Source organism: Primulina eburnea, chromosome 6, assembly GCF_022965805.1.
Source record: "Primulina eburnea isolate SZY01 chromosome 6, ASM2296580v1, whole genome shotgun sequence".
NCBI classification, from domain to species: Eukaryota; Viridiplantae; Streptophyta; class Magnoliopsida; order Lamiales; family Gesneriaceae; genus Primulina; species Primulina eburnea.
The window spans coordinates 30,387,433-30,507,286 of record NC_133106.1 but is presented as its reverse complement, the minus strand read 5'-3'; the positions used below and the strand labels follow the sequence as shown (position 1 = coordinate 30,507,286).

Sequence of the window (119,854 nt, the reverse complement as noted above, 5' to 3'; positions counted from 1 at the left end):
AAATATCTAGGAAATTTTATGAATTTTTATTTATGACTTATCAAATTTTATACAACTATCATAAGCTCAAGTTGATAGAAATCCCCATATTATCTGGAATGAATAAATAATGTGGGCCCATGAATTGCATCTTGTTGTTTGCAAAAATACGTTTTGAGAAAAAATTTCAGAATATATCATCAAGACAAGCTTGATTAGAAAAAATAATATAAATATCAATTTTATAATTATAAATACGTTGATTTAGTTGGTTTATTATGCCTCCAATCAACTATTAAAACAATTGATTTTGATAATAAATGCATCATATTTTGGGGATATCTGAAATATATGTTATTTATATTATGCTAACTGATAATATGTTATATAATATGTGCGATAAATGCATTAGAATAAATTTCATGAAGATATTGTAGATATTTTGGAAAAAATTTAAATCTTATGATCAAATATTTTGAGCAATGAAATTTTTATGACTGTAATTTCTCATTTTTATTCTTGTAAAATAATATTTCCATCATTGAGGGGAAGAAATAAAATCTAAAAGAATATTTTTGAGATGGGTCCCAATGTAAGATAATGTAAACATGAATTTCCAAGTTTAAATCTCAAAATATTTCATTTGATCTTGTGTATAAAATCGATTATGCTATTTAGCTTCCTTAATATTCTAGTTGAACAATGTATACAATTCGTCTAAAGCAACGAAGAACCCCTTTAAAGAAAATGAGAGAATATCTCAATGTCAAAATAATAATAGAGTCTAGTCGTTATGAAAGAAATTGATGTACTAAATGAAATATTTTACATAAAACGTGCTAAAAGCGTGATTGACCAAAAATTTAATGAATTCAATTTGGATGGTGTTATTCACAAAGTATATTAAAAGATGAGTTTTCACATATTATTTGAGATCAAAATGATATAATTGTTAATGTGTTTTTGCTATAATACAAAATGATGATTATCTTGAAATACCATTTGTAATGATTGTCAATAGAAATGATTGATAAATGACGTGTGAAATATGAGCACACTTAGCTCAGGGTTTCTAACCCAAAATTGGTTATGAGAAAATATTTTCAATTGTCATGTATGTGTTAATTTGATAGCAATATGTATTGAAAATCTTCTTAGAATTTGAAATGTCAAATAGATGTTGATTCAACGTCCAAAACTATTATTTCAATAGAACATATCATTATATAAATTAAAATGATAACATGCATCAACTTTGGCAAATCAGTGTACAAGTTTAGAATACAAAAAGTTGATGATTTCAAGTGATGCTTGTCATAAGGGGAGCAGTCAAAGTTGTAATCTTTTTTGTCTCGTCTATTATTTTTCTCTCGTAGTTTTTCAAAAATAAGTTTTTAATAAGATAATTAACAATTAGTGAGAGATGTCGTACTTTTTTTCCTTACTAATATTTTGTCCCACTGGGTTTTTCCTAGAAAAGATTTTAACGAGGCACATCTATCGTCGGAAAGACATCTAAAGAAAGTATCTATTGATGTACTGTTTTTCTTTCGTTCGAATTTTTCCCATTGGATTTTATTAACAAAGTTTTAACGAGACATCATTGAGTCCCGATGAAGCTTCTAAGCATCCATCTTGCAAATGGATATTTGACGAATTATTGTTTCTGCAAATAATCATCTAAAGGAGAGTGTTATAAATATATTCTTATTGCAGATAATTATTTTAATTAGTTAGATTTGAAAGATTTGTATTCAAGATAATATATGTAAAGATTTATATGTTGTAATTTTTTTCTATAAATTAGGTGATTGAATTCAATAAAAATTACACCTGAATATTAAGTCATTCTCTCTTTTCGTCTCTCTTTCGTCTCTCTTTATGTTTTATATCACAATTATCATAGACTTGAATATAATAAAAATCTAAAGAATATATATTCCATTGATAAAGTCATGCTGGACCGGGCCCACAAAGATGGCCCATTTGTACGATAACATAATCATGAGTAGGCCAAGTTTTATTATTATTTATACTTACTTTCGAACACTACATGTGTAATGTCTATTCAAACATAAAATCAAAATAGAAAGCCAACTGGGCAAACAAATCGACTTAAAAGTCAAAAGCAAACAACTGCACTGAGACAAATTAATATCATCCATCGATATTCAATTCTATAAAATACTTACATTTCAATTTTAGTTTGTTTCTGAATAAAAAAAATAAAGCATTAAAATTTTCTAGTAGTACAAGTTATATCAAATTATGATTTTAAACATCACTCAGAAACATTTTTATCCAAATGCGACCTAAAGGATTTGATAGACCGAATATACGGTCTCACAAAAGATCAAATCATTTTTTAATATTAGAAGTATTATTTTTATTGTGAATATAGGACATAATCGACTCATCTCATAAATAAACAGTAAAGACCTAATCACATTCAAAATGATTACAATATTGAATGCTGCTTCTGAAATCCATCATAAGTCACCGTGCGAGAGCTTAAATTTATAGTTATTAAATTCAAAGTTTCCTGCATATAAAAAGTATCCCCACAATTGATAGATTGAATATATGTTACATCATTTTTCAAAATTAAATTATAATTATTTGAAAAAATAAAAAGATAAAAAATCACACATAAATTATTTCAAAATTTTCATATAAAATATATAAAATCATATCTCAATCACCATCCACTTTATTCAAAATTTAGGTTCGTTAGAAAAATATCTCCCAACTTGTATTACTCCATGCCTTTACTTCAATTTATTCTTATTCCCCACGATGGGGACTCGGACAAGAAAAAAGTTATTTTAGCTTTTGCAGCAATGAGAATTGTGCATATTATATGTAAGTTAGATTGATATATAATATATATATATAGTTTATTTACATTATGACCAAAGTTTGAAGAAAAAAAATATCAAATATATAGTTTATTTACATTATGACCAAAGTTTGAAGAAAAAAAATATCAATATAACTTATATATAATATGCACAATCTCATTGCTGCAAAGCTAAAATATATATATATATATATATATATATATATATATATATATATATATATATGAGACTTGATTTTATAAATAAATGGTTAAGTTTCACATATATCATATAAACTTAATCATTAATTATAGATATTAAATACACCGACGAAATTAAATTATATATAAAATAATATTATACAATAATTCATATTAAAATTTTATGATGTTATTAAGTTACTATTATTAATATAAATAAGTATTATTAAAGTCAATAAATGTATTGTTGTAACGTTTAAATTTTGGTGACGTGTTAAAAATAAAAACAAGTAAAGATTAAATAAATCTCAGCAGAAAAATAATTCAATAGAAATTCATATTAGCAAATGTAAAAAATAAAAAATAAAGTAAAATCCAATTGCCTTTGATGAAACTAGAATTCAAAATCGACAGACCCTGCATATTTGAGAATTTCAGCAGTAATCTGAATTCATCCCTGATTGGTCAAGACCAATCATCAACATATCTTGAAGTTTATAAAATGTTTTGTAACATAAAAATAAATTAATACGGTTGTTTGATATTAGTGTACTGGATATTTAATGGAGTGTATTATTTTTGGCAAAAGACGAAAGACACATTATACTGAGTACTATTTTTTGATAACAACGTTGCACGATCTAAATATGTACACTCAAATTTGAACATTGCAAATAATCTATATAAGACTGTTTCAAGATTCGAGATTAACTCAATAGCAAAAAACCATGGGGTAACATTTTTATGGCTTTATTGCAATATGCACAATTGCCTAGTATTTGCTAAAAATGTGGTAGTTATGGCCACATAGCAAATAAATGTCAAACCAAGTTGGCGCAGGTCTTCATTTAGACTATTGATACCTGAGAAAATTATCAGGTTTTCATCCCTAAACCGCGCTTCAAGTGAATTAGTGGAGGATAATTTAAAAGAATGGAATCTATATGGGCTGTTATCCATTCGATCCACTTTTGGGAAAAAGAAATAGCTAGCATGGGATCTTAGAAGCTAACTCAGCTTTCGATAGGACCAGTAGTTTACATGCTTATAAGAAATGACCATTTGCAAAAGAAGTTCTTTAGGGCTATGATTCCCTTTACTGAATCTTTATATTTTAGTTAGTTATCGCTTCATAAACTCCTTCCTTGGTGATCTTTGATCAAATGAGGCTATCTTGCATGTTCATCTATAGTGAATCCAGTCTTTTTGAGCAAACTACGACTCATGAATAAATCCAGATTAATTCAATTCATATATGAGCCATCCATAAGGAAATTCTCCTAGTAAAGGTAATGTAAGTTGTGAACCGATAGGCCATTTCGAACCCTAGGATTCTATTAAATTATTAGCCTTTTCTTTCGGATCATAGGTGAGTATATAAGTCCGGCTAGTTCGGTTTATTGAAAGGTTAAGGACTGTAAGGCTCCAACTCTTTCTTCTTAGGCGTAGTAAGCTAGCAAAGTAGATAGATAGATTAAATAAACTATCTAAATACCGGTACCAACTCCCACTAATGACCAGAGATTCATGTACCGATGCTACTCTGGGTTAGCAATACCAAGCTCATAGGAAAAAGATTCATTCTACTAACAACGATATTGGTATGTCGCCGTGTCAATCTAGATCGAACTATATGACACGATTGTTGTTGCAGTGCAATTCAAAATCCAGAAAAGAGATACGATTGACGGATTAGGCGGTGTCCGTCCACTAATATAAAGACATGGTAATCTGTGTGTATGTATAGAATATGATTTATGTTTAATTATTGAATCTAAATTATTATTTTTTTTGCTTCGCTAAGTTACAATTTAGTCACCTATACTATCTATATTATAGCACTTAACTTCGGTATCATGCTAATTTTTTAGAACGCCAAAAAACACCTCTCTCAAATTATAAAAATCTACAATTTTTATTCAATAAAAATATCACAAAAATATATTTTCGTAATTTTTAGCTTCACTAATTAGCATAATCCACTTTCCAAATTTTTTTAAACTACTAAAATTTTTATTTATATTTATCTAGAATTCTGAATTTTTGAATGATGATATCATTTTTAAAATAAATATGCAAAACCTGCGAAAAAGCCCTAGTATTTAATAAGTTTACTTGATACGAAACATGATTCACGACCAATTCGAATCAAAATTGATTTTTTTTTATTTTTATTTTTAAAAAATTAGTTAATATATTTATTGAAATGTTTTAATATGTGTAAAAATAAGATGTACACGAATTTAAACTTCGATTAATGTGATTTATTAACATTTATCAAATAATTCATTATTATACGTTAGTATTATCATTTAAGACAAAAACTTGTATAAGATGATCTCACGGATTGTTTTTGGTGAGACGAATCTTTTATTTGGGTCATCAATGAAAAATATTATTTTTTATGCTAAGAGTATTATTTTTTATCGTGAATATCAGTAGGATTGACCTATTTCACACATAAAAAATCGTGAGACCGTCTCACAAGAAACCTACTCATCATTTAATAGCATTTATCGAGTAATTTATATTATTTGGTATGTGATAAATAAACATATTCTCAATAATTAACATATAACATCCATGCCTTCCAAAAATCGTTTGTTAACGTGAGTACTCGACTTATTAGGTAATGTTTGGTTGTTGCATGGGATTCCAATATTATCAAATATTTTGGTTACAATTTTATTTATTTATTTTACATGTCAATCAAATTATCGAATACAAAATTAAAATATTATTCTTCATATATTTATTTATTTATTCATAATAATTATTGAAACTAATAAAAATATAATTTATTATATTAATCTAAATTTAATCAATCAATATTATTATTTAAAATATGTATCTTGTGAGACGTTCTCATAAATCTTTATCTGTGAGATGGTCAATCCTACCGATATTCATAATAAAAAATAATACTCTTAGCATAAGAAGTATTATTTTCATGAATAACCCAAATAAAAAATATATCTCATAAAATATGACTCGTGAGACCATCTCACACAAATTTATGTCTATTATTTATTCAATATCATTCAACGTCCTAATCAAACATACAGGATATTATTTATCTACATCCTATCAATCCAGCTAAACTGATCCTTGATGTATATATTTTTTAAAATAGTTAGATTAGTTGTTATAAAATAACGAAGATATATATATTAAGTTTTTTGTGACACAGTCTCATGAATATCTATCCGTGAAACGAATAAATAATAATTTTCAAATAAATAATAATAAATTTTCATGTTAACTCAAATAAAAGACTGTATCACAAAATTAACTCGTGAGATATTTTTTAAAATAGTTAGATTAGTTGTTATAAAATAATGTTGACAAATATATCTATATGTATATATATATTAAGTTTTTTGTGACACAATCTCAATTAATTTTTATATGTGAAATAATTAAATAATATTTTTAAAATAAATAATAATAATTTTTCATGTTAACTTAAATAAAAAATATATCATAAAATTAACTTTTGAGATCGTTGTACGTACATTTTTATTTAAAATAGTTAGTTTAGTTATGCATAAAGGTGAAGATTGAAGGTTTGGCTGCAAAAATGGAAGGGGAAGAAGACAGAAAGAGAGCAGGCACTGTGTCACACTGTCAGCATCACTTTCGTCCTTTTCTTCTTCCCTAAATAATAATTATTATTATTACTATTCCAAATTCGAGAAAACCAACGCTCAGAAAGAGAAAGAACCCACCACCTTATCTTCCCTGCAACAACTCATTTAACACAACCCAACAATTTAAGCTTAGATTGACTGTAGATGCCAGAGCTCCAGAGATGGCATTATGAATTAATGGTGTGTCCCCTTTTTCTCAATTTCCTCGACCCTTTCCCGATTTGGAAGAGATAAGAATTTTGGTGGGATTTCCGTATCTATAGCCTACATACTGCGAAGGACACAAACGTAGGTGATTTATTGGTTTTTTTCTTCTTTTTTTTTGGTGTTGAAAGGGATTTGATGATGAATTTTGAGTGAGGGTTGGTTGTTTTGTGCTGGATTTGGGATTATATATGATTGGTTGAAGAGCGTGGTTTGCGTGTGATTTGGAATAATAGATGAATTGAGAGGCAGGGATGATGAGTCACCGTGTTCCGGATTTTCAAGAGGTGGAAGATGAATTTTCGATTCCTACGTCTTCTGGTTTATCTAATTCCAGACCCAAGAGGCCTGCGATGTAAGCACTGTTCTTGTTTGGGATGATTTGGAACCCTAGAAATTGATTGTGTGATCACTTAATTTGGATTACTTGCAGAGATGAAGAGGAGATAATGGAGCTGCTATGGCAGAATGGGCAAGTTGTGGCGCAGACCCAGAAATCGTCGAAGAGAGCTCCGACAGGAGACGGCTGCGAGGCTGTGATTACGGCGGAGCATAGAGAGACCCGACCCGGCGGCGGCGAACAGGAACCGACGCAGCCGCATTTATTCATGCAGGAGGATGAGATGGGTTCTTGGCTTCATTACCCGCTCGATGTTTCCTCCTTCGACCGCGACTTGTACGCAGAGTTTCTCTACTCCGCTCCTCCTCCATCAACACCACCTATCACCACCATCGCTCCGCCGCGGCCGGTGGTCGATATTCGCATTGCCGCGCCCCCGATTCAAGCTTCCCCACGCCGTCAGAACTTCCCCCATATCTCTCGGATACCGACACGGATAAGGGACGAATCGGGGCTGCCGATGTCAGGCGTGGCGGCGGGGATGACGAATGCGAGGGCATTGACAGTGGTGGAGTCGAATGAGACCCCAGTTGTGAACGTTTCGGAACGTAACGTCGAAAGTGGCCCTCTGGTGGAGGCCGGCGAATTGGCTGCAGGTCCCGCTGAGTTCACCGTTACGTCCTCGCCCAGCTGCTCCGGAGCAAGTTTCAGTTCCGGCGGTGATCGTCGTCCTCCGCCTCCGAAGCCGCTGTCGGAAAACCGGAAGCGAAAAGGAAGAGAAGCTGGATACAGCGAGCTCCCGAAGGAGGTCAGCAACTTTATTTAGTAGTCTTGTTGCTATTTAATTTCTAGGGTCTCATTCAAAACTGAGATTATTACTATTTTAACTAATAAAACTCATATTTTGATATACGAGATCGTCTCACGATTTTAATCTATAAATCGGGTCAATCCTACCGATATTCACAATAAAAAGATATATTCTTAGCATAAAAAAGTAATATTTTTTTATATGATTCAAATAATAGATCCGTCTAATAAATACGACTCGTGAGACCGTCTCACATAAGTTTTTACCTTCATACATTATATATAATTCGATGATTGACCCAATTTTAACACCACAAAAGATGATTTAGTTAGACGAATTAATTTTATTCATATTTATAATAAAAAAATTAATAATTTTTAATAGATAACTTAAATAAAATATATTTTTCACAAAATTAATCTATAAGATCATCTCACAAAAATTGTCGTGTCTACATTAGATTGGTTAGATAAGCATGTAGACACCTGTGACTCGATTTTCTTTGGGAATACATAAACCGATGCTGAGATTCCATTCCAATTGTTTATGCTTGGAAGGATTTCATGAATTAATATTTCAAATCTTCGACTTCTTCTCACGAATCAACTCAAATTGTTTGGATTAATTTCAAACCAATTAATTTTAATTCAACATTTCAATCTTAAATTATCTTGTAAACCAAATCAATGTCTTCCAAATTCCTCGGCCATTAGAGTTATTTCAAATATATTTGGAATCATATGTTGAAGTCCATGATTCAAAATTTCAAACGATCTAATCCATATAAAACGTGAATTTATGTTCAAATTTGTTTAGAATATCACAAAAAAACGAGATCGTGTCACAGAATAATCTGTGAGACAAATATCATATTTCATTATTTTTATGATAAAATTATTAGTTTTAACTTTAAATATAGTTCTGGTCGATCTGTATCACAAACACGTGTGCGCGCATCATATGTAGTGAAATCAACTTAAATTTTAACAAGATAAAGTAATGTTAATAAATTCTATAGTTTATGATATTTATTATATATATATATATATATATATATATATATATATATATATATATATATATATATATATATATATATGGTCTTATAAATTGTGTAAATCAAGTTTATAGTTTAGAATGTAATAAAAACCATTTGATAGGTTGTGGACTCCCACTATCCAAACGGCCCTGTACTGTTAATAGTTCAGCCAAATCAATTAGAATTTTTTAAATAGTGATGTAATAATTTTCATTAATACATATATCCATCTTTTTATTAAGACGAACGTTTTTATATTTAATTTTTCGATTGTAAATCGATCAAAATCTACAACATTGTCGCTTCTTGCATTTCTTTTCCTCCCTAATTTGGCATTCAGACAACCCCAATTGTACACGTGGCATATGCTTTGTCAATGGCTTTTCGCCGCGTGGATACGCTGCATGCCACAAGTTTTCGTTGCACAGAACCTTGTATGTGTGTGTGTGTGTGTGTGTGTGTATATATATATATATATATATCATTATAAAAGAAGAAGATGGATTTATGTGACTGAATGGGAGAGCAAAGTTTTTTGTGCGGGATCACGTGAAGGCTCATCGCCTGTGTTTGAGCACAGTCCCATTGGACTTTAGAGCACTAAACAAAATTAATTTAATTGGCACAGTTTGGATTACAAATAGACAAATAGTTTTGTGAGTTTAATTATAATAATCAAGGCGAAACGAGTAAAACTTCGGGGAGAAACATTTCTGTGTCATGAACACTTAAGTTTGGTTAATTCAGTTACATTAGATTTTTGAACGAGTTTGGTTCTTTAAACTCGAGTATTTCGATCGATCTTGTAAAAATTTCGATCGGGGTAGTCTCTTTTAAGGGTAAGATAAGTTTTAGTTCGATTTTCGAAAGAGTAGAATCGATGGAGCTGGGTGGATAGGTGTCTCGTTGTAAATTGATTTATATCAGTTAGTCTAATTTAAAGAGTACAATGAAGCAGGAGTATCAATCCAGAGTGACTTGGTGCTTGTTACTCTTAGTGATCAGTTCATCTGATTTTTGCTTCTGTTTGGTGTCATAGGAAACTGAGTTCCAAGCTACAGAAGCCAAAGCTCAAGCTCGCAGTTCGACATCGACGAAGAAGTCTAGAGCCGCGGAAGTGCACAATCTGTCTGAAAGGGTTTGTGTGGATTTAGGATTTTCTTTTTCTGTTTCTCATGCTAAACTTTCTTTCTTGTTTTAGTGTTATAGAGGAGACTCGGTTATTGAATTGATTGAAGTTGTAACCGATGCAGAGGCGTCGGGATAGAATAAATGAAAAGATGAAGGCACTACAGGAACTCATACCTCGATGCAATAAGGTCAGAAAGCTTAGAAATTACCTGGGGGGGGTGGGTTACAAAATATATTTAGAGGGGAAAGTTTTTTATTTTACCAAAAATTTCATTTATCATGTCCGTCGACTGTCCCGACTATGCTACTAGCCCTTCGGGATCCGCCCGTAATCACCCTGGTTATATTTTATTGAAAGAGGTCTCTTAAGACATAAATATTGATTCGATTGTTTTTTCAAAATTCAGTCAGACAAGGCTTCGATGTTGGATGAGGCAATTGAGTACTTGAAGTCACTGCAACTCCAAGTTCAGGTAAAGTTTCTAACATCTCGTTTTCCGAACTCAATCTTGGGAAGTGAAGAAACCCTGAGATATAATAACTTTTAAGCTTTATTTAGTAACCCCGTCACATCTACTCAAACTTGTGAGAAGAAGCTGATGGAAAATGTACCTGCAGATGATGTCCATGGGATGTGGAATGGTTCCTATGATGTACCCTGGTATGCAGCAATACATGCCTGTAATGGGAATGGGCATGGGGCTGGGAATGGGAATGGGAATGGGAATGGATATGAGCATGAATCGGCCTATGGTGCCCTATCCATCTATGATACCCGGTTCAGCATTGCCAAATCCAGCAGCAGCAGCGGCAGCACATATGAGTGCTTGTTTTCCGATGCCTACATTTCATCTGCCACCAGTTGCCTGTACCTGACCCTTCGAGAATTCAAGCTTCTAATCAAACCGATCCTGCGTCAAATTCAGCAGTTGCTCGCAATCCAAACCAGCCACAAATGCCAAATTTTAACGAACCATATCAGCAATTTCTTGGTCCCCACCAGGAACCATCATTACCACATGCAAGTTTACGTCGCCAAACGCTAATTAAGCATCAGCTATCAGATCACTCAGTAGATTACTTGAGAAAATACTTGCATGTCAACTTATGCAGCACATGTTTTACAGGTATTTATTCATATTGATGTATCCTCTCCACTTGTTTGCAGAATCAAACCGTGGTACAATCCATTAGCAAGCAGTCGAATAACAGCAAAGATATCGGAAACCCTCAGAATCATCAATCAGGTAGGAAATCAGTATAGTCATGTATTTCTTATATTCATAAAACATCATATTTACAAGCACTAAAAACTGTTGGATATTCTAAAAAAAAAAACCGTTGGATCTTATTAAAATTCTTTAGATTGTTTAATAAACCGTGAAAGAAACTTCCTTGGACATTTTTCTTTGTAATTGCAGTGCAATAGTGGTGTTGAGAACCGTGAAGGAGTAGGAATACATAATTATCTGAAACAAAAGTTTCAACATTCTCAGGTTGATATCAAGTCAATCACGTATGGAAGTCATTCGCCGAACTAAATTTTGTAAGAGAGCAGAGCACAAGCATAGATATTAGACACCTAACCTGTACCTGTTACCATAGCAGCAGTTTTCTTATATTATTTCGGATGGATTGAAACAAATTTCTTGCATTCTGAGACTTTGCGATGCAGAATAATACGTCATGATCAACTTACGTGACACAGCAACAGTCTAGTCTTCGAGGATTAATAGCCTTTGATTTGACAGTAAATCCTTTGGTTTCAGTAAAAAATTCAGTCCATAAAAAATCTCCAGCAAGCTATGAGGTATGCTCAGGTTTCATGGAGTAATGGCGGACAGGATCTGCAAATATGAAAATGCAAGTTAGCTTAAATTTATGAAACCATGTTCATTTATAGCGTGTGAAGGACAATTTAACTTAAGAAAAACTGAAATTGGAAAGGTTATATTGGCGAGAAAAAGGTAATACCTTTTCAGTTAACCGTCGGAATTCCTCCACTTGCATTGCTATGTCAAGCTCCTATTAAAATACAAAAACACACCCAGCAATATTCACACACTCGAAAGTTTTGCTTTGAGACGGAAATTTTTTGTTTTGATCCACCGTTTTGGAACATACAAACTTCATAAGTTTCAACATCTATGGTCCCAAGAAATCTGAATATCTATTTTCTCAAAAACTTTGCATTGATATCAAACTATTCAGTTAACAAAAAAAGGCTTTCAAATGCCTGGAGAAATCCTTTAGTTAAAACAAACAAGAGCGTATTCTCTATACATCCAAGTAAAATTGACTGAAATTACCTTCTCAGGATCCATGGCAGAGTCTATGTCACATATAAGTTTCTCGTCCTTTATTGCATCTCGTATTTCACTAGAAGAAGCTGCAGCAAAATCAAGAAGAGAGGTAACACAAGGATTCATTTAAACATTTTTTTGGAACTGCAAGCAACATGCCTCGAGTCAATTTCTCTTCAAACTCATTTCCAAAAGTTGAGCATACCCAATGTTGTAAATGGCGTGAGACGGTGGCGGGGCGGTTGGTGACCGCCTACCACCTCGGTCGCCTAGGCGGTTGAATTTTTTAAGTAATTTTTTTATAGATAATCATATATAATCACAAATATTCATCATTTTTTTTATGAAAGATGTATAATTAAACGATGAGCATTCGATGTCACAAAACCTTAAGATGCATGCATCCTATAATCCATATCCACACAAACAGATGGAAACTATCATAAAAGCACTCACTTTGAACATAAAGACTGAAGGTTTTGATATGATAGACGGAACAGAAAATGTTGTTCTATTATATAGAATTTGTTATAAAGTAATGAATTCAACTATTTCTAATTTCAGAATTAATATTAATCAAATTAGTTCAAAAAGAGGAGAAACTACTATTTTTATAAACGATATTAAAAGTAATATTATGATTCCTAAAACCCTGCCAGAATTCTGGAAAATGAAGAAAATTGCTCCTTCTCTTAAAGAAGAATCTAGAAAACTAGAAAGTATAGTTCAATATGTTGACGACGATGTTAAAATAAAATTCTCATCCCAAAGACATCAATGAATTAAACTTCCTGAAGAAAGTAGAAATTCTACTTCTTCTATATCCGATTTTGAAAAAGTTATTATATCTGGTCTTCAAAAGAGTAATGATAATATATCTCAACCTGAATACAAGGTTGATTTTCATGAATCTAGTACTTCTCGATTTCAAAGAATCACCAATAATATTTCGATTTTCTTTCTTTGGCATATTAAGTTGTCTTTTTAACTTGATATCATTGCAAAGAGTTATTCCTTCTGCAGTTATTTCCGCGGATAAATCTCCATAGGTAAGTAACCTCCAATCTATAGAGTTTTTGGAGATTTAGATTTTAATCTGTTTTTAAATCTTTCAGAGAAAAGAACTGGAAGTCCAGAAATATTTTTTTTTCCAAAAATTTGCATTGCAATCATTTCTGGTTAAAAATTTTGTCATAAAAACATCTTTATACCATCTGAATTCAGATAGTGTTGGACATCTCAAGTTCATTAATTGTTCCTGAGATCTATCTAATTGAAGTTCATTAGCTCCAATAAAATTAGATAGAATAGTATAAATAAATGTATTAACCGTATCTGACTCTTCTCTTCCATTAAGATCAATTATAGAGGAGTTAAGAATTTTATTATTTGCCTCTTTTGAAAGATAAAAATCCCACCAACCTTGAAGTTGGCCAGTAAAACCAGTAATAATGGCTTGAGCAATTTGCCTATAATTATTACCTTTTATTTTTGAGGCAGAAGAGTATATTAACATTTGTTTAATAACAGTTTTTATCTGATATTCAGATTTTCCGTCTATATTCCATTCAGTAATGGCTTCTCCATTAAACTGAACATAATATTTCTTTTCTTCTATTTGAAGATCAATTGGTGATGCCTTTTTATAAAAATGTTTTACAATTGACATTTTTTGTATTTTATTAATTTGCATTTCATCTTTTGACGAACTTGAAAGATTTTCAAGTTGTTCAGCTTTGGTAATTACCGAAATAGATACCTTTTCTTTTATATTGATTTTTTGTAATCTATCTAATAGACCTTCCATAAAATCTTCATCATTTTTGGAACTTAAAAGAAATTTTTCTCTTTTAAGATTAGGAGGAGGTTTTATCATTAAAGTTCGTGAACTTTCACCACTAGATGTTTCTTGTTTAGATTTTAATAAAATTTCTTCTATCCTAGTAGTTTGATTTCTTAAGGAATGTAAAGTAAGATTGATAAAATTATTTTGCTGAATTATATGGTCAAAATTATCATTTCCTAATTCGGATTTTATAGGATTACCTTTTTTAATTTGTAAAGTGGTGAATGGAGGTTGAATTTCTAAAGATTCTTCTCCAGTTTCATGAACATATAATTTATATGTTGATTCAAGAGTATTTATAAAAGACTCGTCTGTAAATTTTGAAAATATTTTATTTCTTGCTGGAAATATAAAGTTTCCATCCATTTGAAAAAATCTAAATTTAATTTAGTTTCTTCATCCCATTCTGTATATCTTAAAGAATATAAAAATTTTTGTTTTGGGTTTAAACAACTTAAAAACCATTTTATCTTATTTAGATTTTTAATCTTTTCTTCTGAATAAGAAGATTATTATTAATAACCATAACATTATAATCCAAATCAGAAAAAGTAGGGGAATTAGAATTTCTATTATTAACAGAATAAGTTCTTTGAAATTGAGAAGTACTAGATTCAGGAATATCAACATTGTATTCAGGTAGAGATATATTATCATTAGTCTTTTGAAGACTAGATATACTAATTTTTTCAAAATCAGATATAGAAGAAGTAGATGTCTTTGGATGAGAATTTTATTTCAACATCACCGTCAACATATTGAACTACACTTTCTAGTCTTCTAGATTTTTCTTTAAGAGGAGGAGCGATTTTCTCTATTTTCCAGATTTCTGGCAGGGTAACTTGACTCCAATTAATTGTTTTGGGAATCATAATATTACTTTTATTAATATCGGTTATAAAAAGAGTAGTTTCTTCTCTTTTTTAAGAAGCAAGCTGTGAGCTTTGTTTCTCGAATGCCTTTAAGGCTAACTTAGATCTTTCCAAATTTGGATAAGTAAACCATTGTTTATAAACAGGATTGATCTATGGATCTTTCAATTGATTTTGAAGAACTTTAATTTGAGTTTTCGTTGAATTAACTTCTTTTTTAATTTTACAAAATAATTGGCAGAAGGCATGATATAATCAAACGTGGATCATATATGTAATGAAATTCATAAGACATATACTTACATAATTCTGAATGCAGAAGCATGAAAGCAGAACTCTGGTGAGATTGCGAGAAATATCTAATTCTTATTCAGAGAGAAGAGAGATGTTCGTAGTGTTTGGAGCACAGAGAGCATCCACTTCTTAAATAGAATACAATATTAAACAGTACATCCAATATCAACAGTACTCGGACTAATAAAAACTTGACACGTTCAAACAAACAGATAAGGATACAACCACTATTATTTACATCAATAATTCAAAGACTTTTAGTCCTAGTATCCAAGTCATTTCCCATTAATTTATGCATTCAATAATGCAAAAATATCGTCTCCGTCATAAGGGTCTTGAGCATCCTGGTCTTGATCATCTTGATCTGTCATTGGTGTATCTTCTTCAAGTTTTTCTTTTCCTTTTGAAGAAGTTGATGCTTGAGTAGATAAATTAGATTTTTCACCAAATATTTCAGTAAACATGGAAGTAATAGTGTCTTTGTCCAAATGTTGGAATAATTCTTTAAGCAATGTGGCCTGAGTAGGCGTATCTTTATTTAGATTTCTCATGGTTTCTCTGGCTGGTCCAAGGGCAATAACTCCTTGCCTATCATAGACTTTTCCCTCAGCAAAAAAATCTTCTTTTCCCCATTATTTTATTAAAAATTTTCCTGACCAAGATAGTATGAGTAAATTTTATTTCCAATTTTTCTTTGATTTGGTCTTGTAACCCATATTCCCATCTGATTATCCAAGGAATATTATAATTGATAGAAAATTGAATTATAGCTGTTAATCCATCAAATTGTGAATTGGCTTGTTGGAATTTGGTCCATATTTCGAGGAAGAATAGATGGCATTACCCCCATGAAAAAAAGAAGGTTTTAAACCAAGTTGGTATAAACTGATGAATATCATCAAGTTGGAATTTTATCCACTAAGAATGTTTTCGTTAAGAATTCTCATATATAAGAATAGTATCACAGGCCATGATATAATCATGATAATTGAACATATTGGGCATTGCATGAAAAGTGTTCAATTGGCGAGCTTGACCGAGAGGTAAAACCCAATTAGCTGCTGGAATAATTTTCTTAATAATCATTTTAGAAAAGGCAAAATCGCGATTGCGATCCATATGTTGAATTTCAACAGAACCGGTTTCAACTAAAATTGTTTCAAAATAGTCTCTAGTTTTTCTTCCCAATATGGGTTTGTAGATCTTTAATCAAATAGCTTTGAGCTATATGGATATGTGATAGACCTTTTAAGTCTTTATCTATAGGACAACAATTAAGATATCCTGAAAATAAATAAGGATATTTTAATTTCTGTTTAGATCCTTTTAATGCAAATATTGCATTATTATAATAATGAATATCATATGCAGTAAGGTCCTTTGCAAATTCTTTAATAGGATCAATTTTTTCTTCTTCAGTATTCATATTAGATTGAGAAATATTTGTGCTTTTTTTAAAGGGTGGTTTATTCATGGCTTTTTGCCTGTTGCTAGCCTCTTTAGAACTATCTTCCAAGGTTGATCCCTGCAAAAATTCTCTAGTTAAAAAATCTGGTAAAGAATTAGATTTACCCGAGATATGTTCAATATCAAAGTTAAAACAGGCTAATATAGCTTGTCATCTAGCAAATATTTGTTTAGATGCTATTATTTTAACATCTTTTAGAAGAATATCTTTGACAGATTTGCAATCAACTCTCAATAAAAACTTTTTATTTAAAAGATCACTTTCAAATTTTGAAATATATTTAACAATTGAAAGAATTTCTTTCTTTATTGTATAATAATTCTTTTGTGTATTATTCCAAGTTCTAAAGATGTATCTGACAAGAATTTCTCTAGATTTATTACCTATTTTTTGTTTAAGTATTCCTCCATATCCAATATCAGAGGCGTCTGTCTCGACAATTTTAAATGCTTCTGGATTAGCAATAGATAAACAAGGAAGTTCTTTAACTCTTTCTTTTATTTTTTGCATTGCTAAAGTATGACTATTAGTCCATGGTTGTGGGTTTTTCTTTAGTCTTTGAAACAATAATTTAAAGTCTTGACCGAGATCTTTATAAAAATCTCCTATGTAATTAAGACTACCAAGAAATCTTTGTGATTGATTTATATCAATGATTTTATCAGGAAATTTGTCAGCAAAAAAAATTGTTCTTTCTATATGAATCATTATTCTATTTTCAATGTAATGTCCAAAGAATTTTATCTTGGTTAGAAAATTTTTTTACTCTTTTCTTATTTACTGCTAAACCAGCCTTTTTACTAGCTAGCTTGAATAAATATATTAAGATGTTTAAGGACATCATCTATATAGACTATAATATAATCTATATATGAATTATAAATTTGATTCATTATATTTTGAAATTCCATTGGAGCATTTTTTAATCCAAATGACATTACATTCCATTCGTAATGTCCAAATAGTAAAAGATGTTTTATATTTATCTATTTCTTTTAAATGAATTTGATAAAATCCTGATTTTAAATCAAAAGAAGAAAATATTTTTCTTTTAAATAATCTATTTAATAGATCTCTTTTATTTGGTAATGGATGTTTTATCCATTTTAATGCTTTATTAAGCGGTTTATAATTAATAACAAGTCTAAGAACTCCTCTTTCTATCTCGGCTGCATTTTCTACATAAAATGCTGGACAACTCCAAGGATTTGGTCTAATCAATTCTTTTTTAAGAAGACTATCAATTTCTTCCTTGCAATAGTTTAAAAGTCTAGGCCCCGTATCAATAGGCCTAGCTTTCGTAGGAATCTTATTTTCATTAAAATATTCTGTATAAGTAAGATTAACTTGATGTTTTTTTCTATTTCAAAAGGCATTAGGAACTTCTGCACAAATTTCTTTAAATATAATTTCGGAAATAATTTTTATTTTTTCTTGAATTTTCTCAGAATTTATTTGTTCTTTAATATTTCTAAAAAGAATTTCATCTTTCAATGAAGTAACAAAATTTTCTTTATTAGTTACTATTTTTTGTAAAATATTAATAGATTTTGATACTGGTATAGTTGTGAAAGGAAAAAAAAAATCATTTCCTTTAATATTGATATATAATCTTTTTTCATTAATTTTATTAAACGGAACAACATTTAGAAAAAAAGTGTTCCTAATATAACAAAAGTAGAAATATTTTTAATAAGAATGAAAGTGGTATTAAGAAAAACCCCAGAATGACATATTGCCACATCAGAAAATTTGTAATTAACTATAGGAGGTTGCTTATTAGCGGCTGTTATAAATTGAGTAGTCTTTTTATAATATTTAGAAGGAAAAATTTCTTCACTGATACAATTTACATCAGCTCCAGTATCCAAAAGTGCTTCAATAGTAATTTTAAATTTTTTTATTAATAATAAGGGTTGCTTTTGAGTACCACTTTTGAGAAATAATTTATAAATTTTATCGACCCATATCATTTGATTTATTTCATTATCTTCTTTAGATAAAATATCTTTTTAATCCTCTTCTCCTTCATCAGAGGTATAATCTTTTTCCCAGATATGATTATTAATACTAAGAGTATTTACTCTTTCTTTTAAATATTTTATTTCAAATTTTATCTGATCTATCTCTCTTTTTAATTCAAAGATAGTAGATTCTCTTTCCTTTGGTTTAGCTTTTTCTAATATTTTATTATAAGAATATAATTCATTTTCTTGTACAGTATTTTGTATAAGTTTAGTAGGCTTATGATTTGCAATATTTAGATAATGTTCTATTTTTTTTTATTTTTTCTACAGGGTCTTTTATTTGATCTATAAGATCTAAATATCCGATGATCTTACCAATCAACTCTAGTTGTACTCCTTGCAACATTTCACTTGGCTCCTCAGTGTAAATTGGTTTCTCATCATTCACAGTTGATGCAGGAGCTAATACAAGAATGTAATATAGAAAGTCATGAAAATTATAGTATCAAATAAATAGTATAATTAAATATAACTGCCTTAAACCATGACCAAAGGAGTAACTAATTCATTGTCAGAAACAGAGAAAGGTCTTAAAGATTGTAGAATCTAGTCACTAGAGAGGGAGCCACCAACCAAGAAGTCAATAACTGATCAAACAATTCCTTCTTATCATTAGCACAAACACAACTATAGATTATCAAAACTACAATAAAAAGTGTTCTACTAATATCTTAAGAGGTAATATCTTTGGGTGTAGGAATAATTTCCATTCGGACACGCATAGAAGAGGAAACAAAATACGGTTCTGTTAAGACACATATGCGTGTATACTTCCCTAAGTAAGTAAAAAAAAAGACGTCTTATCCTTGAACAACAACGAAACAGCCAATATCATATAGATTTTAACAAAATAAAACAATAATCCAAGAAAATAAGCCAGTTGCAATTGCATTGCAACACCAGGCTACAACAAAAAATCACAAGTGATTAATCCATGGCTTAACTAATTCTATATAGGATCAGAAAATATTTTTAACTTCAGTCAAATAATGTAATTTATAAGGGATGTATTATTGACAGCACCTAATTAAACAGTTTCTCTGAACAACACCAAACATATTCATAACTAGCAGATCAAATGCAGGTGGTCTTTTCATTAAAATGACCTCTGCATTCGACCATGAATTCCTTGTAGCAACTAAAATACAAAATACTTTTGGAAAAGAAAAAGTAAGAGTTGGCTCACAAACTTCGACTTTCACAGAAGTTTCCAGTTTTTTTCAAGGAATTTCTGCGGAAACATCGCATAAGAAAACAGTTATAGCCTATAGGCATATACCCAAGCTGCGAATTCAAAGTAACGAATGCCAAAACTGCCGTAAAAGAATCAATTTATTACCCTACCTTGTGTTTCGTGAAACATGTCAACGAACAACTGCAAGAAATCAACAAAATCATCACCTAAATAGATCAAATTAAGTCGAAAATCAAAATTTAGAAAATCAATACACATGGAGAAATCAACGCACCAGGTTATTAGGCAGATGGGGCACTTGTATTTTGATTTGCACTTCCGCACAAACTTCACATTTTCTGGGCGGCATAATCCAATTTCAGTAGTTTTTGCGAGTTCGGAGCTGAGTTACAGGCAGCTTCACGCGAAATCCTCGGTTCTGTTTGCCTTGCCTTCGTAGAGAATAGACACGTTTCTTGGTCTTTCTTCCGCTTGGGCTTCCGGCCCGTTGCATAAATTGCGAATGTCATGACCCGTTACTAAGAACCCGTTGAGAATATACGGTATACTTTTTAATAAGATCATGATCTTATATTGTGAGATACATATCATGATACCTATTATATATTCAAATATTTTATCTATACAGCTTGCATGAGTAAACAAATAAAATAAATGTTATAATTGAATAAAATCGTAAAATATTATTAAAATAAAAATCGTTTACATTGGAGTCAATAAAAATCTAAATCACAAGTTGACTCGCTGCACACTTACTCTAATAAACAAACGAAGAATGAAACTCCTTCACAAACAACAGAGAACTTCGGTAGAGAAGTGGAGAAAGCCACCGAGGGGTTTTTGAAATGTAATGTAGATGCTGCAACATTTCAAGAACGAGAGATATTTGGCTTTGGCTTTATTATCTCAGACGATCGAGATTCTTGTGTGTGATGCTTGTCAAGATCAATGCATGGAAATGTTAGACTACAAGAAGCAGAAAGAATTGCCTTACATGAAGCAATAATATGTATAAAGTGTCTAGAGTTGCACCAGTTGCATAATGTTATTTTTGAAATAGATACGAAGAAAGTAGCAGATTCATATAAAAAAAAATAGCTCTTATTTTGGTATTATCATTGATGAATGCAAAAACAATTACATAAGAACAAGATTAATTCTAGAGGTATCTTTGATGTATGATTCTATTGGAGATGAATAAATTGCATTTTCAAAAAAAAATGTGTTATAGATTTTTTTGGATGTTTTTATATTAAATTTAAATAATAAATATAAAAGTTAAAAATTAAAAAAAATTACGAATATAATTGTCTTACGAGTGTGACGAAATAAATAGAACCCTTTAGCAAACGGATCGAAGAATAGTTTTTAAAAAATTACTAACAAATGAGATATACGCGTTACGTGCATGTAACATAATATTATATATTTGAAATATTATTTAATCAATTTATAGAATGAATATTATACATTTGTAATTTGATATGAATATTATAATTAGTGTGCTCGTACATATTGTTGTGTATGACAAAAAATCTATTTTTTTATTAAATTTTATTTCAATAAAAAATGTAATAATATATGGTAAAAAAGATTTTTTGCGTTAACAAAACTTACTAACCTAAGGTTTTTTTAAATTGAGTAATTTTCAAATTTATTGTTACTGTTATGGCTTTCATTTTTTAGAAAGATTGTTTCAGATGTGAAATTGACGCAGTTGGAATTATTATACACAGTGTTGCAAAAAAGATGAAAAAAGAAGAAATTTTGGTGTCTTCGTCGAACCACTTTTATAACATCTCACATTTAATAAGATAACACAGATGACGAGTTCGGTTTCAAATAAGTAACAATGAGTCGATTTATTCCTAAGGGTTTATTCTGTAAATATCTCCTAAATCCCCTTATTATTAGGGGTTATCAAATTTTTTTATTAATCGACCGAACCGAATTACATCGCACCGTTTTTCATAATATTTAAAAAAACCGCGATTAAAAATAGTAATCGTAAACCGCACCGCATACGTGGTTCGGTTTTTTTTTTTTGCCAAAAACTGCACCAAACCGCACTGTCTAAACCATTTGCCATAATATTTGGCCTAGAATTACAATAATTTGTAAACACTATATTCAAATTAAGAAGTTGTCATTCATTAAATCTCAACTCTCTTCAAAATTATTATTTTTACAAATAAAACTTATCTTCTTCTTGATTATTCTTCGTATTGATATTTTATTTGAGTATTTATTTCTTTTGTTACAATATTTAGTTTGAAGTTTGAAAGTAGAAAAATGATAAAGTAGTATAAATGTCATTTTTGTTGTGAGTATGTTGTGTTGTTAAAAATTATTAACATAGTTTTAAATCTTGATTATTTTTTATCTATTTTTATCTTTATATGCTTTGAACTATAATTTATATTTGAAGACACTATATTATCGTTGTTTTCAAATAAATTAAAATATATGTTCTAATATTTTTCATTAAAAAACTGTAAACCGACCGACCGCTAAAAACCGTAATCCTAATTTTCATGTAAAATTACGATTATTTTTTCAAAATACTAACCGACCGTATATGGTAATTCAGTTTGAATTTTTTTAAAAAAACAGTAAAACCGCACTCTGATCACCCTGCTTATTACGTTGCTTCACTGTTTCCCGAACACAACGACCACTCTTTCTAAGCTGCGATAAAAGCCCTCATTTGAAGTCTTAAGTTCATATTTGAAATCATGGGTAATAGCACTTCTGGTGGTTTGAACCGGCAACTCCCCGGGGATCGGAAAAACGACGGCGATAAGAAGGAGAAGAAATTCGAGCCGGCTGCGCCACCGTCTCGTGTGGGACGGAAGCAGCGAAAGCAGAAGGGTCCAGAAGCAGCGGCTCGGCTGCCGACGGTGACTCCTTTGACGAAGTGCAAGCTACGGCTTTTGAAGATGGAGCGAATCAAAGACTATCTGTTGATGAAAGAGGAGTTCGTTGCCAATCAAGAGAGGCTGAAGCCGCAGGAGGAGAAGACTGAGGAGGACCGATCGAAGGTTGATGATTTACGGGGGACGCCCATGAGTGTTGGAAATTTAGAGGAGCTGATTGATGAGAATCACGCCATTGTTTCGTCGTCCGTGGGGCCGGAGTACTACGTTGGGATCTTGTCGTTCGTGGATAAGGATCAGCTCGAGCCTGGATGTGCTATTCTTATGCACAATAAGGTATTGCTTGTGCTTTGATTTGTTGACTTGGAGTTCTTGAATTTGGAGATACGGGAATGGGAAATCAGGGCTGAATTGGAATGTTGTCCGAAATGCTCTACTTTTTTTGGCTCGTTTTCTACCATTAATAATGTAAGATAAAAGTTTTGAGTGGTAAGAATTTGTTGTTATGCATCTTAACGAAAATACTTGAATTAGCTAAATTTTTTGAATCGGAAAATTTTCTGTTTTTGCAGGTCCTTTCTGTTGTTGGGCTGCTTCAGGATGAAGTTGATCCTATGGTATCTGTCATGAAGGTTGAAAAGGCTCCATTGGAGTCTTATGCTGATATCGGTGGGCTTGATGCTCAGATTCAGGAGATTAAAGAGGCGGTTGAGCTTCCATTGACTCACCCTGAATTGTATGAGGATATTGGAATTAAACCTCCTAAGGGCGTCATCCTTTACGGAGAACCTGGAACTGGAAAAACACTGCTGGCAAAGGTTTGTATGTTTTTACTTTCTTCAGTTAGTTTCCTATTTCTTCCGTCATGCATTTTGAGATCCATATGTCTTCCGATGAATGGTTGTATGTAATGGAGGCCTTATTGTCAGCAGCAAGATATTTGTTTTTCAATGGGCAAGTTCTATTTGTTTTTTTTCTGGATTTGTTACCGTGTGGGGAATAGGGAGTAGCCTTGTATTACATCGGCGGCCGCTGTTCGTTGATAACTACTTTTTGGGGTACATACTGGTGATTCATGTGAACAGGGACAGTCGAAAGTATTTGAAGCATGTGGTGACAATATCAGCTGTACTTTATATGCAATTTTTTTTGTCGAGCTGGATAACCTTTTTTACAACTTTATTCCGTATGGTGCTTAGAGAATGGATCCCGAGACAAATGTTGTGGAATATGAAGGGTTCTGAGTGAATTTGTTTACAACAATGTATGATTGCCTAGTATTGTGGAGGGCTCCTACCATGGGCATGACCGATGGCTCATGGCTGTAGGATTCAGTTATTGTTAGTTGATTGGCTCCTTTAATAATCAGTTTTATATCACATCTGGAAACAGTTGAGCTTGAGGCATGGTAATTTCGTATCCTTTTTCTTCAGGCTGTGGCAAACTCTACATCAGCCACTTTCTTGCGTGTTGTTGGTAGTGAGTTAATTCAGAAGTACCTGGGAGATGGTCCAAAATTGGTGAGAGAATTGTTTAGAGTTGCTGATGACCTCTCTCCATCTATTGTCTTTATTGATGAAATTGATGCAGTGGGCACAAAAAGGTAAATTTTATATGGTCAGTGGGATATCACTATGCATGGGTATCATCAATGCAATTATTTGAAAATACTCTCTACAGGTATGATGCTCATTCCGGCGGTGAACGTGAAATTCAGAGGACTATGTTAGAATTGCTGAACCAGTTAGATGGCTTTGATTCAAGAGGAGATGTTAAAGTAATTCTTGCCACAAATAAAATCGAAAGTCTTGATCCTGCCCTTCTTCGACCTGGTAGAATAGACCGGAAAATTGAATTCCCTCTTCCAGATATCAAGACAAGGAGACGTATTTTTCAGGTATTTATGGGATTATTTGTGATAGATGTAACAGTGTAACACTGGCATTGGTACCTGGATGCCAACATTTTTTATGACTGTCAACATCACTTAATAAGTCTCTTGTTTGATGTTTAGATACACACGTCAAGGATGACGTTGGCTGATGATGTCAACCTTGAAGAATTTGTTATGACCAAGGATGAGTTTTCTGGAGCAGATATCAAGGCTATATGTACTGAAGCAGGTTTGCTTGCTTTGAGAGAGCGTCGCATGAAGGTAAGCAAATCCTTTTAGGAGGAATAATTTGGATGTCATATTTTGTGTTAATTAAATATGAAACGTTGATTAATCAAATTTAAAATACGTTCAAAATATTCCCCACATAGTCTAACGTGTCATCTCAATAAACAAGTATTTCTTCCAAACTTCACATTTATATGTAGGAAGCTTTAATTTAATGATTACACTGCTAATTGAATATCATAAATTTACTCCACATTTTCTCCGAAATTTTCAACAACTTGTTCTTCATCAGACATAAAATCATCATCTTCGGATTCAAAATCATCCTCGTGAAGTTCTCTAACTCTAGAGCTTATTCGGGCGTGAACTTCAGACCAGTTTCTTTTCCAGAAAAATCGCAGCATAAGAGCGAGAAAGAAAGATCATGCATCCTGGCCAAGAAGGAGTCTCTGGAACGAGACCCTGGAAAATAACGATAAGGATAGAAAGTCAGCAGATTGTGAGTCCAAATTTTATTTTTTTAAATGGGCTTTTTAGCGAATCTTTAACTTTTAAAGTCCATTTTTTTAAAAAAAATCAGGCCCACCTAGGCGGCTGGCCTCCGCCTAGGCACGCCCAGACCCGCCTAGGCGCGCCCAGGCCCGCCTAGCACCTTATCGGTGCGGCTGGCCTCCGCCTAGCGCCTAGGCCACAATTTAGAACACTGAATATGATGCTGAAGTCAGTGAAGTGCAGAGAACAGAAGATCTTTGTGAAGTGAACATCTTTCAATTCACATTATTCTGGAAATGGATATGAAATTATCCAAACATAAGGTTTTCTTGACATAAACTAAACATGACATTGGAACACCATTTCAGTATCATCAATATTGGGTGCCTGGTGTTGGACTGTTGGATATGAAAAGTTCTAAAGACTTCAGCCCTTTAATATGTATGGATTTGCTTTATTCCGGTAATCGATATCGAATTTTTCCTTCATATGTAGGTGACACATCCTGATTTCAAGAAGGCCAAGGACAAGGTTATGTTCAAGAAGAAAGAAGGCGTACCAGAGGGTCTATATATGTGATGATAATGAAAGGGGATATATATCACTTCATTACACTTCACTTCTCTATTAGTAGCATTTATCAACGTTCGTCTCTTGATTTCACATGTACCTGAATGTTTTATTTGACAGCAATTTGATTCAATGCAATAGCTTTCTCTTGTGCTGCGGGGGACGCAATTAATTGATCTTCTAAAACGATATACTTTTAGTGCAACAGTAAACAGATTCATTGGTTTATGCTGGTTCTTTTTATAAATCATTTCGATTTTATTCAAATAATAAAGTTGAGCACATTGAATATCTCTATTACATTTATATTTGTGAAGGAGAGGGAAGTATATATAGTATGATTGGTTATTTTTGTCAAGTAAATATTTATATTATTAAATTTTTTATAATATACATACATATATTTGTATGTACAGCCAACTTGGTGTCGCATGATTTTGTTAGAGACGAAAATATCTGGTATAAGGACTTTTACCCAGCAAATGTGTAAAACTCGATTTGGCTCAAGTTTAATAGAATTATGAGTTTATTTCATCCTACCCATGTGATCATTGTTTCATGATAGGATGGATGGTCAAGATTTGTCCATGCATATATAGGATCCACTTTTTTTTTTGAAATTGTATGTGGCAAAATTTTACCCGTTGAAATGAAGTACAGGTAGTGTCCACATAGGTAGGATCTCATCTACCAGAATTACGATGTATTCCTAAAAATAATGGAGCAAAGGATTTTGTAATGCCCGAGAAATTAATTATCGTAATCTGAGATGATTATTGATTATGAATGGATAGAATTACAGACGGGCTATTACGAGAGCAGATTGGACAAAGCATATAAATTACACAAGTTTTGGGCAAAACTATTGGCGCCCGAGCGGTAGAAAATGACCGCCCGAGCGCCAATGTAGTGATGTTCGGGCAGAAGATGTGACGCCCGGGCGGTAGATTTTGACCGCCCGAGCGCCAAGGTACAAAACAGAAATGCTTGGGCAGAAACTGCCGCGCTCGAGCGGTAGTTTCTTACCGCCCGAGCGCCGATCGAAAAACATGAAAATGTGCCACGTTTCTCTATCATGCAAGTTGGATATATATATGTATATAACAAGTTCGTCCCTCACAATTTCAGAGAAGAATCGAGAAAAGGTTTCTGTATATGGGTTGAAAATCCCTACGCCTTTTGTGAGAAATCCGTCCGTCAGAATTTGAATCCGACTTCAGTACTGTAATCCTATCGACGTAGGTTACAACTGGACGTAAGTTTTGCTGCGTTTTGACATGCTTTGCAATTATGTCATTGTCAGAATTGAATAGGATTCATATATGATGTTCTTGATATGTTAGACATCGTAGAATCGAAGTCAGATTAAAGAACGGACTGTTTATGTAATTGTTATGATTTACGGAGTCGATTTGATTGAGAATTGATATCAGATTTATGTCATCATTGAGACTATGATTTCTACTGATACTGAGTACGAATTCTGGTATTATATCTGTGATGTTTGAATTGACGGGGTTATCGAGACTGTATTGTTATGCCGTCAAAACATCAGTTGATTGATATTGATCAGATTCGGTATTGATTTAGATTGCATCTTGATTAGATATTGATCAGAGTATATTTCGATTTGAATATTAATCAGAACAGATATTGAATTGTGTTGTGTATTGATATTATACCTATTCAATTGTCCTTACCAGATTGGGAATGGACCGAGATAGAGTCGGGACTTCTTCTTCTTCTTCTTCTTCTGAGCGAGAAGATAAAGGTATAAATTAATGTTCAGTTGGGATTGCACAACTCGAGTGAGGTTTGACTCGAGTTTCCTTAAATCACATACTTTACTTATTGCATTGATATTTGCATTGAGTTGATTGATATACTTGTTCTCTTGAATTATAGATAACAGGTGTTAGACGAGTAATCTTGTGACATAAGTGCCTGATAGTGGTGGTATCGCCACGGACACATTGCACGATGTCTCAAGATAGGATGTTAGCGATGGAGCTACAGTCCATGACGGTTAGATCAGGACACCGGATGTTTGGTTATATCGAGTAAATAGAATTGAAATTTCTTCTATTACGGAATTCGATATAGGAACACCATATTCGGTTATATCGTAATTCGATATAGGAACGCCATATTCGGTTATATCGTAATTCGATATAGGAATACCATATTTGGTTATATCGTAATTCGATATAGGAATACCATAAGTGGTTATATCGTAAATCGATATAGGAACACCATATTTGGTTATATCGAGTAATAGGATCAGAGTTCCTTCTATTACGGAATTCGGTATAGGATCACCACATCTGGAAACCGGGATCCCTAGGCTAGGATTGAGTCTAGTCTAAAACGTAGAGTCATGAGTTTGAGTGACAGTTATATTGATTTGTATTGATGGATGTTGAATGATGTCCCTGATTAGGGTACATGTTTAGAATATGATTTATTCTTGTTATTGATTCATATCATGATTTTGATATATGATATGATTTTCTGTTATATGCTTTTATATTGTTTATATGATTGCATGTATACATGATTTATACTGGGATATTTATATCTCACCGGAGTTATCCGGCTGTTGTCTTGTTTGTATGTGTGCATGGCAACAGGTGGGCTAGGATCAGGGTCAAGAAGAGAACGAGGCTGGACTAGATAGCGTAGAGATCCGGAATTTGAAGCAACTTAGGATTCAGCACTGACTTATAGTTGAACCTAGCCGGATTATTGTAGATTATATAATAATTGTATGTTATGTTTAATATGTAATTTGAATTTAATTACATCATGTTCCATTGTGTATTTTAAAAAAAAAATTTAGACCCTGTTTATTATAATTGATTAATTAGTCCCATTAACGATTAAGAACTGGATTAGCGTCCGGGTCCCCACAGATTTGCTCATTAGACACCCTATTTGGAGATATATGTTTTTTTTAATTTGTTTATGAAATAATATTTTCCAATGAACTGATATCATATTTTAAAAAATAAGAGAGTTCTTACATAAAAATCATTCTTATTCTATTTTTAAAAAAATTAATTTCATAAATTATTTTTAAACCATAGTTTGTGTAGTCGAATTGGTCCATTGTCTAGGTTTCAAATTTTCACACCTAGTTAATTACGGGCATTCAATATTTTTCATCGCAATTTTATTTAAAATTAACTAGTGAAAGATAGACGACTCGAGTATAAATGTAAATAATTTTTAAAACATTTATAATGTAATCAAATATTTGAAAAAAAAAAAATGGAGTGTAAATAACATTCTCTTGAAAGTTTGCATTGACCATATCATTTCATTTAATTTTGGGTTTTATGTTACTTTTATATATTTAGTTCTCCGCATTCTCTAAAATATTAAATAAACTATAAAATTTTTATACAATATTACGCTTTTCAACTTTTTACTGAAGAATGTCACTGTGAATTTTTGTATATTAACTGTCCATACATCATCATCATCATCATGATTATTATTTAATTAGAATTTTAGAATACATTTTTTTTAAATGTTAAAAAATAATTAAAATTTTTAATCAAAACTTTCATCTTATATGTTATGATCGATGATGTATTTAGAGGAGGTGAATAAATACTTAAATTTTCTTTAAAACGCTGATAAAAAATGTGACCGATCTTGATAAATTTAGCTATGCAATACCTTTTTTTCTCAATACATAAAATGGCTAGACCACAAGCATTGTGGAAAACGGTCTAAAGGTTCTGATAATATAGTGATGCTCAAATATGGAAAGTCGAGAAATGACACAATGATTTTTATGGATGTTCAGATACTCAATATCTTATGTCATTCCCTCTTTTCACTCAGGAATGATTTCACTAGAAGACTTACATTTCTTTGTACCATCTCCATTATACCTCGGGTCTTATCCACTACCTATGTTGAAACTCTTATTTAACTCTTACAAATGATTGAAACACTCAATCAAGCAACCAATACAAAGCAAATATTTAAAAATAATTAATCATCATATTCAAACTGTCGAACAACTCTTCGATCATTCTAGAAAAAAAACTACTGAGTAGTTTGACAGAAGCACCTGATGGTCTTGAAGCGTGCTGTTGAGCAGTAGTGAAAATTTGTATGACAACTGCTCAAAAACCTTTCAGAGAATGCAAGCTTGAAAAAATGTTTCGAATGTATGTTGTAATTTTTGTCACTTGAACTCTTCTTAACATTATCTATTAATATGGTTATTTTGCATTTGCCCGTTCAACATTTAGCTGCAACTCATTAAATGAGCATTAATGCAAAATCATTGTTGTCGTTGTCCTTTTTTAATTCATAGAACGCTTCAATAAATGAGAAATTTGACATTTAGAAAACAAGGAAAGAAATTGTCGCTGACAGCAAAAAATAATCAGCTTTGTGGTATATCTTTGTCGGCAAATATTCTGATCTTCTGATTTCTTGTTTGCAGTGCAAGATCAGATAATAAACTTTTCTGATAAAGTAGATGAGATACTTCTAAGACGTGTGACTCTTATATATGAAGTTATCTTACTTGACTGTTTTCAAATATACTTCGATATGATGAACCATTAAGTAGTTCTTGTGCCACGGACTTGTAAGCTTGAGCGGTTGAGTAGATTAAACGAGTTGCTTAGACTGAAACAGTTGGATAGCTTTGTATCTTGAGACCGGTTGAACGACTTCTACTGAATCTTTAGTAGGGCGGTCGAGTAGATACATTGCAAATACAGCTTGAATTAGTACAATAAACTCTTATTTGTTATCATCTAAACTAGAGATGGCAAAGGGACGGGGCGGGGGCGGGGGCTGGTTTGCCATCCCCACCCTCATACCCTCCCCAATCCCCGTTTTTTCGAGTTCGGAGATACTTCGGGGATCAACTTCTCATCCCCGCCCTATCCTCATTTCAAAAATATAAAGATGACGAATTCAGATATTTTCTCAAACCAAAACTTAATATTATCTATTATTACTAGAGATAATATTAATATTAATATCAATATCAATATTAATAATTATAAGATTCTTAATATTTTAAAAAATAAAATTATTATTATATTATTAGTATAAATAATACTATTATTTTATTATTAATATTATTTTCGGAGCGGGTTCGGGGATTTCGGAGATGAGGATAGTAATTCCATACCCGCCTCGAAGTACATGGGAGATTTAAAAAAATCCCCGAACCCGAACTCAAACCGGAAAAAATCGGAGATTCCCTCCTCGTTTCGGATTTTCCCCGTGGGGCCTTAAATCCGTGGAGAAAGTTGTCATCCCTGATCTAAACTAAGGTATCTAACATAATAAATGATTTTTAAAGTTTTATGAAAAATGTTTATTTATTTTTTAAATTTTGAAATACAAATAATATATGATTTTTAATATTTTTTTTTGTTAATAATAATTCCACTCAATCAATATATCGAATAATTAATAATCGAATGACATACAAATAATTTAATTTGACGGCTGGATGGTAATTTTTATTTGAATATGATCTCAATGTACTATATGTATACAGCGAAACAATATCATACCCTCCAAATGGTAAGTGAAAATTTTGTTCATAATAAAAGATTTAGTTCTTAAAGTTATGCAATACCAAATGTTGGTTATATAATTAATGATTTTTTGGGTTTCTCGTTTGCTGAATTAAACACAGATCATCAAGTTTCACCAAAAGTCATTACAAGAACATGAGCCATCCTTAAAATGGTGAAAACGTGTAGCATCTCTAACTATAAACTCAAAATTGACGAACTTGCTCACTGATTTTACAAATATATGACAATCTGCACAAATCCTCAAGTTTTTTATGACACAAATCTCCTCCTCTGTACTATTCAATAATGCAAATGCAATCGCCAGCCTTTCACTATGCACAGACGTGCTACTAGAGATTGCTCGGTTGCTCGGTTCGACTAAGCCCTCCAACTTTCTATACATATTATATATCTCTTTTGCCTGAGGATGACTTTCATCTCCAGCCATGAATAGGTGGACTTTTCCTTCTCGTTCGATATAGCTATAGCCCGGATCCTTTCTGATCCCTCGTTCGCGCATCATTACCCGAATCCTCGAAATTCCTTCCATGTCATTTGCTTCTGAGTATATATTAGATAATAATACATAATAACCTATGTTTGTAGGTTCAAGTTGCACAACCTTGTCAAAAGCCAACTTTGCCAACTCCACATTTTTATGAATCTTGCAAGCACCCAAAAGGGCACCCCATACAGGACCATCCGGTTTCACCGGCATCAACTCAATGATGTCGAGAGCTTTCGATAACTGTCCTGCTCGCCCCAGGAGATCCACAACACAAGAGTAATGTTCGGTGTTGGGCTTTAAATTGTAATTCTTCTCCATGGAAAAAAAATAATCCAACCCCTTCTCTGTTAGCCCTGCATGACTGCATGCAGTCAAAACACTAACAAAAACTGCCTTATCTGGTTCAATGCCGGTTCCAATCATCTGATCGAAGAGCTCCACAGAAACTTTTCCTTGCCCATGCATGCCATAACTGCCAATAATTGCAGTCCATGAGACTAAACTCTTCTCCGGCATAGCATCAAATATAGCCCTAGCTTTTGACAAATTACCACATCTAGCATACATATTAATCAAGGCATTGTTTAAGAAGGTATTTGATCCATATCCGAAATTCTCTATCTTCTTTTCCAAATCGCGGCCAATTCTTTGTGCACCGAGGTTAGCGCACGAGGATAAGACACCAACCAATGTCACCTCGTCAGGGAATATTCCGGATGTTTGCATATCCTGGTAAAGATCCAAAACCTCCATTCCATGCCCGTTTTGTGAATACCCGGATATCATGGCATTCCAAGTGATCAAACCTTTTTCGGGTATCTCATCAAACAATTTCTTGCCATCTGAACTGACCCACAACGAACATACATAGACAGAAAGCAATTACCCACGGAAAAATCACTGCCCAAACCTGATTTCAAAGCCAGGCAATGCAATGACATTCCCAAATCCAAGTGCGTCGAAACCGTACACCCTGGAACCAATCCCAAAATTGTTACGGCATTGAGCTGCACCCCTTTCATCCTCATTTCGCTTAGAAAAACCAACCCATTTGATAATCTTGTCTTCCGCACGTACCCAGATATCAAGGCATTGTAGCAGACAGTTAATCTTCTCGCTTCAGGACTTTCATCAAACACATTGTACGCATGCTCAACCAAAGAAAACCCGCAGTACATAGCAATTAAAGCTGTCTGGATGAAGGGTTCGGAGTGACAACCGGACTTGACGACGTGGCAGTGAATTTGGGTGCCGGAGAGTTTTAGAGACAAGGCGGCCGAGGACTTGAGCACAAAGGGAAATGTGAAGGCATTCGGGGTGGCACCAGATCTCAACATGTGAAGGTACAGAATCAGGGCCTGGCTGTATAGACCCTGTTTTGAGAGCTCTCTCAGCTGTGTGTTCCATTTGCCATCGATTGCGGCAGCGGCAATTTTCTTGGTTGGGAGGAAGTACCCTATCTTCATGGATAGCACCGAGTTTTGCTTGCTCGTGGAAGTTAGAGCTCGGTAAGATGATCATGAGTTGGCAGCATAGGAGAAAAAGTAGTTGAACCCAACAGTCAGGTGTTCACGTTCAGACATCTACTGAACAAACAGCAAACCTCGCCATCTATTCAACAACTTGTCGAAGTAGTTCCACTTATCCTCAGTGTTGAGCCTTCAGGCAATGTGCCTTCTATCCAGTCCATGATGATCTCTCTTTCCCAACCAGATGCTGTGCCATATCCATCGGTTAGGGAGATATCTCTTGCAGAGCTCACCATCCCAATCCACGAACTCTCCAAGGTATAGGTCGAGCTCCCGCATGATGGCTGTCTTTCCGATAAAACTCGAAAAAATCGAAAATCCAAATCGAAAAAAATCGAACACTAAACCGAACCGAAAAGTCGAATTTTATAATTCGGATATAAATGTTAAAACCGAAATTAATTTGGTTCGGTTTCGGATTATAAATGTCAAAATCGAACCGACCGAAAAAACCGAAATTTAATTAAATTAATAATGTTATTTTTATTTTATATTATTTATTGAGATGATATTAGTGAATGAAGAATATTTGAATAATACTTAGTTGATTGTTGTTTATGTAATTCATTTGTACTTTATATTTAAATATTTTACTAAGAAATCATTTAAAAAAATAACATATTATATTTTATAATATATTTATATTATTAATTTAAATAATTATATTAAAACCGAAATAATCGACCGAAATAACCGAACCATTTCGGTAGAAATCGAACCGAACCGAACCGAAGAAAAATGGTTCGGATATCGGATTATATATTTGTAAAACCGAAAACCGAAAAAACCGAAATAAAAAACCGAAAACCGAATCGAACCGACCGATGAACACCCCTACTCATATTAGAATGGATTAAGATCGTGTTAAATTGATTGGGTTGGGCCGACCTCTTGACTAAGTTTATGGGCCTAAGATTCTTGGGCCAATCCGGCCACATATGGGATAATCTCGTAAGAATACTATCAACTTATAATCAATGATAATCGAACATATGACATTCTATATATTTTTTTTAATATTAAGTATTATAATTTTACCGAAATCTATATATAGTGGTAATGATGTAATTTAAATTTCTTAAATTTTACAACAAGTCAATCATGTTTTAATTGCTCTTATAGTAACGACAATTATTGGTTCTATTTTTAACGCTTTGTCGTTTTCTTTCTATTAGGATGGTGAATTATTACTAATTGCGATTTTGAGAATACAAAATCTCGAAATAAATATATTTTGTCATTCCTAAAATTTTTATTTCTCGAGATTATAACAACTTGAAATTTTTTTCTATAAATTTGTGGAATTTCCGCTCACTTATCATAAGTACAATTGAAATCTCAGTTCCTCGTCTTTTCTCTGTTTATTGGCCCTAGTAAAACCTTGTATCTCTCTCAGACGTTTCAAATTTTCTCGTGGTGATCTCATTATCCGGCAGATTAAAAGGTACTGAATTTACAAATCTCGTCGTAGCTTCATAAGGTTATACAAATCTTTCATTTAATCGTTTGTATAAGCCAGATATTAATGATCCTATGTAAGTTAAGCTTATTGAATCAACAAAAAGTAGCGTATCAATAATAGACAGAAATATGGTCGGGAATTCATTCTCTTGTGAGATAGTCTGACGGATATTTATTTGTTAGAAGAGTCAACCATGTCCTATATTTATAATAAAAAGTAATACTTATGGCAAAAAAATTATTTCTTTTTCATGGATGACCCAAATAGATGATATGTCTTATAAAATTAACAAAGAAACCGTCTCACCAGAGTTTTTGTGAATAACATATAATTTTTTTGATTTAACTCTTTTAGATATATATTACACTGATGTCTTAGTTTATGACGAATTTAGATCGTCTATTGTGTTGAAAATACAACACTTGTTGATGTGCACTTTTTACACGAGATGATCATATGATCATCTCGTGGACATCACATCATATGAGATAAATTTAAAAAGTTGTTAGATTAAACGAGATGATCATGTGATCATTTCGTGTAAAAATTACACCGCACTAAATGCTGTGTTTTCAACACAGTAGATGATCTAAATCCGTATATGACACTATATTTAACTCCATTACATCTTTAACCTGATAACTCAAATCGCTAAAAAAAAATTGATTTGCATGTTTCATATTATTACAAGAAGGATGGCAAAGAAAGCTACTCAACAATTCGACCTTAACTTAAATGGAGAGGAAATCATTGATTTGGTTGACGACAATCAACCAAGGAGAAATTATCGACACACTCAGCATCAAATTCAAGAGCTGGAAGCGTAAGATCGATGATTTTTCAATGGAATAATTGCATGAAATTTGTAGTGCTAAATAATATATATATTGAGTTGAACTTTTTTAGGTTTTTCCATGACGACCCAAACCCGGACGACAGACAAAGAAGAGCACTGGGCCTTGAAATAGGGTTGGAGCCGCAACAAGTGAAGCATTGGTTCCAAAACAAGCGCATACAACTGAAGGTAAAAAAAAAAAAAAGAAAGAAAAATTTGTTAGCGTATCTTCAATCTTGGATTTTTTTCATCATTCAAATGGTAATTCCATGATTTCGATTTGTACAAGACGCGACATGGCCACGAAGAAAACATGAAGCTCCATGCAGAAAACGCAAGACTCACAGCCGAAAACACGAGCCACAAGGAGAATCTCAAGAATGTTGTATGCGTTAGCTGTGGAAACCCTCTTGTTGTACGACGAGAGATGTCCGATACGGAACATCGGTTGAATGCAGAAAACGTGCAATTGAGAGCAGAGGTGATTATGTATTTTCAATATTTTGAAAAATAATGGTTTCTTCTGTTCATATCAATTACACCTCAAAAAATGTTACTTGTTTGTTTCATGTATTTAGATTGATCGTTTGTCGGCGATAGCGGCGCGATACCTTGGCAGCCCCGTTACAGATTCCAACAATACTCCCCATGCAAAAGCTCCATGATTGTTGGTGGTTGATGAATGAGTTATTTTGATCGCTGGAACTTGTAAATCTCGCTCAAATCTGTCCTTTTTTTTGTACTTGAAAAATCCATTTACATGTGTTTTTTAAACAAGTATTCTGATTTGACATAAAATTTTGAGATTCGTAAAATCTATATTTCCCAAAAACGCACCAAGACTGCACAACTTTGAATGAACACAAATGGATTGCAAGTGAGACTAAAATAGATTACCCCGTTTTGTCGCTATTTTCATCTTTTATAATCCTTATAACTCAAGTTAACCTTAACATAACAATAAATAATAATAAAGTGTTTGATATATCATTGGCGTATTTATGTTTTATTTAATTTTTTTTAAGAAAACACATTTAAATTAAATTTAAAACTAAGGGGAAAAAGTTAGTATTTTTTTTGTCCAACAACTTGTTCAATTTTAAGTTTTTGGTTCGCTAAGTTTTCAAAATTTTGATTTGGTATAATAGCTTTTAATTTTCGTCTATTTTTGTCCAATTACTGATGTGACATCAGAAATTAGAACACAATAGCTGAAAATTAAAAGTTATTGTGAAAAACCAAATTTTTGAAAACTTAATGGAGCAAAAACCAAAATTTGATGTGTTAATAGACCCAAAAAAAACATTTTCCCAAAAATTAATATACCTTTTTTACAATTAAACATAAATGATCATTTTTGTGATAAATGGCAAAATAAACACTAAAGTTAAATATCATCAGAAACTGGTCGGATACCTATCAGTATATATTATTTCGACCATTAACAAAACTTGATGCATTAATTTGTCATTTAACAAAAAGTTGAATTTTTATTCCATTTTTAACTAATATGTTTTCACTTGGTTCAGATTATAAAAAATAAAATAAGAATTAAAGTATATGCATTTAAGTATATCTAGGATAAGTATTTTGAATCTTTAATAAAATAATTTCATGTCGAGAAGTTTGAAAATTTTTATATTGATTATTTGTTATTGTGGATTGGTGCATGAAATATTCGGCACACTATATTATTTGTTAGGTTGAGCTGTTTGTGGTTCAAAGTTTGTTTAGGTATATTACAGTTCGGTAACATACGTCGATAATACATAGTAAATTATGTTTTAAATATATTTATGTGTTGTTATATTTTTAATGTGATTATGTTGAGTTGTAGAGTTGTTAATGTTTTGTTGCTTTTATGCTCTTTCAGCGACATTTTTCCGTGTTAGTGGGGCAAGAAAATTAAATTTAGTTTACTCCCATGGAAAAACTGCATTAAAAAATATTTGGGGAGCCATTTGCAGCTAACTTGTTAGATCAGTAAGGACTCAGATGATCCCGATTTGCTCTCATGAAATTTGAAAACGTTAATAAATCATGCAATACACCCATTGTTTTACGACCTGTTTCGTTGGTGTTTGTTACTCGATATAATAAGGTTGTTTGGACAATGAGCGCTTCTTGACATGTTTCTAGGCGAAAGAAACATAAATGAACCGATCTCACATCGGAAAGAGAGTGATTCCGACAGTGTTCAAATATGAGACTGTGTAATTGATATGAAAGTTTAAAATATTTGATATGTACTACTCATATCAAGAAGATGCGTCTTCTTCTCGGGAGCTCATCAGATAAGAACTCTAAAGTTAAGCGTGCTTGACTTGAGACAATTCTAGGATAGGTGACCACCTAAGAAGCTTCATAGAGTGAGTGTGAGTTAGGACATAAACACGCTGGAAATGCTCGTCTTGATATAGTGAGGACAGTCATCGAATCTGGGGTGAGGCGACACAGAACCACTTATGTTGATACTAGTTTGGAAGAAGCTAGAAGAATCATATATGGAGAAGTATTGTGATTATTATTGTTATTCGAAATGTAAATTTAAGCTTCAAGATTCAATTTTCAATCCAGATGTAATCTTTGTATGTTCTTTTACCATCAAGGTACAAATAAGCGTAGTTATTAGTTCATGATTATTCGGAATTAATTTATGCAAATTTCCCGGGCATTAAAGTAGTTGAACCTCAGAAGTTGATCATGATAGGCTGCTCTTTCTTTTTTAGGAGATGAAAGATAAAATTTAACACCAAAAAAAGGCGGATATTTCAAAATTCAACCATTTCAAAGATATTCAATCTTGATTGATTACATCAGAACTGAAGTTGAAATTACTTTAGCGTATTTTTGCTGACAATAAAACTACAATACATACTGAGGATTACATCATATTCTGAAACCAGATGCCAAAAATTTTGTATCACTTCCTCATCTTAATTCGTGATTGAATCAAGAACAAAGGCAAGATTGAATCAAAGAAATAGGAAAAATTGTATTAAAAAGAATGAGATATCATGGAATAACAGATGAAACAACGCTTCTGCACCTGTCCCGATAATTTTCAAGAAACAGGCAGAGGTTGATAAATGAAGAAATACAAGAAATGAAGGATGTTCGAGAAACTCTCAAAAAATATTTGTGCCTTTAACCTTTATACACTACCCTGTAATCCTTCCTACTCAACACCGGACGCCTTTACGACAATGAAGCACACCAGCATCAGCGGTGAGGATTCCTACCATTGAAGCCGGTTTAGCCACCAGACTCGAGGCTCTGGCGTAGCTTGCAGATGCACTACGCCCTGATGGCACGAAATAGGCACCGTTTAGCATCATATCGCCCTCTGATTTCCAGTTCCAGTATCTCCATTTATTGTTACTTAGATTCACCACTCTCTTTGTTATCTGTGATGAGACAAAATTTACGCGGTAAACTTCTTGATCAACTCAGAGTTTTCGACGAAAATTTTGGATGAAATTGCATTGAACTAACCTCTTTAGCAAAAGGGTTGTTTGAGGCCAGAAATCTGTTGCCTTGGCTGTTGATTGTGGGATTAGCACTGCCACCTATAGCATACATCTCCCAAGATGTGTAGTCATTGTTTACTACATGGAAATGTCCATGCCTGCACCTGGATTTCGAGAAAACGGGCGATCCATTACGCGAAAATATACGTATTCGAGGAGTAAATACGAGTTTCATTTCGCAAAAAAGATAGAAAAAGGGGCCTTAAGGGATGTACGTACCTCGGCATTCTCTGGATTAGTCCCTCCCCAAAATGATTATAGACAACGGTAACTTGCATGACTTTGTCTCCTGTGTAAGAATCGTTGTGTCCCAGTAACATTACCTGTTTTTTAACGGAATCCGACAAAATATTAGATGGGAGAATATCTCAAATCTATACTAAATCATGCATAAAAAAGAAACAAAGAAATAGCAAGAAAACCGACGAGCTTACGTACCTCATTATGCTGAGTGAAATAATTGTTCGAAATCGTAATCGCGGTGGAACCCATGATAGCATCAATCAACCCATCAGAACAGCTTGAAAGCCAGTTATGATCAATCCAAACATGGCTTCCTCCGAATATTGAAATCCCATCGCCATCGGCCATCGTTCTCCACCCATAATGCGAAGGCGAGCTCCGAACCATAGCGTTCCCCGTGCGCTTGCAGTCATGAATATGCAGTCCATGGATAATGATATTCGTCACGTACTGAATCGTAATGCAAGCTCCATTCGCAATATGCACAGTCAGCGCCACGGCCGTCAATGGTCTTGAAGCTGTTCATGACCAGCTCTTGCTTTAGGGTGATCACCATATCGCGTTTGAACACGATCCATAACGGCTGGTCCTGGATCACGGCGTGGCGGAGGGTACCTGGACGAGGGTTCACAGGATCCTCGTCGCTGGGGTCGCTGACGACGTAGTATCTGCCGTCTCTTCCACCAACAGCGTTGCGGCCGAAGCCAATGGCGCAATCTGCCAGGCGCCGGCGCCGGCGCATCCAGTTTGGGTCGCACCGCCAGCAGTCGTCTATTGGGTTCCCGGTTCCACAGGTCTCGGTGGCGTTGTGACTAGTAGTTCTGCATTAATGCGAAGAACACTTTTACTACCATGTTTCACAGGTAATCAGACACATTCATGATATATATATTTTTTGTTTTACCTTTCCATTTATTTAGAATTAAAGTATCCAAGTATTTTTACTAGATTATAAACGACATAACAAATCACAATCTATAAAATCATTTGAAAACGAAGTGAATCTTAATTCTTACGCATCGACAACAACAGGAGCCTTGGCCTGTGAATTATGTGTTACCGCGGTTGTGGTGAAAATGAACAGAGCCATAACACATGAAAAAATCTTTAGATCTGTCGAAAACGCCTCCATCGATGCTCGGAAAACTTATAAATATCTGGGTTTTAATTTGTGGTATATATGAATTTGGAACAAATGGAAAGAAGTCTGTGTTGAATTGAGGGGAATGAGAGGTTTGTGCAATCCCATTATATAAGAGGGTGGAAGAAGGAAGGAAAATGGGATTGCTCCTTATTTTACCCAACTTGGACTTCATGCATGTGCTTTTTAAAAGTTAGGTTAATTAGGCTGTGTCCACTTATGTTATATTAACGTTGTTGAATTTGACCATAAATAGAAACCTGTTTGACTTTGTGAAATTGGTCAAAAAAGTCATATTTCTTTGATTCGTGATACCTTAATCATTAGATTAAGTGGACCTTCATATTTGATAACAGTCGATTTTACATTATTTGACTCCAATTTTTTTTCTCTCAAAAATAAAACTTTATATTCCTCGATATCGTGTTTTTGTACATGTGATGATTGAATAATTATAATATGTTTTTTTGGAAATCTTATAAGGTAGGTCTCTTGTGAGACGGTTTCACGAATCTTTATCTGTGAGATAGATCAATCCTACCGATATTCACAATAAAAAGTAATACTCTTAGCATATATAGAGACGATATCATTAACACATAAACAATTAATAATGTATATCATTATTGCTTTTAATGGTTCGATAAACGAATCAATTAATTAATTTACAAAAAGTTAAATATTTCTTTATTTCCATCATTGTTAAACATTTACAAAACACGAGTAAATTATGGTTATCTTTATTATTTAATGGATGTCAAATTAACTCGAAGCGTGGGTGAAATTCAAGGTCAAAGAAAAAGAAATGCCCAGTGTCAGCCACATTGCTAGAGTTGAATATTTGTAAGGGAAACAGTTCTTCTTTGTGTTGAAAATATTACTGTTGTTACTGATGAGAATTTCAAGAACCTATTTGAAGAACCTCTCGCCTCTCCTGGTCTCTGACTCCTTCACACTACATGAATCCATCCAGACATGAAGGTGACAAAACCTAGGTTTCTGTTAGGCTCCACAACTTGTTTCATTCGGCCATCGGAATACGGAGCAGCAGCGCCGCTACTGTCTCCAGGAGCTGCGACAGCTGAAATATCCTTCATCGAAACTTCACTTGAACTTACAGAAGTTATGACCGCGTCGATGGCGACGAAACCACCTCAGCTTAACTCCGATTTTGATTCAGATCTACTGAATCTTCAGAGTCAACGGTCTACTTTACGAATGGATGAACTTAGAAGCAGGGAGAGGAGTTGATGTGGACCTGCATGCAGGGGCGGAGGCACTCAGTTGTTCACCGGGCTTTAGCCCGGGTGTTACAAAAATAAAAATTTATATGTAATTTTTTTTATAATTTTGGATAAATTTGATATTAGTTCGAGTAGATCAATTTAAAATATTAAAAGATTTTAGAGTTTAAAATTTTAGTCTAGATATAATCGGATTTATGGCTCTGCCCCTGCCTTGCATTGAGACGCTTCTCCGGCATTGGCCATTGAGTTTACTTACGTAGATGAGGTTTGAAAAATGGGTAAATGTCAACAACGTTCAAACAAAAATAACTACAATAATGTGGCCGAAGTCAGCCGCCGTTATATATTTTGCCTGAAAAAAGATACTAGTGATATTTTTGAATTTTTTTTAAAAAATAACTTATTAATAATATAGATTTGATATTTAAACATTAAAATAATTTAAATCACACGGGGCACCCTTCACGCATAAAAACGAATTTTTCGCCTTTTTATATTTTAAATTAATTTTTAACACACAAAAAATTTTGTGAAAACATTTCATTGTTTAATTTTGTGCGATGTATCTCCGATTCAACACAATTCATGAGAAATTATTAATTTTTACATCAAAAATATTAATTTTGTGATAATTATAGATTGAGTCAATCCGTTTTACGGATACAAATTCATGAGATCGATACAAATTCATGAGATTAATACTAATGAGTGTTGTAAAAATTGTATTTTGAATTTCAGTTTGGGCTATGAAACACAACTTCTTTCCCTAATTATTATGTTCAACAATTACATTACTCCTAGTGGTTTTTCATTTCAATTATGTGTGAGTTATATTTGGAATTTCACATGGAGATATTAAAACCAATTTTTGTACCCTCATGTTTGATTAAAGAAATAAGACAAAAACTTGTGTGAGACGGTCTCACGGGTCATATTTGTGAGACGGATCTCTTATTTAGGTCATCCATGAAAAAGTATTACTTTTTATACTAAGAGTATTACTTTTTATTGTGAATATGGGTAGGGTTGACCCGTTTCACGGATTAAGATCCGTGAGACGGTCTCACATAAGACCTACTCAAGAAATAAATAGGAAAATATAACAAACTAATTTTATTTCAAAGTGGTAGAGATTTGAATGGGGCAACGAGAGAATACACAAATTTTGAATCAACGCATAATTGTTTACGCCCGAACATATAAAACATATCATTTTAAAGCTATATATGTATATAATATTAGCATAGGAGTTTTGCTAATTGAAAGTTTTGTATCATTATCATACAAATGTTTTTATTCGAACTAGTCGGTCGCATATTGTTTATTCAATATACTTTAAAATTTATCTAACTAATGTACGTTAATCCAAAAATTTATCCAATACAAAATGAATGATAAAAGTTTGTGATTCTATCGATATAAAAAAAAGTTAATTTATCAATTAATTATACTAGACAAGTAATATACTCGATCCTTTCGAACAAAAAAATTACAATTCAATAAAAAATTTAGAAAAAATTAAAAGTTCATTCCACAGATAAGGACTGCAACTTGGCAGTTGTCTGTCCTTTTATAATATATATACATATATATATATATATATATATATATATTTTTTCTTTACACGTTAACTATTGGTCGAATGGAGGAACAACACGCTTTTTAATAAAAAACAAAATAGTAAAAGAACAGCGTTCCCGCAAAATCCCAACTAACAGGAGGAAACCCGCGGGTTTGCTTTGAACCGTTTACACTGATTCGATCCATTTACCCGAATTCCAACCTACAAATTGAAATGATATTTTTTGCACGAGTTGATCATTGTACTTCTATTTCAACCATTTATCGAATTAGTAATGTTTTCAAGAGTTTATTTAAATGTTTTTAAACTTTTAATCAATAAAATGTTGGAAAATTACATGTAAAAACTGATAAATATTTAAAATAAGTTCTAGTTAAATTTACCTAAGACTATGTTTGGATAAATATTTTAAAATGTTTTTATAAAAATTTGTTATTTTTTTTAAAGTTGCTTTAAAATAAATATGTGTTTGAATAAATATTTTATAAAAAAATGTTTTTAGAATTGACAAAATGTTTTGACAATTATTTAGAAAAAAGACTTATGAATAAAAATAAATAAAAATAAATTTGAACTTTATAAAAATATTTTAATTATATATATATATATAAATATAATATTCAAAACCCGGACCTGTATTACCATATTTTGGGGGTAAGGGTCGGGTAGGAGAACGGTTTCCACGCCAGAATTGGAAACAAACGGAGCGTCAGCGCCATATCTTTCCCTCTGCCCCAATTTTTTTTCTCGTTTCATCGGCTCAATTTTCCAAATTATCGGCGCAATTCCTCTTAATTTCCCATCTGGGAGCGTGGAATCACGACGTCTCAAAGAACAATCGCTCCGGAACAGCAAAAGGTCAGTGGATTGACTGCAATGCTGCGCAAATGATCGTTTTTTAATCGTTCGGAAAATTTTCAGTTTTATCCTTATTAAAGACGAACAATTTCGAAACAGTTTATGTTCTGAAGTGCTATTAGCTCGCGGATGTTTGATTTTGTTTCCGATATGGATTTCAGGTAATTGCTCGGGATAATTGCGTTTGATAATCTAGAGACGAAGATGAAATATTTGGGGTAAAAATCATTGATCGATAGAGTTATGCTGTTGTTGTAGTTATTTTGACATTGTGCTTATTGTAGGCACTTATGCTTAGCTGTGTATGGCTCGTATCTGCTGCACTGTTTTATATTCTTAGTGTGAGTGCGTGCATTTTCATTTTTCTCCCCACTGTATTGGCACCTGTAATATGCAATTGCAAAATTATGTAGGTAGGAAATTTAGTAATAATGTTGGTAGAATGTGCTAAAAGAAATTTGGAACTGTCAGAGTTTGTAATTTAGTGGATGGGACCGACGTCAGAGTTTTCCATGCGAAGTTGTTTGGAAAGAAGTTAGAGCTTAAACAAGAGGGTCTAGAAAGAACATAGAGTAACTCTAACTCCATTGTTGTCCTCCTATATTTCAAAGAGAGCTTCGTTGGAGTTGTTTGGTTGATCAATGAGGTGCAATCAAACAGAGTATTTGGATAGTTGAAGAATTTATTCCAATGCAGCTAAATAAGGCCAGTAAAAATACCGCTGAAACCGTGAACGGTGAGGCGCCTGGCTTTTATACTCAATGGACTCAGCAGGATTCATTGGAAGCTGTGACCAGGAGCAGTGTTCCAGTGTGGGATTATGTAAATAACAATGTACCTTCACAGAGGGGTGAGTTCCCAATGGAATTTCTTCAGGGGTCTGCCACGGCTAGAGTTGTTTCTGCAGTGGACGGTGATGGTACAAACAATGAGAAGAGGGCCGGGGTGTCGGATGGGCAAATTGTTTATGAGGACCTTGCTAGAGTTCTTGGTTTAATGAGAATGAATTCTGAATGTGGCTCTGACCTCACAGAATTTGCTTCTGCTCAAGGGTCTATAACAGAAATTGAAAACGCTGTTTATGTGAATAAAGAAAGCACAAAATACAAGGATAATCTGGCAGGTGTGCATAAGCCCAGAAAGTCTGGAAGTGAGGTGTCCTGTAATCAGGCTTTTTTGGTGCCAAATATACCAATATTAAGCGAGTCGGAGTCATCTAAATCTTTATATTCTTCTGGCTTAGGAGCTTCAGAGGGCTCCCATTCTGGAAAAATGAAGTTTCTTTGCAGTTTTGGTGGCAAAATACTGCCACGGCCAAGTGATGGAAAGCTCAGATTCGTTGGGGGAGAGACCCGCATTATTTCAATCCCAAAGAATATCTCGTGGAAGGAATTGTCAAATAAAACGGGGAGAATTTTTAACCAGCCTCACTCAATCAAATACCAGCTTCCAGGTGAGGATCTTGACGCCCTTATATCTGTGTCTTCTGATGAAGATATGCAAAACATGATTGAGGAATATTATGGTTCTGAGAATCCCGAAGGTTCTCAAAGACCACGCATATTCTTAATTGCTTCTGATGAACCTGAAACATATTGTGCACTTGATACTGGCTCAACTAAGCAAAGCGACCCTGGTAGTCACTATGTTATTGCCGTAAATAGTTTAGCCGAGGCTGATCGCAGCTCCCAGAAATACAACAGCAGCCAGATTTCTGTTTGCGAAACAGTTCATTTGATACCAAATTCAGAAAGCAATCCAAACTACGAAAAAATCTCATCGTCCCCTCTATGTCCGTTGGAAACCAATCATGGTCTTGGTGTCTCTCATCCAACTGAATTTTTGAGTGAGTCCCATAATTTGTTTAGTTCCCCTTCCTTGACTCATGTTCCTAATAGATTGGCTGACTTGAAATTTGACAAGAAAGCAGCATTTAAAAGCACTGCATTACTTGGTAGTGTTGAAGATCCAGGTGCATTTGGCACTGTCCAAATGCCAATTCCGTCTGGAGAGTCCATGTGCTACACTGATTCTCATGGTAATACTCTTCAAATGACTCATTTGATTTTACAAGGGGAGAACTTGACTCCTTCAGAACTAGAACAAAATAACAGCAAACCCAAGCAACACTGTCATGATGCTGTTGCAATCATGGAGAGGGAATTGGGACTAGAAAATTCTCTTCCTCAACCCGCTATGTCTGTGGGGATATTTTCAGCATCCAATAACTCATCTGGTTGCTATCGTGGAATGCCTCATGCCTTTTCTGATTCAAAGCTTCAGGAACAGGGGCAGAAATATGGTTGTTCTTCGCAGGAAGGTGCAACTCAGTCATTCTCATTGAACTTGGGAAGGCCTCAATCATCATCTCACATTGTAGAAGATGCTTTTCTAGGAAAGCCAGGGCAATTTCATGACAGTGTTGGCTTTATCAATGCTCAGTTTCAAACTAAAGAATCTAATGCAGAGCCATCCTTTCCTGTTTCAGGGGATACATTGATCTCTCCTTTTGGCTCAGATTTGTGGAAGAAGTTTGAATCGAATTATGATGCAAATAGTCATGTCGAGAAATGCCCATCAAAAAATGAGGATTTGAGAAAGCAAGGTTTTATGCTGAATGAAAATGAATGTAGCTCGCGATACGGTGGACAGAATAATCACGAGTGCAATGGAAATTTTTCATATTGTGGAGAAAATCTTTTGTCAAGCAAGGTGCCTATGGTTGCCATGGAGCTTGCAAAAAAAATGGATAATGTCAATGTCGAGGCAGCTCCCCTTGATTGTCTTGGCTCTCCAAAACAGGATCGTCGTATTTCTAGTTGCTTGGTCGATGTATCATCTGTAACTAACCCAACGACTTTAAACGATTCAGAAATCAAGCAATCCCATAGCAATTATATGGGGGAAACCTTTGGTGGAGTCACTAGAGCTGAAACAGAAAACTACTCATCTTGGACCAGGAACTTAGAAGTGGGAGGGCTTATTCATAACTCTGAAGAACAGCATCCAGATGAAAACTGCTATGGCAATATACTTAGTGGATTATCTAGTGATCTGGTTTTACCTGAGGTTCTGGTGTGCGAATCTTTCGAGGGTTCAAGGGTTGTTGGAAATGAGCAGTGCAAGGTACGAAGACCAGAAGATTTGCATAAACAAGCAGCTTTAGATAATACCAGTTTGAACAGAATGCCACATAATCATTCTTTGGTTCAGAATCATATGAGAGATTCTTTATACCCAAGAGAATTTTCCCTCCTCGATGATGAGTTGCCCAATAACTCTGACCACAGGGTTGAAATGTCAGCCAATGTTGGACTTTCTGACAAGCCCCGAGAATTACAAGATGTTTTAATATTTGATAACCCCGAGCTACATCAGCAGAAGCCTTTTCCTGCTGCTCAGAACTTGGGTGTTGATTTATCACATGCTGAATTTCCCTCTCCAGACACTATTGCCTCAGAGGGATCATATGCTGTCAATATCCAATCTTCAACAGAAGCTCAGAGTCTTGTACATAATACTGTTGCAGAGGTGGTATTTGTTTTTTTGTTTTTTGTTTTAGTTTCATTTGGAATCCTAATTCATTGTTCCAACATTTAATATAACTTTTAAGTGACTTCTGCTGATGCAGGATGCCAATGCTGAGTGCGACGAAGAGGAATTGTTTAGTGATGCAATGATAGCTGAAATGGAAGCTGATTTATATGGGCTGCAGGTATAACTTATGTTTTTCTTGTTAAGAGCAATTTTTTAGCTTCTTAAATTTTTGCTAGTTGTCATCTTAATCATTTTTAGTGTAATCCTATTTTTTAATGGCTGTGTTGGGAACGTGGAAGAGACACTTGAGAAAGATTGTTTTGTTGCCTTACTAAGGAGTAAGGGGTTAGTGAACATCTTGGCAGATGTTGCCATCATTTTGTCCTTCAGACTGTCAATTGAATGTCGAGTTAGGATGATCTTTCACGATTTGTGTATGTTGAACTGATGATATCAACTAAGAGATTGATAGATTTTCCTAGCCTCTGTTATTTAAGTCGACTGGCTATGCTATTGATACATGGAAAACTTTATGCAAAAGTTGATCTTGGAAATCCCCTGTAAAGTTAGAGCTCTGAAGCAATGTGATGTATAAACTTATGTAAAGACTTCAGTTGACATTTGGAAAAAACTCTCTATTTCTAGCCTATATTAGAAGTTATTAGAGCATCATTTGTAACCATAAGATAACTGAAGATCAATCAGATAAAATGTCTATATCATGCATGAGTTTTCTCCTTACACTAATCCGGTATTGAACTATTTTCCCGAAGTTGATTGATATCTGTAGAATGGAATTGATTTGTTTTGTGTGTATCTGTCTCAATTTTGGAGTATGTATCTTCATCAATTGTAACTTTTTCTGTGTGGAAATGTAGATCATAAAAAATGCCGATCTTGAGGAATTACGAGAGCTGGGATCTGGCATGTATGGAACTGTATATCATGGGAAATGGAGAGGAACAGATGTTGCCATTAAGAGAATTAAAAAGACCTGTTTTTTAGGAAAATCATCGGACCAAGAGCAGTTGGTGGGTCATTTGTGTATTTTCTTTCAGCTGTCACTTTCTTGTGCGAAACCTTTGTACCACACACTAAGGTGAAAGTGATTTTTTTGTTGTGCCTTTGCAGACGAAAGACTTTTGGAGGGAGGCGCAAATCTTGTCAAATCTTCACCATCCAAATGTGGTTGCCTTTTATGGGGTGGTACCTGATGGGGCTGGGGGTACTTTAGCGACCGTGACAGAATTCATGGCCAATGGATCTCTTAGGAATGCTCTAATTAAGAAAGATAAGTATGGAAACTTTCCTTTCCTCCTTAATTCTGCATGATCTTGTTAATTATTTTGTACTTGACATTCTGAAAGTCATATGACAGGGTACTTGATCATCGTAAAAAGCTTATGATTGCCATGGATGCTGCATTTGGTATGGAGTACTTGCACTCAAAAAATATTGTCCATTTTGATCTGAAATGTGATAATCTGTTGGTAAACCTGAGAGATCTTCAGAGACCTATATGCAAGGTATTTTTTTATCGGTGATGTTGTGGACAACATTTTGAACTGTGTGTTAGCATTTTCCCTGTAAAGGTGCTGATTGCCATTGGGATGCCTCTGTTCATAAAAAAATAAGCTGGAAGATATATTCAGTTATTAAGGGGAAAACTTTTTAAACCAATTGGGTTATTATTTTTATTTACTTTTCCTAATTTTGGTTGTTTCTGGAATTATAATTATCCGCCATTTTAGATTCTGTATTCAACAACTTAGGGCTTTGATAAATGTCGAAGCAGTATGAATGCAAGCTACTTTTGATCGTTTTCACAAAATCAATGTTCGCGTGGCCTTTTGTGGAGTCATTACATGCAAATGTAATATTCATGTTTTTTGATAGGTTCTTTTTTGGGAGCAAAGAACTTGCATATAAGCTAAGAGTTCCTTGGCATAGTTTGTTTGTGTGGAACATAAAATAAATTTCTTCCCTCTTTCTCAGGTTATGTGCAGGACAAATATCACTAATATGAAATGACATTTTGTGATATTTTTTGGTTGTGTATGCATCAGATTTTCGCAATCGGGCTTTCTTCACCTGTAATATTCCTGACAGTCAAGAAATTTTTGTAGGTTGGAGATTTTGGACTGTCAAGAATAAAACGCAATACTCTTGTATCTGGTGGTGTACGAGGATCCCTTCCATGGATGGCACCAGAACTGTTGAATGGAAGCACCATCCGGGTATCTGAAAAGGTAAGGACCATTGTAATTACATGCCATGTTAGATCTTGCAAATAATGCTTCTCAGTCACATCTGAAAGAGTCAGATGTTATAATTTGAGTTCAACAGGTTGATGTGTTTTCATTTGGCATATCACTCTGGGAGATTTTGACTGCGGAAGAACCTTACTCCAATATGCACTGTGGGGCAATAATTGGTAAGGCAACATCTTAATTGTGACACAAGATCAATTTGTATAATGGAATTTTGATGTGGGTTGCTTAAATGATAACGATGTTGGAATATATAAAAACAAGTCCATGATAAGGTAATTGTGACACAAGATCAATTTGAATAATGGAATTTTGATATCGGTTGCTTAAATGATAACAATGTTGGAATATATAAAAACAAGTCCATGATAAGGTCCATGAGGAATTGAAAATGCTACTGAACTGGATTTTGTGGTGGACTTGATATAAATATGAAACTATTACCTAATTATGCATCTAGGTGGAATCGTCAAGGATACTTTACGTCCCCCGGTGCCGGAATGGTGTGATCCAGATTGGCGGAAACTGATGGAACAATGCTGGTCAGCTGATCCAGATTCCCGGCCTTCATTTACTGAGATCGCTAATCATTTAAGATCAATGTCTGCTGCACTTCAGGCTAAAGGGAACACCAACCCAGTTCGGCAAATGAAGCCTAATATCCCATCTCAAAAGAATACAAATGCGTAGTTCTAACAGAGGTGAATACACATTATAGCCTCTTTGAACAGCTGCTGGGTCACAATTTTGTGTAGATGTATCTTCGTCCTTTCTCTTCATATTTTCTTCTCAAGTATATTGAATCGTTTTTTCCCTCATTCGTTTATTCTTTTGCCAAACCTGAATCCCTCTTGGAAGAGGGCATTTACGGTTCCGCCTTCCTCTAAAAGGTCGGCAGTTGCAGTTGCAGTGATTTTCCGGTTGGTGTTTTCTTGCTCGTTACATAGAGAAAATATGTTTATTGTCTTTTTGGTTCATGTGTTGTACCAAATACCTGTCATTGGCATGTAATATTGCAGTCAGAAAATTCTTAGCGGTGATTGACTGCGACTTCTTGATTTGATTCTACTTTTTTCTATTCATGGAGTTGCTTGTCTCGCTGTGCTGTGTGATGGCAACGAGTGCTTCTTGTAACATTATGAAATTATAAACCATTCCTCGTATTCTCGACGTTTTTATTGGTTCTGGTTCATGCAAATTATCAAGACTCGAGAAAACATAACGTTATTAAAAATCATTGATAATTATATTAGAAAGTGTTGTAAACATTTGAAATTTTTACTGATAAATGAATAAACTTGAAGTAAAATATAGTTTATATAAATTAAACAATTTAATTATCTCTTATTATATCTATACTATCCTATTATAAAGAGAGAATATCTTAAATAATTAATTAGGCATGTCAACTTCAAAATTGCAATTATAGCTCTTATTTTTAATTAATTTACTAATTATTTTTCTCATTATTATCTTTTTATATTTTTAATCTTATTGTTTTGAATTAATACAAATTAACACAATACTTTAAAATAAAATCAATTAATTACTGTATTTAACTCTAAAAAATTAATCGCTATTACCTTTGGTAAGTTTGATATGATCATTTTCTGATTACAAAACCAACCCTTATTTTTCAAAAATTTAAAATTTATTTCACATATACCAAAGTTGCTCCGCAAATTGAAAATATTTCCAGAGTGAGTCTCATGTGAGACCGTCTCACGGATCATAATCTGTGAGACGGGTCAACACTATCCATTTTCACAATAAAAAGTAATACTCTTTGCATAAAAAGTAATACTTTTTCATGTGTGACCCAAATAAGAGATCCGTCTCACAAATGCGACCCGTGAGACCGTCTCACACAAGTTTTTGTCATATTTCCAACCCAATCCTCATATTTGGTCTTGAAATGTTATCTTTAGAACATCGTCCTCCCTAACTTGTATATAATGATATCTAGATCTCAACTCAATCTTCGAGTACACTGAAGTCCACTATAACTGATCAAATAAATCGTCAATACTAGGGAGATGATACTTATTCGTAACTGTTACATTATTCAGCTATCGATAATCAATGCAAAGCAGTAACATTACATCTTTCTTTTCATAAATAGAATTGTTTCAACCCAAGATGATGCACAAGGACAAATATATATCTTTTCCAGCACCGGCTTTCAATTCACTAAAACTCTGCTAGTGTCATTATATAAGCAGCACGAGAAATAGGAGAAATACTTGACATCAATTCAATCTCACACTCAACCTCACGAACTAATGAGAATCCTGAAATCTCATCAGGAAAATCAGAAAACTCAACAACTAGAAGTATCTCCTCTATTCTCAACTTCATCTTTTTATCTATCATATCTACAGCATAAATAGCCCTCGTGTTCATGCTTCAATAACCGAGAGATCAAAATAGTAAATACCAACGAAACATGGGGACGAGAACCATTCCCATAAAATATCTAACGCTATCTCTTATCTGTATAAAAAAAATATACTATTCGCTGATAACAATCAACAGCCGCACAATATCTTCTCAAAACATCAATTCCCACAACAATCACAATCAGTCATATCCAGGATAATCATATCAGATCTCATCTCGCAGCCCTCATAAAAAATACTACTAATGATATATCAACTATGTAGGGTCTCGAAACAGAAAGATGCATAAGCAATGGATAAGGGCGCATATAATGCTTAACCACACACCTCGACGATATAAAATATGAGAGACACCTATATTAACAAGAATATAAGTAGGATAAGAACATAAGTAACACTTACCTGCTATCATATCCTCTCGGGCCTCCTCTTGTTCAAGGCATACACATGTTCCTGTGGTGGACCATCTCCCAGCATATATGTATGTCCTCCAGAAGGTCATTGAGTAGACTTCTGAGGCTATCACCCTCTATATGAGGATTTGCCTCTATCACACTTAGACTCTCGCTGCCCCTCAGGACTAGGAGATTGTCTCGCTAGATGGACCAAACCACCACACTCGTAACACGTAATTTCGGTCTGTGTGCACTGTCTGATCAAATAAGGTCCACCAAAATTAAAACACATCATTACTCTCTAGACTTTCCTCTATATCCCTGAACAGACTGAGAACAACCCCTACAACTCTCAACACGTCATGGATCAAATCAATGCTTCCCAGATGAGGATAAAGAAGAAGATGAACCTTTCTAAAATTTAAAGGAATGTCCATGTGGACTCAGTGACTCATTAGTCGGCTCTGGTAATTTTCCTGAGCCACATACTCCTGCATTGTTAACTCATCCATCTCAGCTCTCATCACAACATCCTCAAAAGATATCAGGTTTTTTTGATTGCACAAGATCAAACAACTCTAGCTTCAGCCTTATCAGGAAATATCTCATCTTAACAAAGGCATTCATAGAAGCATATGACACATATTTCAACAAAGCAGAATATCAAGACTCGTACTCAGCAACAGAAATATTCCTCTGTCCCAATTCCTCAAATCATCTCTCTTCTTTTGTCTGACTGTAATAGAAAATACTTATCAAGAAATTGGGATTGAAACACATCCCAATAGACAGTACGAGCTCTCGATCCAACCTCAATCTTCTGCCACAATAACAATACATTCCTCAAAAGCTGGAATGTAGCTAATTATAACCAAGCATATCTTGCACAAAGAGCAGTCACAAATACATGCTCTATGATCTCAATCGGCCCATCTGCTAACTCTTCAGTCTCAGAGCTATCAAATCTCAATGGAAGATAGCTGCTAAACTATGTTGGACTTAATTCACCAGACAATAAAAAATGCTCTGCAGATGCATGTCCCATTGGATGAGGTGGCAACAGATTTATTTGCCCAAACCTTCTGTCAACCTCATCCATTTCCTCATGTCGATGTCCCTGTTTTCTATCTTTTGTCACTGAAATCAAATTGTTAACAATAACATTTAACAAACCATAAGTGACAATAATCTCTATTTTTACCCGACAGAATGGACAAGTCGCTTTCAGTTGTCGTACGTATCATCAAATGCTCATTTAATGTTCATTTTGCTTTTGCAACTTTAAGCTCATAGCTTCTGAAAAAACAGTTGGTAGAACACTATGTAATCATTCTATATCTGGAATTTGTTGAACGGCTTGATTTGCAGTAGCCTTTTTAAATTTCTCATAACTGATTAATTGCATTGTGGTTGGAGTTTAATAGGTTAAAAATGTGTATTGTATTTAAGACTTGATTTGTTCTGATGAGAGATGATCACTTGCAACTAAAGTACTTTAGATGATCTACCGCTTGAACTTTTGATGTTCTGTCTGAACAGCTTGAGTTGATTCAACGGTCTGAAAACCTGAATTACAATCGATAAGACTGTATCCTAAAACATCTCGATGATGTTATTTTTCAATCACTAAAACTTAGGATAATATAAATATTCTAACAATTTTTCTCTTTTCAATGATGACAAAATAATTATGTAACAATAATTTTGAAGAACAATTTCATTTCATTGAATAAATGAAATATCAATGCTACAGGTACATAAAATTAAATCCTATTGCACCTACAAAATAAAAAGTCCTATCATCTAAAACTTGAACCAGAACCATCGTGCCATTGCCACCAACTCTTTTTTTTTTTTTTGCTTCCCCAAACTTACGGCGATCCTTAGCCCTTTTGCCTTCTGCTCTTCCACTCTCTCTTAGTATTCATTTTTACATTAGTCTCAAAGTTGTTTGACTTGAGTAATCTGTCCTAACAATTCAACATTCATGGCTACATATTTCTTCTTAGTGACAGTTTGATTTGCGGCTAGGTATTAAATCAAAATATGACACATTAATGGGCCTTTAATTAAAATTTAAAAGGTTAAAAGGGTTTTGGACCTATTAAGCAGTAAAATAAACTCATCAAGCCCAATAACATCCCCTAAAAATATTTCTTTTAGGTTCGTTTTTTAAAATAATGTCTGAATCCCTCAAAAAATCTCCTGATTCGCTAAATTTTGTGTACCGGTTAAAAATATGACCCGTCGAGTAAAAATACTCCACCAAAGCCGATTTTTCGAAAATCACACTTAAGTACACCATATATAAAATAATTAAAACTAAATATTTAATAAAAACAATTTTTCTCAATTGTCTCCGGTCTTCGTTCCTCGTTCGAGCACGAAAACTGCTAAAAGATCTTATGCAAGAAACTTCAATAAACCATGCAATAAAACACATATCCATGCAATAATCATGCATTTAATGTATTAAAACAATTTAATAAAATAAAAAACAATTTGATAACTTGCATGCATGTGTTTCACATGGACCTTCAAATTTTCGGAACGTTACACAAACTGATTAAGTTCTTTCGACATTACATTTATTCACTTTTAAATCCACACCAATCTTCTGAGTTTCAAGTGGAGAAAGAAATGCAGCATGTATGAACTCATCTAACATTTACATTCTAATTCTAAGATGAGCGATCGAGTTATCGATGACCAACTCAAGTGGATGATTCTTATTTCACCGCATGATTAGTCCACATGGGCTTGGATCTGGCTGTTGGACCATTATATATTCATTATTTTCTGCAGCATCCTCTTCTTGAGGTATTGCTGGCTGGTTCTTGTTCATCGACTCAACTTATCCAACGGCTTGATTATGAATAATTTCTTCATTGCTGATGGTGGGGGTGAGCATTTATTCTCAAGTATCGGGGTACCCGATCCGACCCGATCGAGTAAAATCCGATCACGTTGGGGTATTTTTCAAATAAATCGGGTTCGTCAGGTACCCGACATTATCGGTTTGGGGTTCAGGTATTTTACCGATACTATGGGTCCCGTCTATTCAACTAAAAAAACATGTATTTTTTTTTTTGGCTAGTCAACCCCAATATAATGACAAATGACTAATCGTAAAATGATATAATGACATAATTTTTTGTGAAATGTGAAAAATACATGTGTTTTTTTTAATTTATTAGCCATAATATATAATGACATTTTTTTTGTGAAATGTGAAAAATACATATATTTTTTTAAAAAAAATCAATTGTTTTTATAAAGGTTTTTTTTCCAGTACTCGAAAATATCCGACAATTTCTGTCGGGTACACGACATGATCGGGTTGGTGTCGGGTAATAGTCAGGTGCCCGAACCGGAAAACCCGACCCGCACCCCCACCCCTAGCTGATTGGACTTACTTCGAGAATGATTCTAGTCATTCTTCTTAAATTTATCTCATGATAATTTCTAGAATCAATCATAATATCATTCAATCTATTTCTTGAATAATGTATATTATTGTTATGATAAATGAAAGACTCGTCAAAGACAACACAGATATTTTTTTTTTATAAAAATGTACCAAATCACGCCCTTTGACTTGATTTTTATTATTTTTTTAAAAAAGATGTCAACACGACAGCGTGCTAGACTCGAAATTTATATGGATTCTTACGGTAAACTGCAAGACCCATATTTGGGAGTATAGACCGAATACAAGAAGTTGAGGGGCACATTTGCGAATATTAAAATACTCGGATGCGTGGCTGAGTGCCAACACAGTGGGTCGGAGGAGGTGACTGCCGTCAATAAGAATCACCACCCTTCTTCGGGTACAGTTTCTTCTTTTGGCTCATTTCCGCTTCGATTATTGCGATTAAGCTTTTTTTTAGAGAATTGTTGATCTTTCAGCACTGTATCAACTAAAAATACCATTTTTTTCTTGTGTGATTATAGATGTGTTTAATATGCTTTCTTTCTTCTCCAGGGTTTTCTTTTCTCTCTTGTATTTCAAGTTGGTTTCATGTTAATTTTCTTCTCTTTTTTTTTCCAGATTCGAGAGATCTACTGAAGAAGCATTGTGATTGGAGGTAAAGCTTGCACCTTGATTCTGGCAGATATAGGCAATCAAATATCTAGTGCTCAGCCTCCAGGAGTTTTTGTTAATTGTTTCTTCGTCTACCTGATCCGCCAGATTAATGACTTTATAGTTTATACTATATCCCTCTATTAGCCATATTGGCATAATGGTAATCCATTCAGTATATCTGGTCCACCTCTTTCAAGTACAAAGAAAGATCCTCAAACTAACGAGGAATCCCCATTCTTTGTTGTTTTATTGAAATTCTGGATATTGATCCTCAAACACTATAGAGAAAAAGCTCAATCAAAAGTAATTCTAAATTCATGGCAAATCAAGAGCCACTGATAATCTCGGATAAAGATGAGATGAGAAAATGGTCAAGATCCATGAGATCTCAAGGCAAATCCATTGGCTTAGTCCCAACAATGGGTTTCCTCCATCAAGGCCATCTTTCTCTAATTCAAGAATCCCACAAACACACACAGCTCACTGTTGTCTCAATCTATGTTAATCCTGGGCAATTCTCCCCAAATGAGGATCTGTCCACCTATCCTTCTGATTTCCTTGGTGATATCGGAAAATTGAAGTCCGTTCCTGGTGGTGTGGATGTTGTTTTCAATCCGAAGAATTTGTATGACTATGGAAAAAATTATGGTTTTGAGAACACGAATGGTCAAGAAAAGGAAAAATTGTTTCTTGTGTGGAGAATAGTGGGATTGGGCATGAGACTTGGGTTAGGGTTGAGAATTTGGAGAAGGGTTTGTGTGGAAAAAGTAGGCCTATTTTCTTTAGAGGAGTTGCTACAATTGTTACTAAATTGTTTAATATAGTTGAGCCTGATGTTGCTGTATTTGGCAAGAAAGACTACCAGCAATGGAAGATCATCCAAAGGATGGTTAGTTTCATGTCTCTTTCTTTGGAACTACTTTAAGAATTTGTCATATAAAACTAAAGGTTATTTTTACTTTTTCTTGTTTTAATGTTTAATATGTATTTATAAAGTTTACACTTGATTGGAATTAAGGATTTGTGTTTCAGGTCAGAGATTTAGATTTTGGAATCAAAGTGGTCGGTTCAGAGTTGATGCGAGATGAAGACGGCCTTGCAATGAGTTCGCGTAATGTGCATCTTTCCTTAGACCAGCGGGGGAAGGTTTCTTTCTTGATTTATCACCCTATGAATCCTATTAAATTCTCAAAGTGTAATATATATTTGAGAAGAAATAATCAAATAGACAAGGTCTCAGAATCGATGGTGCAAATTTCCTATTCAGTCTTTGTTTGACTCAGAATTTTTTGGTTTTCACAGGCATTATCGATAAGCAAGTCTCTGTATAAGGCTAAAGTTGCAGCAGAGAAGGGACAAGTTGATTGCAAAGAACTGAAAGATTCTCTTATCCATGCGATACAAGAAGCTGGTGGAATAATCGATTATGCCGAGGTGAGCTACATAGGGCATGTTGGATCAAGAACTTTAATGAGTCGGATACTTTAAAAACAACACAAAAACCCAATCTATAATATGGTCAGAAATCGAAAATTAGGTTGGTAGAATTGGAACTTTTTAAAAGTTAGCAAGTTGGTATTTTGAAACTATGTAAAAGTTGTCAAATGAACTCCACGATTGATCGAGTGAAGCGATAACTACCCAGATAACCTATGCCCTCAACCATGCTTATTTCGCATATGCTATAATATTATAATCTTGAAATGTTCTGATTTCTCTTTTTTGTTTTCTCATTGCTAAGCAGATTATAGATCAAGAAAGTTTGGAAGATCTGAAAGAGATCAATAGACCTGCAGTGTGTTGTGTTGCCGCTTGGTTTGGAAACGTCAGACTAATTGACAACATGGAAATCAACGTTTAGCATATGTTCGGAAATCGTTGATATCATTCACTAGTCATACATTGTCATTTAGACGAGATCAAATCTGGTTCTCGGAAATCTTGTTCTTGTTCGTTTACGAAATAATAGAACACGTCAAGTTTGAGTTTATACTCAGTGTAATTTTTTCACCAGTTAATACACCACCTTCCTCGTGAAAGTCGAGCGATTAATTTGACGTTCTTTGAGACAGTACTTGTATGAGAATTTAGGCATGAGGCCTACCAAACATGAAAGGATTGTCGGGGTATCATATCATCACAAGAACACTTTTGTGATCAGACGAAATCACGAAACACAACACGAATATGCAAACTTTCTTCACATACGACCATTCTAATAATGTATAAGGAAGGGTTCAAAAAGTACAATCTGTACAAGGCATAAGCATTGTTTCACAAGATACAAATTACAGTGTAAACAAAAATTATTCATGGGAAGCACAGAAATATCTGACTGATTGAGGTAACATTAGTATCGGTCGATAACCATCTTGATCGAAATACAAGTTAATGACATTTGAATCCACGACATACCGATAAAACTATGATAAGAATCAAGGCAATAATGATGGCAAGAACAATCAGCTTTATCTTCATATTCTGAAACCACATCTTCCTCCTCATCCTTGTTCCCTGAGTCCTAAAATCTTGGGCCTGCGTAAAATTACAAATGCATGTGTATAGTTCAATGTTGTGAAAAAAATATGCACATGAAGATTGAATAATGTAATTCGATCCCCAGGAATAGAAATAAAATTTGAATATCTAACCAATGGCCCGAAAGTTTCATAACCACCAAGTTCAACAAGTTCACGGAGAATCTACCAAGATTTATAGCATAGAAATGGAAATATGTCCACTCCTAATACTTTAGCTTCAGCAGAACTACTTTGACAAAATCGAGTTCAACACGGTTATGTTGATTCTTTCCCGTTAAATTAAAACCGAACCAATTCACTTAGAAACCTTAGGCTAATTCAACAAACCCAGATCATAGTCAAAGTTAAGTTATAGGTATTCCACTAAATATATGACTCCAAGAGGTCCATACAGCAAGCAATTAATATAACAAGGCATTCACAGACCTGAGAGCGAAGGTTTTCTGTTTTATCCACCAGAAGTTCGATTTTCTCTCCACGGTCAAGAACCTGCAGAGGCAATAAGCACAATACAAATAACACTTTTATATCAAAAACAATAAATTCAGCCATAACATACAACCATAAAACAGGAAGTTGCTCATGAAAATATGACAAAGGTCAAAGAGAAACGTGACAAATCCTTTTACCTTTTCAATGTTCTCCATCATCACTCCTTTGACTTCTGAAACCTGAGCTTTCACCTTAGCAAGCTTGCTGACCTCCTCGGGATGATCTACACAATACTGCATTTGCTCCTTCAGTTTGGGCCTAAGTTTTAGTCATTATGTCAATAGATGACGATTTGTCAATTTAATGGATTAATATAATAACATCCATCAGAATTAAGAATAAATGCAAAATGAAAAAGTGAGATTAAACAGTAAGCTATTACCCAAACTCTCTATTTAGGCTGTTAGCTACAGCTGTAGCAGCCTTTCCTCCACTATACTTCTTGGTAAAATCCTCTTTTGTTCTTTCCAGGAATGCAATTGGAATTTGTCTTCCAGCAGACTCAACAGCCACAACACAATAAGCTGCCATTAAAGAACACCTACCATTAGTCCATTAAAACAAAATTATGAGAAAGAAGCATATAATTTGCATGATCACACATTCAACCTGAGAGTGAAGTAACTGGAAATGAAGTTAAAAGAATATGAAAGCAAAGGTTAGTTTCCACTGATTGGGTGCCAAAACCCATCAATTAGGAATTCCATGGTACCCCAAAAATCAATTCAAATATGGTAAACCATGTCAAAACAACAACTACTGCAAAACCATTTACAAAATAAATAACAACCTCAATAATCTAAATGGTTCAAATGAAGCACCAGTCCTGATCCCATCAAACATCAACTTTGTAACAAAATAGCATTCAAGTCGAAAAGATTTAAACACAGTCAATGAACTAAAACTTCGATGTGATGCTTTAAACACAAAAGATTAAGAAGATGTATATACAAACACTCTGATTTGCTCATCCTCATCAAAACAACAAAAATTTCATCAAATGAAAGAAACACAGTATAGGGATCTGTACAAACAATCAATTAAGAAAAAACAAGTAAAGTGGACTAAGATCTAAGCTACTATCTCAAAAGGAAACTCTCAAGCAAGCAAAGCCATTCAAATAAGATCCGGATCCCAACGCAAAAGTAAACTCGTGACTCAAAAACAATAACATGTATCTCGCGAAATCGATAACCAAGCTAAACACGCAAGTACAAATTCTACCCAATTAAATAAAAAACACAAATAAACAATCGGATCAGACAATAAACAAGACAAATCAAATAATAAGGGTAATAGACGGATCGAAAAGGCGCATACTAAATCCATCCTCCACCAGGTAATTGAAGGTGTGCCCATCGCAGTTGTAGGTGAACTTATTGTTGGTAGCGGGGAGTTTCTGAAGGCACTGAGCTGCGATTCCGGTGAAATTGCCCGTAAACTCCGTATACTCCGCCAGAATCACCGTCCCACGAGCCACAAAGCTGTAGATCAACGATTGCTGCCCCATTTCTGTACCAAGCAAGAATCTACCAATCTGCCAGCAAAATATAGTGATTTTGGAGAGAGGAATTGCGGAGAAGAGAGGGTTTTTCGAAGAGGAGACCTTTTACTTTACACGCTAAGGATTAGGAAAAGGCTTTTGCTGTGAGCCGTTGAAGACTGAAGCATTGCTGGTTTGCTACCACCAATGCCAACAACAACTACTGGTTTTTTCTTTTTCTTTTTTATTCATTACATTTTTTTGTCATTATTTAATTACATAATTTAGATCACAAACACTAAAGTCTAAAATTGATGGTTTATATGCAATTATTATAATTTATTCAATAAAAAATATAAGAGCATATCTCTTGCGAGACGGTCTCACGAATCTTTATCTGTGAGACGGCTCAACTCTAACGATATTCACAATAAAAAGTAATATTTTTCATTGATGACCCAAATAAGAGATATATCTCTCAAAATACGACCCGTGAGATCGTCTCACAAAAATTTTTGCCAAAATATAAAATTAAAAATATCAAACATCGATAAATACGACTAAAATTGATATTTTATATTATTATTATTATTCAATAAAATTTACTGTTTTTGATTTTTTTTCCTTCAAAAAATCGATTTGGTTAAATATTGAAAAAATATAATATAATATAATAAAAGTATCATTTTTTCAATCTCTTATATAAAAATCGATTTAAATTATTGTTGGGTGTAATAATAATCAAACTGTAGTGTTTATACTGTTATAAGATTTAAAAAATTTGAGTGCACCGTTTGTACCAGCTATAACTTTTTTGTGAAACGACAAGTGTTTGATACTATAATAGGTATCAGAATCAATGTCGTGTTTTCTATTCTCATTGATCGTAATGAGCGCAACCATTGAGAGTGGTTATTGAGGTGGAATAATTGTCTCTGTTACGAGAGCGATCGAATCGACATGCTACATGTATAAAATATTTAAGTCGGGTTGTTATCACTTTTTATAATTTTTGATAAAATGTCAAGTGTTCGATTTTACAACTATAATATAAGTAAAATTTCACTACAAAAATCTACAATCTGAATCAAGATAAAAGTAAAAATAAGCGACAAGTTTCATTATTACTAAACATTTGTATGCTATTACAAAAACCTGGATATTTTGAAAATTCAAATCTTATGCTAGATCTAATGGTTCCATGTTCCCAATTTAGATATCACGACCCCAAATGAACTACGGAATTTGCATGATGTATAAGGGTAATACGTTTATGGGTAAAAACTTGTGTGAGACGGTCTCACGGATCGTATTTGTAAAACGAATCTCTTATTTGGGTTATCCATGAAAAAATATTATTTTACGCTAATAGTGCTACTTTTATTGTGAATATGAGTAGGGTCGACTCGTCTCACAGATTAAGATCCGTGAGATGGTCTCACATGAGACTCACTCTACGCTTATGTGAGGATTGAAGTATCTAGAATATTTATAAAATGAACCGAACCAAACTAAATCGAAAACTAAAGCATAGATTGGATCAAATTTCGACCAACTATGATTTGGAGTGGTTTTTATAATTAATCAAACACCGCGGTTCAATCATCTTTTCTTTAGATAGAGACTTCATAAACCAAATTGATTATCTATACTTTTAGGTTATGTTTGGTGTGTAGGATAGGGTAATTAATTGGATTGATGTCAAAACTCAATGTAAAAATATACAATTGGATTGTTAATCCCTCCAAAACAATGTGATATCTTTTCAAGCAAGTATGTTTTTTTTATCATGAACTTCTTGATTAATTGGACCCATAAAAAATGAGACAAACATGAGTTTAATAATCTATCCTTTACTTATCACACACACCAAACATACCCTTGTGTTAGTATAAGGTTGATAATGTATCTAAATTTACCAAACCAAATCTAGAATATATGTTTGGCTTGGTGGGTTGTATGCCTGAATTTGATTCACTCACTATAAATATAAAATAGTAGAAATAAAAGTTTTGACCAAAAAAATCTATACACATAAAAAAAGATTTTTTTTATATAATTTTGGATCTTTATTTTCGTCTAAAATCTTTTATATTATCAAATTATAATTTCGATATTTTTTGACGTGCATCTTGATAATATATTATTAATATTCAAATTTGATAATATATTATTAATATTCAAATTTGATAATATATTTGATCAAAATAACTAAATAAAATTTTTTTTGACAAAAACTGTCATTTTTTTAACATGAAAAAAAGCTACAATTTTCACTTGAAAAATAATAATTAATAATAATAAACAAATAAAAAAAAATAAAGGAAGGGCGGTCTCATTTTTCCTCAAAGGGGATATCCGATACGAGGACACCAAAATTTTCAGACAAACCATTAGCCGCATCAGCTGCAGTTGTCCTAAAATTCGACTGCAAACTGAAAGCGAACCATTCTCTTGAGTCAGCGTCCTTTCTTTTCTCAATTCAAGAAGGGGAGGAAGAAGAAAATGAGCTGCGGGGGAGTGATAGCATCGTCCCAACAAGCCTATTCGGTTTGTTCGAAACCTCGTACCCCGTTGATAACCCGCCAACAAAAAGCCGCCGCTTTCTGGCGTGAACATCCATCGTTTTCATCCAATCTGAAGCTGGTCTCAATGGGGTCGCACAAGTTTCGAGGAATTAATCTCGAGTCAGTTGGGTGTAGGAGTACAGGTGATTCGGGTACCATTTCTATCTGTCAGCACATTTCAGCTTCTTATTGTTATGTTTTTGCTGATCGAATTCGAATTTCATTGTCGGTGTAGATAATCGTGTAAAAGTTCGATCTTCATTGATTAAATGTGGATTTGTATTTGGTGTTTTGCTAAAGTTATCTTAGGCAGTGTAGACTTGGGATGGGAATCGTGCTAAACTAATGAAAACTTGTTGAGTTGGATTTGAATCTAAAATTAGTTTACTACATGTAGCGGCGGAGGGGAAGTTGCGCCACTCCCTCCTAATATTTCATCTGGTTCCATTCTTTCTATAAAATTTCTAGCTTCGCTGTCCAAAGCACTAACGTTTGAAACTTTTGACATGCTAATGAAAATTGATGCTCAAAGTTCATAAAAATTGGAATAGGGTTGAAATTGAAGTCCAATTTCCTAAAATATACTCTCTCAGTTTTGTTCAAATCAATCTTTGGCTTCTAGTTAAATATTTTCGTGTTCAGGTACAATTTTAATTAGCCAATTTAGCAATTTATGCCTCGTTACTTCCGCCTTAGCTTTTGTAAGTTGGGGAAACATGTGCTTATTTGATTCTCAAGTTATACATGTTAGGGAACAAATGCGTTTTTAAGTAAATTGTATCTACATAGGTTGGTTTGTTTTTACTGTTTATGAATTTAGTTTCGGCCCTGCTGGCTTTTAGAAATTTTGTGTCCAAAATCTGTTTCTACCTAACCAAGATTCTCCTCATTGTTTAACCGGCTTTTGTTCCTTGTCGAAATGGGTTTTGCTTTCTACAGATCGGAAGAACTCAGTCAGCACTGCCTGGAGTGCATCAAGTTCTTGCCGTGGAAATTATGTTATGTCTATAGAGGCTGAAGTATATTCACTATCTCTATAGTCTATTGCTACGACCCTCCACCACTGAGTTTCTTAACCGCTGTACTTGCTAGTTGTCTCTTCCTTTGAGACAACACATTGAAATTGCTGCTGAGATTGTTCTAACGGCAATCCAGTTTCATGTTTTAGTTATAATGAATTTATTGTCATAAACTTATAGTGTAAACTGAATAACGTAATCTTTATTTCATTGTGTCCACATATTGCATATTCTAACGCTAAACCTATGTGGAATAGTAACTTATTTGATGCAACTCTAATTAGTGTATGATGCCCAATATCCGAGTTTATTAACTTTCAAGTTTTGTTGGGAGTAGATTTTGTGCATAATCATTAACTGTGTAAATGTAGGGTGGCAGAGCTGCTCAAGCAAGAGTTTATTTCTAGCATCTTCAAAATTCCTTTAACTTTCCATCTGCAAATCTGTTTGACTTGTGTTTTATAAAAGTATAGCTAGAGTCAGTCTAATTATCTCCGTTGAATGGTTTTATGTTGTCTGTTTCTTTTTCATGTTTCTTGAAAAAATTTCAAACCACTAGGTGAAGAAACACCTTCTCGTCTACTTTGTTGGATAACAAAAAAATGTTATTTTATTGACATAGAAGCATCAACAACACTGGCTCAAATGAATATCAAATGACCTTTTGCAGGTGAGAACGAGAGCAGAACAATCTTGGATGCATTTTTCTTGGGGAAAGCTCTGGCCGAGACACTCAACGAGCGCATAGAGTCATCAGTTGGAGAATTTCTCAGCATAATTGGCAGGTTACAAGCTGAGCAGCAGAAACAAATTCAGGAATTCCAGGTACATATTTTGATTTGTTGCATGGTCCTAAATAATTTGATCGAGGAGAGTAACGCTCTTTCAGCCTTCGAGGTGGAACCAGGACACCAAACCGTTTGCATGTGCTGATAGAAATAAATATATACTTGTTCAGAAATAAAAGAAAAATTATTGAATTTATAGCTTGAGAATTGGATTTGCTTCGACTGAATGGAAGTTCTTAGATTTTTCTTGTGATTTCAGCATCCTTGGTATGGAATGGCCTTAATAAAAAATAATCAGCATATTCTATGTTGATTCTGAAGTGTCGTGTCTAGATGTAGAGTTCGACTTTTAGGTCAGGGTTGAAATCGATCTTAAAAGTTTGAGCTCGTGGGAGATGACAGACAGTGGTTTTGTACTTTGACACACATGCTGAACACGCCTTGCGTGCGTGTTAAATTGATTGCCCAATGAATACATGCCTATAATCAACAGCCAACATGTACACATGCAGGTTGGTCGAATATTAGCCCACAAATGTCACCCAAGATTAACTTAATAAAATATACGAGAATTGCGCTCTAGAGCTTGAAACATTGAAACCACTTTTCCCAAAAAAATCGAGCTCCTGAGATATGGCCTAAACAGAAATATAAAGTTTGTCACTGATGGATATAATTGAACACATTACTTTTGGCCATCATTCTGAGTTTGTTTTGCTGTGAGCTTGATCAGCCCCTGTCTATGTTAAAAGATTATATTTTTTTTTCGTAACACTTATCAGTTATCCCCAGGAAGAAGTGCTGGAGAAAGCTAGACAAGCGAAAGAACAAGCAGCGCGTGAAGCCATGGAAACGCAAGATGTAACGGGAGTTAACGGTGGTGTAGCCAAAACGACATCCTCGTATACACCCAAGATCGATCCTACTTCGGAACCATCTAAAGAAGATCCTGTTTTAGGTATGCTCAAGGATGATTAAGTACAAGGGATATCGCTTATTAGTATAGTTAGGTACTATGTTTCATCCTTGGATACTCAGCAAGACTAATATAGTCGAGATTTGAGATTGCCATGAATGTTGAGTTAGATTAATATAAAATTACTAAAAACAATTCATCTCTATTTGAGACTTAATTATTATTTATTTTCTCAAATTTGATGAGTTTTCGCCTAAGTAGATAAATTTATTTGATAAATAATTAAGCCATAAGTTATATCTTACATTAGGCTCATCAATCAATCAGTTTTGCACACAATTAAAACCCACAATAGTAAATATTAATGAGATATTACATTTATGACACTACCACAAGGCTTCATTTATACGTGTGGATTCCATTAATTTTTAGTGTACTCACATGGGTGTATTAAATATGCGTCTTTAGATGCATGGTTGAGGTAATATCATAAGAGTATGTCTCTTGTTAGACGGTCTCGCGAATTTTTATCTGTAACACGGGTCAATCCTACCGATATTCACAATAAAAAGTAATACTCTTAGCATAAAAAGTAAGTTTTTTCATGGATGACCCAAATAAGATATATGTCTCACAAAATACGACATGTGAAATCGTCTCACAAAATACGACATGTGAAATCGTCTCACACAAGTTTTTTTCATATCATAAAGATAGTTTGAAGTTTCACTATAAATTTCAAGATCATATATATAATCTAAAGTGTGAGCCATAAGGGTCGATTTGAAACCAAATATTTGTTCACTGGATTATATAATTAGATATACGTGATACTCCAAATGAGGCTAAAAGTTGCCCCATTTTTATATTAAATCGAAAAAAGTTTGGAGTACAATAATTGTCATGTTACGAGACGGTAAGACTTGTCTTGTCACTAAACAATCATCAAAATTATTCAAGACGTCCAAAATTTTCCTTCTTGAGCTTAAACACATCGAACCATTATATATCGAAGAATTTTGTCGCATGAAAATATGGGCAAAACCAACTTTCTCTAGAAAGTTGTTGCACATGAGACGTTGAATCCAGATAACAAATGAATGGCATAATACAACGAAACTGAAACGGGTCGGATCAGTCTCGAATACGGAGCAAAAACGATATGGGGTGAGAGAGGCTCGAACTCTCGACCTCAGGATAACTCAGTAGCTATGAGACCTACGCGCTAGCCAACTGCGCCACCACCCCATTTGGAATACTGTGTGATATTTATTTTATAAACACACAATCTAGTATTCACAATGTACATATCTCAACTTGGCACACGATACAAGCATACATATTTAATTTTTAACAAAAATTTGTGTGAGACGGAGTCACATATCATATTTTGTGAGATAGATCTCTTATTTGAGTAATTCATGAAATTACTTTTTATGCTAAAAATATTACTTTTATTGCGAATATTGATAAGATTGACCCGTCATATATGTAAGGAATTGTTGTTGTGCAGGAAATAAATATAAAAACATTATTATGTGTGTATCAGAAGTTAGTGTTGTGTCCGGTGTTGTCAACACTGTACACAACACGGCAGCGGAAATTAATTATTTAACACACAAATATAACTTTAATAAATTAACACCAGATTTAAATTATGCACAAGTACGAATACTTGTGCGGTGCCTCATGGCAAAAAATTTGTAGTGACCCGTTCCAGAATCACCTACTAATCAAAAACTAAGCATGCAATTAACCTAATTAATTATAATCAGAGATAACAGCGGAAATATGGCCAACAACAATAGTTATACAACCCAATCGAAATCGAAGTCTAGACTAACTCAAAATGAAAAATCCAGTACAACCATATCGAATCAAATGGAAAACACTGAAAACTAAACCAACCAGCTACTCAACGTCCTCCTCCTGCTCCTCCTGAGCCATCCAACCTGAGGCCTGCCCCGTGGGAAAGGGGTGTCCAAGAATAAACAAAACCGAGGACGTGAGCGATAAGAACGCCCAGTACTAAAGTATGAGTATACAAACCTATATGAAATGCACATGCTATGATATGATACCAGGGTAGTCAAGAAACATGAATCACAAAGGATCTCAAAATGCTCAGTCTAGAGGCGCCAAGTGGATAGTGCCGCGCGGTCCAACCTCTGGGTCACTGCATCCACTACAAGACAGACGTGGACCTAAAATGTCCCGGACCACCGAAGCCCTCCCGACCCGTCGGCCACTGTGTACTCTCGGTGTCCATGCGTCCACAAGACAGGGCTGAGCGGCCCCAAGATATAGCTTATCTCGAAAGAGATACAGCTCAACAGTAAAGGCTATCTCAAAGGAGATACGGCTCAACATGATATGCAATATGCATCATAACTCGTGACATAATAGCATGCATCATATGACATATAACAATGCAGCAAATACTCATGCAACACATATATGAATGTATACTCAACCAGGATATCTCGGATAGTACTTTCGTACCTCTATCACAGCAAGCCTAGCCTTACGCAACACCGCTAATCAGGTCTAGCACAAGCCTACGCATCAAAAGCATACTCAATAAATACTACCATGCTCGACTAGCAAAACCAGTACTCCCTAGTACTACCAAAGGTTTAGGGTTTACCTTCGTCCGTCGACAGCCCTTTGATGTCGATTGCCTTGAAACTCAGGCGCCGCTACGCTACTACTCCTGGCAGCTCTTAGCTATCGCTCGACCAACAACTAACCCTAGAAACCTTCCAAACTCTCCAAAATGAGAGAAAACTCAAGAAATTGGCAAGTCAAAATGAGGAAATCCGAGCACTATTTATAGGCCATGTTCGGATCCTCCGAACAACACTTCGGAACGTCCGAACGCTACGTGTCCATTGGCTCTTGACAGCTCATGATCGGATCCTCCGATCATACACTTCGGACCGTCCGAACATGCATGGAAAATGACGTGTCGATCAACACTTGACACCTATGATCGGATTCACCGAACTACACTTCGGATCGTCCGAACTCTTCGGTGCTTCCGAACCCTCTTCGGTCCGTCCGATCATGACCATAGCCAAAATTACACCTTAAACCTTCTTAATCACCATTACTCCGTTAATTACCCAATTTGGAATTCGGGCTACTACATTCTCCCCCCCTTAAAAGATTTCGTCCTCGAAATCAGGCTTAGAGAATGAACAAAACGAAATAACATCATCATTAATACATCTCAATTGTTGTTGAATACAACTGATACTATGATTACAACTGAAAACACAAACTTATACAAAGCACAACTCAAAAGAGCTCTGGATGCTCTGAACGCATACGACTCTCTAACTCCCAAGTGGCTTCTTCAGTGCCTCGACGCTGCCACTGCACTAAGACAAGAGGAATGATCTTATTCCGCAACACCTTATCTTTGCGATCTAGAATCTGAACTGGTCGCTCCACGTAAGACAAATCCGTATCAAGTTGAACTTCAGATGGATGTAAGATGTGCGACTCATCTGCTACATAACGTCTCAACAAGGATACGTGGAACACATCATGAATACTTGATAGGTACGGCGGCAACGCAAGTCTGTAAGCTAAATCTCCCACACATTCCAGTATCTCGAATGGACCAATAAATCTCGGAGACAGCTTACCCTTGAGACCAAATCTCAAAATCCTGCGAAAAGGCGAAACTCGGAGAAACACCTTCTCACCTGGCTGAAAATGAAGAGGTCGACGCTTTGTGTTCGCATAACTAGCCTGTCGATCCTGAGCAGTCTTAATCCGCTTCTTGATTACTGCAACCTTATCTATAGCCTGCTGGACTAACTCCGGTCCCTCTACCTGTCGTTCCCCGACTTCATCCCAGAATAATGGAGTACGACAACGTCGCCCGTACAACGCCTCAAATGGTGCCATACCAATACTACGATGATAGCTGTTGTTGTACGCGAACTCAATCAAAGGCAAATGATCCTGCCAAGCGGGTCCGAAATCCATAACACAGGCTCGCAACATATCCTCAAGCGTACGGATAGTCCTCTCTGATTGACCGTCAGTCTCCGGATGATAAGCAGTACTCAGACTCAGTGTAGTACCCAAAGCTGACTGGAAACTACCCCAAAACCGTGAGGTAAAACGAGGATCTCTGTCACTAACAATACTGACAGGCACTCCATGCAAACGTACAATCTCCTGAATGTACAATCGAGCCATACGATCGAAAGTGAAATCACGATTATACGGCAGAAAATGAGCAGACTTGGTGAGTCGATCCACCACTACCCAGATAGCATCGCTGTTCCTCGAAGATAATGGCAAGTGAGTAATGAAATCCATCGTAATATGCTCCCACTTCCATTCTGGAATAGGTAAGTTCAACAACAATCCTCCCGGTCGACGGTGCTCTGCCTTAACCTGCTGGCAAACTAGACACTTGGAGACAAACTGATACACGCTGCGCTTCATCCCTTTCCACCAAAACCGCATCCTCAAGTCTCTATACATCTTGTTGCTTCCTGGATGAACACTTAACTTGCTTCGATGCGCCTGAGACAATATCTCGTCCCTCAAAGTGTCATCCTCTGGTACTACAACCCGATTAGATAAGCACAGAAGACCATTGGACTGATAATGGAAATTGCTATCACCACCAACTAACCGAGCTAATCTCTGAGTCTTGAGATCAGACATCTGAGCTTCTCGAATCCGAGTGAACAAATTGGGCTCAGATAAAATGGTAGCAACACGAATGCTCTCCATACCTTTCCGATGCTTGAAGTTAAACCCCAACGAGCAACTATCCTGGATGGCACTAGTCATAGCACAAGTCTGATGTGCAGAGGCTCTCACCTTGCGACTAAGCGCATCAGCTGTGAGATTCGCAGAACCTGGATGGTACTTGATCTCGCAATCATAATCCTTCAGCAAATCCATCCAACGACGTTGCCTCATGTTCAACTCAGCCTGAGTGAACAGATATTTCAGACTCTTATGATCAGTAAAGATTTCAAACTGAACACCGTACAAATAATGACGCCAAATCTTCAGCGCAAACACAATAGCTGCCAATTCCAGATCATGAGTGGGATACTTCTCCTCGTGAGATTTCAGCTGTCTGGAAGCATAAGCAATCACATGACCGTTTTGCGTCAACACACACCCTAAGCCTTGAGTGGAGGCATCGGTGTAAACACTGAAACCATCAGATCCTGACGGTAACGCCAAAACAGGTGCAGAAGTCAGAAGTCGACGAAGCTCTCTGAAACTATCTTCGCACTCGGATGACCACTCAAATGGAACATCCCTCCGAGTAAGTTGCGTCAATGGTCTGGCTATCTGAGAGAAATTCACGATGAAGCGACGATAATACCCTGCCAGACCTAGAAAACTACGGATCTCAGCCACTGTCGTCGGACGTGACCAATTCAGCACTGCTTCAATCTTGCTGGGATCCACAGAAACTCCTTCCTTGGAAATCACGTGACCAAGGAATACCACACGATCAATCCAGAACTCGCACTTACTCAGCTTAGCATACAATTGCTTCTCGCGAAGAATCTGCAACACAATCCTCAAGTGTTGGGCATGCTCTTCCACACTGTGGGAATAGATCAAGATATCGTCAATGAAAACCACCACAAACTGATCCAGAAAATCTCGGAAGACTCGGTTCATCAGATCCATGAACACCGCTGGCGCATTCGTCAATCCGAATGGCATAACTAGAAACTCGTAATGCCCATAACGAGTACGAAATGCAGTCTTGGAAATATCATCATCTCTGACTCTCATCTGATGATAACCCGATCGCAAGTCGATCTTGGAGTAAACAGAAGTACCCTGAAGCTGATCGAACAAGTCATCAATACGGGGTAAAGGGTACTTGTTTTTGATCGTCACCCGATTCAGCTGGCGATAATCAATGCACAACCGCATCGATCCATCCTTCTTCTTGACAAACAAGACTGGAGCTCCCCAAGGCGAAACACTCGGGCGAATATAACCCTTATCAAGAAGATCCTGCAATTGCTGCTTCAGCTCTCTCATCTCTGACGGAGCAAGACGATAGGGGGCACGAGAAATCGGTGCAGTCCCTGGCATTAAATCTATGCCAAATTCCACCTCTCTAACCGGAGGAAAACCAGGAATCTCATCTGGGAAAACATCAGGAAATTCACAAACCACTGGAATATCCTCTAGACCAACACTACCTGTGGATGAATCAATCGCATAGATGAGGTAGCCTTCCCCGCCCGACTCTAAAGCACGACAGGCTTTCAGAGCAGATACCACTGGCATCGGAGGTCGCGCTCCCTCACCATAGAAAAACCAACTAGAGCTTTCAGTCGTACGAAACTGAACAAGCTTCTGGTAACAATCCACAGTAGCTCGGTAGGTAGTCAATAAGTCTATACCCAAAATACAATCAAAATCTTCCATCTCTAGGATCATAAGATTCGCAGTCAACTCGTTACCCTCAAAATCTAAGGGACAACCCATCACTAGACGCTTCGCTAACACCGAATGACCCATCGGAGTAGAAACAGAAAGAATGACGTCTAGAGAAACATAGGGTAACCTATGACGCTTAACAAATCGTGCAGAAATGAAGGAATGAGAGGCTCCTGTATCAATAAGAACAAAAGCAGGAATACCGCATAAATGAAAAGTACCTGCTATGACTCTCTCCGTCTCATCTGCAGCCTGATCCTGGTTCAGCGCAAAAACCTGACCTTGGGCACGAGGTCGAAGATTCGAACTACCCACTGCCTGACCCTGCCTCCTCTGCTGAACAGTCGTCTGAGATCCAGAACCGGATCCTGCTCCACCTCGCAACTGAGGACAATTCTTCTTAATATGCCCCATCTCTCCGCACTGATAACAAGCTCCTGCGGCTACTCGGCATTGCTCCGATGGATGGTTCTTCCCACAATGCGCACAAGACTCCTTCTTCTTACCAAAGCGGAAAACACCACTAGATCGAGATCCAGATCCAGAAGAAGATGAACCAGATTTCTTGAATGACTGAGATCGAGGCCTCAAAGTACTCGGAGGTCTAGAAGAAGAAAGAATAGCCCTACCACGCTGGAGACTGATCTCTGCCTGGCGACACCGGTTCACTAACCCATCATAAGAAGTAGGATTATCACAGACAGTGACTCGATCAAAGATCTCCTGATTAAGGCCCTGGAGGAAATGATCATACTTGGCCTCAGAACTGCCACTGATATGAGGAGCGAAGGGTAACAACTCAAAGAATTTCTGCTGATACTCATCAACAGACATACTCCCCTGCTTAAGGTTCAGGAGCTCAATCGTCTTGGCCTGGCGAAGGGCTGGAGGAAAGTACAGCTGCATGAACGCTGCACGGAAATCGACCCAAGTCGCTCTACCCTGCGACTGAACTATCGGCGCAGAAGTTGATCGCCACCACCTGCGAGCACGGCCCTCGAGAAGAAAACTAAGGGTCTCCATCTTCTGCTCATCGGTGCACTGGAATGCGCGGAAACAACTCTCCATGCGCTCTAACCAATCCTCCGCATCATCGGGAGTCTCACCGCCAACTAAAAGCTTAGGCCCCATCTGCATGAAACGATGCATATCGAAACGCCTAGGACCATCCCGACGATGACGATGCTCACGATGACGTCTATGATCGTCCTGGTCACCCCATCGACCTACACTCCCCTGACTACTCCCGTCATCAAAATGGTCAGCCATCGCTACAAGATAGAATAGGAAAAATGGTAAAATGGTCAACGGAAATCCCAAAACAGAATCTATATCCCAAAATCATACGCATGCTCTGATACCATAAATGTAGTGACCCGTTCCAGAATCACCTACTAATCAAAAACTAAGCATGCAATTAACCTAATTAATTATAATCAGAGATAACAGCGGAAATATGGCCAACAACAATAGTTATACAACCCAATCGAAATCGAAGTCTAGACTAACTCAAAATGAAAAATCCAGTACAACCATATCGAATCAAATGGAAAACACTGAAAACTAAACCAACCAGCTACTCAACGTCCTCCTCCTGCTCCTCCTGAGCCATCCAACCTGAGGCCTGCCCCGTGGGAAAGGGGTGTCCAAGAATAAACAAAACCGAGGACGTGAGCGATAAGAACGCCCAGTACTAAAGTATGAGTATACAAACCTATATGAAATGCACATGCTATGATATGATACCAGGGTAGTCAAGAAACATGAATCACAAAGGATCTCAAAATGCTCAGTCTAGAGGCGCCAAGTGGATAGTGCCGCGCGGTCCAACCTCTGGGTCACTGCATCCACTACAAGACAGACGTGGACCTAAAATGTCCCGGACCACCGAAGCCCTCCCGACCCGTCGGCCACTGTGTACTCTCGGTGTCCATGCGTCCACAAGACAGGGCTGAGCGGCCCCAAGATATAGCTTATCTCGAAAGAGATACAGCTCAACAGTAAAGGCTATCTCAAAGGAGATACGGCTCAACATGATATGCAATATGCATCATAACTCGTGACATAATAGCATGCATCATATGACATATAACAATGCAGCAAATACTCATGCAACACATATATGAATGTATACTCAACCAGGATATCTCGGATAGTACTTTCGTACCTCTATCACAGCAAGCCTAGCCTTACGCAACACCGCTAATCAGGTCTAGCACAAGCCTACGCATCAAAAGCATACTCAATAAATACTACCATGCTCGACTAGCAAAACCAGTACTCCCTAGTACTACCAAAGGTTTAGGGTTTACCTTCGTCCGTCGACAGCCCTTTGATGTCGATTGCCTTGAAACTCAGGCGCCGCTACGCTACTACTCCTGGCAGCTCTTAGCTATCGCTCGACCAACAACTAACCCTAGAAACCTTCCAAACTCTCCAAAATGAGAGAAAACTCAAGAAATTGGCAAGTCAAAATGAGGAAATCCGAGCACTATTTATAGGCCATGTTCGGATCCTCCGAACAACACTTCGGAACGTCCGAACGCTACGTGTCCATTGGCTCTTGACAGCTCATGATCGGATCCTCCGATCATACACTTCGGACCGTCCGAACATGCATGGAAAATGACGTGTCGATCAACACTTGACACCTATGATCGGATTCACCGAACTACACTTCGGATCGTCCGAACTCTTCGGTGCTTCCGAACCCTCTTCGGTCCGTCCGATCATGACCATAGCCAAAATTACACCTTAAACCTTCTTAATCACCATTACTCCGTTAATTACCCAATTTGGAATTCGGGCTACTACAAAATTCACTAGAAAAATTATGTAAATCGTTTACACCAAAAACAACAATACTAGTGAGAAAACAAAACCAAATTCCTTGACACTCCAAGGAATTAAAAATGCATCAAAACAAACCAATAAAAACTAGATGCATAAAATAAAAAGCGTGTTGCTTAAAACCAAACGACGACACTCTTCGATCAACACTCTGCGTCAGTGTTGTTCTTGAGTGTTGGCAACACCAATCGGCAACACGGTATAACAGTGAATCAATCACACAAACTTTTCACAATCTGAACTCTGTGTGTGCGCTCCCGAAAACCTCCAGCAGATCATCTCCACAACAAAGTGATCACACGATCACACAAAAACGCCTCAACAAAATATAGGTTCGGCTTTTGTATTTTTCTTCTATGTATGCGCTCTTCTGCCGACCTCACGAAAGAGTCACATCAAAGGACTCACACGAAAAGCTTCGACTCTCCAACTCTCTCCTCAAGACTTCTCTCTATCCCACGCGCATGACGGCTACAAGGGACTCAATATTTATATCTAATGCTTGACCTAAATATCTTCCCATAAAAGAGTCCTACAAAATATAGAAAGAAGATTTCATTAGATATAAGAACCTTTTTTAAACAAAGATAAAATATCTTAGAGATACAAATCACATTAAAAACAAATCATATAATATATAGAATAAATCAATCAAGATTTTATCATCTAGAAATAAATCAAATAAGATCTCATAATCTAGAAATAAATAAATAAAATATTTTAGTCTAGAAAGGCAAAATCTTAAATTGATATTATCAATTTAACAAAATAATAAAGGAATAAAATATTCCTTTCAATCTCCCCCTTTTTGCCTTTCTGAACAAAACATCCAAAAATGATAATCTTGGTAAGCATCGCAGTCAGTTAAGCTCCCCCTGCATTGGAGTGTGTCTCCCCCTGAGTCAAAGTTCATCTCCCCCTGAATTAAACATGTTAGAGCACTGGTGTTGTTGACAGTGTTGTCAACACCATCGTTAGAACACCTGAAAACATAAAGAATTAGAGCAACCCAAAAACAACATTAAAGACAGAGAATAAGTATTCATTCAATCTCAGCAATCTCAGCAACTCCAGATGCCTCAGCATCATTGTTTTGCATTTTTGGTCCTCATACTCCCCCTTTTTGGCCAGAATGTAAGCCAACTTCCAAAAGCAGATTATATTCAGTTATATGTAGAACGTGAGAGAAAATTATAAAGATATATCAGGAGTTGAGCACAGAAAAAAACCTCAAAGAAATCACGAGAGTAAGGAAATATGCGAGAGTAAGTGAAAATAAGCAAGAATAATTAAAGACATTTAACGACAGCAAAACATATTTACTCTTACTCAAAAAATTGATTCAATCATTCAGCACCAAAAAAATCCACATGGTAAAGGTAATATTTCTGAAATTTACCAAAAACACTAATTACGGTTCTATCCGAAAAACAAACAGTAAAATTGATTCAAACTCATGTTATGACAATTTCAAAAGAATATCCAGTGAAACCCACGTCGATTATAACTCACTGACACAAGTATACACATAAATTCAAAATCTAGATAATCAAGGTTTTTATCAACTGTCATAGGTCAACACTGATATGTCACTGCACATGATGAATTCACGAAACAAAAGTCAATATGCATGTCCTAAATATGCCTCCAATATGATGAATTATCAAAATGTCAGGCAATGTATAAACTGTGCTATGACAGAACTTGGTGTTGGCAACACCTTCTGGCAACACCACCGAGTTTTATTCAAACTTCCACAAATTTTTTTCTTTGATTCAAAAATGGTAGCTCCCACACTAGAAGAACGGTCTTCAATGAACTCCCCTAGGTAGCTTTTTCCATTACTATTTTTACTTAGAAGTGGTAGCTCCCACACTAGAAGAACGGTCTTCAATGGACTCCTCTAGGTAGCTTTTTCCATTTTCTTCTAATATTTTTTATTTACTTCTTTTCTGTTTTTCTCCTTTTGCTCACATTTTCCAAGTCATCTTTTCACTTTAGACAAGATCACGATTTTCATGACTGTCCTCAACTACTCAATGCCTTGGATTTGAGCAAAATCTATTTCTCAACATACGATTGGAAGTATGAACACTCAGGGGTACCTTTCAGAAATTTGCCTTCACTGTTCAGTCATTACACAAATAGGATGATTATGCAGTATGCCTAACATCCTAAAAATAGTCATGCACAAACGGATGTTGTCTCTGGTGTTGGCAACACCATGGACAACACTGAACAAATGTTTAAAGTACACACATGCTGAGAGATTTCCGAAGATTGGAAAATCTCTCAAAATCCAAAGGTTTCGTGAATATATCAGTCAGTTGATTCTCAGTCCTAACAAATTCCAGTCGAATTATGCCTTTTTCAGCCAAATATCGAATAAAGTGACGTCTTATATCTATGTGTTTTGTTCGAGTGTGTTGAATAGGATTCTTAGAAATGTCTATAACACTTGAGTTGACTCAATGTACCATCATTATTATTGTTGGGTTCAATTTGAGACATAAAACACGAGTGACTTACCTGGGAAAACGTGGAGCTCATGCAGATTAAACCAATCATTTTGCGGTAGTCCACCTTTTCTTTGTTTCTTGTTTGCACACCATCATGTAATTCACCAATGATTTGTGAAAATGGATGATTTTTCTGAATCTTGCTGGGAATTTCTTTTTCACAATTGATCACCACATCATCATTATCATTGTAATCATTATCCACAGTTTCTGTTTGGTTCAGAGGCGGTGTTGTGCTTGGTGTTGCCTCACTGGTCTCAACACCAGACTCAACACTGTTTCTGGTCAGTGCCTCACTTATATCCAGACATTCTTCTACATCAGCCTCCGGAGTTTTAACTGTTAGATCTGCAAGATCATCAAACACAGCGTTAATTGATTCCATTGTAGTCCTAGTTCTCAGATTAAATACACGATAAGCACGGCCATTAGTAGAGTATCCAAGAAAGAGACATTTAACACTTTTTGAATCAAATTTAGCTAGATGATCTCTATCATTCACCACATAACCTACACATCCAAAAATATGAAAATATTTAAGGTTTGGTTTTCTTCCCATGATAATCTCATATGAGGTCATTGTAGAACCACTCCTTAAATAAACACGGTTGGAAATGTGACATGCCGTATTTAAAGCTTCGGCCCAAAAACATTTTGACACATTCTTAGAACTAAGCATGACCCGAGCCATTTCTAGGAGGGTTCGATTTTTCCTTTCAGCTATGCCGAATTTTTGAGGGGTCTTCGGAGATGAATAATCATGAGTGATACCTTTTTTATGGCACAAAGAAATAAAATGAGAATTTTCAAACTCCTCACCATGATCGGTTCTTATTTTAACCACCCTCATATCAAACAGATTTGTTATCCTAGCATGCAACTTCTTAAAAGCATCAAATGTATCAGATTTTTCTCTAAGAAAACTTACCCAAGTAAAATGCGAAAAATCATCAACACAAACAAACGAATATTTCTTACCACCCAAGCTCTCAACATCAATTGGACCCAGTATATCCATATGCAAAAGTTCAAGGCATTGTGTTGTCCCAAAGTGTTGCAACACCGAGTGCGCAACACGGGTTTGTTTACTTTTCTGGCATGGACCACAGACATACACAACACCTAAATTTAAATTGGGCATACCTCTCACAGCATCAAACTTACGCAGATTCTTCAAGGTATTGATACTCACGTGTCCCAGTTTTTGATGCCATACGTCTAATTCACTCACCTTGGCACTTCGGCAACCATCACCTTCTCCCAATTGATAACAATTGTCAGCTGAACGAGTACCTGACATTACACAAACATTGGCATCATTAAAAACTTCAAAATTATTTTTATTGAACTTAACATGTAAATCATCATCACAAAGTTGACTTATGCTTATTAAGTTTGAGTTAAGTCCTTCAACATGTAGAACATTGTGAAGTTCAGGAAGCCCATCAACGTTCAAGGTTCCTTTGCCTACAATTCTTCCTTTAGAACCACCACCATAGGTTACACGCCCACTTTTTATTTCAACATAATCCGTGAGGTGTTCTTTAAATCCGGTCATGTGGCGTGAGCACCCACTGTCGAAGTACCATGCACCTGCAATGTTAGTTTTTAAAGAAGTATAAATGATATTGCATCGAATAACAGTTTTAGGTACCCAAACTTTCCTTGTGGAAGATTTCTTGACTGCGGTGTTGCGCTTGGTGTTGGACAACACTGTGGGCAACACCCGATTTGATTTCCAATTCAGGTAGTCGTCTCTTAGTTTGTAGCAGAAGGGTCTGATGTGCCCAGGCTTATAGCAGTAGTGGCAGATAAAATGTCGTTTTCTTTGCTTTGGTTTGGAAGTTGACACTTGCTTCTTGGTTTGTGGCATCTTCACTGGCGGGTCAACTTTCAAATGAGAAGAGGAAGCTCTGTTTTGTTTCAGCATTTGTTCCAAGGCTTGCTTTGAGATTGACAGAGTGTTCATGGGAGGTTTCACTGTTAAGGGGACAGAGCAGTCTTCGCTTGCCTTTACAAACATGGTTGATTTTGATTTAGAATTGGAAGTTTCACCATGTTCATATGTGCTTTCAACATATCCAAGATCAGTTCTGTTGTCCTTTCCCATAGTTAGCATTGAGTCAAGTTTTGACGAACTTGAGTTGAATTTTGCAAGAGTCTTTGACGCCTTCTCAAGCTCCTCCTCCTTGACTTTGCACAATTCAAGATCCTTCTTGTTAAGCACAACTTCAAGTCGAGACGCGGATTCTTTCAGATCAGTATTCTCCTTGGTGAGGATCAAATTTATTTTATTTCTTTTTATCCAATCTTCGTATAGCTCCTCATACATAGCCTGCACACATTCAAATGTGAGTTCATCAGAATCAGTATCCTGGATTTCATGATTACCTGAGTCATTGTGAGATTTAGCATTGAGACACAAGGATTTTGAAGTGGTGTTGCGGCCCGGTGTTGCAACACCAGAGGCAACACCGTGCGGGTTGACTTGCAGCCAGCATTTTTCCTTCAAAACAGCAGTGTTTATAGATAATATGTCCATCGGGATTCTGTTAAATTTCCTGGAAAAAAAACAACAATAAACCAGAATCAATCACTTAGTGTATCAAGCGTTGGCTCTGATACCACTTGTAAGGAATTGTTGTTGTGCAGGAAATAAATATAAAAACATTATTATGTGTGTATCAGAAGTTAGTGTTGTGTCCGGTGTTGTCAACACTGTACACAACACGGCAGCGGAAATTAATTATTTAACACACAAATATAACTTTAATAAATTAACACCAGATTTAAATTATGCACAAGTACGAATACTTGTGCGGTGCCTCATGGCAAAAAATTCACTAGAAAAATTATGTAAATCGTTTACACCAAAAACAACAATACTAGTGAGAAAACAAAACCAAATTCCTTGACACTCCAAGGAATTAAAAATGCATCAATACAAACCAATAAAAACTAGATGCATAAAATAAAAAGCGTGTTGCTTAAAACCAAACGACGACACTCTTCGATCAACACTCTGCGTCAGTGTTGTTCTTGAGTGTTGGCAACACCAATCGGCAACACGGTATAACAGTGAATCAATCACACAAACTTTTCACAATCTGAACTCTGTGTGTGCGCTCCCGAAAACCTCCAGCAGATCATCTCCACAACAAAGTGATCACACGATCACACAAAAACGCCTCAACAAAATATAGGTTCGGCTTTTGTATTTTTCTTCTATGTATGCGCTCTTCTGCCGACCTCACGAAAGAGTCACATCAAAGGACTCACACGAAAAGCTTCGACTCTCCAACTCTCTCCTCAAGACTTCTCTCTATCCCACGCGCATGACGGCTACAAGGGACTCAATATTTATATCTAATGCTTGACCTAAATATCTTCCCATAAAAGAGTCCTACAAAATATAGAAAGAAGATTTCATTAGATATAAGAACCTTTTTTAAACAAAGATAAAATATCTTAGAGATACAAATCACATTAAAAACAAATCATATAATATATAGAATAAATCAATCAAGATTTTATCATCTAGAAATAAATCAAATAAGATCTCATAATCTAGAAATAAATAAATAAAATATTTTAGTCTAGAAAGGCAAAATCTTAAATTGATATTATCAATTTAACAAAATAATAAAGGAATAAAATATTCCTTTCAATATAGATAACTATTTGTGAGATCATCTAACAAAGGCCTACTCTTAATTTTTTGTGTTACAAATCTAAATGTTATGATGAAATTAAAAATAAATTTTAATAATAATATTTATAGGGGTGATTTGATCATTTAAAAATTCCAAATTATAGATAAAGATATTTTTTTTAATTAAAATATGTTAGTTATAGATTACATACAAATTTATGAAACTAGGTTTCTATTATATTTTTATCAAAATTTTAATGGATATTTTATAATTTGAGAAAATGATATTTTTGATTTATCAGAAAACGTACCGTGACATGGAAATTAATTATTCTAAGCACTCCAAATATATATATATACAAAAAAATTTTAGTTTGCACAAAATATTGTGTTTGAGTGCTACTATGTAATATAATAGCACTAATTGCTATTATATTAATTTTTGTGTTTTGATTAAATAATTTTGGAATTTTCTTTTTCATGTTTCTAATCAATTATATATATTTTAATATGTCTTTTGTGAGACAGTCTCACAAATCTAGACGTATAAATCATACCAATATTCACAATAAAAAGTAATATGTTTAGCATAAAAAATAATACTTTTTCATAGATGACTCAAATAAGATATCTGTGTCACAAAATACGACCCGTGAGAACGTCTGACACAAGTTTTTGCCCATAATTTTTTTGGTCTATGTATAAAGATTCTCACTAAATTATTTTATGAAACTTATTTCTCTTTTGTGTGAATGAGCTCTTTTCAAATTAAGTATTTTTAAAACTTGAATATTGGAGAGTTACAAACTTGATTTGGTGTCAAGGATATAATCATTGGAAAAAGTGCATGAACCGATCAATTAAGCAAGGTTGGTGGGAATGTGTGTCACGAGATCGATGAGGACGGGGAGATGTTGCCGATGCTAAATGATAGTATGAACAAAGTGCGGCTCTAGACGGAAGAAATATGAATAAATTACTTGAAAATCTCATATTAAGCGTAATTGACTTGGACAATTCTGAAATAGGTGATCTCTTAGGAAATTTTTCAGAGAACGTGTCAATGAGGACACAAACATGCTTGAAACCTGAAAAGGCTTGTCAGGACCTCATCTACTCATAGCAGCCTCGATCAATATGGTGTGATACAGTGACAAAACAAAGATGAGAAACGATTGATCCTACCAACAAATCATGACTTTGAATTATGAAGATGATTTGTAGATATTTGTCTTATCTTTGTAACACAAGTAGATTCATCTCGTTTTGATAACTGTCCTGAGATATATGACTAAAATACCATGACTGCTCGGTCACAGTAGCTTGTTGTTCTTTTTTGAATCAGCTGTAATTTGCAGACGATTTTTCTCCTTGATAAAATCGGAATCTAAGTCTGTTGTTCGGAGATGATATTTAGCATTTTGAGTTGGTTGTTCAACCAATTTGGTGGCTAAGCTGATTGAATTCTCCATCCAATCAGCTGAGCTGATATGATTTCTAAAACATAAACTGGTATGTTTTGCTTTCGAAACTGATTTTGGACTTCCAGAAATTATTTGCTCTTCCAAAACTGAAGTGATTACTTGAAACTTTATTTTTGTTTAGAATATTGTAACACAACTCTCCAGTCAATTAGTTTCTAACCACTTCTTGGCAAATCATCGAGCTCGAAATCATAGATACACATTTGTTGAAACATGTTAACCACACAATAACAAGTTTTGTTATTATCAAATCAAGATTGCTCGTGTTACCATAACTCAACAATATTTTTTATTTTGTTTTTGCTCCTTAATTAATAATATAGGTCTTTAATTAATTTGGACTAGCAATGGGTCAATGGTGGGAAACATTAGAAAGTGGCATGCAATAACTAGGTAAATACTTTGTAAAAAGGTCTCTAAATTACGCATACTGCTTTTTCAGAATATATTTGTGCCCTACCACCTTTGCAGGACAATATCTTTTGCACAGATTAATAATGACAAATATACAATTAATATAACCAAAGTGATATTATTTTCCACAATTTCTCATGTTAATGGCTCTATTTTGTATCTTGTTTTTTTAAAATTCAATCTTAATTAGTACAATAAATTGAATTTTTATAATTTTTAGTCAATTTTCTTGATGTTCTTCTTGATTATTAGAGTAAGATTTTTGACTTCTTGACGCCAAGAGTTGCCTTGCTGCCACTGATTCACGTAAGCATTCAGGTTATGGCGGAGTAAAAGCGCAAAAAAAAAAAAAGAAAAAAAAAAGAAAATAAAAGTTTGCACTAAAAATAAAATTTTGGCTATTTAAAAAAAATAGATTAACTGGTAAAATGATATCGTGCTACTTTAAAAATAAATTTGAAGATAAAAAGGAGGACTGTATGGATTATCAAATGGAGTGAAAATAATATCCATTATATGAAAAACTAGTATCAGAAAATAGGTATGGAAATTCGGAATAAAATATTAATCAGACATCTAATTTTGTGTTTTAAAAAAATCTAACTGAAAGGATTTTGAGACAACAAAACCAAAGTGGACCAGTTTTGCAATGATTTGATTATCCATTAAAATGTCGTACATTAACATATTAACTAGCAAATAGACTTGATAGGAAATCGTGAAACGAATATTATAAATTATTTATATTTTTTACTGATATATATATATATATATATATATATATATATTTTTGTACACACATAATTATCATATTTTTAAATTATTTTTATTGTAAAATCCAAATTTAGATAATTATTAATATAATTAACTTAAAATAAATGAATAATATAATTGCGAGATTATGTCTAAATAAGTTATGGAGAGAGAAAGAGAGAATTTAGAATTAATTATGTAAAATTTTTGGATGAATTAAACAATCTAAATAATTGATTGTCGTACGTAGACTTTTGTGATAATTGTTTTTTTTATGAAAAAGTGAAGGTGTCATTTTTGTACACATATATTCTAGTTAGACGACACACTTTGCTTGTATATAATTATCGTACTTCTAAATACTTTTATTATTCATTCAAATTTAAATATTTATAATATAATTACCTAAATAAGCACGAGAAATACCAGTGAAATTTAAACAAACTATCTATGATATTAAATTGAGAGATAATGAGATTGTTTAGCAATAGATTGATTGAAATTTCTTGGATAAATAAATAAATTAGGTTACAAAAAATTTTGTTAGACGATCTTATGAGTTAATTTTGTGAGACAATCTTAATGAGTTGATGTTGTGAGACAGATCTTTAAACCGATCCGATTCATGATAAATATTGTTTTATATTAAAAATATTAATTTTCGCTTTAAGTAACAATCGATTTGACCTCTGGTAAGATTGATTTAGAATTCAGAGGAGGTGAATAAATTCTTTAAAAAATTCTTTAAACTTTAAAATGTTCTTAATAATTATTAAGTTATTAAGAATTATTTGTGAATGACTAACTTTACTGGATCACTTTAAATAGTACGGAAACATTTCGGTTTGTCTAGTGATAAATAAGCGGTTAAGAGTTTAACAAGAAAAATTCTGAAAACTTGAATGTGCAAAAATGTAAAGTTTGTAAGTGAATGAAGGTTTTTATGGATGTTCGGAGATAAAAATTTTATTTCACTTATTCTTCCACTTAGAAAGATTTTACTAAAATATTATGGTTTCACAGCGTCTTGCAACAGTCCACTTTAATTATGACTATTAGCAATGCCTAAATTGAAATCTTAGTGGTCATTTTAAAAGATCTTAATGATTAAGAAACTTCAATTCTCTAGACAACACAACAAATAACAACGACCCCAACATTCAGTTTTATAACTATGTGACTTGGTTGAGGTAGCGCGGGTTGATCCTTGAAGATCTGAAGTAATCTGGTAACCTTGTGCTTTAGTTGAACAGTCTGAAAATGTAGACAGTTAAGTGTGCTTTAAACCGTTCTTAAGAGTTTTTAATATGTTAAGAACTATTCTTGAATTACTAACTTTACTGCACCACTTTAAAATAGAGTGAGTACGGAAACGGTCCGGCTTGACTAGTAATAAATAAACGGCTAGCAATTTAACAAGAAATAGTCGGAAAACTTGAATATGAAAAAATGTAAAGTATATAAGTAAATGACACAAGGTTTCTATGAATGTTCGGAGATAAAATTCATATTTCACCCTCTTTTCAACTTAGGAATGTTTCTACTAAAATATTATGGTTTTACAATGTCTTGTAACATTTCGCTTCAATTTGGCCTAATAACACTGCCTAAATTGAAATCTTATTGATCACTTTAAAATGTTTGGATGTTTAAAAACACTCGGTTCTCCAGACAACACAACAAACAACAAAGACTCAACCGTCAATTTTATAACGAATTGACTTGGTTGAGTTAGCTCAGGTTGATCCTTGAAGATATGAAGTAATCTGGTAACCTTGTGCTTTGGTTGAGTAGTCTGAAAATGTAGACGGATAATTGTGCTCAAACGATCTAAACATATGCAAATTATAGGATTTTTAATTCAGCGGCTGTGAATACCTTATCGCTCAGAGTTTTTTTGGCAGTCTTCACTTTGAATGTTCTGCATATTAATAGTTAAAAAGCTCCAACGGTCGGATTTGCTTTTCAACGATCATTTGTACCATTTCCTAACAATATAGACAAGTCCTTTTCAATCGGGAATGTTTCATTAAGTGATCTTTAATGTTCTTTTTACTTTTGCGACTTCAAGTCCATGATTTTCAAAAATCTTATAGCTATAGCCCAAATTGGTAACTTTCTGTTACTTCGGAGGTTGGTATGATAATATATAATATTTCTATTTGCAACGTTCATCTGAATGGATTGACTTGTAATATCCTCTTTAAAATGCTCAAAATTGTCTATTTGTAGTGTTGTTGGAATGTGAAGTTTGAATCTTTTCACTGCATTGAATTTTCGGACTCGTCAATTTTTTCATATGATCTTTTGTAGCTCAAGTTCAATAAGTACAAATGTTCGACTTCTTGACATAATGACTTGAATTCGTTAACGGTTTCAAATGCTTGAATTGATCGAGAGGTCTGAAGAATCTGTTTTACATATGAAGAAAGCGGTTGGATCTCGAAACAGCTCGATGTTGTTTATTTTGTCAATCACCAAATCTCGAGGAAAAAGAGTTATGTGACTGTGTCACAAGAAACTTACCCATATTAGTCTTGTATATTTGTTTTTTTGTAGTTCTGAATGTTTATTTTGTCAAATTTTTTTTCTTGCTATCTTTGTTATTTTTTGAAATTTTGCTATTTTTTGACGTAGTATTGATGTGACACATGTATTGTAATGATCAGATTTAATTATATATTATTTGGCGATAATTAAGATTAATTATTTTAAATTGAAGAATTTAAAATAATTAAGCAAAATAATTAAATTGTGTGTTTATGCATATTTAAATGTTATAGCACACGGAAGTTGAAATAAAATAGACCGGGTCAAATTTCGAACCCCGAAAAGATAAAAGATAAACATGCACATAATATATATATATATATATATATATATATATATATATATATATATATATATAAACACATCACCATCACCGATTTGCAATTTCTCTCTCCACCGTAAACTCCATTTAGCTTCATTCCACCGCTCACTTTGACCGTCGATTTTAGCCGCACCGATGATCGAAAAATTCAAATAAATATACGGTTGAAAAGCTCTCGACGTAAGCTTTCCGTTGATACCACTTTCGATGAGAAAAATCGAGATTTTCGAAAACCCGCCGTCGGCTTCGTCGCTTGAATCGCCGTCTTCCGCCGCTCAAAAGTAAAAATCGATTGAGGGGTTTTGTTCCTTATGTTATAAGCTTTCTTTTGGTACCAATTTTGCAAAATTTCGAGAACCTACCGTTTTTCTGTGTGATTCCGGTCGTCTTCTCCGGCGAGTTGCCGCCTGTTGCCGGTTGGCTTCGGTTTAGTCTCGAGTTTAGCAATTGTTATTGGAAGAATAAGCTGTATCGGTGCGAATTATTATCTATGTGAATTTAATTCAATTTCGACTCAAATAATGTATCATTATTGATTAATTATTGGGTTATCGTTGTAGGTTCGGAATTGTGCGAGTTGGAGGTATATCTGGTGAACCTAGAATTTATCACCACCGCTTAAATATTAGTTTAGCGTCATTTAAAGCTAAAAAGAATATTTTGCGACGATAAAATAGAAATGATTGATTTTAGGTATTTTAGTCGAATATTGGAATTTTAGAAATTTAAAATGTCTAAATTGTTGAAATTGGATTTTTAGTAAATTTAAATGGTTGTGGAATTTTTATATGATAATAAGACCATTTAAATTAATATTCAGGTTATTTGTCTGAGTTGGCAATTCCAGGATTTTCTTGAGGATTTAAGTTACCGGTAAATTAGTTGAGGTACGTAGAGATCAGTTATTTTCACGATATCTGACAGAGGTATCTGATGATCCTGTGTATGATTTATTTGCTATTTGCTGATTTATGTGATATTATATACTGACTCGCATATTATCAGTTGGTAATTGATGTGCAAAATAAAATAAAATATTTCTTTTGTTTACACACATTTTATTTTGGTTAGACACATCAATACCACTGAACATATCATATTGAGCCTATCTATTATTGAGATCCAGTTATATTTCGGTTGAGATCCGTTATATATATGATATGATATGGTGTCCTGGAGATGTTTGGCTACCTTGATTCGGTCCGGCTTAGGTAGTTGCTGGCTTCGAGGCTGGGCCATATCCCAGGCACGGTCCGCTGCCTTCGTGGACCAGCTCGAGCATATATGTATGATTGTTGATATCGATCATTTGACTCCTGATATCCTGATAACTTGCACCTATTCATACATTGCATTCATGCATGGCATCATTGCATTTCTATGTCATATATCGTGGTTTCTTGATGTCTCGTACTGGGGTTACTGATCCCCGAGAGGGGGTTGTCGTGTCTTTTGTGTGTGGACATGACAGGTGGTACGGGTGGTTCGACCTCAGGTGCTCGAGAGGAAGCCTCGGGAAGTACCAGAGCTCCTTGAGAGTAGGCTCAGTTGTATTTAAGTACTGCGTGGTGTTGCTGTCTCCCAGATACTATATATATATTTGGAGGATTGTATTATGGTATTATCGAGCCTTGTCGGCTCTATGATATTTTGGTTTGTATATGTCATGATCGTGTCTGGCTGGCACGTGTGTATGCTGTTGTGTTTATTGAGGGCACATGTTGTTTATTTTGAATATTTGATTTTCGGGTATGTCCTATTTACAGGAAGGTCAAGTCGAAATTTTTATAGGCCCAACCGCAAATTTTTAACTCACTTTTCCGCTGTTAACTGATTAATAATGATTGCATGTTAATAAATCGTTATTAGGATAACGGGCCCTCACATGTATCTTCGTGACTTCAACATGACACTAAAGAGAAAATGACTAAAGATGCCAAAAGTTAACGGACATGACTATATATATATATATATATATATATATATATATATATATATATATATATATATATATATATATATATATATATATAGTATAATACACAAATCATAATCATAAATAAATAAATATATAAGAGCACACACAAGCATGCTCCTACTGACATCAATTGCTGAAGCTATTAATATATGGGTTAATTAGGTATCAGTACATTTTGAAAAAGAGTTTTGGTTTTAGTACATGGAGAGAGCAATTTTCTTTAAAAATACCAAAAATACCCTTAGTCTATATTTAAGTTTAATTGATTTTAATTGATCCCCGCGCTCCCTAAAATGGTATCAGAGCATGATTAATTTATTTCAAACACAAAAATTTTATTATTACTAGCAACTAAATGTATGAGAAGGAGAATTTCGAAAATTATGAATCCGAACTTTAGTTCGAGAAAAATAATTTACAAGAACTATTCCAATATTTTGGAATATACACAAGTTTATCTAACTATTGTTAGATATCAGAAACAGGAGAACAAAGGAAATTTATCTCCTGATAAAAGACGGCAGTGTTTGCAAAACCTTGCATACACAAAAGGTAGACCCTTACAGGCCGAAAAAACCAGATCTTCATTGATCCGTTAAACATGCCAGGAACTACCATCCAGTTCGAAATTGAACTTATTTCTCTAGAAATAATTCAATTAGAACAAGAATTACAGCGAAGTACATGCTTCACTGAACTCAGCACAAAAGGTATGCGTTTACAAGGCCTAAAAAACCGGAAAAACATACTTCAAAATCTACTCAGAAGAAATTCTTCAGAGAACAATGGATCTGTATAAACAGAAGATTTACGAAGGGAAGCTACTGCACCCTCAGGTAAAATCTCAGGTAAACTTATGATCCAAAATAATAAGTTTCTGGAGATAATTCCAGACTCTTCTAAGCTCTCTTTAGATCTTAGAGAAATTCAGAAGACAGTCCAAAATTATGGCAATATGCTATATTTTGTACCGCAACGAGTTGAGAAAATCCTTGAAACCCAAGAAGAAATTCTGGGATTAATAAAGGATATTCAAACAAGAATTCAGAAACTAGAACAACAACCAAGTTCTAGTAGAAGAACTTCAGGAGGATGGTTACCACCATCTTTTGGCACTGAACCTTTGTTACATCAACAAGGGAAGGCCAGAGTGGTGTCAAAACCTTTGACTGAAGAAGAAAAGATGATCAATCTAATCAAGTCTGTCTCAGAAAAGAAATTCATCTGATGACAACTTTAGAAAGGATTGGTTTGGAGGATCTACAAGAACTTGCGGAATCTTTCGCAAATCTCAAAGTAGTAGATCTAAAGATGAATACAGCAGTAGGTGAAACACCACCTGCAATAACCTGGTCATCTTCTCAGGAACCACCAGGGAAAAGTATGGGATCTCATAATGTAAATATGAGAGAATCTCAGACTGATTTCCATACTGGTGGAGGATCACACCCAGCGGGAACAAGGGCAAGGAGAACTCAAATTCCTTTGCACCAAACACCCTACGGGAAAACTGTTTTAGATCCTATACATCCTTACGGGGTTATGCTTAACCTTGATGTTTTGGACTTCAAAAACAGAGAAGATCTCATAGACGATTGGACATCTGCTATGAGGATTGCAGCAGGAACACTTGATCTCAACAAAGAAGGATTCATTAAACTTTTGGAAATGAGTCTTATGGGATCAGTAAAAATTGCTTGGGACATGACTTCATCAGACATAAAAGAGTCAGTCCTAGTTGGGGAATCTCTTAGTGAGATCGCTGGAAAGATGGCTACCCTATTCAAAGCACACTTTATAGGGGTAGACTATTTCAATAGTCAAGATACAGAGAAAAAGAAAAAATATACTCAGGCTCTGTATAGTCTTGAATTACATGATATATGTTTGGTAGATGAATACATTATGTTATTCACCAAATATAGATGGAATTCAGGAGTCGAAGAAGATATAGCTATGCAGCTTTTCTTCGCAAAAATGCCAAGTCCTTGGAGAGAAATGCTCATAAGGGAATACGTACCTGGTAATCCAGATACATTGGCAAGAAGAGCCTCTTTCCTTAAAGGAAAATTGGCAGAATGGTGTCATATGGCAGCGTTACAAAAGAATTACAAACGCCTAAGGGGTATCAACAAAAGAACTCCTTTGTGTTGTAAAGAAAATGATCTTCCAACTATTATTGGAAGTAAACCACAGAAGCATAAAAGGAAAAGTTTTAGGACTCATCCTTATGCACAAAGTAGAAGAAGTTCTTGGAAACCAAGAACCATATGGTCTAGACAGAAAGCCAGATCTTATAAATCTGGACAAAGAAGCGGACCATCGAGAAGTAGGATATCATCCCAGGCATCGAGTTCATCTCGAAGCACAGGAAGAACACCTACCAAGAAAACTTTCAGAAGAGCTCATACTAGGGCCAATGAAAGTTTCAAGGACTGCAATTGCTGGACATGTGGAGCAAGAGGTCATATCTCGACCAACTGTCCAGAAAATGAAAAAAGAGATATTAAACGCTTCGACCCGACTCCGGATATAGAAGATGCAGTTTATTACCAAGATCTCATTCAAGTATACCGATTTGAGGACATTGCCTCAGATGAAAGTATATATGAAGAAGAGGAAGTCTTAAGTCAGGAAGAATCTGATGGAACAGAATCGGAATCTGACTGAAGACGAGGTGTTTCGACACGAAACACATGAAGATTTGTCTGGGTTTTTCAGCCAGACAACTATATCTCATAACATGGTTCAAAGAATCATGAGAGAAAATCCAAGTCTACAGAGATATCAAGGTTTCTCCGCAGGACAGGTAGAAAAGTTCTTAGGAAGTCTTGGCCTAAGAAACAGAAAGCATCATCTAATCTATAAAGTTTCTAGAAGGGAAATGGCAATCCCAATGGAACTTACAGGAAATAGAATGGAGATGCAGTTAATTCCTTCCGAAGAAATTAAGGAGGAATTACAAAAACTCAAGATAGAAATAGCAAGGACTATGTCCTGGATTCATATCGGAGCAATCCAAATTATGATCAAGGCTACTTTCAAAGAAGGGATAGATTCACCTATCGATATTGCTATTTGCGATAAAAGAATGGGGAATCTACAAGATTCAGTACTGGGAACAATATCAGGAAAACTCTGTGCAGGAAAAATTGTAGGGGTAATCTATCCAAGGATAGCCTATAACCTGGCAGATCGAGATTTCAGCCGAGCCTTGACATTGCATCAGAACTTCAAGGAAAAAAGGCTGATGAAAGAAGGTAATAGGCCATATTCTATTACCTATCAAATTTCATATGCCCTATCTAATACACATCATTCTGAACTGTTTATTAGAAATGAGTTTATTGAAATCCCTGAGATATTTGGAAAAGTTGCTCAGGCAATTTATCCAGAAAGAGTCGAGTTTCCTTTAATACAGGAAACAGATATCCAGATCCAAGACAAACCGATTCTACAAAGGAATCAAAGTCTTAGATTGGAATCGAGAAGACTATCTTTTCAAGGAGATAGAATTACAAGTTACAGGTGGGGAAAAACACCTGTCATAGAAACCCAACAGGAGCCAAAAAGTTTTTCTACAATAGGAAAACTTAGATGCCCAGAAGGTTGGAAGGAAATAGAAATATTATTTGATATTACAAAACAAAGGAATCAATTTCCTTGTAATACCATATACTATTTGGAACAACCTACGATAGGAACTTACCAAGGACTGATTAATATCGGAGAATTGGAAGTCCATATCCAAGGGATTCTAGGGAAAGAATCAGATCGACTGATTCTTGGACTAGAGTTTCTCGAGGAACATAAACCTTGGAAACGTCTAGAGTATGGAATGGAGTTTATGGCAGAAGATAAAATATGGAAAATACAATAACCACAAGTCCATTCTCCATATACATTCCAGTAGGAATGTTGTATGAACAATATAAGGCAGAATATTTTGCTGCTTATATTGATTCAGGTGCTGGAATATGTACAGCAAAACGAGGAGTTTTTCCAAATAATTTGGAAGAAGAGTTACCCAAGATTGCTGGAAGAGATTTTTCCAGAAGAATCTTAATCTTAGGTAAATGGATTAAATAAGATGACTGAAATCATGATTGGCGGTGCTGGACAAACACCTTGGTACAAGGTAAAGACACCACCAATTTATTTTCATGACACAGGAGCTGACATATTGTTAGGAAATAATTTCCTACAAATGTTCAAGTCCTATACACAAGAAAATGAGACTAGAAGATTAGTGTTCACAACACCATGTGCTCACAAAATCATAGTCCAGAGACTTAGGGAGGCATTTTACAGAAAATTGCCAATCCAGTTTCGCAGCAAGCGTGGTGATTCAGGAAAACTTCTGAACCCGAAAATGAAAGATTCAAGACGGTTTGGAGAAACAATGCTCCAGTTAAGAGCAGAAAAGGAACTCCAACCAGAAGATATAGAATGCCTTAAGATCAAGGAAGGCAAAGAGTATGAATTTGTCCGTTGTAAACCCATCCCAATGAACATCATTGATCAGAGGGATATGCAGATTATAATCAAGGAACATTTGGACCTTGGATTAATCAAAGCAGGTATGTCACCATATAGCAGTCCAGGTTTTCTGGTAAGAAATCATGGTGAGATTAAACGAGGAAAACCCAGATTGGTTATTAATTATCAAGAAATTAATAAGATTCTGGAGTTTGATGGGTATTTTATACCTAATAGAGAACACTTGATTAGTTGCATTCGCAATGCCAAGATATTCTCTAAATTTGATTGCAAGTCTGGATTCTATCAGATTCGGATGCAGGAAGAAAGCAAGAAATTCACAGCTTTCTCCATACCTCAAGGACATTATATTTGGGAAGTATTACCAATGGGATTGGCTAACTCACCCCAGATTTTTCAAAGAAAGATGGATAATCTTTTCAAAGATTATTTCAAGTTTATGTTTGTTTACATCGACGATGTTTTAATAGCATCCAAAGATATGAATGAACATGTTAAACATTTGGAAATTTTCTCTAATGTTTGCAAGAAAGAAGGACTGGTTTTATCTGAAAAGAAAGCAGTCATTGCTACAAGAAAGATTGAATTCCTCGGAATTGAAATCGATGAGTCAGGAATAATTCTGCAAGAACACATAGTAGAAAAGGTGCAGAATTTTCCAGACAATCTCAAAGACAAAAAGCAACTTCAAAGCTTTTTAGGGGTTGTTAATTTTGCTGGGATGTTTATTAAAAACCTAACAAAACACAGGAAGGTGTTCAGTCCATTATTGAAAAAAGAAGCTAGATTTATATGGACAGACGAACACACAAAAGGACTTATCCATTTAAAGAAGATTTGCAAAAATCTTCCAAAGATGGCTATTCCTCAAGACGAGGATGATCTGCTATTATATACTGATGCCAGCGATCATTGGTGGGCTGCAGTATTAACAAAGCTCACACCAGATGGAGAACAACCATGCAGATATTGTAGTGGGTTATTCTCAGATGCAGAAGCCATAAGATGACACATCAACGAAAAGGAATTTTATGCAGTAAAAAGGGCCTTTGAAAAATGGCCATTATTTCTACTTGCAAAGAAATTCACTTTGAAAGTTGATAACACACAAGTTAAAGTCTTTTTAAGGAATAAAATTGAGTCTAAACCCGAGAAGGCTAGATTACTACGATGGCAAGCTTTATGTCAAAATTATATTTTTGATATTATGATAATAAAATCTCATGAAAATATTCTTGCAGATTTTTTAACAAGAGATGGACAGCATTGACATTGATGCTATTATCAAGATGCAGAGGCATTTGAGGGAACACCTTGAAATGCTTCAAACCGAGTTCAACAAGTTAGCTGTTAACGCAGAAGTTGCGGGAAGGCTACAACAAGCTGATAAGAGAATTGTCTCTGATCGAATTACAGGATGTTTACAGGCATATACTCAGTTATGGTCTGTAACGCAAAGGCCTATCCTCCAGGGCATTGAGAGACCACTGGTTTCTCAAATGGAGAGTTTTCGAGTACAGGACTCTATACCTGTAGCGGGGGATTCAAATACCCCTTGCACAAGTGTTAAGTCGGGATCATCATCAGATGAGTCGGCCAAAACAAAAATTGAGACTCCTGATCCTTATCTTGAGTTTTCAAGTCAACCCTTCACCTCGGGGATTGAAGAGGGAGAGATTAACCTTAGGCCTCGTATTGACAAAGGCAAAACTAAGGTTGATACTAATGAAAGTGTAATTTCTCCATTTCAGGTTTATCAGCAGAATTGGGAGAAATTAAAAACACGAATTGGCATTAACCCAGCTACAAGCAGGGTTGACGTTTCAGGAAAATATCCAAGGGTATGGATGAAACAAAATTCATATCCAAAGGAAGTTAAAGCATGGTATGAATTTGGGGCTCTTGCCTCAGTTTATACTACATCACCCAGCTTTCCAGAAATTTCAGGTCTACCAAAATGGATCCAGGAAGCTGTTCACGAGACTTGGGCAAACAATGATTATTTGTCCAGAGGAGACGTTTTGGAGCTATACTTCTTTAGTACAGCACCAGAACCAGCAGGAAAAGGTTCTCACGAAGCCTTCCATTTCATCAAGCTAAGGAGGCCAGATTTGAATGTCCAGAAATTTATCAAGGACCCTCCAGCAGAAGAAACACCCCTAGTGTCTTCAATTACTGAAGATGATATTTCTACCAGAAGAGCTTGGGGTATTTGGGTCTGTCTCACTGAGATGGATAAAGTCAAGTTTCCGTTCAAATTCTACAATCATTCAGTGAACGGATCATTCCTGTTAAATACCATGACAAGAAAAACTACAAGTTTTGCAGAAGATTTATTTGAGAAAAAGAGAAATCTTTTGTGGAACAGCAAGCTGCCGGCTAGTAAAGAGACTCGTCGAAAATTCTGTAACATGGCACACATAGGAAGATGGTCAGAAAACATCTGCCTGGAATGCCAGAACCAGAAGGAGCCAGAATTCGGCAAAGGATTCAAGCCGAGATCTGATCGGAAAAAATTTACCGATACAAGCACAAGTGGGGAAGGACCACATGCACATTTTCCTCGAGGATACAAAAAACCGAAGATTCCTCGACAAAATTAAAGGGGACATGTGACCCTCCATTACAAAAGCAGGACCACTACCATGTGAGTGGTAGAAACAAGACAACCACTAATTAGTGGTAAAGGACAAATAAACCACCAATAACAAATGATGGATGACTCAGCAAGCATTGGATACCAATCTGAAAGGAATCCAATGAATAAAAGTAAATTAACTGGTCCCGAAAATTCATCCATAAATAAGGACAGAAAGGAAACCAGTTAACACACCAGAATCAAAACTTAAAAATGTATCGAGTATACTTGAAAGTTTTGAAAAGAAGGATAACATACAAGAGGAAAGAGGCAGAAGCTCTTAAATGGTTAGTAAATCATTTCAAATAGTATAAAAAAGATGAAATTACTGCCGATATCCTAGAAACTCATCGTCAATGGTATCTAAGAGAGATAAAAGAGGATGAGAAGTTGATGTCAAGATTAATAATCTAGACAGGGACCCCTCAACCACCAAATGGTCCCCAATGCAAGCTGTAAAGGCTTATGAAGATTTGAAATCCGAAGTTCAAATCCGAAGGAGCCTTCTATAAATAAGGCAGGAAGAAGGAAGTGAAGATCATCAAATATTTTCTCCATTTCTTTCATATAAGGTTGTAATATTTTCTTTATGTGTGTCAAGAGTCCAGCTACGATAAGTAGCTAAACAAGTGTCTCCTCCTCTACAGGAGGTTACTATGTAATAAATAAATGTTTGTGTTTGAATAAAAGAGATCTTTGCTCTAGCCCCTCTCATGTATTATTTTCAAAAAAATTTATTTTATACTGTACACTCTAAGGTAGGAAACGAATTAGAGTTGTGCCGAGTGCTGCTGAAGAAATCTGCGTCTGTAACCATCGGTTGCGATCGTGTGGTTGAACTGTGAGGAGCAGTTCGTAAAATACGGTGGATATAACCCGGTGGTACTCCGGTCAAAAAGGTATAAGATTTAATTTTATTTTACGGAAGCATGATGGGCCATCATTTGAAAATAAAATCAATTATTTAAAATTAAGGCTTAAGGGGTATTTTGGGAAATGAGGTATCAAAACCAAATTTGATAAAAATTGGGTACTGAATCCCAAGTTACCCTTAATATATTCACGTAATATTAATCTCATGATATCTATTATATATATGCTTGCACGAGTGCTATAATGAGTAAATGTATGTAAAAAAAAAAAAAACTTATTCAAGATAAGAAAATTTTAAATTTTTCTAATTAAATTTCAAACATTTTTTTCTAAAAAAAAGAGTATCTGAAAAAAAATTCGACTGGACATATACGTAATACATACACATGAAGCTATTGTGTGTATATAAATATATATGTATATATATATATATATATATATATATATATATATATGTGTGTGTGTGTGTGTGTGTGTTTTGTTTTTGGTAGTGAGGAGAGAATACGATGCTTAATTTGATTTATGTCCGCTTTTTTTTTTTAACCCAGTTATTTATATACTTTATGCAAAAAGTTTAATATTGCCATTTGCCGCACTCTTTCAAAATTTTACCTGGAAATTCAAAGAAATCTTGGTCAAATATAGAAATATACGGTCTCACGGGTCGTAATTGTGAGACAGATCTCTTATTTGGGTAATCCATGAAAAAGTATTACTTTTTATGTTAAGAGTATTATTTTTTGTTGTGAATATCCGTAGGGTTGACCCGTCTCACAGATTAAGATCCGTGAGACGGTCTTACATGAGACACACTCTAACCTTTAATGATGCTTAATTGTACCTTGAGTTGCAAGAAGAAAGCGTATACTACGGGATGGGTCGGGTCTTATTTATTTATATATATAATGATAATTCGAGACTTTGAAATATAACGTGAGCTTAAATGTTATATATCTATTATTCTTAATATTATTACAAGTTATCGATAAAAGATAATATACAAATGGTGACATCGCCCGGGTAGATTGGGCGAGCTGGGGTGGGCAATCTACCCGAACAGAGAAGTGTCATTTCTCTGTAAATATTTTGATATGATATGATGAGTATGACCTGACCTGATGGGATGATACCGGGTGGTCTGTCCTGGACTGCCCGGATGGTCTTTCCTGGTCTCTCGGGTGCTCTGGTCTACCCGGGTGATCTGGCATAGTCTGTTCGGGTGCTCTGGCCTGGTCTGCCCGGGTGCTCTGTCCTGGAGTTCCCGGGTGCTCTGGCCTGGTCTACCCGGGTGCTCTGTTCTGCTGGGATGACCCCGAGTCAGACAATCTGCACACACTCAACAAGATAATGTCAGTGAGCTGCCGGAAGGGTTTTCGGCGTAGTCACTTCGACGCTCAAGGCAGTACAAGGTTCACCATGTAGAGAGAGAATTTATTGAATGTTATAGATTGCAATATCTGTTTAAATGAGCAAACCTGAGTATTTATAAGGAGAATATGACCTAGATTATAGTGCATGGACACTGTTCCTGATTAGACAGCTACCCATGCCCTGTCATTGGACAACTGCCCATACCCTGTACTCTGACAACTGCCCGGCCATGTCCTGTCATATGTTAATAGGCATGACGACCCGTACTGTTCGGGTCTGGTCATGGACACTGATTATCATGCTAATGATGATGCATGGTGACCCATACTGGTCGGGTGACCTAAATCTTGGCGAAAGTACCCTAGTCGGACGAAAGTACCCTGGTTGGGCTGGAGTATTGGTCAGAAAAAGTACCCTGATTACCTTTGTCGGGCGAAAGTACCCTGGTCGGACTGGAGTACCCTGTCTAAATTTTACCTATGCTCTACTCTTTACAGCATATTGGATTTTGACTTGTTTTAATTTTTTTCTTTCCGCTCGAGTCCAAGAATGACCCGAGCCTTTTCCAGGTTATCAAATACATAATTATATATGTTTCATCTTATGAACATTTACTATGGATATTTACGTAAGCACAACTGAGGTGACGTCTAACAAGTATTATAAAAGGATAGGCATATCATTATATATGTACCTCTATGTATACAATGTTTTCTAGATTCTGAACAAATGTGTCGTGGAATTTCTTCAAAACCTGAGCATCTCCACAACACCTCATTTTTCAAAGATTCTTCTCCATTAATCTTTTCTCTTTCTCTGCCCCTGATTTCCTCTCCTGAAATTAGGGTTGTATTTGGTTGATGGATATTGAATTTTTTCTTGGCTTTTTTGGGGGTATTGAGGTTTCTGTTCACAAATTGCATGGAAACAACTTTGAATATCAACTCATTTTCATCTCCATCTCCTCCGGTTCTTGAAATCCCCACAAAATCCCATCATTTCCTAGTCTTCTTTTTCAGCCTTCTCTTCATGTTTCTTGCTCTTGTGAGCTCATCCGGTGAGCATTCTTCGAAACCCTCATCGGTTATAGCTTCGAGTCTCCCTAATTCCGAACCCCTTCTCTTAGATTCTTCTGAAGAAAAGAATTTACCAAGAACAGCGGATTTTCACCCTGGAAAAAGTGGGAAATCCTATGCATATCATAAATCGAAAGTTAAAGAGTTCGAGTCAGGTGATCATGAAGTTCCCAGTGGACCAAACCCTATTTCAAACAGGTAAATTACTTTGTTTGATAGATCGTCTCCGATGTAAAGCAAAAGATCAAGGAAGATGAAATTAGCTAAAACAATTGTAGTACTATGTAACGACGTGCGTAATTTCAATTGATATGTCACTTGTAATCTTGTTTGTATTAAAATCGATATCATTAAATGTTATCAAGAATCCTTCAAATTGCGATTTTCAATTTTTTTTGCGATTTTTTGAGGTACGTAAGATCATATACATGATCAAGATCGAGCATTTCTTGAGTTAGTTCCCTTTTTTATTTTGGATTCTTTGTTAGGATTTTTGTGCTGAACAAAAGCCAGCTAGGCTAAGGAACATTTCTAAGCTCAATTTTGATGCATTCAATCAATCATTATCGTTAATATTTGCGCTCTATTTTGTTTCATATATAATCCAATATTTTATATATGTATAAAATTATATTAATTGCAACTAATTAAACTCTTTTGTTACCTTTATTATTTTATTCTTTCCCAAAATTAAGTAAATAATTCTCACCTCTTACACTTGATATCAGTAATAAAATTATAATCGATTTTTCAGACTAATCTGAATATTTACGTAAACATCGATAAAATTATCAATAAATCGGAACGAGAGACGAGTTAGTAGCTTTCTTTAATTTATTTATTATTTATTTTTTTTAAAAGGGGTTTTCTTTAATTTTGGGACGAGGCTTTTGTCTTTTCAAACCACAGCATCCAAGAAAACAAAGCTGATGCCAAAACCATCATTTCCTTCCTATCATTTCATAATCATCATTTTCTGTTCAACTCTTCTTTAAATTAAAATACTCGTGTGTGTTTTTTTGTAATTTATTTATTTATAAAGTAAAATAAGAATTTGGATATTCAGACTTGAAATCTTTCTTTATCTTCATATTATTAACTATGAAATCTCTGTAATAATTTTTTTTTATATCCAAAAAATACGAATTTAATCGCAAACCAAAGGCCTTTCTTCTGTAGTACTATTTTTTGTTAAAAAAAATAAACATAAAAATTAAAAACTCAAACATATACACTTTTAAGGGAAAAATTTACTTAACTATTATTAAATCTTCTATAAAAATTATAATTTTTTTGGTTGAAACTTAATATGAATGTGTGACATATCTAATTATTAGTGAGAATGCTTGAATTTTAGATTTTAACAAATAAAAATATGAACTTATATTATATCTACTATTTTTCACAAACGACGTGGGTCAGTGTATATTTGAACATGTCGAAACCTGGTCAAATATCATATATTAAAAAATCAATAAATTATATATCCGCAAGATATATTGGGAAAAAAATAACTCAAAAATATGTCCCATTTATCTGTCTGTAGAAAATAAAGAATATTGAAATTATTTTAAGTTATTTTTCATTAATCTCTTTAAAATTAAGATACTTTGATTATATTTTAATGTGGTTCGATAAAATCGGTTTGCAGCTTTCTGAAAAGCGTTCTAATAATCAATACGCTTCACTCACAAGCTCTACCAAAATTAAAATAAAGTCGGCTTTTGGGTCTGAAGAAAAGAGCAACCATACGCCTACTGCTATTGAGATCACTTTAATAAAATAACCTTCTTTAATTTAAAGTTGTTTTGAATTATTTATTTATTTACTTTTTAAAAACCTAAGTTGTACCTTTTTATGCTTTATACTTTTAATTTTGTTGCATTTTGTAGAGGAAAAAAATTGGTTTTGAAAAACAAAATTGGTTACAAAACCCAATGCAGTTGAAATATTATTTAGAGTAGGTCTCTTGTGAGACGGTCTCACGAATCTTTATCTGTGACTGATATTCAAAATAAAAAGTAATATTCTTAACATAAAAAGTAATATTTTTCATGGATGAACCAAATAAGATATTTGTCTCACAAAATACGACCTGTGAGATCATCTCACACAAGTTTTTGTCTGTTATTTGTTATCCAATTTTCAGAGAGTGTTGATATGTAGTGTCGGGTTCATGTCAACACTACATTGAAAAATTATTAAAATTGAAAAATTATCAAAATTACAAATAAATAAATAAATAAAAACCATCAGAACTACAATTTTTCCAACAATATATTGTGTGTACAGATTATCGTTAGCAGTTAATTGATACTATACAATTTAAGGTATCCTAATAAAATTTTATATTATGTTATACATCGTCACTCTATTTATCGGGATTTCACAAGTAATTATTTTTGTCAGTGACAAAACTATCAAATATTTTTTAAAAATTAAATATATATATATATATATATATATATATATATATATCAAAGGCATTTTAATCCCAACATATTGCAAATTCATCTCATTTAGACTCAAGAGAAACAGTTTTTTCAAATTTTTTCCTTGAATCCAAACAAAATCTTGGACCTTAGGGCATCTCCAACCCCTGACGCAGGGACCTTCTCCAATGAGAGCTGCGCTATTTCCAAAATAGCGCAGCTCCCATTCTCTCATCGCCATATTTAGCGCAGAGAGAACCCCTGCATCAATTTGAAAACATATTTCGAGAATACATTTTATGCAAAAATTACATTATTTTAAATTAAAGTTGCTTTAAAATAGAATTTTAGGTTGAAGATTACCTTAGTTTCGACAAGACGAATCAAACTGAATAGTATTTGATGAATACCAGAGTTACGAAAAAGAAAGTTAAAGGAAAAAACGATGGCTGATTCAATCTATTGACTCGGGAACCCACAAAAAGGGCAGGTGTTTGAGCCAAGAAAAAATGTTAAATTATGCTGCAGCAACAGCTACACAGGTATTTTTTTTTCTACTTGGTACAAAACATTCCCCCGACTCTAGCTAGCTCTGTGCTGCGTTCAGATGCCCATACTTCTGCATCACTCTCCTAGTGGCAAGAGCAGCAGCCTCACTCGCTTGGATTGTCCCGGTAGCCATGATTGTTGCAAACTCATTGGTGATCTCCTCTTGAACTTTGTTCCGAACTGTACTAAGGGGGACGCCGGAGACGAGGTTATTAGATGGCTTCTGCTTAGAAACACCAGTGACCGGGGAAGAATTCTTCGCTGTCGGCTCATCTGCATGGTTCTTCAGTATATCTTCTGCTTTCGATTTTTCAAGTTGTTCATTCTTTTTTGGAGGTTGAACGTTAATGCCACTGGCTGATTTGTTGACAGAACTTGCTGTCTTGATAGAATTAGAGACAGCAGCTGGACTAAACTGTGGTGCCTGGGGTACTGCTCCAGCTCTTAATGTAGTTTCCAATTGCTGTATCATAGGCACTGCACCGAAAAAGGCATCATTCAGCGAAAACATGCATAAAAATTGATTCTCAACAGCTTTCTTCTGTTTTATTAGCAATTGCAGAAGGTTATAAACTTATTATAATATACACTTCTGAGCTTTTCGAACCCACTTCGATAATTCAATGAACTTTCCCTACAACCATACAGCTCCCAGAAACTTCCTTCACAGCAGGTGATAAATGGGAAACTGAAGGCTATCAGCAAATTTATTAGTGTTACTATCAATGTGGAATTTTCTTTTTGCATCCAAAAACCAGATAATCTCATCCAAAATGTTGAGTACTTTATTTCTATTGATGTCATAAGCTGAAGATGAAATTCAATATATTAACAGAATAAAAGAGATTATGGTCATAAAATGCGTCAAACTTACACATGAGAGCGCCCATCGGGCTGCTTATGACTTCATTTGGGAGATTCAAAATGTAGTCTGGTATCGAAGCACCCAACAGAAACTGGGCAACCTCGTTGCTAAAATTGTTGCAATTATGAGTAAGTAATCTGTAAGTCTCAGCTGTGTACCGATGATCAATCTCTTGTAAATACGTTTCAAATACGTCCTTAGGCACATGGGTAACACCAAGATCAACAACTTTAAGAGGAGTCCCATAAGGTGTTGTTCCAACTGCAGCATTTTGTATACCCCCACCAAAATAGTATTCATTACCATAAACCACAATTCCTGTATGCCTACACAAGCAAAAGCAACATACTTGTAATGTAAAACCCGCCTAAAATGCTCAAAACAAAAGAAGCGAGAAAATCAATGTGCATCAAAGCAACCAAAGTAATATTTAAGTTAAACACACATATAGTCCACTCCTTTTTCCCTACCTTGCCTTACGTGAAAAAAAGGACACAAATCTCATTCTTTTGTATCCGCCTACGCAACAATTATAAAATTAAACCACCCAGCCTAAATTTATTACTCAGAGAACCTTCTAGCGAGAAAAGTGGGTAACTATGCATCGATCAAAAAAAATTCCTGCCCTCCTTGTTTGGTATGCATTGAAATTTATTTCACAAGCCTGTTCATAAATTGAATATATTCTTCAACACAACTCGAAATATAAATCTTAATCATGAGAAAGTTAATCCAAAAGTTGCAAATAATCACTCCATTGGAGTCCACCCCTTCACCCAAGGTTTGCCTAAAAACCCGTCACCTCGGTCATACTTGGACGCCAAAGAACAAAAGAGAGAGAGAGATGTCTCCATTCAAAATTAATAATTTGGACACTGTACAATGTATAATGATTAAGGAATTAATAACATAAGGCAAGAGGAAATATCAATGGTTAATTGATTATATCGAAAATTGCGTACAACATTCATCAACTTTCTCGCATTAAGAAAAAAGACAGAAAATTAAAATAAGATAACAAAATCAGATGGTACAATATATTTGTATGAATATGTTCATATGTCAGGGAAATACAGTGCCGAGTTGCATTGAAATGCAGAAATTCTTTCTACTATTATATTATTTGTAGATGATAAGTATTGCACAGAAGAAAAATGAGGGGATTGTTAGGAATGGAATCAAAATGTGATCTATGCTGCGTGCTTTAGTATTAACATACGAAGTGACAACATCTCAAGAAACCAGTATGCATACCAACTAAAAAAAGTTACAATTGAAAATAAATAAAATAAAAGCATGCTGTATATAGTTAAGAGCCTAAGGAAGCCACACTCGAATCTACATAATCTTAGGTTTGCATTTGAAAACAAGTCTTCAATAGAAATGTAAATCTTACCATATGCCTTCAATAGATTTTCCCAAAAAGGTTGTCGATAATTGCCTGGCAAGGCCTTGGCTCAAGTCATAGACATGCAAGGAGACCTTGTAACTCTCCTGCAACAACATAAGGTATGGTAAACTGGTATAAAAATCATAATTCAACTCATTTTTTCCCTGTTTCTCATGTAACATCAACTTTCTTTTAATGGAACAGAAATAAAGACAAGGAAAGTGTACCTCTGCCATTTCAATCGTCCACCAAGTATGAAAAATGCTAGAGAATGTAGCAGGTATTTGTATTTTACAGTAATGTTTCAAAGACCTAAAAATAATTTTACAGATCTAAGTCATATACCAAGAAAAAATTGCAAAAAGTATGTTCCCAGCGGCTAAAAGGTAAGATGTCAAACCTTTCCCCCACTAATAGCACAGTTTTAACATGAGTGATTTGACATTAATATTAGATGCAACATATCATTCTCAAAAACAGGTTTTCGGTCACTAAAGTCTTAATGTAACCCTCCAGTGTCAGCTGTTAAAACAGAAAAAAATAAACCACGTAGCAAAATTCAAAAGAGCAAAAATAAAGCATACTATTCATCCGATACCATTGGTAAACAGGGAATTTTACAAATGCCCTACCATTCTAAATAGTGAGTCACAAAAATTAAGTGAATTATAATTTAAAACAAGCCTACTCAAAAGACAGCATCTTTCAATCCGGTATCGGTAGTGACAAACAAAGTACGTTGCATAACTGAATGCAATCAAACAGGCAGTGAAAAACAAATTTTCAAGAAGGGTCGCCAATTAGACCATCAAATAAAAGCAATGTAGATCAGCAAACCACCATTGAATCCAGCCCGGCACTCGGGAGATGCATACCAAAACTACAGTTAGGGGATAATCATGGAGAATATTATTTTCCCTAATTACATACCAAAATCAAAACTTCATTCAGATCAAGCTTTCTTCTCCAAACTCCAAACACACCATCTCCAATTCCACCAATTCATTATGCTTATAAAAAGTTTAGATCCGCCTTAAAAAGTAATAATTTATTAAAAATCACCAAATTAAAAAATAAACCACACCGTAATCTGCAATTCTGCCGCTCAACAACCTCACATCAAACCCGAAACTAAAAGTCCCCCCAAAAAAATTGCAAAATATAAAGGATTCATTGATCAATACCCAGAAAACTCACAAAGATCGACCGAAAATTTTCAACCAAGTAATCAAAATTCCAAAAAAAAAAAAAACTAATGCCTTAAAATAATGCAAAACGAATGAAAATTCACACGTACCACAATGTCGACGCACCTCAGGAATTTGCGATAGGATTCTTCTTTTAAATCTTACGGATCAATGACTTTATATTGTGTTGCGAGGGGAAGCTTCGACTCCGTGGTACCACGTTCTAGAACCTACCGGCCAATCACTAGATGACACGTGTTCATGATAATTGGATTTCGTCCTTTTTCCACGTAAAATAAAATGAGAGAACATATTGTTGTAAGATCTGTAAATAAAAATATGATTATTATTTTTCTTAAATAATAATTTTAAAAATCGTAAAGAAGTTAGATTTAATTTTAACCCTAAATTCAATTGTTTTATATATAGAATGAAATAATTAAAGAACATAGTTTGCCAAAGAAGTTGTTTCAAATATTTGTGCGATAATTGTTTGGAATATCTTTATTAAATCCATTATTTGGTTATCCATAATTTCACCATATCTATATTGATAGAAATCTCGTGACATAGTGTCACATATCTATTTCTACGAGACGAGTCAGATCATTCCATGTTTAAAGTGAAACATAATACATTTAGCATAACAATTAATATTTTTCATTAATTTGATCAAATTGGAGATTTGATTCACTAAATTAATCAGTTACATTTTTCATACATGTTTGTCAAGCCTCCTTGAATGTTTAGAAGTTTGTTGTTTGTTTGGATGTTGACTGGTTTGGTCTTCTAAGATGAAAGAATAATGAAAAGTCTCATCCCTTATCCCTCAACTACTCTTAATAAATGACGAGTAACCTCTATCCCTCAACTACTTTAATTAAAACTAGATTAACTTGTACAGTTACACAAATCTTCATGACATTTGCAATCATCGACTTTGTTTCAATTTATTTGTACCAACTGTTAAATGAAGGCAACTCAAAAAAGTCTACTTGAGAGATGATCCAGCTAAAACAATAGAATCTAAATTAGTTTTCTTGGTAAAGTATAAGTCAGATTCAACAATTGACAAATACAAAACCATCTTGGCTTTTAGACTTGAAAACCCCACTATTTGGAAACCTTTGGTTAATGTGACCAAAATAAATAAGGTTAACCTATAAGTACGTGGGACCGAGATTTTATTACTTTATCAAAAGCTGTAGTTGGTGGTTTTTGTACAACTCAAATCTTTTAAACCGCACAGCAGCTCATACACAACGATTTAATCGTTCTACCAAGCAAGAACAATTATTGATAAAGTATTTTTCTTCTAATGAATCCTTCTTCGGATATCATGAATTCCACCTCAAAATTTTGCTTTCGATATATTAAATTTTATTTTTGATTATTTTGTTTCAATTAACGACACGACACGACACTAAAAATAATTAAATTATCGTATGATATAAAAAATTATTGATTTATCAAATATCATTAAATATTAATATTTAAAAAATTTTCAATTTCCCTTGAATTTAATTTCGAAGCTGAGCGACCAGTACAAAAGAAAAGATCCTCTCGATTCCATTTCACAGGTGCTCCACCAAAACGGATCTCGCAATGCATTCAGAGGCTTATACCGTTGAATCCTGCAAAGTTGAAACAAGTGACGGTGTCAAACTGCACTCTAGAATCTTCAAGCGAGAAGAAGAAAATGAGGGCGATAAAGATAGTTTGGTAATTGTTTTGGTACACCCCTATTCTGTATTGGGTGGGTGTCAAGCTCTTTTGAAGGGGATCGCTGGTGGGTTGGCAAGCAGAGGCTATAAATCTGTCACTTTTGACATGAGAGGTGCGGGCAAGTCTACTGGGAGGGCTTCTCTTACTGGGTTTAAAGAAATTGAAGATGTCGTTGCTGTTTGCAGATGGGTTTCTGATCATCTTTCCGCCGACAGGATTTTACTTGTGGGATCTTCCGCAGGTACTGTTTTTTTCCCTATTGAATTGTGATGAGTATCAGTGGTTGTTTGGGTATTTTTCATTGGGGTTTGATGATGGTCATGGGGAGAAATTGAGCAAGCTTTTTGTTTTTTTATTGTTGGCGTGAGGATCAAGAAGTAGGTTAGGCATTACTCTTCTGATTTTGTGCAATGAATTTTACTGCAAAAGATTAAGGAGCTCGAGGTTGGTGAATTCTGAATTTATGGAAGTGATATATGCTTTAGTTACCATTTATGTTCATTTCTTTGTGTGGGCTAACTGTGGTGCATAATCAAATCTAGGCACATTCGAAGTAGTAGATCCAGAAATTTAGTCTAAGGAGAGAGCTCGAATTTTTGCTTGAGCGAATTTACTAATGATTTGTGGGAGCAAACGCTAGAACTGCTTTTAAAGGAACAATATCGACTGTAATCACCCACAGATAAGCAATTTCCTTGTTTCCAGTTTTCTTGGTTGGTATCATTACCCATGCGTAGCATTTTCCATTTCCTGATTTATGTCGTTGGTCCCAGGTGGTTTGGGAATCCAACTTGTTTGATGATAAAGAGGAAGCCATTTTTCGACCCTCGCAATCCAAGAGTTGTTTTTCAGTCTTTTGGAATGCTCCTGTGCTAGTTAGCACAATGATGCTGCTTTGCTATATATAATCAAGATATCTCAATTCTAGGCATGATCTAATATTTTTAGTTCAATTATGAATTTATGATCCCATAAGTCGATTATGATACCCACCCGTGTGCTTGTTGTAGTGCATCTTGTAGTTGTAGGGCTGTGGTTTTACTGTTATCACCTGCTTTACTGATCTGAAATCAGCTATTGCTTCCGGACCTAAGCTATACTTCAGCTTGGTTAATGCTTTTACTTGATTTATGTTCGACACGGTCCAGTGTAATGCTCATGTGGGCTGGTGCTTCCATCTTCTACTGACTTGCTATCAGTTAACATATGTTCAAGTTCGGTTATTTCCTTGCGTTTTAGCATCTGAAAAAATATTCTGTAGTGATAGAAGTGGCACATTTCCACAGTTCTTGTTGCACACTCGACATTTTAAGTCCGGGAAAAGTGGCTATACTTGTGCAGATTGCTGGCATTACTACTGAAGTTAACGCCTCTATTTTAAACCGTGGTTTTTATTTCTTTACAAACATGGTTGTATCGGAATTCATGGCAAATTGGCTCTTACAGTTTCTTTTCGTACTTCCCTGACAGGTGCACCCATTTCAGGTTCTGCAGTTGACACAGTCGACCAAGTTGTTGGTTATGTGAGCTTGGGATACCCATTTGGTCTGATGGCCTCGATCCTCTTTGGAAGACATCATAACACTATTCTTAAATCACCAAAACCGAAACTTTTCGTGATGGGAACACGAGATGGATTCACGAGCGTTAATCAGCTGAAGAAGAAGCTGGCGTCAGCAGCAGGACGGAATGAGATACATCTACTTGAGGGTGTAAGCCATTTTGAGATGGAAGGACCTGCCTATGATGATGAAATGGTGAATTTGATTCTCAAATTTATAGGATCATTGTAGGTACTAAATAATTGGTTATCATTGTTGTATGAGTACTGCGTGCAACTCCCCATATTTCTTGGTTCTTGAATCAATAATGGATTGATTGTGTGAATTGAAAGTTGAGGTAAATATGAGAGCCTGCGGCGAGAAACCGAAAGCCGGAACAGTGATGGTAGGAATCTCGTGCGAAATTCACCGTCTTGCAACTTTTGGATCAAGTGGGTATAACAAATTATGATATGGTTTGATGAGATGTATGAAAGAAAGTTGGGAAATGTTTTAGTTATCCTTCTCCTCGTTGACTATTGATCATAAATAAAATCAACCCAAATAAGCTTTTTTCTTAAAAAAAATAGTGTTTGGTCATAAAAATCGTTTTAAAAAAGGACTTAAAAGTGCTTTTCTAGAAGCTGAAATTTATGTCTTTTTGGCTTTTACTTCTATGTAGGTATTTTGTGAGATGGTCTCACTAATCTTTGTCTGTGAGATTGGTCAATCATATCGATATTCACAATAAAAAATAATACTTTTAGTATAAAAAATAATTATTTTTTTTATGGATAACCCAAAGAAGAGACCCGTCTCAAAAAATATGACCCGTGAGACCGTCTCACACAAGTTTTTGCCTTTATTTCTAATATTTTTATTAAAAAAAACTGGACTTATTTAATTTTTTTTAAGTTGCAAGTTATATATTCAAACTCACTATTACTATATTTTCAATTTTTAAAGTTTCGCATCTTGTTTAAAAATAAATATTTTCAAGAAATTATTTTACGAAATAGCTGGAATTATATTATAAGAAATTTAAACAAATACAACATTCTCATATTAAGTTGTGGCACGCACACACATATAGACATACAAATAATTTATTTATTTATTGGTGATAATGAACCTACCGTCGCCATAACTCGAATGGTTTTTTTAAAAAATAATTTAAATTTTAAATTTATTTTCAAAACTAATTTAAAAAAAAAAAGTATTGCAAAACTAATGCAATCCGCGCTTATTGTTAAGATTGGAACTTGAATCTAACTCAACCCCAAAAGCTAGCTCAAGAGGGGAGGATTGTCCAAGCCAATATATGTCACTCAAAGGTTATTTATCCAACCGATGTGGGACAATTAACACACCCCTCTCACGCCAAGGAATTAACATCTGGAGCGTGGAGTTTAGCAATGACCCAATTATGGGCAGAAAGGGTGGCCTAATTATAGGCAGTCCAACACATAACGGTAGAACCCGGGCTCTGATACCATGTTAAGATTGGAACTTGGACCTAACTCAACCCCAAAAGCTAGCTCAAGGGGGGAGGATTGTCCAAGCCAATATATGCCACTCAAAGGTTATTTATCCAACCGATGTGGGACAATTAACACTTATGAAGGCTGCGTGACGGAATTTGTAGCGACGGAATATATTCAAAACCCCGTCGCTAAAATCAAATTTGCGACGGTGTTTACTAACCGTCGCTAAAAAAAATATTTGCGACATGTTTATTACCGCCGCTAAATTTTGCGACGGTTCATAACCGTCGCGAAAATGGACAATACCGTCGCTAATATTGGCGAAATTTTGGAAATTTACTTGACGTGGTACATTGTTGTTTGTTTAATTAATTTAGACATTATATTTAAATATTTCACTAAGAAAATACGTAAAAAGTTAACATATTATATTTTACAATATATTTATAGTCTTACGAGTTTTATTTTCTGAGATATGACAAAAATTCATGTTGAAACCGTCTCACGTGTCTTATTTTCTGAGACATCTATCTTATTTGGGTCATCAATAAAAAATAAAAAATATTATTTTTTATACTAATAGTATTATTTTTTATTGTAAATATCGATAGGGTTGATGTGTCTCACAGATAAAGAATCATGAGACCGTCTCACAAGACCTTATTCTAGAAATATCATGCACGAACTTTATAATGTTTCTTATTATTATTACTTAAAAGTTCGTGCATCATATCCTATAACTATAAAATTTCTTTAATTTAATAATAATAAAAATTTTAATAATTAATAATATTGAGATCTTGAAATTTTATTAATATAAGTATGAATTAATCTATAAATTAACAATTTATTATTTTAAAGAATTTTTTTATTTAGCAGATATAAATTAAATTACATAAAAAGTTATTGTGTTATATCGATATATACATCACATTATTTATAAAAAAACCAATAATATAATCATATTTTACTAAATTTTTTCAGTTATATTTGTAATTTTCGAGAATTATTAATTTATGGTATTAAAAGAATCATAGTTTTTCCATTTTTAAAAATAATAATAATTAAAGAAATACAAAAAATATCCTAGTCGCACATTTATTTATTAAAAAATAAATTATTTAATCTCAACTTAAGTTCTGTGTATTAAATTAATAATTTCAATAAATTAATAAAATAATAATTTTTAAATACTCCTGTACAAAACTATGATTTTTTTAATATCATGAATTAATAATTCTCGAAAATTACAAATATAACTGAAAAAATTTAGTAAAATATGATTATATTATTGTTTTTTTCATAAATAATATGATGTATATATCGATATAACACAATGACTTTTTATGTAATTCAATTTATGTTTGCTGAATAAAAAAATTCTTTAAAATAATAAATTGTTATTTTATAGATTAATTAATACTTATATTAATAAAAATTCATGATCTCAATATTATTAATTATTATAAGTTTTATTATTATTATTAAATTATAGAAATTTTATAGATAAAAGATATGATGCACGAACTTTTAAGTAATAATAATAATAAGAAACATAATAAAGTTCGTGCATGATATATCTAGAGTAGGGTCCTGTGAGATGGTTTCACGAATCTTTATCCGTGAGACGCGTCAACCCTATCGATATTTAAAATAAAAAATAATACTATTAGCATAAAAAATAATATTTTTTATTTTTAATTGATGACCCAAATAAGATAGATTTCTCAGAAAATAAGACACGTGAGACGGTTTCAACATGAATTTTTGTCATATCTCAGAAAATAAGACTCGTGCGACTGTTTCACATAAATTAATAATATAAATATATTGTAAAATATAATATGTTAACTTTTTACGTGTATTCTTAGTGAAATATTTAAATATAATGTCTAAATTATAAACAAACAACAATGTACCACGTTAAGTAAAATTCCAAAATTTCGCTAATATTAGCGACGGTATTGTCCATTTTAGCGACGGTTATAAACCGTCGCAAAATTTAGCGGCGGTAATAAAACCGTCGCAAATATTTTGTAGCGGAGGTTAGTAAAAACCGTCGCGAATTTTATTTTAGCGACGGGTTTTTGAATATATTCTGTCGCTAAAAATTCCGTCGCCCAGTCGTGGCTCCAGCTGTGCAGCGTCCGCGCTTCGTAAGCGCGTATTGCATTAGTTTTGCAACACATTTTTTTTTTAAAATTAGTTTTGAAATTAAATTGAAAATTTAAATTATTTTTTAAAAAACCCTAATTCGATTGTGTATTTTCTAAACTCTCAGACTTAACACTGTAAGTCTGGAAACAATATGAGTCGAGTAATGCTCGATCGAGAAAATGTTGTTATCAATAATCAAACTCGTGATCATTTGACTTCATTGTTCACATACTCACTAACTAGAACATCATGTGACGGCTGGTTTAGATTTTGTTAGAATAGTAAAAAATTGAATTCCCTCTTAATCAATTTTATTTCGAGATCGATTAATAAATAAAGATAGATATTTGAAGAATAATTTTCACTCGATTCGGATTTGAATCAGTTCGTGCCTAAAATAACGAGTGTATTCAATGTATGAGATTAGATCATTTTTAATGATTTTTGAAGATTTTAAAAGTTTAGAAGTATTCAATAAAGATTTTTTCATATTCTATAGAAGTTTTAACGACGTGAAAAATAGACTTTCATAGAGTTTTAAAAAGTTAAAGTGATATTCAACCTCGACTTTTAAAAACTCTATAAAAATTTAAATGTATTTAAATTTTCAATACACTTTATAATAAATTGATGAAATTCATTAACAAATAAAAATTAAAAGACAAAGGTACAATTATAAATTATCAAAAATTGTCTTTGATTCAGCCCAAATATTTGGATTGATTTTTAAAACTGTCAACTCATATACAAACTCTTTATTTTTTCTCTCACCTCACACCACCTCTCTTTCTCTACTCATATTTACAAATCTCTTCTATTTCCGTCGCTTTCTCTAATTTTCAAAATGTATATATACATTTTCTTTTTTTTCCCCATTTTTTGACTGGTAGCTTATTAATTAATTTTTTATTTTGATATCATAAGAGATTTTAAATTTTAGAATTTATTTTGTTATTTTTATTTTACGATTTATATGTCAATTAATTCTTAATAATTAAATAATCTTTCAACAAGAATGATAATAAAATAAAATAAAAATTAACATTCTAAGCTATAATTTATAAAAAAAATTATGATAATGATAAAACAATTTTTTTCATTTATTGTTATATAATCTTGAAATTATAATTGTTAATTTTTTAATAAAATTATTACACTTGATATAAGAAAATTATAAAATTTTATAAGCTCGTAGAATTAAAAGTAATAGTAATATTTTTAATAAATAAAACTTAATTTTTTAATTAATTTTTGAATAAAAATTGCTTTTTAAATTTTTTTAAACTATTATATTTTTACGAAAAATTATATCTACGCAACAATAAATAATATTATTTTAACATGAATATATTATGAATAGAAAATTAAAGATAAATCCCCAAATTAAAATACAAATTTTTGTTTACTCTTATACCATAAAACTTTGTTTAAACACTCTAACCATGTCAAAAATATCCTTATTTTGGGCCTGAAATAGTATCAGAATCGATGTAAAATTATTTTAAATATACAATTTCATTATTACTCTGTAATTACATTTTTGAGGAGGATATTTTCTAAAAAATTATGGATCCGAACATATGTTCGAGGTTAAATATTTACAAGACTTATTCCAATATTTTAGAATATTTACAGCAAGAGTTAACTAATGTTATATATCAGAGAAGAAAACATCATAGTTTTACGCTAAACGTATGATTCAAAACAATATGTTTCTAAAAATAGTATCATGTTCCTTTAAATATTTCGAAGATCTTAGAGAGAAGTTGCTGTGTATGCTACAAAAAATTGATAAACATGTTGTTTACATGTTTATACTCAAATATACAGAAGTTGCGTGTATGCTACAAAAAATTGATAAAAACACTGTATATGATCGAATAAAATGTTGTTTACATGCTTATACTCAAATATTGTATGTATTACAAAAGCCGATCTTCCATGCTATTGAAAAGTCACTGGTTTCCCAAATCAAGAGTTTTTTAGTACAAAGCTTTGTATATGGAGCAGAGGATTCAAGAACTCATAACACAAGTTCTAAGTCGAGATTATAATTAGATGAGTCAGCCAAATCAAAAATTGAGGCCTCAGATCCTTATCTCGAGCCTTCAAATCAACCATTCATATCAGGATTGCTGAAAGAGATTAATCGTAGACTTCAAACTGAAAAAGGGTCAGCCAAACAAGTCCTTAGTAAATTAATCCAGAAAAATGTTTTCCCACATTACCGCATCAGTATCTCACGCCTCCTCTTCTTTCCCCGCCATCACCGCCCTCTCCATCCGCCGTAGTGCTTTCCCTACGACCGTATTCCGATTCTCCCCCTTCAAACCTTTTAAATCCCAGAAACGCCAAACATTTACCGTATTCTCAATGGACCGCAGCGATTCTCCCTCCGCCACCACTGCCGTCGATTCGATTTCTGACGGTTTGAGGAATCAGAGCTTGGAAAGTGTTAATGACGATTTTTACGTTGCTAGTAAGTCTTTAGATAACGATGGTGTTGCTAAAAATAGGGTTAAGCTGAAGCTGGAAGAACTGAGGTGGGACAACTCGTTTGTTCGTGAGCTACCTGGTGATCCTAGAACCGATTTGATTCCGCGACAGGTTTGGTTTTGTGCGGCAAAATTTGATTTCATGGCAACTCTTAGCGCTGTTTCATTGATTTCCATCGGTTTAGTTTATCGGTAAATGGAGGTCATGCCATCGTATTGACTTACAATGATAGTAGTATACGAAAAGTATACATAGTGTATGTAGAAGAATTAACAATTTACGTAGCTAAAGCTTGGCCTTTTGATGTCTTGAAAATTTTCAACTATATATTTTTGGGTTGGAATATTGCAAATGAGATATTGGAGAATTCGGTTCTATGTTTATGTTAATGGGAAGTCTCCACTTATTTCACAATCGTTATATTTGGGCGGCTAAAGTTTCTCGATGGCATTATCATAGGTTTTTCATGCTTGCTATTCCAAAGTATCTCCATCTGCTGAGGTGGAGAATCCTCAGCTTGTTGCATGGTCAGATTCAGTGGGGGAGCTTCTTGATTTGGATCCTAAAGAGTAAGTTGTTTTGTTTATCTTCTACCTCGCACCGAGATTATTCGTACAGTTTTCAGGTTATTTGAGATTTGTTTCTTTAATGATATAGACATGATATATGTGTGATTCTCAGATTTGAAAGGCTTGATTTTGCGCAGAAATTTTCTGGGGCATCAGCTTTAGTTGGGGCGTGAGTGTTATATCTTCGGTTCTTTTTAATTTTTCTATTTCTATTTTTGTTATTCGTTTTTTGTCTGGTCTACCTTTATATGGTTTTTGTGACATGCCCTCTATAGGATGCCTTATGCTCAATGCTATGGTGGACATCAATTTGGATCATGGGCCGGCCAGTTGGGCGATGGTCGAGCAATTACTTTAGGAGAGGTTCTCAATTCAAAGTCTCAGAGATGGGAATTGCAGCTCAAAGGTGCTGGAAGGACTCCATACAGTCGGTTTGCAGATGGTCTTGCTGTCTTGCGTAGTAGTATCCGGGAATTCCTCTGTAGTGAGGCAATGCATAGTCTAGGAATCCCAACAACGCGTGCTCTTTGCATTGTGACAACAGGAAAATATGTTAGCCGGGACATGTTTTACGAGTATGCATTCCATACCTATTTTAGATACTCATTTACTTGATCCTTGAGGCCTAAGGTTTCAATGAAAAATTGAAGTTCTCTGTCAAATGAAAAAAAGGCTCTCAGGCTTCTAACCTTTCCTGCATTTTTCTACTTATGTTTCTTAACTTGTGATTGTTTCATGCATATATTTTTTCAGTACCTTTATGGATTTTCTTTTATATTAGCTAAATTGATATAAGTTTTACTTAAAATTTAGAAGTTGCAATCTTGCCGGGTTGCTGATATTACAGCGATTTATCTTGAACTTAGTTGAATAAATTACATGGATTTGCTCTTCAAGCATATATTGAATTCTCTTGTTGTTTTGTCTAAAAATAGTTATTTGTTTCTATTGCATGCAGTGGAAATCCAAAGGACGAACCTGGTGCAGTTGTTTGCCGAGTTGCTCAATCCTTTCTTCGCTTTGGTTCATATCAAATACATGCATCAAGAGGGAAGGAAGATATTGGCCTTGTTCACACTTTGGCTGACTTTGCCATTAGGTATCACTTTCCACATTTAGAGAACCTTAGCAAAAGCGACAGTCTATCCTTTAGCACTGGTGAAGGAGATGATTCTGTTGTTGATTTAACTTCAAACAAATACGCAGGTAATAATTAATTTGAATTTGATTTAATTTGTTCCTTCCCTAGAGATAATCAAAACTTGATTTTATCCATAGAAACAGATTTAAAGAGCAGCCTAATTCAAATGAAATTAAATTTAACATTATCACAGATCCTCTGATTGCTGGCCTAAATGAAAATAAAGTGAAATGTGATCGAGTCACAGGCCTCTTACGCACCATCTTTCCACCCGATTAAGGCCTGTTTCTTAACTTGTGTATGCAAGTGAAACAAGTTATTATATGATGAACAAACAAAAAAATAAATGGAACTATGAGGTTATTGCGTTCTTCATTTTGAATAGGGCTAGTTTATCCGCTAATTTATTTGTTTATGTTTGCAATGGCAATCTCTATCAGCTTGGGCAGTGGAAGTTGCTGAACGTACGGCTTCCTTAGTTTCTCAATGGCAGGGGGTTGGCTTCACCCATGGAGTTCTCAACACTGATAACATGAGTCTTTTAGGACTCACCATTGATTATGGTCCTTTTGGTTTTTTGGACGCGTTCGACCCCAGTTACACTCCAAACACTACTGATCTTCCTGGAAGAAGGTACTGTTTTGCAAATCAACCTGATATTGGCTTATGGAATATCGCGCAGTTCGTGACAACTCTTTCTGCTGCCAAACTGATAAATGACAAGGAGGCAAACTACGCAATGGAGAGGTATTTTGAATGGGCATATTTCGTTTGTGAAATTTGATGCTAGCTTGACTTTCTTTGAACTTTTTTTTAACTTGTCAGATATGGAACAAAGTTCATGGATGACTATCAATGTGTAATGACTAGAAAACTCGGTTTGCCAAGGTATAATAAGCAGTTGATCAGTGAACTTCTTAAAAACATGGCAGTTGATAAAGTTGACTACACCAATTTCTTTCGGTTACTTTCACATATCAAAGCTGATCCTACAATTCCGGAGGAGGAACTATTAATTCCTCTTAAAGCTGTGTTGTTGGATATTGGCAAGGAGCGCAAAGATGCATGGACTAGCTGGCTGAAGTCTTATATACTGGAGGTACACAAAACATATTTGTAAATTTCTTTCGCAACATGCACAAGTGAGTGATCCGGCACTTTATGAGGTATTTGGTAAGAGAATGATCAAGAATGACCAGAAAGGACAATCTAATAACTAACAATGTTTTTTTTTCATTTGGTTGCTTTTTTTTTTTCTGGTTTGTTTGTACAAAGTTTATAGTATCACAGCCATTGTCGTTCAACGATATAAACCATGTGCAAATCCATGATTTTAAGAGTGACGGGTGAGGTGGGCGGAATATATCCTGAAAAGTGTTGTGTATACAATTTGAATTTTTTTCCTTGGGTTATTGGTAGTCACTTATCATTTCCACCTACCACAGCTTTCTGCCAGCACCATCCCTGATGGAAAGAGGAAAAAATTGATGGACGCAGTAAATCCCAAATACATCCTCAGGAACTATTTATGTCAAAGTGCCATTGATGCCGCAGAACAAGGCGATTTTGATGAAGTTCGCAGGCTGCTGAAGGTTATGGAACGACCGTACGATGAACAACCAGGAATGGAAAAA

At 34.6% G+C, this 119,854-nt stretch overlaps 11 protein-coding genes, 1 long non-coding RNA gene and 1 other non-coding gene across 21 annotated transcripts in view; 7 read left to right on the top strand and 6 right to left on the bottom strand.

The window, feature by feature from the left end:
• The first annotated feature begins 6,596 nt into the window (after window positions 1-6,596).
• Window positions 6,597-11,835, top strand: LOC140834173 (transcription factor PIF1-like). 5 transcript variants are annotated; one of them, XM_073198857.1, is made up of 7 exons: window positions 6,597-7,228; window positions 7,307-8,021; window positions 10,103-10,201; window positions 10,317-10,382; window positions 10,602-10,667; window positions 11,363-11,441; window positions 11,691-11,835. In XM_073198857.1, the coding sequence occupies exons 1-7, from the start codon at window positions 7,128-7,130 to the stop codon at window positions 11,693-11,695; spliced, it is 1,131 nt and encodes a 376-aa protein (XP_073054958.1). In that variant the 5' UTR covers window positions 6,597-7,127; the 3' UTR covers window positions 11,696-11,835. The 5 variants fall into 5 exon arrangements, 2 of the variants coding, with proteins under 2 accessions (XP_073054958.1, XP_073054957.1); XM_073198856.1 differs by having other exon boundaries at window positions 11,616-11,835; XR_012118656.1 differs by lacking the exon at window positions 11,691-11,835 and having other exon boundaries at window positions 6,598-7,228; window positions 10,265-10,382; window positions 11,363-11,380.
• LOC140834175 (uncharacterized) lies at window positions 10,475-11,007 on the bottom strand. Its single transcript, XR_012118658.1, has 2 exons — window positions 10,807-11,007; window positions 10,475-10,721 (listed from the first exon to the last, which is right to left on the bottom strand). It is a non-coding gene; the product is annotated as an uncharacterized lncRNA (long non-coding RNA).
• Window positions 11,836-22,840: 11,005 nt separating the features above from the next.
• LOC140834172 (26S proteasome regulatory subunit 4 homolog A) lies at window positions 22,841-26,450 on the top strand. Its single transcript, XM_073198855.1, has 6 exons — window positions 22,841-23,411; window positions 23,648-23,893; window positions 24,509-24,678; window positions 24,756-24,972; window positions 25,090-25,230; window positions 26,185-26,450. Exons 1-6 carry the CDS (start codon window positions 22,935-22,937, stop codon window positions 26,266-26,268), a joined length of 1,335 nt encoding a protein of 444 aa, XP_073054956.1. The 5' UTR covers window positions 22,841-22,934; the 3' UTR covers window positions 26,269-26,450.
• A 5,461-nt stretch (window positions 26,451-31,911) lies between these two features.
• On the bottom strand, window positions 31,912-34,129 carry LOC140834171 (putative pentatricopeptide repeat-containing protein At3g11460, mitochondrial). The gene is given in 2 exon segments (XM_073198854.1): window positions 31,912-33,173; window positions 33,176-34,129. Coding segments are annotated over 2 exon segments (1,842 nt in total). The 5' UTR covers window positions 33,798-34,129; the 3' UTR covers window positions 31,912-31,953.
• Window positions 34,130-39,021: 4,892 nt separating this feature from the next.
• On the bottom strand, window positions 39,022-41,231 carry LOC140834170 (putative pectate lyase 14). The gene is given in 5 exon segments (XM_073198853.1): window positions 39,022-39,564; window positions 39,653-39,791; window positions 39,907-40,010; window positions 40,126-40,422; window positions 40,424-41,231. Coding segments are annotated over 5 exon segments (1,014 nt in total). The 5' UTR covers window positions 40,673-41,231; the 3' UTR covers window positions 39,022-39,339.
• Window positions 41,232-44,534: 3,303 nt separating this feature from the next.
• On the top strand, window positions 44,535-51,623 carry LOC140834169 (uncharacterized). Of its 2 annotated transcripts, none has more exons than XM_073198852.1 (9): window positions 44,535-44,758; window positions 44,920-48,289; window positions 48,390-48,473; window positions 49,174-49,326; window positions 49,427-49,590; window positions 49,674-49,821; window positions 50,422-50,544; window positions 50,642-50,729; window positions 51,026-51,623. In XM_073198852.1, exons 2-9 carry the CDS (start codon window positions 45,449-45,451, stop codon window positions 51,253-51,255), a joined length of 3,831 nt encoding a protein of 1,276 aa, XP_073054953.1. In that variant the 5' UTR covers window positions 44,535-44,758; window positions 44,920-45,448; the 3' UTR covers window positions 51,256-51,623. The 2 variants fall into 2 exon arrangements, with proteins under 2 accessions (XP_073054953.1, XP_073054952.1); XM_073198851.1 differs by having other exon boundaries at window positions 44,920-48,292.
• A 5,592-nt stretch (window positions 51,624-57,215) lies between these two features.
• LOC140834167 (pantoate--beta-alanine ligase-like) lies at window positions 57,216-59,436 on the top strand. Its single transcript, XM_073198848.1, is given in 5 exon segments — window positions 57,216-58,112; window positions 58,115-58,335; window positions 58,479-58,592; window positions 58,749-58,880; window positions 59,191-59,436. Coding segments are annotated over 5 exon segments (933 nt in total). The 5' UTR covers window positions 57,216-57,763; the 3' UTR covers window positions 59,308-59,436.
• Window positions 59,437-59,632: 196 nt separating this feature from the next.
• LOC140834168 (vesicle-associated membrane protein 721-like) lies at window positions 59,633-62,187 on the bottom strand. The gene is made up of 5 exons (XM_073198850.1): window positions 61,799-62,187; window positions 60,861-61,002; window positions 60,616-60,736; window positions 60,413-60,475; window positions 59,633-59,981 (listed from the first exon to the last, which is right to left on the bottom strand). The coding sequence occupies exons 1-5, from the start codon at window positions 61,986-61,988 to the stop codon at window positions 59,835-59,837; spliced, it is 663 nt and encodes a 220-aa protein (XP_073054951.1). The 5' UTR covers window positions 61,989-62,187; the 3' UTR covers window positions 59,633-59,834.
• Window positions 62,188-64,294: 2,107 nt separating this feature from the next.
• LOC140834166 (uncharacterized) lies at window positions 64,295-67,488 on the top strand. 2 transcript variants are annotated; one of them, XM_073198847.1, is made up of 3 exons: window positions 64,295-64,671; window positions 66,218-66,372; window positions 67,128-67,488. In XM_073198847.1, exons 1-3 carry the CDS (start codon window positions 64,467-64,469, stop codon window positions 67,311-67,313), a joined length of 546 nt encoding a protein of 181 aa, XP_073054948.1. In that variant the 5' UTR covers window positions 64,295-64,466; the 3' UTR covers window positions 67,314-67,488. The 2 variants fall into 2 exon arrangements, with proteins under 2 accessions (XP_073054948.1, XP_073054947.1); XM_073198846.1 differs by having other exon boundaries at window positions 64,295-64,680.
• A 926-nt stretch (window positions 67,489-68,414) lies between these two features.
• TRNAM-CAU (transfer RNA methionine (anticodon CAU)) lies at window positions 68,415-68,499 on the bottom strand. The gene is given in 2 exon segments: window positions 68,415-68,450; window positions 68,462-68,499. It is a non-coding gene; the product is annotated as a tRNA-Met (tRNA).
• Window positions 68,500-103,184: 34,685 nt separating this feature from the next.
• Window positions 103,185-107,306, bottom strand: LOC140834165 (uncharacterized). 3 transcript variants are annotated; one of them, XM_073198845.1, is made up of 6 exons: window positions 106,321-106,357; window positions 106,148-106,232; window positions 105,927-106,024; window positions 104,540-104,856; window positions 103,480-104,142; window positions 103,185-103,257 (listed from the first exon to the last, which is right to left on the bottom strand). In XM_073198845.1, the coding sequence occupies exons 2-5, from the start codon at window positions 106,154-106,156 to the stop codon at window positions 103,703-103,705; spliced, it is 864 nt and encodes a 287-aa protein (XP_073054946.1). In that variant the 5' UTR covers window positions 106,157-106,232; window positions 106,321-106,357; the 3' UTR covers window positions 103,185-103,257; window positions 103,480-103,702. The 3 variants fall into 3 exon arrangements, with proteins under 3 accessions (XP_073054946.1, XP_073054945.1, XP_073054944.1); XM_073198844.1 differs by lacking the exon at window positions 106,321-106,357 and adding an exon at window positions 106,851-107,211 and having other exon boundaries at window positions 103,186-103,257; XM_073198843.1 differs by lacking the exon at window positions 106,321-106,357 and adding an exon at window positions 107,218-107,306 and having other exon boundaries at window positions 103,187-103,257.
• Window positions 107,307-108,641: 1,335 nt separating this feature from the next.
• Window positions 108,642-110,719, top strand: LOC140834164 (uncharacterized). Its single transcript, XM_073198842.1, has 2 exons — window positions 108,642-109,073; window positions 110,303-110,719. The coding sequence occupies exons 1-2, from the start codon at window positions 108,713-108,715 to the stop codon at window positions 110,623-110,625; spliced, it is 684 nt and encodes a 227-aa protein (XP_073054943.1). The 5' UTR covers window positions 108,642-108,712; the 3' UTR covers window positions 110,626-110,719.
• Window positions 110,720-116,190: 5,471 nt separating this feature from the next.
• Window positions 116,191-119,854, top strand: part of LOC140834163 (uncharacterized) — a 3,989-nt gene continuing 325 nt past the window's right edge. Inside the window, exons 1-8 of the mRNA XM_073198841.1 lie at window positions 116,191-116,621; window positions 116,970-117,079; window positions 117,192-117,248; window positions 117,355-117,654; window positions 118,038-118,285; window positions 118,661-118,967; window positions 119,046-119,319; window positions 119,666-119,854. The exon at window positions 119,666-119,854 is cut by the window's right edge and continues 325 nt beyond it. Coding sequence (XP_073054942.1) covers window positions 116,226-116,621; window positions 116,970-117,079; window positions 117,192-117,248; window positions 117,355-117,654; window positions 118,038-118,285; window positions 118,661-118,967; window positions 119,046-119,319; window positions 119,666-119,854 — 1,881 coding nt within the window. The 5' untranslated portion in view covers window positions 116,191-116,225. The remainder of the gene's footprint in view (window positions 116,622-116,969; window positions 117,080-117,191; window positions 117,249-117,354; window positions 117,655-118,037; window positions 118,286-118,660; window positions 118,968-119,045; window positions 119,320-119,665) is intronic.

Bases quoted from the DNA above. Each gene is read 5' to 3' on its own strand.
- LOC140834173 (XM_073198856.1), top strand. From the start codon at position 7,128: ATGATGAGTCACCGTGTTCCGGATTTTCAAGAGGTGGAAGATGAATTT. The intron at 7,229-7,306 runs GTAAGCACTGTT...GATTACTTGCAG, and splicing joins AGACCCAAGAGGCCTGCGAT to AGATGAAGAGGAGATAATGG. The intron at 10,383-10,601 runs GTCAGAAAGCTT...TTCAAAATTCAG, and splicing joins TCATACCTCGATGCAATAAG to TCAGACAAGGCTTCGATGTT.
- LOC140834172 (XM_073198855.1), top strand. From the start codon at position 22,935: ATGGGTAATAGCACTTCTGGTGGTTTGAACCGGCAACTCCCCGGGGAT. The intron at 23,894-24,508 runs GTTTGTATGTTT...CTTTTTCTTCAG, and splicing joins GAAAAACACTGCTGGCAAAG to GCTGTGGCAAACTCTACATC. The intron at 24,679-24,755 runs GTAAATTTTATA...TACTCTCTACAG, and splicing joins GATGCAGTGGGCACAAAAAG to GTATGATGCTCATTCCGGCG.
- LOC140834169 (XM_073198851.1), top strand. From the start codon at position 45,449: ATGCAGCTAAATAAGGCCAGTAAAAATACCGCTGAAACCGTGAACGGT. The intron at 48,293-48,389 runs GTATTTGTTTTT...CTGCTGATGCAG, and splicing joins ATAATACTGTTGCAGAGGTG to GATGCCAATGCTGAGTGCGA. The intron at 50,545-50,641 runs GTAAGGACCATT...TGAGTTCAACAG, and splicing joins CCATCCGGGTATCTGAAAAG to GTTGATGTGTTTTCATTTGG.
- LOC140834168 (XM_073198850.1), bottom strand. From the start codon at position 61,988: ATGGGGCAGCAATCGTTGATCTACAGCTTTGTGGCTCGTGGGACGGTG. The intron at 61,003-61,798 runs GTATGCGCCTTT...CTTTAATGGCAG, and splicing joins CCTGGTGGAGGATGGATTTA to CTTATTGTGTTGTGGCTGTT. The intron at 60,476-60,615 runs GTAAAAGGATTT...TTGCCTCTGCAG, and splicing joins TGATGGAGAACATTGAAAAG to GTTCTTGACCGTGGAGAGAA.
- LOC140834166 (XM_073198846.1), top strand. From the start codon at position 64,467: ATGAGCTGCGGGGGAGTGATAGCATCGTCCCAACAAGCCTATTCGGTT. The intron at 64,681-66,217 runs GTACCATTTCTA...GACCTTTTGCAG, and splicing joins TAGGAGTACAGGTGATTCGG to GTGAGAACGAGAGCAGAACA. The intron at 66,373-67,127 runs GTACATATTTTG...AGTTATCCCCAG, and splicing joins AACAAATTCAGGAATTCCAG to GAAGAAGTGCTGGAGAAAGC.
- LOC140834165 (XM_073198843.1), bottom strand. The intron at 104,857-105,926 runs GTAAGATTTACA...TTGCTTGTGTAG, and splicing joins AAATCTATTGAAGGCATATG to GCATACAGGAATTGTGGTTT. The intron at 104,143-104,539 runs GTAAGTTTGACG...TTTTCGGTGCAG, and splicing joins CCCGATGGGCGCTCTCATGT to TGCCTATGATACAGCAATTG.
- LOC140834164 (XM_073198842.1), top strand. From the start codon at position 108,713: ATGCATTCAGAGGCTTATACCGTTGAATCCTGCAAAGTTGAAACAAGT. The intron at 109,074-110,302 runs GTACTGTTTTTT...CTTCCCTGACAG, and splicing joins ACTTGTGGGATCTTCCGCAG to GTGCACCCATTTCAGGTTCT.